The 144,179-nt window shown below is 41.4% G+C and overlaps 2 long non-coding RNA genes across 3 annotated transcripts; one reads left to right on the top strand and one right to left on the bottom strand.

The window, feature by feature from the left end:
* Positions 1-30,452: 30,452 nt before the first annotated feature.
* LOC138737656 (uncharacterized) lies at positions 30,453-143,870 on the top strand. Of its 2 annotated transcripts, XR_011341113.1 has the most exons (5): positions 30,453-30,581; positions 113,741-113,768; positions 122,682-122,764; positions 123,718-123,808; positions 143,454-143,870. It is a non-coding gene; the product is annotated as an uncharacterized lncRNA (long non-coding RNA). The 2 variants fall into 2 exon arrangements; XR_011341112.1 differs by lacking the exons at positions 122,682-122,764; positions 123,718-123,808; positions 143,454-143,870 and having other exon boundaries at positions 113,741-113,860.
* LOC138737655 (uncharacterized) lies at positions 94,402-108,246 on the bottom strand. Its single transcript, XR_011341111.1, has 3 exons — positions 108,161-108,246; positions 104,151-104,245; positions 94,402-95,773 (listed from the first exon to the last, which is right to left on the bottom strand). It is a non-coding gene; the product is annotated as an uncharacterized lncRNA (long non-coding RNA).
* Positions 143,871-144,179: the final 309 nt, after the last annotated feature.

Here is a 144,179-nt window from a genome sequence, read left to right as displayed (position 1 = left end):
TGGTTTTATTGTATTGTATATGTTGAATGTTTAATGGGCTTGGAAGGGGGTGGGAAGGGGGGAGGGAATGTAGGGGGGAAAAAATGCCACTGTGTATATTTAAGAGGGAATGTTTGTATGTATTTTGATTGATATGGTTCACAGTGTGAAAAATTTAAAAAAAATTAAAAAGATGCAAGGAAAGAGCAGGGAGATGTAATGGAAGACAAGGTTTGGCAATTTCTCGGTCTCCAAAAGCAAAACTTTCTATGATTTATTTATCATACAAAGTTTAGATACTTCTCTGAAAAAGAGACACACATTTCTTTGAAATATAACATCAATTTCAGAAATTGAGCTTTTGTGTAATTATTTTCACAATACAGCAATGAAAAGTGGTCATCCTTTGTCATGGAGTGTCTAAGCCTTGGTACAACTTTTGAGTTTCACAAGGACAAAGGAACAGAAGCGGAAGTTCATGAAAGTTATTCACTACATGAAATGTTAAGGAAGAACTATAATGATGGGGAAAGATGATCAGTAGAATACGTCAAAACAAAATCTTGAGTAACCAAGATCTGTATTAATTAGCAACTGAAAATTAAATGATGCAATTTAAATATGATGATTTTTAAATGATATCCTGCCAAATGGTTCAAAGAATTTGCTGCAAAATCTTTGTTTTTAAACTTTAACTGCTACTGTGACTTTAGGATAGTAAAATGTACATTTGAAATACTAGATTAAATGAAAACTTAAATAATGATGAATCTTAGTCTGTTCACCATTCATTATTTCCATTCTTTCCATTTTCTCGACTGGTTTTAATCTTTCATATTTTTCTAACATAACTAGGATGATTCAAGTCAAATTAATTATTTTTTCATGTCACACAATGTAAAGTAAGCCAAGGCAGTAAGTTTTTAAAAAAAATCCATCCACAATTAAATGTAATGTCATGACATAAAATGCTATAATGATATGACAGATACAGATGCAATATCAATGCTGATAAAATGAATCCCACATTTGAACAATACCTTGAACAGCAGGGTCACTTATACTTTGGTAATGATACTAAATAGATACCATTAGATCAATGACCATTTAAACACACTCCCTATCTTTTTTAACCAAAATTAAATTTTAGACACAACACGATAACAGGCCCTTTCAGCACATGAGCCTGTGCTGGCCAGTAACATCTAATTGACCTACAACTCCTTGATATTTTGAAAGATGGGAAGAAATCAAAGCATCCAGAGGAAAACTATGCAGATATGGTGTATAATCAGAGTCGGATTCAAACCCTGGTCACTGGCGTTGTAAGAGCATTGTGGAAACCACTATGCTAACTGTGCTGCCCCAGGACTCATACTGGGCATTAACAATTTTCCCTGCACACCTCAGTAAAGTTTCATCCATCTGTTCATAAGAACCTCAAATTCATTTATTAGTTCATAGTTTGAACAGAGATCCTCAATAGGGAGAACCACATCTGAAGAGAAATTTGGACAAATCTCTGTTTAAAAAATTCCTGCAAAGTCTTTATCTGCTACCTCAGTAGATTTCACTTTCTCTCATTACCATTGGAAATGGAAACCACATCTTACATTGAGAAAATTGCTTTAATAACACAGTTCTTACACTAGTGGTGAACATGTTAATGCAATGGCAAGGTGATGCAACAGTTAGCACACAGCTCCAAGCACCAACTTTGATCTCTAGTTCCAGCGTGTGAAGTTTTATTTTCTCCCAGAAACTCTGAATTTCTTCCAATGCTCCAGCTTTCTCCCCATTCCAAAACATGTTAAATGATTAGTACAAGTTACCCCTTAATATGAATAGGTGGCAAAAAAAAAATCAAGGGAGTCTCCTTGGGCATATGATAGAAAACAAGTGGAGGATTTGCTTTGGTGGAAAATGGCAAAGACTAATGGGCTAAATGGACTCTTTTGATTGGATTATTATTTTCAGTTAGTGAAAAGCAATCTATAAATCAGAGATTACTGTCATTGGAGCTTGAGGTGGAAACCTTGGTGATCTAATTGTAGGATTTAACAGAGTGGAAGAACAGAAAGACCTTGGGATCCAAATCCATAGCTCTCTCAAGGTTGCTGCACAGACTGATAGGGTAGCTAAGAAAGCCCATGGTATCCTGCCTTCACTAATAGTGAAGTTGCATTCAAGAGTTGTGAGGTAACGTTGCAGTGCTATAAAGCACTAATTAGAACACACTTGGAATATCGTGTTCAGTTCTGGTCACCTCATTACAGAAAGGATGCAGAAGTTATGGAGAGGGTGCAGAGAAGATTTAGAAGGATGACGTCTTGATTGGAGAACATTTCTTAGGTAAGGTTAACAGAGGTAAGGATTTCTCTTTGGAGTGAAGAAGAATGAGAGGTGACTTAATAGAGGTTTACAAGATAATGAGAGGCATAATGAAAGGGTGAACAGCAGGCAGCTTTATCCGGGGAGAGAGTATCAAACAGCAGAGGGCATCGGTACAAGGTGAATGGAGGAAAAGTTTAGGGAGACGTCAGGGGTAAGTTTTTTTTGTACATTCAGAGAGTTGTGGACTTGTTGTATTGCCAGGGATGATGGTGGAGGCTGGTACAATAGAGACATTTAAAAGACTCTTAGTCAAGCACATGGATTCAAAAAGAGTTATTGGTGGGGAGAGGGGTATGAAAGGGTAGGGCAGGGTCAGCATATTAGAGGGCGGCAATAGTGAATTAGAGGAAGACAGGGACTGACCTATTGACAGGGGGAAGTGGTGTTGACAGGATCCAACCTGCCAATGGGGGACAGGTGCTGAAAGGGTCTGACCTGTCAACCAGGGTGTGGGGGGTGCTAACAGGAGCCTACTTGTCATCGAGACCATTCATCCAACATAGGAGAAGAGGGCACTCTTTTTATTATGGCCAAGGGCGGGTGGAGAGTCACTAGCGTGCATCGACATAGTCGCTACTGACGCAGGAGGAAGTGGAGCAGATCTGATGGTGAGGGATGGACGCAACCATATGGGGGTACAGCATCTCATTTGGGGCAATGGCCACAGATGCCTCCCCTTGACATCGACCCTGGGGTAGGGAAGATTTAGTTTGTTGGGTAGGTTGCTCCTGATTGGCAGAATATCACGGGCCGAAGGGCCTATACTGTGCTGTAATGTTCTAATCGGTTGTACCATTAAACAATATTCCACCATGCAGTATGTTGGGTGAGCTATTTGCATCATGTGAAATGACTTTAAATATTGTTTTATCAGCCACTTAAGTGTTCTTTCCTTCAGTAAAGTATGGTTGATAAAAGCTATGTCCTGGTTATTCAGGAATATAGAGTGTAGAATACCAACATTCTTTGCATACCCAGGTCTTTGAAAATGCCATTCATTTACAGAATTTTTGTACATCTATGAATCCTGTTGGCTTGCACTATTTTGGAGAGGCGTTATGCTGATAAAACTAACAGAACACACCATTAATACGAAATAGATTGGACAGCAAATTTTAGAGTCACAATTGGGTCAAGCATAGAAGTTGAAAAGATGTAATCTAAATTATATTTTTTCCCCCAAAGGCTGCACTGTAGATTTAGCAATGAAATCAATGTATGCCATGAAAAGTTAGTGCTGGTATGTTCAGATGCAAATTAGTATTTAAAATTAATGCTGATTAATACAATTTAATATCTTAAATGCAAAGTCACAAGTCTTCAGAAATTTTGGAAATTTTGACAAAGTATGACCAAATTTTGCTTTATATGTTTCATTTCTCTGTCTTCTTTTAAAGACCATCTCCATGCCTCCATTTGCCCTAAACTTTGCTTTCTGTCCATCATTTTAGTCTAATTTAAACTCCTTAATTGATGGGTTGAATGGTCACTAGGAGATTACATAAATGAGTGTGTTGGGCAGTAAGCCCAAAATAATGGATTTCCCCACATACTTGAGTGTCTGTTGGCACTGGTAGGTTCCTCACTGGGAAAGCAAGCTTAGTTTTAGTTAAAGGGTTTAAAATGGATTGCCAAGGCCTGGGAAATCCAGACCCAATGTAATTTCAAAAGCTTCCAGTCTCATTAATGTAGTTACAATGCCTGTACATCTATTCAAGAGATTGGCTGTCAGCCCTTCAACCTACCTCTTTCAGTTTGCCAAGTCAGATTACTTACACAAGTCAATTTTGTAATATAATCCACCAATATGCTTGCCAGCCCATGTGCACTTGGACATTAACATTCCTCCCTGCTCGTCTTAGTATGGTTTCATCAGTCTGCTTGGTGAAGAGCCTCAGCATTTCTTAGTCTGCTCATAGACCCCATATATGATTTGTATAGGAAGGCACTGAGACATGGCAGGAGGATTATTAATGCCAGTCTCTGCTTAAATATCTACTAAATCTTCATAGGTTGCTGTCAGGGTAGAGAATAATAATCACTCTTCTTTCATCATAATTGCAAAGTTAGCTTCATTGGAATACCACAATGACCATATCCTACAATGTGAAATATCTCTTGAAATTCACTCATAGAAATGAAAGCAAACATGCAGAAACCGATGAAGCATAGTACTAGATCTGTACTTTTTAAAAAATATTTAGATCTCTGCATACAATGGAACTATAGTAGGAACCCTAGCAAATATGTGGAAGCACTTTAGGCACCGAGAAAAATACATTGTTGCAGGTTAGTTTGTACATTAATTTAACACTTTACCAATAAATAGTGAAAATACCATTTTCATGTATACTTGGTATTATGTCTCTAGAGTCACTTAGGAGGCTTCTTCAATAACTTAGAGATGCAAAATTCAAATAACAAAAGAGACTTTACTTACTGATGCCTTCAGCCATCTCAGGAAAATGCTCACACATGCCCCACAGTGGTGCACAACAGTTACTACAGTGAGAAGGGTGTATTCTTATGCAGATGCAAAATAGTTCATATTCTCCTGACTACATAACACCTGTATTTTTTTAAAAATACCAATTTAGTTAATTAATCCTTTTGAAGGTAGGCATCAATACAAGTCATCAAGCATTTTGAAGGATTTTGAATCTTTATGGAACAATTTTTATGACTTGTTTATGCAAGTTATTTATTTATCTTCAACAAACATTTTCTCATATTTCTGGAAAAACATTTTCAGATAATTTTTAATACATTACACAACTATAGTAAGGCCCAAATAATGCATCAGTTCCACACAGCACATAATAGCCTGAATACACCTGAGATTGTCTGATCTCAGAAGCTAAGTAGGCTCAGGACTGGTCAACACTTGGAGGGGAGACTGCCTAGGAACACAAGGTGCTGCAGGTTTCTGTGAGGGGCGATGGACAAAGTGGCGACTCTGTCTTCCTTACAGTAGACAAAGTTAAAGAATTTCATGCATGTTACATTCTAAATGTATTACATGACAATAATGGAACCTTTACCTATTGTACACTGAATAATTTAAAATGTAATCACCCTTTTATTTATGTATATTTTTAATTAAAAAATTAACTTAGAACACAGAACAATATAGACCCTTCGGCCCACAATGTTGTGCTGACCTTTAGACCCTGCCTCCCACACAACCCTCCATTTGAAAATTCCTCCTTGTCTGGTTGTCTCTTGAAATTACCACTATACCTGCCTCCACCACTGACCCAGGTAGTGCATTCCACACACCAAACACTCTCTGGGTAAAAAACCTTCCTATAATATCTCCCTTGAACTTCCCACCCATTACCTTAAAGCCATGCTTCCTTGTATTGAGCAGTAGAACCCTGAGAAGGAGGCACTGGCTGTCCACTCTACTCCTCTTAATACCTTGTATTCCTCTATTAGGTCTCCTCTCATCCTCCTTCTCTCCAAAGAGTAAAGCCCTAGCTCCCTTAATCTCTGCTCATAATGCATCCTCTCTAAACCAGATATCACCCTGGTAAATCTCCTCTGGACCCTTTCCAACACTTCCACATCATTCCTATAATAAAGCAACCAGAACTGGACACAGTACTCCAAGAGTGGTCTACCCAGAGCTTTGTAGAGCTACATCATTACCTCATGGTTCTTAAACTTAATCCTTCAACTTATGAAAGCCAAGTAACACTGAATAATCTTTCTTAACCACCCTGCATACCTGTGAGGCAGCATTCAGGGATCTGTGGACATGGATTCCTCTGCTCTTCCATGCTTCTGAGAATCCTGCCATTATCTCTGTACTTTGCCTTGGACTTTATCCTTTAAAAGTGTATCACCTCCATCTGTCACTTCTTACCCCAAATCTGGATCCTATCAATGTCTCTCTGTAATCTTCTACAATCCTCCATACTATCCACCACACCACCAACCTTTGTGTCATCTCCAAACGTGCCAACCTACCCTTCTACCCCCTCATCCATGTCGTTAACAAAAATCACGAAAAGCAGAGGTAATAGAACTGATCATCAAGGGACTTCACTGGACACAACCCTCCAATCCGAATGTACTTTGCTTTCTACAGGCAAGATAATTCTGAATCCACATGGCCAAGCTTCCCTGGATCCCATGCCTTCTGATTTTAAATAAGCCTACCATGTGAAACCTTGTCAAATACCTTACTAAAATCCCCTTAGACCACATTCATTACACTGTCCTCATCAATATGCCTGATCACCTCCTTATCCACCCAAAAGCATTTTAACTGCTCCAATATAATTTGGAACAGGGGTGGGCAAACCTTTTTTAAAAACTCACATTCCACCTTAAGTATTCCCTATGCCAATAGTACTCTGTGATTAGTAAAGAATTACTTAAGGTGGTATATGAGTGGGAAGGGAAGTTTGAGAATCATTGCTCTAGACCCAATTGTTACTGAAATATTTTGCTTGAGAAAAATTGTCATTGGCCCATTTCCTTTGGAGGTGCAAAACCATGTACATAACAAGTCAATTAGGCAAGATTAAAACAGTAGTTTGCAAACTTTTTCTTTCCACTCATATACCACCTTAAGCAATCCCTTACTAATCACAGAGCACTTATAGCATAGGGAACACTTAAAGTGGTACGCAAGTTTTAAAAAAGGTTGCCAAACCCTGCTCTAGGACATTTACCTCAGCCATATTGTCTTCATCGTCATCAAGGTTCCTTTCCTCGGTGAATACTGAAGAAAAGTAGTCATTGAGGACTTCACCCACTTCCACAGCCTCTTCCAACCTTCATCGGTCCTACCTTCATTCCTATCATCCTTCTGTTCTTCATAGATGAAGATGATCTTGGGGGGTTTTTTTTAACCTTACTCGTTAAAGCCTTTTCATGTCCCCTTCCTGCATTCCTCAGCCCCCTCTTAAGCTCCTTGCTGCCTAAACCTCATGTATGTCACCTTCTTCCATCTGACTAGATTTTCTACCTCTCGTCAATCGTGGTTCCTTCACCCTACCATTCTTTCTCTGCCTCACTAGGACAAATTTACCCACAACACCCTGCAAGATATCCTTAAACATTGATCATCTCTCCATAATATTTCCCTGCAAAAATGTCATCCCAATTTATACCTGCAAGTTAAAGCCTTATAACCCCCATAGTTTTCCCTTCCCCAATTAAATATTTTCCTCTCCTCTCTGACTCTATCCTTGTCCATGACAATGCTAAAGTCCAAGGATCAGTGGTCATTGTCCCCCAAATGTTCACCCACTGAGAGATCTGTGACCTGACCTGGTTCATTACCTAATACTAGATCTAATATGACATTCCCCCTAGTTGGCCTGTCAACATGCTGTGACAGGAATCCATCCAGGACACAATTAAACTCTCCTCCATCTAAACCTTTGGCACTAAGCAGGAGCCAGTCAATATTAGGGAAGTTGAAGTCACCCGTGATAACAACCCTTATTTTTGCAATTTTCCAAAATATTCCTTCTAATCAGCTCCTCATATCCCTGCTGGTAGCAGGGGCCTATAGAATATTCCCAGTAGAGTAACTGCTCCCTTTCTGTTCCTGACCTCCACTCACATCAACTCAAAAGAGTCTCCTACTACATTACCCATCCTTTCTGCAACTGTAATAGTATCCCTGATCAGTAATGCCACACCTCCTCCTCTTCTTCCTCCCACCCCTCTTTATCCCTTTTCAAACATTGAAATCCAGGAATATTCAGAATCCATTCCTGCCCTGGTGTCAGCCATGTCTCTGTAATGGTTACTACATCATAGTTCCAGCTATGTATCCAAGCTCTCAGTTCATCACTCCTGATGCATTCATGTACATGCATTTTAGCCCTTCTACCTTACTATTTTTATACCCTAGATTCTGTTTCTCCTTCCTCAAAGCCTCTCTAAATGATGGGTTTGCCTTTACTCCATGAACTTCTTTCACTGACCAGGTCCCATCCCCTTGGCAAACTAGTTTAAACCCTCCTAAACCACACTAGCAAATCTGCCCGCAAGGATATTGCTTCCCCCTCAAGTTCAGGTGTAAACCATCAAATCTGTTCCGGTCTCACCTTCCCCAGAAGAGAACTTCATGATCCAAAAATCTAAAACCCTGATTCCTGCACCAACTCCTCAGCCAGGCATTCATCTGCCATCTCTTCCAATTTTTACTGTCATTATCATGTAGTACTGGCAGCAATTCTGAGAATGCTATCCTTTATGTCCTACATTATGTACAAAATTAAAACCAATTTGTATATTCAGCAGGGGAACGAAAAGATTTGAAATTCTGCTCAAACAGCTTTAAGGGAATTAGTGTAGAAAAATATGTAAGCATTTAAAGGCCACATTTTATTTTCTAAATGGCAAGTACTGAAGATTAAAAATTCCAAATGAAATTTGGAAACTAAAGAACAAAAAAAATTTACAAACTGAATCAGAGTTAATTAACTGATTATTATAAAAGATAAAAAAGAGACTAACCCAAGCATGTACAACATATTTGAAAGTATTCCCAGTTTGCCACCCTCATTCAACTTTTCATAAAATTGAGATCATCCAAGCTATGATGCAACTCATTCAAGCCCTATTCAATCATCACTCCTGCACTTGCAGATATACTTTGGCTCCTGGTTAATCAAAGACCTGATTAAAATTCTTTCCCATCCAGTGTTTCAAATTACTCCATGGCCTCATCTCTGCCTAAACCTCTAACATCATGCAGCCTGAATTTCATTATCCCACCTTCACAACTACAGATTCTAAATTTTGGAAGTCTGTCCTTAAACTTCTCTGGCTTTGTTTGAAACCCACTCTGGGTCTTATCCTTTCCAATATCTCCTGATGTAGCTTAAGATGGAATGTAACTTTCTGTCAAATTACTGTGAAATAGCAATCATTTGAAGCTGCTTTCTCCCTACGAACAAATTGGTATTACTCCACAAATCCCTATCCATCAAGACACGGACACAATTGAATCCCCCCACCCCCCCAATCTAGACAACCCCTGATTCAGCAATCTCAGATGAAAAATGCAGAGGAAAAAAAAAATGTTTAATTTGGGGAAATCTCTAGAAAATTTTCCTCTGACAATGAAGGTCCACTTTGCTGGGTGATAACCCACAAATCTATAAAACATGCACTTACCCTTAAATGTAACTTTATGACTGGAAATTCATTCATTTATCATTAATTTTGTGCAGGCCATTTTGAAGGATTGTAAGAATACTTATATCTACTATCTGCTTTACTTGCTCTAGAAGAATGCAAGCCTTTCTGAAAATAAATTCTTCCTTACATTTACATTTGGCCCAAGGCATCATTTAATGAGAATGTAAATAACCCTTCTTCTCTACCCTCGCTGTCCATCTAAAATCTAATTACTTTTCTATTGCTCCTGCCATACCTCTTGAGGAGTTTCAATTTTTCAGCAGCGACTCCCAATTCTTCCTCTGGTCCATAACCATTAATGGATGCATTAACTTATGCCACAGAGTATCTCAGCACTTTATGCACAGTGAATTATTCTATTCAGGCAAATAATCAGGCCCTATGAAACATGCTTATTTCATCAGTTTTTTCTACATCAAACATTATGGTAACCAATAGATTTCCTCCTTATCATAAGATTAAATAACTTTAGAAGTTGTAAAATACATCTTAAATAGTAACTGGAAAAGTTGAAGTAACTCAAAAATAAATCTGGTGTGATCTTGTGGTACCTAACAAACCTTTCCTGAAAGGCACAGGGTTAAAATGAATAGGGACACTCACCATTCCAACATGCTCCATGTTCCAAAATCAGCTGCTTTAACAGATCCCACCTGCTGCCCAATTGTGAACACTGTTCATTAGTTAATGGGGACTCATCCCTGAGAGCAACTAATAGCCTTTCTCAGAGGAAGAATGAGAACTCATTGGAGCATGCTATTACCTAGAGATTAGAAAATAGATGGTCTGAGCTTGAATCTTACCCCAAAACAAGTTTCTATTTAGTTCTCTTTTGCATATTTTAAGTCTAGCTAATAAATTACATCTAACAGCTAAACATTAGGATCAAAGAACTTCCTTTTTCACTGGTCTGACCATCCTTACAATTCTGACCTCTGTTAACCAACTTCCCAAAAGCTAAGCCTTTTTATTTGTACTTCAAATTCCTCAATATACTTTACAATTAATTAATGATGAAAAACTAGTGAAGTTACTAAACAAGGAAAATAGTCTCTCATCAATGTTGTTATCAAGGTGAGCTCTAAAGGAGAGTTATTTTGGAGTAGTATGATATTTTAACTAATAGTTTCCAATGGAATGAGAAAGAATGATGTAAAATATTTTGATTCAAGATTTCTAGTTTGGATGGAAATAAAGGATTGGATTTTTTTCCATTTTATTTAATTTTCAGTTTCTTGTGACATGGTTTTCATCAAAAGTTCAAACCTTTCTCTGAAAGGCATAAATGTATTCTCCATAGGAGGGAATTTGGCCAGATTTATCTGATAAATTACTGATCTTTACTTTGCAAACTCTTTAAATGTATTGATATTCAAGCAGTTGCTTCCTGGTATAGATCCATTTGGATTCAATTCACTTCCTGAAAGAAATTATTGACCATCTACATCAAACAAGACAACAATGCAATATCATCATCTTCAAACACATGCAGTCCTATCACAGTTGACCAGTCAACTTTCTTTTTAAATTTTTTTTAATTGATTTTAATGGTAAAAACCCTTTATACATGAGTTCAAACTGATTACATAATTAAATTCATAGTATCTACATAACATACATAAATTGTAAATATAAACCATAATTATGAGGCAACATATCTTGCTCAAACCTATGATTCTGATGTTAAACAAAAAATAATAAGATAGAATTTAGAATCCCATTTTGGGGCTCTAGATCTTCATCCTATTCTATAATGTAATCATTATTAATTGTCTATTTGCTGTCAATTGTTCCAAAGAAGCAAAATGATCTTGAATGAAAAGATCCTTGAAACTTTTTATACCTAATCTGTACCACTCCTTAAAACCTGTGCCTATCAAGGAATAGATAGTTGCGGCAGGGTCCATTCTGTCATTTAAGAGAAGGTTGGATGTGTTCATGGATGTGAGGGAGTTGGAGGGTTATGGGCGGAGAGCGGGAGGGTGAAACTAGTGGAGTTGTTCAAGTTGTTAGGTATGAATAGTCTGGTTTTATCTAGAAATAAAAAAAGGAAAAAAAATACCTTCCCTCCCCCACTAATCCTACCCCTTCCACTAAACAAGGTTAATCTGCACTTAGTAAGTAGATATGAACCGAATCCTGACTCTCGGACATCAGACAGGGAATCCTCAGAGCATTCACACAACAAAATCTTCAAGTTGTGATAGTAATCCATGAATTGGCCCCACATCTTTTTGAATTCAACCTTGACATCTTTAATGCTAGATCTAATTTTATCCAAACTTAATTAAGACCAGGGATGGTCACCCATTGTTTATTACCATGATTAATGCAATTAAAATGAACATTTTACCTAAATTTTTGTATCTTTCTCAATCTTTACCAATTTTTGTTCCTAAATCCTTTTTCAATTCATTAGATTTGATAATTTCTTTGCATATATGGCGAGGAAAACAATCTCGAATAAATAATGCTCATCGTCAAAAGACTAAAAGGGGATTATCAGTTCCAAATTTCAGATGGTATTATTCTATATACGTGATTTGTTATTATTATTACATTTTGATAATTTAGTCAATAGTCCTTCATGGGTAGAAATGGAATTGAATTTTTATAAAACCTCATCTATGTTAGGAATTTTATGTTCTTCTTTACCCTTTTTGTTTTCTAAATTAACAGATAATCTGATAACGAGACATAGATTGAGAATATGGGCTCAATTTAGGAAAGTTTTTGGATATCATAATTTTTCTCTTGCCAGCCCTATTATACATGATCATCAGTTTATGACCATATAACTGTTCACAGCATGGAATCAGGCCATGTCAGCCCTTCGAGTCTGCACCGGTTCACTTGAACAACTCCACTAGTTCAACCCTCCCGCTCTCCGCCCATAACCCGCCAACTCCCTCACATCCATGAACACATCCAACCTTCTCTTAAATGACAGAATGGACCCTGCCGCAACTATCTCTTCCTTGATAGGCACAGGTTTTAAGGAGTGGTACAGATTAGGTATAAAAAGTTTCAAGGATCTTTTCATTCAAGATCACTTTGCTTCTTTCGAACAATTGACAGCAAATTTTAAACTTCCTAATAGGCATTTTTTTTTAGGTATTTACAAATTAGGCATTTTGTTCAGTTCAAACTTTCTGGTTTTCCTTAAATTCCTGAAATAAATGTTCTTGATTTACTTTATGATTTGAAGTTTTCCCAAGATAGGTTGATATCAATTATTTTCAATAATTTGATAGACCTGAGAATAGCCTCAGTGACTGGGATCAAGAAGGAATGGGATTTGAATATATTATTTTCAGATGAGGACTGAGACACCATGCTTAATTTGATTAATGAATCTTCATTTTGTGCATGACATTGTCTGTTACAATTCAAGGTGGTGTATAGAATACACATGTCTAAAGTTAAATGATCTTGTTTTTATTCTGATATTGATTCACTAAGTGATAATGTAATATGTTTGAAGCTTCACTAATTCATGTGTTCATGGGACATCCCCAAATTAAAATAAATTTGGGAACAAATTTTCCAAACAATATCAGTGATTCTGAAGATCAAATTAGAGCCATGCCCCTTAAGTTTTTTTGTTTGGTTTCTCTCAAGAAGAGGTTACATCCTTGACTTCAACCCACAAAAAAAGAATCCTCGTTTTTGCCTTATTAATGACCAGATGAGCAATTCTGATGAAATGGAAAGATCATTCCTTCACCTGCTCACAATCAAGCATTCTAACCACTAACACTCATTTGAACTCCTTACCCATAGGTAATAACCAATAATCTTTAGTCTGATTTATTTGACTTATCTTATTGAACTGCCCAATGGGATGTAGCAGCAAAGTTGTTCCAAAGTTGATACTAAACTGACATCTATATGGCAAGATGGAAAGGTGTCCTAATGTGTACTGTCCAGAAAAAAAAACACAAAGCCATAGGGAATTCTTACCACATAATTTGTCTATTCTCAATCATCAGCAAAGTGGTGAATAGATCATAAACTGTGTTACAAAGTGAGCACTTACCTATGGCAAAAGCTGAAAATGCTGAAGACATCCAGTAGATTAGACATCTTCAGTGAAGAGAAACAAAATTAACATTTCAGGCAGAAGATTCATCATAATATTCTTGTGCAACAAGACACTGTGGTGAAACTGAAGTTGATGGATATCAAGGGGAAAGCAATTCAGAGGCTGGAATCCTATTTATTCATTCAAATGATGTGTGCTTCACAGGCTGAGCCAGTGTTTAATTGCCACCCCTAATTGCCCTAATTCTCCCTAAGTCTGTGTGGGTTTTCCCTGGGGGCTCCAATTTCCTCCTGTCATTTGAAATATACTGGGGTGTAGGTTAATGGGTGTAAAATTGGTGCCATGGACTCATAGGGCCGAATTGGCCTGTATGTCTAATAAACACCTGTTGAAGCTTATTCCTTGGTAAATAACACCACATCTTTCCTTTAAAATAAATCATCACTCCTTCATTGTAACTGGGTCTAAGTCCTAGAATTCTCTCCAACATCATTCTACACATTTACATTAGAAGGACTGATGTTATCGTGAATCTAGATCACAACCACCTTCTCAAGATCAATTACAGATGGGCAATAAATGAAACCAATAGCTTCATTACAATAATGATTCAAACATTCCATTCATACTCTATTGTACCATTGCCAGACTTCTGAGTCAGTGTCCCAGAAATGCCTGAAATAGTGTGGATCAGGTTGCTGATCAGTTTGCCCAGAAGCCCTTTCAGCAGATTGAGCTTCCTGGCACAGCACTCAGTCCCTGGGTGGGCGCAGCTTGTGGGGGCGGATCTGGTGCTGGAGTGCAAGTTATACCATCAGTCCTCAGACACTGCATCATGGTTGGCCTTCGGCTCCATGCTGAAAACAGTAGGCTATAAATTCTGTGTAAGGCCGTTCGCCAAGTTGTTGTTGGACCCCACCATGCTGTTTGGCAGTGCGCCCAGACTTTTTTGGCAGGTCTATGAATGTATTCGGCATACCATTTTACTTTCCCATCAGACTTCTTCTACTCACACGGCTCATTACTATGTTCATCTAAACCCACTCTGTCAAAAACAGAATGTCACCTCAGCCCCAGCTATTGTTTCCCCTCCATCAGTCTGCAGAACATGTGTCCAGCATCTCATCAGAAGCAGATTTGTGTCTTCAATATAAGGATATCCTTCAACACACAGGGAATTAATATCTGGACAGCGTCCTTTAGGAGGCAAATGCTAAACCCACAATTCAGGCCTGAGGTCAACATATGTGAAAACTGTAAGCAAAAGATGGGAAAGTGCTGCTAGAGTTTCCTGCCCCACTGAACTGGTATCTGCTGAGACCAACTCTGTTTTGCTCCCCTCCCCCAAGTCCAGTAGCTCCCCATCTATATTGCAATACTTCAGATACTTTCCTTCACTTCAACAACTTCCAGTTCCATGAACTCGACCACCTCATCTTCACTAAGCAGCGTCCCACATACAGAAGGCCTCAAAGCCCTCTTTAGTTCCTCAACAACAGATCCAATCAGTCCCTCTCCGCCATCACCCTCCTCTAACTGACAAAAATTGTTCTCACCCTCAATATTTTCTCCCTTGACTCAGCCCACTTTCTCCAAATCAAAGAGGTTGCCATGAGTACACACAAGGGCCCCAGCTACACCTACCTTTTTGTTGGCAATGTGGAACAATCCATGCTACAAGCCTACACAGGCAAAGCTCCTTAGCTCTTCCTCTGCTACATTGAGGAGTACATTGGTGCTACCTCATGCACCCATGATGAGCTCATCAACTACCTATATCCACTTTGCTGTCAGCTTCCACCCTGACCTTAAATTCACTTGGTCCATCTCCAGAAACACTCTCCCTTATTCGATCTTTCAGTCTAGGGAGTTAAACTCTCGACAGATATTTTTTTTAAAACCACCAACTCCCAGAGTTACCTTGATTACACCTGTTTACACCCTGTCCCCTGTGAGGATTCTTTTCCTTTCTTGCAATTCCTCTGACTCCATCTCATCTACTCTCAGGACAAGGTCTTCTATGTGAGATCATCTGACATGTTATCCTTCTACTACCATCAACTCAGCTTTCACCTGCATATCCTCCATTTTATGCACATCTACCCTGGCCCCCTCCACCTCCAGACACAACAAGGACAGGATTCCCTTTGTCCTTACCTACCCCACTAGCCTTTGCATCCAACGGATTGTCGTCTGCAAATTCCACCACCTACAATGTGATCCCACTGCCAGACACTTTTTCGTCTTCTGCAGGGACCATTTCTTCCTTGAATCCCTCATCAGCTCATCCCTTGCCACCTTCCCCTATATTGGCATGAAGTGTCACAATTGTGCCCACACCATTCCAGGCTTCAAACAGTCTTTCCAAGTGAAGCAACACTTCACTTGTGAATCTGCGGGATTCATCTACTGCATCTAGTGCTCCTACTATGGTCTTCTCGACACCAGAGAGACTGGACACTGACTGAGACCTTCATTTCACTATGAACCCTCACTTTGTCTTTTTTTTTTGGAATATTTTATTTAAAATATTAAACCATGAAACATACAATCAGAAAGCAAATAATACATATGGTCAATGAAAAATACATGGTATATATATATAAACACTCTACACCCCTCCCACCTACCCTCCTCCCATACCAACCCTCCCCCAACCCTATACCTCCTATACCCTGCCCCAAAATCCCTCCTAACCAATAACCTAAACCCTAAAGAAAAAGAAAAGAAAGAAAAAAGAAAGAAAGGATATATAAACCACAATAATGTAATTAATTACCATGGAATAGAGTAACACCACCACAGCATGGCCAGAGAATTCAAAATTTTAAAACCATTTAATCCAAATAAGGGCTCCAAATTTTCCAATAAAAAAATAAATATAGCGTAAATTATATGTTATTTGTTCCAGTGGAATACAAGATCTCAATTCCATATGCCATCTACATATACTCAAATCAGTCTCATTTTTCCAAGTAATCGCTAAACATTTTCTGGCTACAGGCAATGCTAGTGTCAAAAATACAATTTGAAATCTGGTTAATCTTAATTCTAAACTCATCCTTTTAATATTACCGAACAAAAATACTGCTGGATCCAATAAAAATTTAACTTTAAAAATACTTTCTAAATATTCTTTAAGTCACATCCAAAAAGGTTTTACCATATCACATGACCAAGTAGAATGTAAAAAAAAGGGCCTATTTCCTTCTGACATCTCAACCATAAATCTGAAGAAATTAAATTATATCTCTTTAATTTTTATGGCATTAAATATAATTGATGTATTAAATTATAATGAACTAATCGATATCTCACGTTAGTCATACTATCTTTACATAAATTTCTCCAATCATCCTGATTAATAACTATTCCCTAAATCTTTTTTCCCATTTTAACCTAGATTTATGTAAATCTAACTTAGGCATTTTATTCTGTAATAACAAATATATTTCAGGTACAAATCTTTTCTTCCCATCTTCTGTAAGTAAAATTTCAAATTGAAATTGTCTTGGTAACCTTAAAGTATGTCCAAAATTATCCAATAATAAAGCTCTAACTTGATAATAACAAAAAAAGTATTTGATGATATTTCATATTTTTCTTTCATTCTTTGAAAAGAAATAAAATAACCTGCTTCACCACAATCTTGTATGGATTTAATTCCCTTTTGATCCCATAATTTCAAAAACGGATTAAGCATAAAAGGAAAATGTTTATTCTGATATAAACGTGTCCTACTTAAGGGTGAAGTATAGGATTTTGCTTAATGTTGCCTCTTTTCAGGTTTCCTTTGCGATCATCTGGACTGTAATGGGCAGTTGTTGAAGTTGTTCTTGGTTGATTGATGCTGCCTCTGCTGTCCATTTAATAATTTCTTCTCGTTCTGTCTCGGGTAGCAGCATGCGTGATAAGGCATCTGCATAGCTGTTGAGTGTTCCTGGTTTATGTTTTATATCAAAGTTATACACCACTATTTGCACGGCCCATCTTTGAATTCTGGCCGCAGCTAATACTGGTATACATTTGTGTGGCCTCAGGATTAAACTAAGAGGCTTGTTGTCTGTGATCAGGGTGAATTTTTATCGTAACTATATTGGTGGAATTTTTTTTACACCAAAAATTATTGCCAATCCTTCTTTTTCTAGTTGGGCATAATTGTGTTCACTTGTGGTTAATGTTCGCGAAGCATACGCCTCTGGTTGCTCACCTTTTACTGTGATTTGGGATAGTACCGCTCCTACTCCCAGTGGTGAAGCATCCACGGCGAGTGTTACTTCTTTACTAGGGTCATAGTGGATCAGCACCTTATTTGCTGACGTTAGTATTTCCTTTAATTGATCTACTGTTTTTAGTTTCTGTGTTCCAATACCATGTTTGATCTTTCTTGAGTAATTGGTTCAGCGGGCTGCATAGTGTAGACATACTAGGGATATGTTTTCAGTAGTGATTAACAAGTCCTAGGAAGGACTGTAATTTCGATTTGTTGGTTGGGTATGGAGCCTATTGGATTCATTCGCATCCCCCTGTTGTCGATTGTAAACCCAAGATATGCTACTGAGGGGCGCATAAAGACACATTTGCCTTTGCATAATCGTATATTAGCCTGTTGTAGTCTGGTTAAAACCTTTTGTAAGTGTTCACTGTCGTTTAGGCCCGTGATGATGATATCATCGAGGTAACACCCAACTGAGAGTCCATGTAGTAATTTGTCCATCGTTGCTTGAAAAATCACAGGTGTTGCTGAAATTCCGTAAGGCAGGTGTGTAGGTGAATAGTCCCAGATGGGGATTGATGGTCACATATTCCCTTGATTTATTTCTCCAATTCTATCTGTTGATCTTGTGACAAATCTAGTTTTGTGAATTTTTGCTCTCCATTTAGTGCTTGGAACATTTTTTCTGCCTTGGGCATGGGGTGTTTGGGTATTTTGAGTGTTGGATTGATGGTGATTTTTGTAATCACCGCAAATGCGAATTTCACCATCTGCTTTTCATACAGGTATGATGGGCGCTGCCCAATTGCTGTATTGTATTGGTTCTAATATGCCTTCATGTTTTAGTCTTTTAATTCAGCCTCAATTTTCCCTTTCATAGCAATTGGGACTGTTCTGGCTTTGAAGAATTTTAGTTCTGCATTATCTTTTAATTGCAGTTTGGCTTGAACACCTTTGATTTTCCCCAATTCTTATTGAAATCAACTGTGTGGTTGTTGAGGATTTGGTCGAGTTCTGGCTGGGAGGTGTCTGTGTGGTTTACATTTAGTATTGAATCGATTTCCAGCCAGTCTAAGAGACTGTGCTGTAGCCAGTTTCTTCCGAAGAGTGCTGGTCCCTGCGTATCTACGATGTAGAGAGAGAGTGTTTTTCGTTGCTGTTGTTTGTATTGTACTTGGACCGTACTTTTTCCAAACTCTTTGACTCTGTCTCCTGTAACAGATCTTAGAGTTATTTCAGTTGTTTTTACCGGGAGGTGTGGTAGCAAGTGTTCCTTTACAGGTAACGGCACTAGGGATACCTCTGCCCATGTTGAACTGCATCTTCAGGGAGTGACCATTTATTTTTAGCTGTATAAAGATTGCTGTGTTTTCTCTGTTTATTTATCTGATGTATAATATCTCAGGAGCTTGAAGGCCAGTCGTTAGGCTGTTATTATCATCATTGCTAGGTTGCCTCTCTCTCTCTCTGCAATTGTTTTGACTTTAGCTGCCTGTTTATTTGCAGCCACCTGTGCTTTAGAAACAGACATTTAACTTTGAAATGTCCTTCTGTTTTGCAGTGGTTGCATTTAGAATTTTTGAAGAAACAATTTTCTGGTCGGTGGTTTATTGGTTTATTTCCCACAACAGAAGCATTGCTGGTGGGAAGACCTCCCGACCACTAGGTCTGGTTGACCCACACCCTGTTTTTATCTGCCATTTCAGAGCTGCAGGCAGTTCTGTATGCAATCTGTAACATAACGTCTTGATCGATTACTAATAATTCTTGTTTTGCTTGGCAATTTGCCAGCCCCATCACTAATCTGTCTCGCAGTGCCTGATTTAGATACTGCTCAAAATGACAGTGCTCCGCCAGTTTGCGCAATGATGCCAGGTATTCACTTAGTGTTTCTCCTGGTCTTTGTCTCCTTTCATAGAATCGTTGCCTTTCTGCCATAACTGGTGGTTTAAGGCTTAAATGGTTTCTTAGAGCTGTGCATAATTCGTTGAATGTCTTTGTCCCTGGATCCTCTGGGGACATCAAGGTCTTAGGGAGGTTGAATGTCTGAGGAAGAGGGGACATTTGCTGTTTACTGGACCTTCCACAATATTGTGGGCTATGCAGTAGTGGTTAAACTGTTGTATGTAGTTATCCCAACTTTCTTCTTCTTCGTTGAAATCCCTGAACTTTTCCTCCGCCACCTTGTCACATTTTCACCCTGATCTTTTGGCTGAAATTTGTTCACATTGTTAGGTAGTTGTTTTCTACTGTTGTTTTCCTTCTTGGTGCATGTAGGGGTTGTTTCATTCTCGTCACCACTGTTGTGTATGCACTCTCATAATTGAGACTCGGAGACATGATGGTTTCTCATCCTTATTAAACTATTAGACCAACATGGCTATTGACACACAGGGTTATATAAATGGAAGGGTGACATCATAACATGGGCGTCATGATGTCCAGCAGAGGGCAGGCTTATACCCAACATGCAGAGAGATCTGTGGATTAGTTCCATATATGCTTGAATAGGCCATGCAAGAAGATAGGGTGGTAATGCTGTATATTATTGTTGCCTTCATTGGGCAGGATATTAGTATTAAAGTAAGGAAGTCAAACTGCAGCTGTAACAGGTTTGCATAGGGCGTACAAAACGAGATGACTCACGGAATTGTTTTCCAGCATTTATTCTCCTTGTGGAAGGCAAAATAATACAACTATTGACTTTGGTGTTTTCATTCTTTTCTGCCCTTTATCTCCCTTAGCAAGGTAGCGTTATTTTCCTCAATTTCCCACAGATACTTTATTTTAACATTTCAATATGTTCTCAACTCAGTGTGCACGGTATGAGCCAAGAGCATTTAAGATTTGCCTGGAAAACATTCCACACTTTTAAAATCTTTTCAAACTATTAAAAAAAAACTGTATATACAAAGTGAGAACAGTGGCATCTGGTGGGCGAATTAAAAACTGCATAGAGAAACTAACAAGGAAAAATCGTGCTTGTGGAAGGCAAAATAATAAAACCATTGCCTTCAAGGCTTTCATCCTTACCTTTTTCTCCTAAACTTGCAAAATAACAGAATTTACGCTGTGAAATCTCAGCAACATTATGTGAGTCACATGATCAACACATGGTAATGGCACCTAAACACAAGTTAGATAAAAATGCCCATAAAACTTAAATTAATTGTTAAAACAATACAAAACAAACTGTAAAACGTAGTAACATTAGCAAAGAAAAATATACATTAAGACTGATAGTTATAAACATGTGGCAGCTCACCACTAGGCAGGCGAACCGGCCCCACTTGTAAGCCACGCGGCGGGGCAGCTGGCCAAAATGGCGCCGTTGTGGGTTTTCCCTTCCTTCCAGCACGGGGCTCAGAAGCCCGCGCTGGGGGACCATGTGACACCCAGGTGACATCAGCGCCCTTCAGCGTGGTCCTCAGCCAGGTCTGGGCTGGGAGTATAAGTGCAGCCCAGCAGCCTGCAATAAACTAGTCTGCTCACTGAGCTCAATCCGTCTGGTTGTGTGTGTTATTGCAGGTGCAGTGGAGCTGCCGCTACAATTGGTGACCCCGACTGGTTCAAACATCTTTGAACCCATCATGAGTGAGCCTGGGATCAGAACTATAGTCGTGAAACTGCCTGAATTCTGAGTTCAGGAGCTGGAAACCTGGTTTAGCCATGCGGAGGCTCAGTTTCACCTCCGGCAGATTTTGTCCGACACGACCAAATTCTACCATGTGGTCTCTGCCCCAGACCAGGTCACCGCCAGATGCGTGCTGCACCTCGTTCAGCACCCACCCACCGAAGACAAATACGAGACCATCAAGCAAGTGCTTACTGGATCTCTCAGACTATCCAGACACAAGCATGCCGCTTGGATGCTACACCTCAATGCCCTGGGGGACAGGTCCCCGATGGAGCTGATGGACGAGATGCTCATGCTCATGGGTGAGCATACCAACTGCCTACTCTTTGAGCGCATTTTCCTCGAACTTATGCCCGGGGACATCCAGCCGCTGCTGGTCCAGGAGAGCTTCACCGACTCGAGGAAGGTCGCCCAGAGGCCCAAGAGCTATGGCTCGCATGATTCCCGGAGGGCTCAGCAGTCCAGCAGGTCATGAAGCACAGGCATGACCACGCCAAACCCGCACCTAGCACTGCGGTAGAGCATCCGGCCCCTGCAGGTGCCCCCAAGAGCATAACCAAGGCCACAGCATCCGCTCCAGGCCTCTGCTTCTACCACCAGCGCTGGGGAGCCAAGGGTTGGAAGTGTCATCAGCCCTGCTCGTTCCAGGGAAATGATCAGGCCAGCCACTGTTAATGCTGCGGTGGCTGGCCAAGGACACAGCCTCCTCTACCTACAGGACTCAGTCAGCAGCCAGCTGTTCCTTGTTGACACTGGAGCCCAGATCAGCATCATCCCGGCCATGGCCGTCGAGTCCAGGAACTGACCTTGAGGACGTCCCCTCCGTGCGGCCAACGCAAAAGCAATCCGGACGTATGGAGACAAGACAGTCCATTCCAGATCAGCCAACATAATTTCACGTGGAGGTTCACCGTCTCGTCCCTCCCAACTGCCATTCTGGGTGCAGACTTCCTCCTCGCACGCGGGCTTCTGGTGGACATTCGAGGTAGGCGTCTGGTGGACACCCATACCTTCCAGGCAGTTCGCCTCGATGTCTCCTGCTCAGAGCAACCGCAGATGGCCACGATCAGCACGCCCAGAGATGATTTCCAGCGAATCCTGGATGAGTTCCTGACACTCCTCAAGCCACAGTTCTCCGCTGCCTCACTGCGCCATGGAGTGTTCCACCATATCCCTACCCAGGGCCCACCTGTTCATGCCAAGGCACGCTGGCTCCAGCCTGACAAGCTGCACGTAGTGAAGGAGGACTTTTCGCACCTGTTGGAACTGGAGCTGGGAATCATTTGGCGGTCCGACAGCCCATGGGCCTCGCTGCTCCACCTGGTCCTGAAAGCCTCTGGTGGCTGGCGTCCCTGCGGAGACTATCGATGGCTCAACGAGGCAACAGTTCCTGACCGTTACCCCAGCCCTCACATCCAAGATTTTACGGCCAACCTGCAGAGTGCGAGGGTTTTCTCCAAGGTTGACCCAGTGCGCGGATATCACCAGATCCCGGTGCACCCTGACAGCCATCATTACCCCCTTTGGCGTGTTTGAATTCCTGCGCATGCCATTTGGGCTCAAGAACGCCGCTCAGACCTTCCAGCGCCTCATAGACTCTGTGGGCAGGGACTTGGATTTCATCTTTATTTATTTGGACGACACCCTCGTCACCAGCAAGGACTAGGCACAACACAAGGCCCACCTATCCCGGGAGCCGCACATATCATGCAGCCGATATTTGCCCTCATCACAGCCAAGCACAAAATGCTCACTTGGAACCCAGAAGCGTGCACCACAATCGAGGCCATCAAGGACACCCTCACAAAGGAAACCATGCCCGCCCAGCCGCACACCAACCTGCATATGGCACTCTCTGTCGATGCCTCTGCCACAGCCGTCGGTGCCGACCTGGAGCAGTAGGTGAATGGACATTGGAAACTACTGACATTCTTCAGCCGCCTGCTCCGCCCGCTGGAACGCTAGTGCCTTCGACCGCGAGTTACTGGGCATGTACCTGGCGGAAGGCATTTCTGCTATTTTTTGGAGGGGAGGACTTTTACCATCTTCACCGACCACAAACCCCTCACCCAGGCGCTCGCAATGACAAAGGATCCCTGGTCGGCCCACCAGCAGTGTCACCTCTCGTTCATGTCGGAATTTACCACCAACATTCGGCACAAGGCGGGAAGGACAATGTGGTTGCCGATGCACTCTCGCGACCGGCCATCTGCGCGCTGACACCCGGCCTCGACTTCGACAAGCTCGCCCGGGACCAGAAGTCTGATGAGGAGACGAGGGCCTTCGAGACCGCTGTCAAAGGCCTGTGGTTCCGAGATTTCCCGAATCCGAGCGGCGAAGGCACCATACTTTGCGATATCTTCATGGGCACCCCACGACCAGAGGTTCCCCCAGAAGTGGCGCAGGCAGGTCTTCCGTCACATCCACGACCTTTCATGTCCGTCCATCAGTTCCACGGTCCGGATGGTGGCTGAACGGTTTGTATGGCATGGGTTGCGGAAGCAGATTGTGGGCTGGGCCAGGACATGCACCCATTGCCAGGCGTCCAAGGTGCACAGACACACCAGGGCGCCCTTATATGAGTTCAAACACATTCAGGAACGGTTCAGCCATATTCAATTTGACATCTTTGGGCTCTTACCCATTTCCCGGGGCAACCGTTACCTGTTTATGATGGTGGACCGCACCACTCACTGGCCTGAGGCGATCCAAATGCCAGACGCCACTGACTCCTGCATGATTGGGTCGCCCGGTTCGGCGTCCCGGGTCACCTCACCAGTGATCGGGGCGCCCAGTTCACATCTGCGCTCTGGGCACAGCTCGCCCACAGGTTGGGGATCCAGCTACCCCGCACCATGGCCTACCACCCGCCGGCCAATGGACTCATCAAACGTCTGCACTGCCACCTTAAGTTGGCACTCATGGCCAGCCTCACTGGTTCCGACTGGACAGACGAACTGCCTTGGATGCTCCTGGGTATCTGCTCCACTCCCAAGGAAGACCTACAGGCGTCATCAGCTGAGCTGGTCTATGGTGTGCCGCTGACACTAACTGGTGAGTTCGTCAACGCACTTCAGAATCCCCAGCTGTCACCGCACGAACTACTGCTTCACCTCAGGGCACGCTTGGATTCGTTCGAACCCCCACAGCCGCCAAGGCATGGCACCCACCCGTCTCACGTTCCCAGTGAACTGCTTTCTGCGGAGTACGTTTTTGTTCGGCGGGGCCCAACCGCAGCACCTCTGCAGCAACCGTATGAGAGGCCATACAGGGTTGTACAGCGTTCCGGATCTACGTTCATGCTGGACATTGGCGGCAGGCAAGAGCTGTTTACCATGGATAGGCTGAAGCCAGCTCAGATCCCACTGAGCCCATGGTTGTAGCCCAGTCCAAGAAGCGAGGCCGCCCGGTGAAAAAGGACATTGGCGCCGGTTCTGGGGGTGGGCTGTGTGGCGGCTCACCACTAGGCAGGCAAACTGACCCCGCTTGTAAGCCATGCGGCGGGGCAGCCAGCCAAAATGGTGCCGTCATGGGTTTTCCCTTCCTTCTAGCACGGGGCTCAGAAGTGCGTGCTGGGGATTACGTGATGCCCAAGTGACGTCAGCCCCCTCCAGTGTGGTTCTCAGCCAGGTTTGGGCTGGGAGTAAAAATGCAGCCCAACAGCCTGCAATAAACTAGTTTGCTCACTGAGCTCAACCCGTCTGGTTGTGTGTGTTCTTTTAGGAACAAAGTAGCTGCCACTACAAACAATTTATTTTCTAAAGAAACATTAAGATAGCCCAACAATAATCTTTTCTCACATTTACTCTTAGCAAGGTTGCAGGTGGTGTAAGAAACAGGAAGAGAGCAGCTTAGGAGGTGCACAAGAAGTGTGCATCACAAGCTCATTCCCACCAGAAACATTATTAAAATGACATTAAATACAAATACTTCATTGGGATAAAATTCACAAATACAGCTACATGAAACTTTGGTTAAGTCACACTTGGGAATATTGTTTCCAATTTTAGTCATCTCTGCAGGAAGGATGTGGAAACTTTGGAAAGGGTACAGAAAAGATCGATCAGGATGTTGCCTGGATTGAGGGTGTGAGTTGTAAACAGCCAGAATATTTTTTGCAGGGTATAATGTCATATATTGGAGGACATGAATTTAGGTGGAGGGGGAGGGGGTAGTTTAAAAATGTGTGGGGTGTTCTTTTTGAACAGAGAGTCATAGGTGCCTAAAATGGGTGCACATGGGTTTGGGGAGATGCAATAGCAATGTTTATGAGGCTTCTTGAAAGACAGATGAATATGCAGGTAATAGATGGATATGTGGGGGTGTGATCAGTGGAAGAAACACAGCCACCACGTTGAGGTTCGTTAATGACAGTTTTTATTCCAATTCAGCACGTCCCTATAAGGGCAGCATGAGCTCAGTCACCTGGTGGATTGTGACATCATAATTGCTGCCCAGGGTCCGCGCTGGAAGGGATGCTGGAGTCAGAGAGAAACCTCTGACGACGCCATTTCCCCATGGCTGCCCCGCCATGTGGCAATACAAGTGGGGCCGGTTCACCATGAGGATGTGCACCACCACACAAACCCCCCGCAGAATCGGCTACGTGTCCTGTCGCTTTGGCGGCTGGCCCTGGCGCTTGGGCACGGCCGTCTGCGCTGGCTGTGATAAGTCCAGATGGGCCGCCTTCAGGCAGTCCACCGTAAAAAGTTCCTCTCTCCCCCCCAATGTCCAAGGTGAAGGTTCCGATGGACTGGTGGAAGAGTTTGTATGGCCCCTTGTACGGTTGCTATAGTTGTGCACTTCGTGGTCCCCTCCGCATGAAAACAAACTGGGCTGAGTTGAGCTCTTTGGGGAGATGAAACGGCTGGGTGCCGTGGCATGCCAGGGGTGGGGGAGCTAGGGAGGCCAGTCACCTACGTAGGTCCGCCAGCAGGTTTTTGTCGGTGGCCAAGGTGTCAGGGTCTGGGCCGACAAACTTACCTGGCAGGGAAAGCGGTGCGCCATAGATCATCTCTGCTGCTGAAGCCTGCAGGTCCTCCTTGGGTGCCGTCCTAATCTCGAAGAGGACCCAGGGTAGTTCGTCCGCCAAGTCTGGTCCAGAGAGCCTGGCCATAAGCAAAATAGAGAGAGTGCAGAGAAGGTTCATGAGAATGTTGACAGGATTTCAAGGTTTGAGTTACAAGGAAAGGTTGTGCAGACTAGGGCTTTTTTCTCTGGAGCGTAGAAGATTGAGGGGGGACTTGATAGAGGTGTTTAAGATTTTAAAAGGGATATCAGAGTAAATGTAGATAGGCTTTTTCAATTAAGAGTGGGGGAGATTCAAACTAGAGGGCATGGTTTAAGACTGAAGGGGGAAAATTATAAGGGGAACATGAGGAGAAATTTCTTTACGCAAAGGGTGGTACGAATGTGGAATAAGCTTCCGGCAGATGTGGTTGAGGCGGGATCATTGGTTACATTTAAGGATAGACTGGATAGTTACATGGAGAGGAGAAGACTGGAGGGGTATGGACCGGGTGCTGGTCAGTAGGACTAGGAGGGTGGGGATTTGTTATGGCATGGACTAGTAGGGCTGAACTGGCCTGTTCTGTGCTGTAAGTGGTTATTTGGTTATATGGTTAAGCGATGCCTTCAGGTGCCTGTGGAACCACTCCACCAACCTGTTGGACTGCGGGTGGTATGCTTTGGTGTGGTGGAGCTTGACCCCCAGGTGCTTCGCCATCTGAATCCACAGGGCAGATGCGAATTGTGCCCCTCTGTCGCTAGTGATGTGCGTCGGGACTCCAAATCGGGCGATCCATTGGCTGCCCGGAGTCCTGGTGCATGTCTCTGTGGAGGCCTCCTTAATCGGGACGGCCTCCAGCCACCTTGTGGCCTGATCCACCACTGTAAGGAGGTAACGAGCCTCATTAGACCCCAGCAGGGGCCCGACGACATCAACGTAGATGTGTTGGAATCTGCAAACCGCCGGGTCGAAGTTCTGGATGGGGGCTCGCGTGTGTCGCTGGACCTTGGAGGTCTGGCACCTGGTACAGTTCCTGGCCAGTTCCGCCACCTCCTTCAGCCCGAGCCACACAAACCGCTCCACAACCATCTGCACAGTTCTCTTTACCACTGGGTGAGCGAGGTCATGGATCAAACTGAAGATCTTCGTCCTCCATTGCAGCGGGACCACCGGGCACGGCATGCCTGTTGCGATGTCGCAGAGCGATGTGTCCAGGCTGCTGGGCACCTGAACATCCTTGAGTTTGAGGCCCGCAAGGCCTACATCTCCGCATCATTCCTCTGTGCCTGAGCCAGTTGCTTGTATTCCAGGCTGGGTGTGCGAGTGTTGATGGCTGGATGGGAGAGCGCATCCACCACAACATTGTCCTTCCCGGCCCAGTGTCGGATGTCGGTTTTGAACTCAGGCACGTACGAGAAGTGGCGCTGCTGTCTGGCGGACTACGGATCCTTGGCCATCGCCAGTGCTTGAGTAAGGGGCTTGTGATCCGTGAAGGCTGTGAACGGCCTGCCCTCGAGGAAGTAGTGGAAATGGCAGATGGTCAAAAACGGCGCCAGGAGCTCCCAGTCAAAAGCACTGTATTTGAGCTCTGGCAGGCGCAGCTGCTTGTTGAAAAAGGCCAGCGGGCGCTATTGTCCATCGAGCCACTGTTCCACAACTCCCCCCCCCCTCCCCACTGCCGTAGCTGAGGCATCCATGGAGAGCGCCGTGTGCGCCCCTGGCTGCGGGGGCACCAGCAGCTTGGCATTGGCTAGAGCCTCCTTTGTCGCAATGAAAGCCCTGTCAACCTCCTCTGACCACGATAAAGTCTTTTCTTTAGTGGCCATGAGCGTGAACAATGGGCACATGGTGCGCATGGCTCTGGGGATTAAATGATGGTAAAAATTCACCATCCCCATGAACTCTTGGAGGCCTTTCAGGGTGGAGGGTTTGGGGAATTGTTGAACAGCCGCTACCTTCTCCGGCGCTGGCATGGCCCCAGCTGCCGAAATGGTGTGCCCCAGGTTCTGTAGGGACTCCTTGTTGAACACCCCACACATTTTGGCCGCGTTGACCGTGAGGCCGAAGTCCACCAGCCGGGCAAAGAGTTTGCGGAGGTGTGCTTTGTGTTCATTGCGGTTGCGACTGGCAATGAGAATATCGTCCAGGTAAATGCACACAAAGTCCAGGTCTTTTCCAACCATGTCCATGAGGCACTGGAATGTTTGGGCCACATTCTTTAGACCAAAGGGCATACGCAGGAACTCAAAGAGGATGAAAGGGGTGATAATGGCCATCTTACCCATGTCGTCTGGATGCACCGGAATCTGATGGTATCCCCGCAAGAGGTCCACTTTGGAGAAGACCCATGTGTCATTGAGGTTGGCGGAGAATTCCCGTATATGGGGCACTGGGTACCTGTCGGGGGTGGTTGCATCGTTCAACCGAAAGTAGTCCCCACACCGTCTCCAGCCTCCAGACGATTTTGGGACCATATGGAGTGGTGATGCCCAGGCGCTGTCCGAGCGCCAGATGATTCCCAGTTCCTGGAGCCTGGTGGGGCTTCTCGGGCGGCAGCCGTCTGGGTCTAGTGTGCAGCGGGGGGCCCTGTGTGGCGATGTGGTGGAAGACCCCATGCTGGGGCAGGGCGTCGTTGAACTGTGGCTCTAAGATGGTGGGGAATTCGTGGAGGATCTCATCGAACTCATCCCTGGTAGCAGCTACAGTGATGATTTTGGGCCTGCGGGCTTCTGCTGTGTCCAGTTGGGTGGAGTAGAATGTTCGGGCGTGACCAACCTTTTGCCCTTCATGTCAACCAGTAGGCCGTGAGCTCTGAGGAAGTCGGCCCCTAACAGCGCGGTGCCCACGGAGGCTAGGACGAACCTCCAGTGGAACTTCTCCTTCCTGATTTGGATCTGTGCCCTGCGGGTGCCATAGGTCCTAATTGTGGAGCCATTGGCCCTCCGCAGGCTTGGACCTCGAGATCGGGTGCAAGTCTCTAATGCTGTGGGGGGAAGGATGCTGAGCTCAGTCCCTGTGACCACTAGGAATCGGCGACCGGTGGATCTGATCTGTCCATCACATGAAGGAGGCTGTTTGTGTGGCCAGCCATCGCAGCCATCAACAGCGGCTGGTCTGGTCATTTCCCTGAAACCCACAGGGCTGGCAGCATTTATGGACTTGCGCTCCCCAGCGCTGGTGGTAGAAACACCAGGTCATCTGGCCCTCCTCTTGCTTAGTCTTGGGAGTGGCTTGCGGTCGGCTGGCTCCTGGTCATGCTACCTGTTTGAGGGCTGCTTCGTTCTCCCTCTTCTTGCGCCAGAGGGCATCCGCAAAGGCTGCTGCTCTCCTCAGGTCTGAGAAGTCTTCATCTGTGAGGAGCAGCTGGATGTCCTCTGGCATCTGTTCCAGGAATATCTGGGAGAAGAGAAAACAAGGCTTGTGGTCTTCCGCCAGGGCCAGCATTTCGTCCATCAGCGCCGATGGACTACGGTCCCCAAGCCCATCTAGGTGAAGGAGCCTGGAAGCCCATTGCTGGGGAGTTAGCCCGAAAGTTCCAACCAGCAGGTCTTTGAGGCCAGTGTACTTGCCCGTAGCCAGAGGGTGGTGGATGATGTCGTCCACCCTCGCTGCCGTATCTTGGTCCAGAGCGCTCACGACATAATAGAACATCATGGCACCTGAGGAGGTGTTGCGGAGTTGAAATTGTGCTTCCGCCTGCCCGAACCACATTCTTGGTCGGTGGGTCCAAAAGGGGGGAAGCTTGATGGAGACAGCATTAACCTCTGCTGAATCCATGGTGTTTTGAGTCCAGAAAAACTTCTGGGCTCATTGGGGTCACCACTGTGGGGGTGTGATCAGTGGAAGAAACATAGCCACCACACTGAGGGTCATTAATGACAGTTTTTATTCAAATTCAGCACGTCCCTATAAGGGCAGCATGAGCTCAGTCACCTGGTGCATTGTGACATCATAATTGCTGCCAAGGGTCCGCGCTGGAAGGGATGCTGAAGTCAGAGAGAAACCTCTGACGACACCATTTCCCCATGGCTGCCTCACCACGTGGCGATACAAGCGGGGCCGGTTCGCCATGAGGATGTGCGCCGCCACAGATATACTGTATATTATTCTAGAAAGACAGATGAATATGCAGGTAATAGATGGATATACTGTATATTATGTGCAAGCAGCAGATTTTTAGTTTAACTTGGTTATCATGTTTGGTGCAGACAAGGGGATCAAGGGCTTTACAGAAAGCCCTGGAACATCTGGACATCAAATATGCATACATCAGGATACTCTTTATCGACTACAATTCAACAGTCAACACTATCATCCCTTCAAAACTGATCAGAAAACTCAACACCCCATGGTAGAAGATGAATCCTGGATTTCCTCGCCTCCAGACCACAATCAGTGGGGATTGGTAAGAACATCTCTACAATCTCCATCAGTTCCAGAGCTGCATTCTTAGCCCCCTGCTCTACTCGCTTTACACTTATGACTGTGGCTCAGTGCAACAACAACACCATCTACAAATTTGCCAGCAATACCATAGTAGTGGGTTGTATAAAAAGGGTCAATGAGTCATCAAAGACAAGGGAGATTGTAAATTTGGCTGAATGATGCACCAACAACAACCTTGCACTTAATGTCACCAAAACCAAGGAGCTGATTGTTGACTTTAGGGAAAACCAGAAATGTATGATCCAGTGATCATTGGGGAATCAGAGGTAGAGAGTGTGAGCAAATTTAAGCTCTTGGGAGTCACTAACTCAGAGAATCTTTCCTGGACCCAGCACATTAATAACATCATGAAGAAAGCAGGTAAGGAGTTTGTCGAGGTTTGGTTTGACATCAGAATCTCTGGCCAATTTCTACAGATGTGTGGTGGAAAGTGTACTGACTAGCTGCATCACCAGTACCCTTGAACTTAAAACCCTGCAAAAGGTAGTGGACACAATCTGGGACATCACAGGTAAAACTCTCCCCACCATCGAGAACATCTACAGGGAACGCTGCCATCAGGGGGCAGCAGCAATCATCAAAGACCTTCACCGCCCAGCACATGCTCTGTTCTTGCTGCTGCCATCAAGAGAGGGGTATAGGTGACCCAAGACTCGCACCACCCAGTACAGGAACAGCTGCTACCCCTCCACCATCAGACTCCTCAACAACAAACTGAGACTCATTTAAGGACTCTTGCACTGTATTGATTTTTTTTCTCTCTGTATTGCACAACCAGTTTGCTTACATGTACTTATTTATGTACATCTGTACAGTGAGTTTTTTTGCACTACCAATGTGGTAATTCTACCTCACCCACAGGAAAAAAAATCTCAGGGTTGTATGTGATGTCATGTGTGTACTCTAACAATAAATCTGAAATATATTCCTGTGCTGTACTGTTCTATGTTCTATCTGTTCAGATCCCTGAGGATAAAGAATTTTTTTACCTCTTTGCATATCCAGGAACCTGCTGTGCCAATTTTCTTCCTTCCCCATGTCAGGTTCACATGGCCCCCAGAACCTTCTACAACTCTACGAATCTCTGGTGAGATCACACTTAGCATATTGTGTTCAATTCCGGTCACCTCATTTGTAGGAAGGATGTGAAAGCTATGGTGAAGGTGCAGAGGAGATTCACCAGGATGTTTTCTGGATTGGAAAACAAGTCCTATGAGGCAAGGTTAGCAGAGCTGAGACTTACTTTGGAGAGCAGAAGGATGAGAGGAGACTTGATAGAGGTTTACAAGTTTACAAGAGGCATAGATAGGGTGGACAGTCAGCACCTGTTTTCCAGGGCAGCATAAAGCAAACACCGGAGGACATATGTAGAAAGTGAAGGGAGGTAAGTTTAGGAGAGACATCGGGGGTAAGTTTTTTTTAAACACAGAGAGTTGAGGGTGTCTGGTATGCCTTGCCGGGGATGGTGGTGAAAGCTGAAACATTGGGGGCATTAAAGGACTCTTAGATAGACACGTGAATGAAATAAAAATAGAGGGTTATGGGGTAGGGAGGGTTTAGTACTTTTGTTTTGGAAAGGATATATTAGTCAGCACTACATCAAGGGCTGAAGGGCCTGTACTGTGGTGTATTGTTCTATGTTCTGTAAGCATAATGCATTTTCTGCTTGAATAAACACAGGCTAGCCTTCAGAAACGCAAATTAAAGATAAGTGGCTTTTACTGTTCCACACACCCAGAAAACACAGGGTGCACTGACTGTACAATTTACCATATGGAGCAGGCAGCAAGTGGGTAATACATGATATTCAGTGGATGGTGGTTACATTTCCTCTGACTATTTTCAGGCCTGATCGATATAACCCCACTAATTGGCTGCAGGCCAAAGTTCCTTGGAAAAAATTTAAAAAAACAGACAGGTTTGTTCAGAGGGAACTTTGTGACACTACTATTTTGAACGGTATCGCGAGACTTTGTACATAAATCCTATTAGTAGTTCTCTTGCCCGATCACTCATATGTTTCATTTTCAAACTCATTAGCTCTCCTGAACTGTTCTCAAACCTATGTTTTGTGTCTTAGTATTTCTATGCCTATGTGAGCATGTGTGCCAATCTCTTAGTTTCTAGTTAGGTACCTTTAATGAGAATAAAAGTGAAAGGCATGGTAAGGAGAGGAGTAATTGTTTTTAAAAAAATGTAGCGCATGGAAAAGAAAACAGTTCAATTGAAGGATAGTAAAACTATAAACCTGAGATAGTTCAAGATGGAAGGAAACAATTATCGAAGCAAAAGATGAAAGAGCTGGAGGTAGTACACAAAACAATTAGAGTTAATTCCAATTAAGGAGGAAACAAAAACATTGAACATAAAAGAAACAAAGATCAAAAACAAATCCAGAGACGATAAAAAGCATGATAAGTTCAGAAAGGAATAACTATAACAGCTTTACAAAGAAACGCAATAAGCTGACTTCAGCTTCACCAAATTGCTGTTAATAAAATGATAAATGAGCTCAGAACAAGCTGGGTGGACTTGCTGGTTTTCCTCTCCAAATTTGACAATAACTTTTGGATCTCCATATTTCAGAACATGCGTACGCATCTGAGACGATACAAATTTGAAGGCTGATTGCTGGCATTCCAGTCAATGTTAACACAATCCACCCTATTTCCATCTGCATGGTTGCATCTCTACTAAAGCTGCATTAAGACTTGACACAAGTGGACATCTTGGATCAGCCTTATCCTTCTAAAAATCAAAATTATAGTGGTTCCAGCCCAGGCAGAGAAAGGCTGGTAACCTTAGTGTTGTTATCTACCTCTGAAGCTACAAGGAGCAGGTGAAAATCATTATCTACCTCTGTCAACATGCAGCTTGACAAGAGATTAACTAATAATGTTAAAAATTATAATGGAGAAACTCAGTAGGTCAGACAGTATACTTTATATAGCAAAGATAAAGATACATAACCAACGTTTCAGCCTGAGGCCTTCATCAAACGCTCAAGCCAAAATGTTGGTTGTATATTTTTCACTTTGGTGTATAAAGTGCACTGTTTGACCTTCTGAGTTTCTCCAGCATTGTTTTTTTTTAACTTCAATCACGGTGTCTGCAGACTTTCATGTCTAATATTTATTATGGGATCAGTGCAGCTTTTAAAGTGAAGTTTAAGATGATGCCTGAGAAAATTTCAAAAAACTGCAGATGTTGGAAAGTTGAAACAAAACTTGAACATTTCAGAAAATCCCAGCAAGTCAGATAATAATCAAGCAAAGAATGGGTGGGAAGAGTCTGCTGTAATTTAGAACACTACACAGTCATTTGCTGTCTTCCTCAAAAGCTGTGCATTTCTTGCACTTTCTTCATCCGCCTCTCTCTTTGTAACTGTACTCACCCCGAATTTGGGGCAGTTGCTGGATATTTGTCCCTGCCACTCTTGTGCCTAGCTTGTCTGGCTCAGGGCTCCACTTTCCATAGCTAGCCCCCTTACTTCCTGGCTTGCATTTTGTTTCCTGCTTTTTGGATCATACTTTCTGCTTTTCTGCCAGCTTGCTTGGTTATTCTTTTCCTTAGCCTTGGGTGCTCGCAGTCCAGCTGCACCATTCATACAACCGGCACTGATCAAGTCGATACTATGTACGATATCAACAGCCATCAAATACATTAATAGCACTGTAAGTTAAGAAGTTTGACTCTTTTGGCTTCTTGGTCACATACCCAGGAGGTAGTAAATAAAATAAAAGAGAGGGAAGAAGGGGCTACAGGTGTGGGGCAGAGGGAAGAAATGGGTTCAGGTATGGGGCAGAGGGAAGAAGGAGCTGCAAGTATGGGGCAGAGGGAAGAAGTGGGTGCAGGTATAGGGCAAAGGGAAGAAGAGGCTGCAGGTATGGGGCAGAGGGAAGAAGTGGGTGCAGGTATAGGGCAAAGGGAAGAAGAGGCTGCAGGTATGGGGCAGAAGGAAGAAGGGGCTGCAGGTATGGGGCAGAGGGAAGAAGGGGCTTCAGGTATAGGGCAGAGAGAAGAAGGAGCTGCAGGTATGGGCAGAGGGAAGAAATGGGTTCAGGTATGGGGCAGAGGGAAGAAGGGGCTGCAGGTATGGGGCAGAGGGAAGAAGGGGCTTCAGGTATGGGGCAGAGGGAAGAAGGGGCTGCAGGCATGGGCAGAGGGAAGAAGGGGGCTCTGGCCAAAGGCAGAAAGGTGCAAGCATGGAGCAGGGGAAGAGGTGGTGCAGGCATGGAGTGGAGGGAATAGATTTAAGCAAGCTAAATTTGGATGATATTACAAGGGTTGGCAAGAGTTAGCAGGTACTCTGCTGTCTCAGTAGGTCTTTTCAAACTGCTGTGTGAAATGGGGTTAACCGGGCAATTTGCCCGGTTAGTGCTCCAGTTGCGTGGCAGTTAGAAAGGGTTCAACTGGGTCAACCTCATCAGAATCCAACCGGGTCCATGACCTACCTCAGAGGTCTCGTCCATGGCCAATTTGAAAACGGAAATAGCCAACCCGCTTATTCCAGAGACGTCAGTGCTTGTGTGCATGTGTCACTGGGTAGCCAGTATCTGAACATCTGGCAGTATTTCCGGTGAGTGCACAATGCATCATTGTGGGGCAGGATCCCCCTTAAATTGTCGGGTTGGTGACTTAATGTGTCAATCCCCCTGCAATTTGAAAGGTGTGTAACCACAGCACTAGACTGCGTGCCCACCAGCCTACTGCAGGGGCCGACCGCTGTACCTGCAGGAAGACCACCTGGGAGGCTGGCAATCACCGACTTGTATATAGACTTGAGCTGGCCCCTCCTGGGCCAGTAACACATGGAGCCATCGAGACTACTACTGGTGTGCAACAGAGTTGAAGTGGATTAAAGCCTATAATACAATCTTTCTGTTTTTGTGTCTGCTTGCTGCACCACAGTGCATCACAATGTAATCCACTTAAAATTTAAAGACCACGAAGAAGTTCTTCACCATCGGGAGTCTGGAAATCGACTGCCAATACCCGGATGCCCCGGTGTGCTTCGAGATATGGAAGTATGCGATTGAGGCGATCATCCAGATGCTGGCTGAGGTGATTAACATGAACCAAAAGAGACTCATGGTAGGTATTTCACACAGAACTGGGCCGACACACTTTCCAGGCCATCAGAGACTGCTCGGACTACAAACCTGTGATAGCTGTCCTGGAAAGCATGTACGAACATGCTCTATGCCCGGTACCTGGACAGCATCAAGGTGCAGCAACCAGGTGAGATGGCAGATACCTATCTGAGGGCTCTGTGTGAGCTAGCTCGTCCATGCCTGACTGAGACCAGGGTGATCAAATGGGAGGTGGAGTGACTCATCTGAGATGCCTGCATGCGAGGGTTGCGATCGAGGGCCACCCGGTAGAGACTGCTGGAAGAAACTACTGCTCCCCTTACCAGAATCATGGAGGTGGTGTAAGTTTTCTATGCCCAACTCACCCAATCTCCAGCCTGGCCAAGGCCAGTGACTGCTGTCACTGAGGGGCCCTATAGGGAGGAGACAATCCCCGCTGCCACCACATCCTGGCGCTGTAAGTACTGCGGGCCTGGCTGTGGGTTGGACAGGCACTCTCGAAAGAGCTGTTCAGTAAGGAACTCACATTGCTTCTGATGTGGTAAGAAAGGCCAATTCGCTAAGGTGTGCCTCTCTAGACCTGCCGGGTGTGCTGTGGCTCTCCACGATCAGCCGGGAGACCCCGGCCGCAGCCACATGCGAAGACTGGGCAGCACTATAACTCTGCCCGCCACTTCTGCCTGCTTCGCCGAGTCACTTCTGGTCTGGCCACCCACCTGCACCATCGTTTTATGCTCACCACAGGAGCCGCCATCTTTCTCCACCCGACTTTCACCCGCACTGAAGACATCACATCCAGCAGCACCGATGACATCACCTCTGGCCTCACTTCCGGTCAGGTCATCCAACTGCACATGCATCCACCGGGCGCTGCCATGATGGACCTGCCGGCCCCTGACTGCCCCAACTCGCTCACCTCACCAACAGGATGACGCGTTCAATGTGTTCACGCACACAATCATGGAGCCGTGACTGGGACCCTGAGATGGTCCAAGCATCCATCATACTAAAGATTTCTCCGTGGACTCAGGTGCTCAAAGATAGACATCGCTGTCAACAGGAAGGTAACAAAATGCCAGCTTGATAGTAGCAGTACTGAGAGCTTTGTGCACCCAAACGTGGCCTGGACACTGAAATTAAAGGTATACCCCACAAACTTCTCTATCGCCTTTGCTGCCCAGGACCACTCTATCACGGCACTCGGGCACTGCTCAGCAGATCTGACAGTGGGTGGGGAAACATATCAATGATTCAGGAACCTGGTCATGCCCAAGCTCTGTGCCCCAGTCATCTTAGGGCTGGACTACCAGTGCCTCCTCCAAAGTCTCACCCTTGCCTTCGGTGGTCCACTCCCCCCGCTCACCGTCCACTTTTACAACAATAATTTTTTTTTAAATAGCGCATGAAATTTCAAGTAAGGCCAGCATACTATAATCCTTCTGAACTACTCTATCAACCTGTGTGGCTACCTTGAGAGATCTATGGATTTGGACACACTGTTAAGAATCCTACCATTAACCATGCACTCAGTCTTCAAGTTTGTCCTTCCAAAATGCATCACTTCTCACTTATTCAGATTGAACTCCATCAGCTACTTTTCCGTCCAACCCTGCATCTTGTCTATATTTTTTAGTAACCTATGACAACCTCCTACACGAGCCACTAAACCTCCAAACTTCATGTCATCTGCAAACCTACTGACCTATTCGTAAGTTTCTTCTTCATCCAGGTCATTTATAAAAATCACAAAGAGCAGGGATCCCAGAATAGATCTCTGTGGAACTCCACGACATTGACCTCCAAGAAGAATATGTTCCATCTACTACTACCCTCTGCTTTCTGCAGGCAATCCAATTCTGAATCCACACGGTCAAGGTTCCATGGATACCACGCCTTTTTAAAAAAAATTTATTTTTCACACTATGAACCATACTAACCAAAATACACACAAACATTTCCCTCTTGAATATACACAGTGTCATTTTCTCCCCTTTTTCCCCCTCCCCTCCTTTCCCTCCCTCCTTCACCACCCCCCCCCCTCCCCACCCACTCAACTTTCAACCTATATAATATATTAACCCCATTAAACAATATCATCACACAATGAAAATAAGCAAGAAATTTGTGTCTTCTACTTTTACATACTGGGTCAGTTCATTTCGTCTTCTCCTTCTGTCATTTTAGACAGTGGAGGTCCGCGGTAGAACCATGTACGGTTCCCAAATTTGTTCAAATACTGTGATGTTATTTCTTAAATTATATGTTATTTTTTCCAATGGAATACATTTATTCATTACTATGTACCATTCCTGTATTTTCAGGCTATCTTCTAATTTCCAGGTTGACATAATACATTTTTTTGCTATAGCTAAGGCTATCATAATAAATCTTTTTTGTGCTCCATCCAAATCGAGTCCAAGTTCTTTACTTCTTATATTACTTAGAAGAAAGATCTCTGGATTTTTTGGTATGTTGCTTTTTGTGATTTTATTTAATACCTGGTTTAGATCTTCCCAAAACTTTTCCACTTTCTCACATGCCCAAATTGCATGTACAGTTGTTCCCGTTTCCTTCTTACAGTGAAAGCATCTGTCTGATACTGTTGGGTCCCATTTATTTAACTTTTGGGGCGTGGTGTATAGCCTGTGTAACCAATTATATTGTACCATGCGTAACCTCGTGTTTATTGTATTTCTCATAGTTCCGGAGCATAGCCTTTCCCATGTTTCATTCTTTATCTTTATGTTTAGATCTTGTTCCCATTTTTGTTTGGGTTTACAGCTTGTTTCCTCGTTCTCTTTCTCTTGCAGTTTGATGTACATGCTTGTTGTAAATCTTTTAATTATCATTGTGTCTGTAATCACATACTCAAAACTGCTTCCTTCTGGTAACCTCAGTCTGCTTCCCAATTTGTCCTTCAAGTAGGTTTTCAGTTGGTGGTATGCAAACATTTTACCGTGAGTTATACCATATTTTTCCTTCATTTGTTCAAAAGATAATAATTTATTTCCCGAAAAACAATTTTCTATTCTTTCGATCCCTTTTCTCTCTCATTCTCTAAAGGAAAGGTTGTCTATTGTGAAAGGGATTAGTTAATTTTGGTAGTTGATCATTTGTTTTATTCCTTCTACGTGAATCTTCTTCCAAATGTTGAGCAGATGGTGCAGTACTGGTGAATTCCTATGTTGCACCAGCTTTTCATCCCACTTATATATGTTCAGGTACCTTCTCCCCTATTTTATCTGACTCTAATCTGGTCCAATCTGGTTTTCCCTTGTTTGATAAAAATCTGATAGGTATCTTAATTGTGCTGCTCTATAATAATTCTTAAGATTTGGTAGCTGTAAGCCCCCTTGTTTGTACCATTCTGTTAATTTATCTAGCACTATCCTCGGTTTCCCCCCCCCCCCCCTTCCATAAGAATTTCCTTATTATTTTCTTTAGTTCCTTGAAGAATTTCTCTGTTAGGTGAATTGGTAACGATTGAAATAGGTATTGTATCCTTGGGAAGATATTCATTTTAATGTAATTTACCCTTCCTATCAGTGTTAGTGGTAAGTCTTTCCAATGTTCTAAGTCGTCTTGTAATTTCTTCATTAATGGTGATAATTTAGTTTGTATAGATGGCCTAGATTATTATCTAGTTGTATACTTAGGTATCGAATTGCTTGTGTTTGCCATCTAAATGGTGAATCTTTCTTAAACTTTGAGAAATCCGCATTATTCATTGGCATTGCTTCACTTTTATTTGCATTGATCTTGTACCCCGATACTTCTCCATATTCCTTCAATTTCTTATGTAATTCTTTTATTGATATTTCTGGTTCTGTTAAGTATACTATGATGTCATCTGCAAATAGACTGATTTTATATTCCTTCTCTTTTATTTTTATCCCTCTTATTTTATTTTCTGTTCTTATCAGTTCTGCCAGTGGTTCTATAGCTAACGCGAACAGTGAGGGAGATAGTGGACATCCCTGTCTAGTTGATCTGCTTTATTTAAATTGGCTTGATATATATGGATACCATGCCTCATGGGAAACCTTGTCAAATGCCTTACTAAAATCCACATATATTGTAGCTATCAGTCTACTTTCATCAATTTCTTTTGTTATTTGCTCAAAAAATTAAATTAGGCATGTGAAGCGTGACCTACCCCTCACATAGCCTTGTTGACTATCCCTGAGAAGACTATATTTCTTTAAAATATTCATAAATCCTATCTGTAAGGATCCTCTCCAATAATCTGACGACCATTGTGTACTGACAATAACCATACCAGCTGTGCGAGAATAAGACAGCTTTAATAAACTAATATGTACACTAAGAGGTCTTGTCTCTCTGCGAGACGAACCTGGAAGGCTCAACTGTAGCTCTGGACTGCTTTATATACAAGGTCACCGGGATGACCCCTGGTGACCTAGTGGTGTAAATACATATCACCACACACTGATCTAAAATTCCTTGGATTCTCCCTATTGTCTTTTTTAAGCAAGGGTCTACATTTGCCATTGTCCAATTCTTCAGTACCAGCCCTGTGGCCAGGGAGGACACAAAGATCATTACCGAAGCTCCAGCAATCTTTTCCCTCACTTCCTTTAGTAACCTGGGGTATATCTGGTCCAGTCCTGGGGACATCAATCTGAATGATTTTTTCTTTACCTTAACAAGCTTCAGCACATAAGCTTGTCTGTACTGAATTCACGTTGGCCAAGGTCCTTCTCTGTGGTGAACACTGAAATATTAATTTAGGGCCTCCCCTACTGTGATGCACTGCTTCAGCAGTAAGCAGACACAAAACTCGAGAAAGACTGTACCAACAGGCTTTATTCAGTTAAAAGTCTTGCTACAGTGGTAGTTGTAATAGTGACTGGCTCGGGATTATATCCCGGGCGGTTGATTGACAGTCGGCTGGATGGAGTTAGGTCTATTCAGGTCAGCTGATTGACATCTGGCCAGGTGTGGTCTGTCCTCCGGTGATCTTCCAGCAGGTACAGAGATCGCCCCCTACATTAGGCTAGTGGTGTATCACCACACCTACCTTTTCTGTTACCAGGCACATGATGTCTCCTTTATCCTTAAACAGCCCTACCTTCACACTCATGATCCTTCTGATCTTAATGTATCTATAGAATGCCTAAGGGATTTCCTTAATCCTATTTGCCAAGGCCTTCTTGTGGCCTCTTCTTGATCTCCTGAGAACTTTCTTTAATTCCTTCCTGACTACCATACAATTTTCATGAGCCCTTCCTGTCTTGCTTCCTAAATCTCTGTGTGCTTCCTTCTTCTTCTTAACTATCTGTCTCACCTCTTTTGTCAACCATGGTTCCCTTATCCTACTATCTTTTCCATCTCAGTGGGACAAACTTATCTCAAACTCCACACTAATGGTCCCTAAACAGCCTCCAGTTTACTTCTGTGCTTTTCATTGAGAATGTCTGTTTCCAATTTACTCTCCCCGGTTCCTGTCTAATCCCATTGTAATTAGCCCCTCCCCAATTAACACTTTTCTGTTTTGTCTACTCCTATCTGTGTCCATAGCTATGCTAAATGTTAGGGAGTTGTGGTCACTTTCACTGGAATGCTCCCCCACCGATAGGTCTGTCACCTGACAAGATTCATTACCCAGTACTTGATCTAGTAAGGAATGCTTTTTGGACACACCTGACAAATTCTGCACCATCTATCTTCTTGCAGTAAGGAGATGCCAGTCAATATTTGGGAAGATGAAGTCTCCCATAACAAAAACCCTGCTATTTCTGCACTATTCCAAAATTAACTCTTCCCCCCACCCTTCTTTTTACCTTTCTTCCTATCCCTTTTAAAATATCCAAATCCCGGTACCTGCATCAGCTAATCCTGTCCTTCCGTCAGCCAAGTCCCAGTCATGGCCACAACATCATAATCCCATGGAAGGAAAATACAGAAGTTTGCATGGTTATAATTGTCTACCAAGTGTCCTATTCAGCAACTAACCAGTTTCTGCTGCCTTACAGATACAGTATACCTATCTAATGCAAAATGGGTTAACCTTTATTCAACCTCTGTGCTTTGGCAAACGAGGAAATGCTTTGCGATTTTTTTTATACTTTAAAACTTCATATTCAATTATGTTCTTTTGGAGAAAATTAAAACTTTCTTGGGGCCAAAGGTTCTTGAAAATTTGCTCTTAACTAAAATGGGAAGGTAGGCTCTTCAAAGTGCTCCATGAACAATGAAAAAGATTTTAATATAATGTTTATTTTGTAATGTTGGTTCTTGTACTTACTTGAATTTTGCCCTTTTTTTCAATTAGTGAACATGTGCTACCTACAGATCAATTACCCAGTCAAATCCCCGGCAAAATAATTCATGAAATTGATTGAAATACTGTACATTAAAAACAACAACATACCTGTAGCAGTTTACATTCAGAGCTATGCAGTATAACTGGACCTGTACAGTTTCCAGCAGCATTCAGGGTCAATTGAACACAGGCTCCACAATTTGCTACACTGATATCCAAGGGAATTTGGCTTCAAATGCACATTCTGCAGTACATTAAGCCCAACATCAACAACACACATTTTGGCTCTCACGGATGACAAAAGGCTACCAGGAAAAGGTATAGGACCCACAGATTTAGTTAAAGACAGAATGGTAGGAGGTAGATGCAGAGGTGGGAATCCCCTCATAATCAAGCATTGCACAAGTACATTCCATGTTCTCACAGTGAACATAACAGTGAACTTGTGGTCATTGGAATTGCAGTGGACACGACGGAATAACCACAAGGCATTTTTAGAGTGCATCAAATGGATTTACTCTTCATCACCGGTGCAACTTTTTAAATGCCTGAAACATGTGCTCAACACGTGCTGATGTCATCACACACTGAGGACACATGGCTGGTTCGATGCCTTCTGGAAGATGTAGTGCCATAATAGTGTTGCTACATGCCCCACCACCGCCACAACCGGCAGAAAGGTTTGTCTGTCTTTTAAATTGCCGGCCTCTGCTACGAACTGTTGGTTGCTGCAGTGGGGAAGACTTGTCCACATGAGCTGGTTTCAGCCTGTCAATAGTGAAAGACTGTGGCTTCCCTCCAATGTCCAAAATGCAGGTCAACATAGTTTGTCTGAGTTTCCTATAACGTCTTTTGTAGAGGTTCTGTAAAGGTTGACCATGTGTTCCCCTTCGGACGAAGACATATTTGCAGTTTTTGAGGTCTTCAGGCACAAAAAAAGTGTTCTCTATGTGACGATGGTGGTATAGGGGTCAATTTTCCTACGGTCTCACTTCGCCTGCTCAATAATTCCTTAAGATCATTGCTGGTGTTGGAATAGTAGGGGACAAACTCCCCTGAAACCACTAATGGTGCACTGAACACGAGCTCAGCAGATAAAGCTTGGAGGTCCTCATTTGGAGTTGTTCTAGCATGATGTTGAACCAAGCCATGAAAGACCCCAACAATGAAGACGCTGTTTACATCCGGTACCGCACGGATGGCAGTCTCTTCAATCTGAGGCGCCTGCAAGCTCACACCAAGACACAAGAGAAACTTGTCCGTGAACTACTCTTTGCAGACGATGCCGCTTTAGTTGCCCATTCAGAGCCAGCTCTTCAGCGCTTGACGTCCTGCTTTGCGGAAACTGCCAAAATGTTTGGCCTGGAAGTCAGCCTGAAGAAAACTGAGGTCCTCCATCAGCCAGCTCCCCACCATGACTACCAGCCCCCCCACATCTCCATCGGGCACAAGAAACTCAAAACGGTCAACCAGTTTACCTATCTCGGCTGCACCATTTCATCAGATGCAAGGATCGACAATGAGATAGACAACAGACTCGCCAAGGCAAATAGCGCCTTTGGAAGACTACACAAAAGAGTCTGGAAAAACAACCAACTGGAAAACCTCACAAAGATAAGCGTATACAGAGCCGTTGTCATACCCACACTCCTGTTTGGCTCCGAATCATGGGTCCTCTACCGGCATCACCTACGGCTCCTAGAACGCTTCCACCAGCGTTGTCTCCGCTCCATCCTCAACATCCATTGGAGCGCTTTCATCCCTAACGTCGAAGTACTCGAGATGGCAGAGGTCGACAGCATCGAGTCCACGCTGCTGAAGATCCAGCTACGCTGGGTGGGTCACGTCTCCAGAATGGAGGACCATCGCCTTCCCAAGATCGTGTTATATGGCGAGCTCTCCACTGGCCACCGTGACAGAGGTGCACCAAAGAAGAGGTACAAAGACTGCCTAAAGAAATCTCTTGGTGCCTGCCACATTGACCACCGCCAGTGGGCTGATATCGCCTCAAACCGTGCATCTTGGCGCCTCACAGTTTGGCGGGCAGCAACCTCCTTTGAAGAAGACCGCAGAGCCCACCTCACTGACAAAAGGCAAAGGAGGAAAAACCCAACACCCAACCCCAACCAACCAATTTTCCCCTGCAGCCGCTGCAACCGTGTCTGCCTGTCCCGCATCGGACTTGTCAGCCACAAACGAGGCTGCAGCTGACGTGGACCTTTACCCCCTCCATAAATCTTCGTCCGTGAAGCCAAGCCAAAGAAAGAAAAGAAAAGAAAAAAGAACGCCCAGTAATACCCAGGGCAGCTCATCAGCCCAGTTCGGGTCCTCTAACCAAGCCATCAATGCTGACTTGAGATGTTGATGAAATCTTTCCACTATTCCATTGGCCTGGGGATGATAGGCATTCGTATGATAAACTGTTGTATCGAGCAAGTGAGGTAAGGCTATATACAGTGAGGAAATAAATTATGGTCCTCTATTCAAAGTAACTTGCACCGGTAAACCAAAGCAAGACACCCAGGAATGGAAGAACACCGTGCACAAGTGTTTGCAGAAGCAGCTACATAGGCACGGCCTCGGGCCACCACATAAACCTGTCTCTTTCTGTAAAAAGAGAACAGTATCCTCTTGAAACAGGAAGCAGTCCAAAGATGTCCACGTGGATATGAGCAAACTGATGAGTAACTGCTGGGAAGGACTACAGTGGTACCTTAGTATGTCGCTGAACTTTTGCTTTCTGACAGGCAATGCAGGATGTTGCCATTTGTGTAACATCTTTTTTAAGACCGTGCCACGAACCTGACTGAAACCATACAAATGGTCGATCTAATCGATGGATATGAGAGACCACGTACAGAGTCGAATACTCGACATTTCCATGATGCTGAAACTACTGGGCATGGATGTCCCATTAATATATCGCAGAGGAGTAGTTTGCCATGAACTCCAAACTGTACATCTTTCAATTGCAGTACAATAAACATTCGTCTTATGATCATGTTCTTGGGTTGCGGTCAAAGCTGTTTTGTCATTACCTTGATCTACAGATGAAATCTCGAGTGGAGCAGAGCGGGAAAGTGCATCAGCTACTACACTGTCTTTTCCGGAAATATGTAGTATTTTTGTGGAGAACTGTGAAATGAATGATATTTGCCACTGTGGTCAAGCTGACCGTGGCTCTGCGACCTTGGAAAATGCAAATGTTAAGGGCTTGTGGTCAGTGTATATAGTAAATCTCTGCCCTCCAAAAAATAACAGAAGTTTCGAATAGAGAAGTAAATGGCCAAAAGCTCCTTATCAAAAGCACTATATTTCTTCTCTGCTTCACAAAGATGGCGGCTGAAGAATGCTAACAATTTCCATTGCCCCTTGACACCTCCTTTAGCCATACTGGATGTGTCTGTAGAAAGGGCGGTGGCTGCATTTAAAACTGGATAGCTAAGCATAGTGGCATGAGTCAGCAAATCTTTTATCTTCAAGAAGGCATTGTTTCCCTCTTCAGTTCTGGCATTTCCAGACAGTAAATCAAAAAGAGGCTTCATGATATGAGCTGCTTCCAGAAGAAACCAATGGTAAAAATTTACTATTCCCAAGAATTTCTGCAGGCTTTTGACCATAACAGGTTTTGAGTACTTGGTAATGCCTCAACTTTGGATGGCAATGGAGTCACACCTTCCTGATAATCCTATTCCCCAAGAAATCAATAATTTCTTGCCAAAAATGCATTAATCTGGATTGGTGGTCAGTCCAAAATTTTGAAGATGAATAAAAAGTTCATGAAGATGTTCCAAACACTCCTTCTTAGTCCCACTGGCCACTAAAATATCATTTCAGTAAATGAAAACATTGGTCATACCACATCCTAAAGCATCCATCATCCGATGAAATGATTGAGCGACATTCTTTAATCTGAATGGCATTCGTAAAAATTCGAACAACTCAAATGGGGTAATTATTGATGTTTTTGGATTGTCTTCTGGCTTTACTGGTACTCGGTGATAGCCACGCACCGTCTATTTTCGAGAAAATCTTCGTTCCGTGCAAATTAGTTGAGAAATCCTGAATATGAGGTATTGGATAATGATCTGGGATGGTGGCATCATTAAGCCGCCTGTAATCTCCACATGGTCAGCAATCGCCATTGTGCTTCGGGACCATATATAATAGAGATGGCCAGGGACTTTCGAACCTACGAATTATGCCTAGTTTTCCACCTTGTCAAACTCTTTCTTAACTAAGCGCAGCTTCTCTGGAGGCAAGCAACAGGCTTTAGCATGGATAGGAGGGCCCTTAGTACAAATGAGGTGAATTACACCATGCTTTGCAGTGGAGGCAGAAAATTATAGAGTAGTAATCTCAGGGAAATCTTCCCAACAGCTTGGAGAATTCATCTACTGGTTTACTTAATGTTTGAAGGTGCAGAGGAGGGGTATAGGCGTCTGCCAGAGGAATAGTCAGAAAAGTCATTCCATCTATTAGCCAACGTCCTTTTAAGTCGACGAGAAATGAATGAGCCCAAAGAAAATCTGCACCAAGCAAAGGTAGGGATACTGCTGCTATAATAAATGGCTCAGTGTAGAGATGCTTCTCGAATTTGACATTCATCTTCCTGGTGCCAAAGGTCAGAATGTTGGAACTGTTAACTGCTCGTAGTTACAGATCTGGGGTAGGATGGCATGTGTTAAAACCAGTGGGTGGAAATACACTAACTTATGAACCCGTGTCCACCAGAAATTTTCACTGGGACAACTGGTCCCATACATACAGTAGGCTTGCAAGTTTCTAACTGCTGCAGTCCTTACTGGTGGTTGGCTTGGGCATTTCCTGCAAACAGGTAGGGTGGAAGGCACTTGTGGGCATTTACTCCCCAATGCCTGTGGTAATAACACCAAGACAAGGTGTCCACAGGCTGCTTGCTTGCCTTAGGCCATTGCCTGGTTGTAGGGAGTGATGTGCTAAGAGCACTAGAGTGTGACACAGGGTCAATATCAGAGGAGTTAGTTGTGCAGATTTGACTTTCCTTGCTGTGCTTTTTAGCCAGCCTTAAAATGTCTGCCTCTGCCTCTACAGCCCTTGGGTCTTCAAACGAACATTTGGATAACAAGAGCCTAATATCTTCTGGCATTCGATCTAAAAAGAGCTGCTCAAATAACATATTGGGCCTTTCTCCAGATGCCAGGAACAGCATTTCATCCATTAGTTCTGAAGGGGCGCAGTGTCCCAACCCATCGAAATGTAGTTGTTTTGCTGCCCTTTCCCTATGGGACATACCATATACATGTACTAAAACTGCTTGTAAAGCCTCATACTTTCTGATATGTGGTGGATTCCATAGGAAATTGTTGATCCTCTTAGTGACGGCCTGGTCCAGGGCACTGACGAGATGGTATTAACGAGTGGTGTCCAATTTGACTTTGCGAAGGTGAAATTGTGCTTCAGACTGTTGGAACCACAGTTCAGGCTCAGCTGTCCAGAAAGGTGGTAGCTTCACAGCAACAGCAGTGTTCACGATTGTCCAAAAATACATTTTTGGGCTCGTTGGGGTCACCATTTGTGGTCACTGGAATCTCAGTGCCTGTGGTGAGCAGCAAATTGGCCATGATCTGCTGCAGCCAGCTGGCAAGTAAGGGTGGAGTCAGGATGACTTTTATCCAGTGAAGGGAGCTGTCCTTCACTAGATCTTCCCACAATATTTCAAATATAACTGTGATACCTTGGAAAACTTGAGCATGAATATATATATTATTCACTGGTTCGAGTCCCACACTGTCTGTAAGGAGTTTGTATGTTCTTCCTGTGTCTGTGAGGATTTTCTTCTGGGGCTCCAGTTTCCTCCCACCATTCAAAATGAACTGGCGGTGTAGGTTAATGGGGTGTAAATTTGGTGGCGCGGACTCATGGTCTGAAATGGCCTGTTACCGTGCTGTATGTTTAAATATTTAAAAAAATAATTTAAGAGGGAACCAGATAGGAAATTAAGTCTCTGGACAATGATTCAAGGATTATACTGCTAGTTATACATACGAGGTCACTGTTTGTACACAAAAGCTTCAATTTAGATTGGTCAGAGAGGAAATGTGCAGTATATCACTATTAAGATTATTAGGTGCTCAACTGACACCTTAAAAATATCAGGCACATTACGGCAAATTGTACAGGTGGGCCTTGGCTAATTTCTCAATGCCACTGTGAAATAATTACAAGTCTATTATGCATAATCTGTGCTTCGAAGAGGGTGCTAATGGATTCAATTTTTTAGGAAAGAATACCAAATTTACACACAAGACCCACCACAATTATTGTGATAAATAATAGTGGTGGGATTTCTGTATAATTTGGTGGGGTAAGTTAACAGACGTTTCCAAAATTGCCTGGGAAAACTGAAGCTTGTAAAAAATTGTATCACTTTATTGACTCAAACCAAAGATTTCAGCCCAAATAATAGAATTTAAAAGGAGGAGGCCCAGGTGATAAAGGAAATGCAGAGGGGGAAGGCCTGGGCAATAAAGGGAGTGTGTAGGGAACGTCTGGGTGATAAAGGGAGTGAAGAGGGGGAAGGCATGGATGATAAAGGGAGTGCAGATACAGGATTGGTTGTCGAATAGTATTGTTCTCATTTAGTTTGTTGGTTAAGATAGTGATTTTAAAAAGGCGATGGGAAATATGATGTATTGTTGCTCCAATGGGTACAGAGGTATTGCAGAAAACCATTTAATAAAACTAAAAATAATTGATACAAATTGACTTTAAAGCTTGATAAAGATGGCAGAATAGAACTATAGGGTCACACAAACAGAAACCAGCCCTTCAACCAGCGCATCACTTGCCATCAAGGACATAGCTTTATGAATCCCACCACCAGCAATGGTCAATGGCCTTGGTGATTCAAGTGCTAATCCAGACACTTGTTAAATGTTGTGAGATTATCTGTCTCCACCTTCTCAGGAGGTGTATTCCAGACAAAGGAGGTATGTTTTTTGAGCACTTTCTATTTGTCTTCTCTCATCAGTCAGGGCTAATTAACATTCGCATTGCAAGGAGGTACACAGAACATGGAACAGTACAGGATCAGGCCCATTGGCTCATGATGTCTATGCTGAACATGATAACAAATGAAACAAAATCACTACTGCTTGAATATGATATGGTGTGGCTATCACAACACTGTGCAACTTCAATGTCAGTCTGGTCTTAATTGGTGAGGGAGCAGAAAGTGTTACAGTCCAAGTTCAAGTTTATTATCATCTGATTGAATGCATACAATCCGATGAAAAGCACCTCTCCAGATCATGTTGCAAACACAAAAACACAGAATACATTGTATGTCATGATCACATAAATAATCAAAATAAATATAAATAAATATTTGCAATGACTTACACGGTTACAAGATACTATTCATCAGTCTCACAACCTGTGGGAAGAAGCTATTTCCCAGCGTGGCAGTCCTGATTTTGATGTTCCTGCACCACCTTCTTGATGGTAGTGGTTTAAAGATACTGTGCGCTAGATGGAAAGGGTCTTCTATAATTCCTTGAGCCCTATTTAGACAATGCTCCCAGTAAATGTCATCTATAGAGGACAAGAAGATCACAGTGATTTTCTTGGCTGTTTTAATGATCCTCTGTATGGACTTACAGTCTGATGCTATCATATCACACAATGATGCAGCCAGTCAGGACACTTTCAATTATGCTCCTGTGAAAGGCTGTCAAGATGGTAGCTGATAGCCTTGTCCTCCTCAAGGAGCCAATGGGGTTTAATTTTAAAATCTAATGATCGTGGGGCCTGGGCGCAAGATGGTAGTGCCTGTGTTAGGCATTGGCCTCGAGGGGTTGCAGACTCTGGGGGAGCAGAGGACTGGCACAGGACACCAGAAAATAGTGAGAAAACCCCCCTATTTGAGAAGGAGAAGCAGAAGAGATGACTCTATGGGATGGTGTCCACAGTGGTAGTCTAGTGAGGGGCTCTGTGGCAGTAGAACACACAGGCAGTGGGATCATGATGAGTCGAGGCAAGGAACCCACACTGGCTGCTGGTCACTATGCTCAAAGGACTCACACCAGTTTGTAGATTGCTGGAGACTGGCTCTAGATTGGCTGAAGGAGTACCAGGTATCGGAATTGGAGAGAGTGATATGGGTGGGAGGGTCTCTCAATGGGCCTCAGGCACTGAAGCCTTATTGATCCTGTCAGAGGCTTGGATCTGGAGCTCGGATTGCCATTGATTTTGAACTGAGTCAGTGTGGCTGCAGAAGTGCTGGAGTTGAATCCATGGATCCTCAGTAATCTGACGGGACTCCCTTTTGCTTCTCTTTCTCTGATTGTAAGGTGCATCAGGCAATTTCTGCCAATGAATTACATCTGTTTTATTACATGATAATAATATCCAGGATCTTGAAAAACTGAGTGCCAATGCACAAAATACAGAAAGGTAACATACGGGAATAACAAACAACTAGGAAGGCAAACCAGGAAGGAGAGGAGAAGAAAGTTCTTTCCTCTGTTAGTGAAGATATAACAAAATTTTGGGCTGTGATCAATAGAATTCTCAACTGGAATGGAGATTCAGACACACAGAGGTTCCATGGAAAAATAGACTTAAGGTAGACAATCAACCATGATATTATTCAATGATTGGAGCTGGCTGGAGGGGGTTGAGAACTGATTCCTGCTTCTATTTTTAATGTCCTTGTATTGCCTTACTGCATTAGCCTGGATTACGTGCTCAGGTTCTTCTGACTCAGATGACTTCCCGCTGAGCCAATTTGACACATGTAGAAATGGATACACGTCTGGGAAAAAGTGGCTGATGTATCAAAGATACCATGAAAAGGACATGACAAAGACATGGACTAAACATCAAGAAAGAATGTGTATGAGACATTAGCAAAAAAAAGGGGAAGCAGCATAAATAGACAAACAGAATAAAGAAAAAAAGAATTAAACAAAACAAGGGTTGGATTTTGATGTGGTTAGTGGGCAAAACTTGTCAGTACATTAAATAAGCAAAATATGGAAACAGCTAAGTCTTTTACCCCAGACAATTACACTGAACCAATTGCAGAAACAAAGGACAATGCAGAACTGCCACTATATATTCTGTGCATATATAGAGCAATCAACTGAAAATAAATTTATGCCCATGTGAGCTACTAACCTATACTACTGTGCAAGACAGGGTCTGAAGCTTATCAACACACTAATGGCTAAATATGTTGTGTAGTATATTCATTCAATGTGAACTCTGCCTCACTGCTTGAATGCTTACCTCTAGTCAAATGGTTGGGACATTTCTTTTATTGTAATAAAGAAATTCAGGTTCTTTTAAAACAACTATATTTATTAGCTAGAGCACACACAGACAAGACCTAATGGAGGCATCCATTTAGAATCTACCCAAGCTGCAACAGGTCATCTCATGACTCCCTCTAGTGGTCAGGATTAGCACTAGCACTCGTACTAGCCTTCTATCAGTATACCCCTTTCCTTGAGATTTTTAATCTAACAATATGACACAATAATACAATATTCATTTCAATTTAAAGTTCAACACAAGTGTAAACACAAACATCAGCAGCACAAACTTTTTAAGAAACTTTTAAAGTATGCAGTTCTTTTTCTTTTAGAGATTTAGTCTGTTAGATGCTTTGATATCATGTGAATTTTCTTAACACAGATACTTGTGTTGGCTCTGCTGCTCCACTACTGTCTAGCTCTGGTGGTGTTTCCTCTGTTCCTGTGCTGGCTGGATCGACCACATGTCTTTTCCTGCAGCGTCTCTTGTATTTTCAGCAGGCTCTTTCAATTTCTCCTCAGTAATTGACCATCCTCTGTTCTGACAGTGTAGGATCTTGGACTTACTTCCTCCAGAACAGTGGCCTTTTTGTCCAAAGGATTGGAATCTGATCATGATCTCTCTTTATATTGGCATTCAAGTCTTTTGGTCCATGCTCTTGCAGAGGTCACTCTTCTTTTTGACATACACCATTGAATTCACCTATTCTGTGGGCTCCTCCACTTTTTTTATGACCCCCCCTAGTGATGTCATCTGGTTGGGTTCCTGCTTGTGGTTTTCTTTAGTGGCTGGAACCCACTTCGGGGCATGCACTACTGGCTGTGCATCCTCCTTTAACTGTACCTTATAGGTGAATGGTAGAACTCCAAACCCCTTCAAGGTGTCTGGAAATTGATCCAATATTTCCTCTATGCTATTAATGTGGTATCCCTCTCAACCAGACTTAAGTTTTCATATGCTTTGTCACTTAGCAGTGATTCATGTCCATCTGGGACTACTGTGAACCTGAGGTGGTGCTCTTTATCTTTACCTTGAGTTTACATGTACATTTCATGTCGATGCTCTGTCCATTGCATGCACTGAGCAGTACAGAATTTGCATGGATGTCACACTAGATCAAATTGACCTTTGCCCCTGTGTCCAGCTTGAAAGGAATATTTTTTCCATTTGTATGTAATGACATAGTCCACTTATCCTGCTCAACTCTGTTCAAGCTTGGCTGTTCTGTTGGTTTAAAATCTTTCTGCACTACCATGCCAACAAAATGTGTGTCACTGAGAGCAATTTCTTCTTTAGTGTGCACAGTGTCTTCTATAGTGAGTTCACTTTTACTTCTGTTTTGTTTCCCTTTGGAAAAACATTGCTTTGCATAATAATTCTGCCATTTGCACTTATTACAGACTTTTCCATAGGATGGACATTGTTTTGGTGCATGTTGAGTGCAACATTGTTTGCAATTGAATGTCTCTCCATCTTTTTATTGTTTTCTATATCTCACTTTTTGTTTGTATATATCAGTACTGTGGCTACGACTATGCCTCCATTTTCACTGGCTTTTGCACTATCACTGAACTTTGTCGCGTGTGGCAGAGCTAATTCACTGGTGTGGCATATCTTCACAGCTCCAGCTAAGGTAAGCTCTGTTTCTCACAGCAACTTCTCTCTCACCATCTTATCAATAATCCCGAACACAATTTGATCATAGATCGTTGAATCATGCAGCAATCCTTAATTCCATGTTCTTGCTTTTAATTTCAAGTCTGTTAAAAAAAAGTATCAAAGCTCCCTCCCTGCATCTGTGTGCGTGAGTGAAACATGTACCTCTTGAACATTTCATTTTTCTTTGGTGAACAATGACCATCAAACATCTTGATAACCTTGTCGAATTTGCCCTGGTCTTCTGCCTTGGCAAAAACAAATGAATTGAAAATGGTTGAAGGTCCTGCCACGGTAGGTAACAATGCAATCTTCCGTGCATTGGGTCTGCTATCGAGCCCAATCACTTGAAGGTACAGCATGAATCCACTCATAGTCGACATTTCTAGTCCTATTTACAACATCAGGAGTCTTTACACTCTCTGCTGATAATGACTGATACACAATCCTGGTACTATGTGATGTTTCTTTTTGTAATAAAGAAACTCTGGTTCTTTTAAAAGAACTATATTTATTAGCTAGAGGACACAGAGACAAGAGCTTGTGAAGGCATCCATTTTGAATCTACCCAAACTGCAACAGCTCATCTCACAACTCCCTCTAGTGGTCAGGATTAGCACACAATCAGTACAAAATCCAAGGAATTAGACAAATAATCTAGATTGACAGCATTGAATTAGAGCTACAGTGTCAAAGGAGCCATTTCAGATGTGTTAATGCAGCTCCTGCTATCATCAAAACCAATTATTCCTCCACTGAGAACATACAAGAGATTGTAGATGCTGAAATCTGGAACAAAAACAATCTGTTGGAGATTCAGCAATATTAAAGGGAGAAAAAAGAATGACAATAGGTCCATAGAACACTACAGCCCAGAAACAGTCCTTCCGCCCTTCTAGTCCATATCAAAATATTATTCCGCTTAGTACTATTGACCTGCACCTAAACTTATTCCATGCGGCTCCCATCCACTTACCTATCTAATTTATTAAATGTCAAAATCAAACTTGCATTCACCACTTCAACTGATACCTCATTCTACACTCACACCACTGCACAAAGTTCTCCCTGATGTTCCCCTTAAACATTTCATTTTTCACCTTTATCCCATGTCCTCTGGTTCTTGTCTCACCAACCTCAGGGGAAAAAGCCTGCTTGCAGTTATCCTATTTATACACCTGATAATTTAGAATAGCTCTCTCAAATCTCCCCTCATTCTCTGATGCTCCAGTGAATAAAGTCCTAACCGATTCAACCATTCTCTATGATTGGTCTCCTCAAATCCCAGCAACACCTTTGTAAATGTTGTATGCACTCTTTCAATCTTATTGATATACTTCCTGTAGGTAGGTGATCAAAAATGGACTCTACACTCTAAATTTGTCCACACCAATGTGTTATACAATTTCAATATAACATCCAAACTCCTGCACTCAGTATGAAACCCACTGTGCTAAAAACTCTCTTTATTATGCTATTTACCTGTGACGCCATTTTCAAGAAAACATGTATCTATGTTCCCAGATCCCCCTGTTCTACTGCACTCCATAGTGCCCTACTGCAGGTCCTATACTGTTCAACATCTCACACGTCTGCATTAAATTCCAGCTGCCATTTTACAACTCATATTTCCAACTAGACCAGACTCCACTGCACTCTTTGAAAGCCTTCCTTACTGTCCACAGAACCCCCAACCTTAAGGCTTCTTCAGGTGCATTCTCCACCAAGACTGGGCCTGCAGAAGCAGATGCAGACCTGTGGAATGGTCGTTCAGGTGACAGTGCTGAAAGCGCAGCGCTGGCCATCTGAAAGGACAGCTTCACAGGAGGTGCCTCAGAGCGCATTCTGGCTCTTGTCCCTTCAGTCTGACAGGATTGGAAAGGCTGGCTGTCAGAGATGGGACAGCCGGCGTGGGCTGTCAGCATTGCTGGTGGGGACTGATATAGGGCTGTGGGGAGAGAGTGGGGCAGTGGGATCAGCAATGCAGACTCCCCAAGCCAGCACACACAAGAGGGATCACAGGGACACTCTAACTCAGATCCAACCTTACCCTAACACCCCAAAATAACCTAAGCAGGAATCCCACACAAACTGTAGAACCCCAAAGCAGACCCAGCCAGAGAGTGGACGATGCAGAAACCCACCAGAGGAGAAGTAACAAGGCCTAGTAGGAGCTAGAAACAGACACAGTGTAATGAAAACATGGGCCAACCCAAAGTGGTAGTTCAGTGATACAGAATCCCAGAGAGGGGAAACTGGTGAACATAAGGGGGCTGATTATCCCACTGCCTGCATATTGAAAGCGCTGACAGCCCGCCCAGGCCATCCCACAGTGTGGTGACTGATGGGGCTGTGGGGAGAGAGCAGGGAAGTGGGATCAATGTGGGGACAGCCCATGCCAGCTGCCCCAGCGCTGACACCCCGCGCTGACTGCCCCTGCCCTGACGTCCCGTGCCGGGGGGCAGGGCAGGTGGGAGGGGGGCTGTCAGGCACTCGCCAGCTGATTGTCATCCCCTTAGCAGCCACTTTCAGGCGGCAGCATTCATGTGCCGGGGAGGAGGGAGACCTCAGTGCTTAGGCGATTATCCCTCCCTGAGGAGGGTTACAAAGTTTGCCTCGCATGCGCCTCCTGAGCTTTCAAGAGGCCTCCTGACAGCCGCATATGGGCATAATATGTGGCTTTACATCAAGGGATTTTGGCCACCTGAAAGTGCCTTTAGTGTCAGCTGCAAACTTGCTGATCCAGTTTACCACATCATCCAGATCATTGATCTAGATGACAAACATATGAACCCAGCACTGATCCCTGAGACACACCATGAATTACAGGCCTCCAATCAGAGAGGCAATCCTCTACTATGACTTGACTGGCTTTTCTTGCCAAGCCAATATCTAATCCAATTTACTTGAAAACCCAGTGACTAAAACTTTTTGACCAACCTCCCATGCAGGATCTAGTCAAAGGCCTCACTAAAGTCCATGTAGCCTACATCGATAGTCGTTCCTTCATCAACTTTCCTGTTAATTTTCTTTCTCCCACTGATGCTGCTTGACTGACTGAGTTCGCTCAGCGGATTATTTTTTGTTCACTTCCATTGACTTCATCTTCATTTCCCACTGCCTCAGGAAAGCAGCGAACGTGTTACAGGACACATCTCACCCTGGTCACTCTCTTCTGCCCTCTCCTGTCACACAGAAGATACACAGGTTTTAAAACCCTCACCTCCAGATTCAAGGATATTTTCTTTCCTGCTATTATCAGACTCAAATGGACCACCCATCAGTATAAGACGATGCCTTGTACAATATACTTTTCTCTTTAACACTGTACCATGCATTTTTGTCTTATTTGACGTGCTGTTCTCTGTGCCTTTGTTTTTACTCCTGCCCTACCTGTGGACTGGGTATGGCTTAACTTGCTGGATAGCATGCAAAACAAAGCTTTTCAATGTAACCATAAACAATTCAATTCAAACTAAGCTGCTGCACACTTTTTAAGGTGTATGTCAAATATCCCATGGCACTACCCAAAGAGCACAAAGGTGATTTTGCTATAATTCTGAATTAACATTTTTATGACAGATCTTGCCGTTTCTTTCACCTGATTTGCCCAGGATTAGTTGCCATTATTGACAACATTGAATAGTGGCGACACTTCAACATTTGTTGTTGAATGCATTATGATTTTGGGGATATTCATTCATAAAATATGTCATGTAAATGAAAATTCTCTGTCTGAGACAGAGAAAGAAAGAGAGAAAAAAATCATGTTGCAACTCAGAGGCAGACAAGACGGGAAATGTATTATTTATCTCACCACAATCATTTGGTTTTATTGTTACACATTTTTTTTCCCTGACACTTATCCCATCATACATTTTTGATAATACCAGTGTTGCTCTAAAGGTTGGCAGTCTCTAGTTTATACCATAGAGAAACTGCCTGTTTCTGAAACAATGACTTTTCTATACTGTATACATAATCAAGTGAAATCCCTCACTTCTATGACGATAAGTGTTTTGTTCCAATTAATTTGTTGGCAAAAATATATCTAATCTAAGGAAATACTGAGATGCTCCTCACTTGTCCAAATGTTTGGTTCAAAAGTTATATCATTATTATGGTTAAATTCAATATTTAACAACTGTACTTATATTCAGAATTTTAATATACAAAGGAAAGATTGTCTTTTTCAACCATCAGTTCATGCAATAGATGTCAGCATGATTTGTTTATGATAATGCAGGATGATCTGTTCTCACACCACACAGCTATAAATTCATTTTTAAACAAATCTGAGGAAGTGCAGAGTTCATACTTAAGGTATTTATAATGATCCAACAAACATGTGGTCAAATTCTAAGAAACTTCTGTATCATAAACTATGTATATCATTTCTTAAATCTGCTGGTAAAGCATGTCCCAGATAAGCTTGCAATCTTATTTGTTAAAATATTCTGAAACAATGGCGATGCTGCCATGAGATGAAACGAGGTCAGGTTTAATCTCTCAGGTGAACATGACAAGGTTTCAAGACTCAATGAGAAAAGAAAAGGATTGTTATCCCTGTTATCCTAGCCATTGATTATTCCTCAATAAACTATAGAACAGATTATCTGGTTTCTCTTACCTTATTCATTAAAGGATGTTTGCTGTGCCCAATTGGATGCCCAATCTCTTGAAATTCAACAGTAAACACACTTTAAAAAGTACCTCCTTGATTTAAAGATCCTTAACCTCTCTTGAAACAAATCTGGAAACTTCGAAACATACACATGTTTCTTTTTTCTTCCTGGATGAAGTGGCAGTCACTTTAACATTTTAATTTCATTTCTCATATAATGGTTATATGGTTATATCTCAGTGCCCCCGTTACTGATGTTCAATCCTTTGTTTAACTTTTGTGGGATTGGGTGCAGGTATTTTAACAAGACAGTAAACTTCTAGATGCCACCTACACTTGATTTTGTTGTAATTTACTTTCATACAAATTACATTTATATTTAAATTTATTTCGCATGTGTACATATGCATCTTAGTGTCAATTCCATAAATTGGAGCTAACATTTCTAAACAATCTAAACATTAGAGTCACAGTAACAATGTGCTATTTAATTGCTATTAGCAGTGTCATGAACTTGGTATTGATCATTTCCTTTGTTTAAACTACAAATATCATGAAACAAAGAATGTAGGATTAATTTATTTTCCTAAATAAATTAATCCTACATTATTTGTTTTACAATATTTGTAGTTTCCCATCAATTTGCTCATTTTGTAAGTACAAACTAATAATGTACAGAGATTACTTCTTTCTGTGGAGAGCAGGATGTGATGCATTTAGAGATGCTATTTTTGCTGATAACCAGTTGAGCAATTTGGTAATGTAATCTCTGAAGGACAACTGGTAGTATTCCCAGTTATTCTACTTTCCAAGGATAAAGTTAGATCTGTTAATAAATAAGGGTATTTCTTTGTCAAGATATAACGATGAACCAAATCAAATTGATTGTTCTCAATTAAAAGGAAACAAAATATGTTTCTGAGTTTATATATAAATTGAGTTATACATCCTTATATAAGTTTTTTGACTTGGTACCTCGGAGATAATTCTACACTTAAAATTATTTTGTTTGAGTCAAGGTATATAATGTAGAGCTTGAATTACTTATTTGTGACTGGATAGTTTATACATTTCACATGCCTCCCGGGATTACGGAATATCCTTTTCAATATATTTACCACTAAATATTAAATATTGGGAACTAATCGTTTGTTGGCAGAACTCAAAAAAACAAGGTTCTCCAATTGAAAATTGAGCAACTCTGGACATTCGTCTTAGAGTTTTATTAAATCCACATAAAATTTGACTCCTGACCTTCATTTTCCCTCGCACTTTCTTGTCAGTATAGAACTTCATCGATAACAGCTGCTGGAGTATGCTCAATCTGGGAGATTTTTAATTTTAAAAGCCTGAAAATCAAGAGTTCCCAATGACTAAGGCACAAGTTTTACGAATCTTCTTTCCTCAAAATTGTGCTATTTAAAGTACCAACGCACAAACTGCATTCCTTATCCTCACTAAAATCTCTGACCTCAGACACAGCTTCTCACACAAAAAACCTGGGCTCCTTTGTCTGCATGGATTTGAACAAATAATATCGAGCATTACAGCACAAAAACAGGCCCTTTGGCCCACCATGTGTGTGCTGACCATGTATCTCTGTATACCCTGCCAGTTCATGTTCTGCCTGATTGCTTCTTAAATGTTGCTATTTTTCCTTCTTTTATTATTTTCCCTGGCCACATGTTCCAGGCACCCACCATTCTCTGTGTAAAAAATATTGCCTTGCAGACCTCCAGGAAACTTCCCCTTTGGATTAATCCTTTGGATTCTGTGTCTCTTTTTTTCAGTGCAAAAACTCCATGACCTGGCTTTCAGGGACTACCAACAAGTGCATACACTCCGCGTCCACGTTTTCCGGAACTGGTTTTATACCCAACCACAAGATGGTTCATACTGATGCTCGTACTGTAGATTACCCACAGACCCAGACCGAAATATATAATATGAAGGTTAAAAATGGCCTGAGTCCAAAGGGTTAAACCTATAATCTATAATCTTTTTTTCTACTCATAGGTCTGTGGTTACTAATGGATTACATAATGTGGTTTAAGGTGGCATGTGAGTGGTGGGGGGGGTGGGGGGGAAGGCTGAGAACCACTGATCTAGAGCATTTGACATTTCCACTGTGAGGGATTTTTTCCACTATAAACCCTATCTATGCATCTTGTTATTTTATACATTTCTATCAAGTTGCCCCTCAGCCTCTGATGCTGCAGAAAATGCAATCTGAATTTGTCCAAGTTTGTACTCCTTCCCTTTGTCCCTCCCCTCCTCTCCTCTCCTCTGCTCCAAAGCTCTCCAAAGCTTCCACATTCTTCCTGTCACGTGGTGACCAGACTGCACACAATACAACCTAACCGCCTTTTATACAGCTAACACAAAACTTGCCAGCTGTTGTATTCAATTCCCCAAGCATGCCATCTGCCTTTTTTATCTCCCTATCCACTTGTCTTGTCTCTTTCAATGAGCCAGGGATCTACATCCCAAGATCCCTCTGTGCATCAATACACCCAAGGGTCCTGCCATTTACTCTATACTTTCTTCTTACATTTGACCTCCCAAACCACCTCACATTTGTCTGGATTATACTCCATGTGAAATTTCTTTGACAAAATTTCTACCTGATCTGCTGAATGCTTTGACGACTTCACTATCCACAACTCCACAATTTTTCAAGTCATCTGGAAACCACTTACATTTTAATCCAAAGCATTTGTATAACATCTACTGCAAACAAGAGGTCTCAGCACAGACCATTGAAGACATCACATGTCACAGATTTTTAATCAGAAAAATCTCTTCAGCTAACCTCTGTCTTCCACAACCAGACCAATTTTGTATCCAACTTACTAGCTCACCATGGATCCCATGTGACCTTCAATAAAGTAGATTTAGGCTACATCCACTACCCTATGTTCATCAATTACTTTTGTCACAAGCTCAAAACACTCATTCAAATTTATGAGACAGGACCTCCCTGTACAAAGCCATGCTGACCATAATCAGTTCATGCTTTTTCCAAATTCAAGTAAATTCCGCCCTTAAGAACCTTCTCAAATCATTTCTCTACCACTGTTGCACTTCAACTGCCTATTATTTTCTGGATTACCTCTGTTACCCTCTTAAATAAAGGAACTCTACTGGTTAATATCCAGTCTTCTGGGATCTCACCTGTAGCTAATAAGGATACAAAGATCTCAGTCAAGAGTCCAGCAATCTCCTTTTTTTTTTGCCTCCCTCATTGGCAGTGATCCCATCAGGTCATGGAGACTTGTCTACCTTAAATGTTTTTCAATAGATCCAAAACCTTGTCTTCTTAATATCAACATGATTGGAAAGTCAACATGCTTTTCATCAATATGACATTATCCATGTCCTTCTCCTTAGTGAATGTGGAGTACTCATTTAGGATCACTTCTGGCTCTATTGCCCTTAAGTACATTTACCCAAGCTATCCTCTTCCTCCAAATACGTACAATAAAATGTCTTAGGATTTTCCTTGCCAAGGCCATTTCATGTCCCTTTTTACCCCTCACAGTTCTTTGTTTAAATTATTTTATATTTGCTTCATATTACTCAAAGGTCAATTCAGCCCCTAAAATCTTACGTATGTTTCCTTCATCTTTTTTTTGGGGGGGGGGGGTGGGGAATGCTGCTGGAGGAACTCAATGGGTCAGGCAACATCCAAGGATGGAGATGGAAAGTCAACATTTCTAATTGAGACCCTGTTTCAGATTGGAGAAAGGACAGGAATGACAAGTGGTAGAAATGAGGAGAGAGGGAGGAGTCAGGTGGATTAAGGAAGGATGAAAAACAGTTAAATTCAAGTGGATGCAGTTGGGAGGCAGAGGCAGGAGTGTGCGATGAAAGCAGACAAAGGGGAAAGGGGTAAATTGAACTAGGAGGGATGAGCGAGAATGAAATTGGCAGCATCTGCTGAAGAAAGGAGATACGGAACATTACAAGGGAAGGAAGGTAGCTAGATGGCAATAGTGGGGGATGGATGTGTGAGTGGTGGACAGGTGGAGAAGCCAAGGAATCAGAAAAGAACGAGATAACAAGGGATGGGAGGGATTTGGAAAGAAGGGTATGAGCGAGAGGACCAAGGTTTAAAGAGAGTGAAAGGGGCCACAAGGTTTTGTGTTACTTGAAAGAGGAGAATGTTCAGTTGATCAACCAGGCAGATTATGGAGGTGCTGCTTTGCATTTGATCTCACCTTGCCAATGGAGGATGCTGAGGACAGACAGGTCAGTGTGGGAAATGGGGAAGAGGAATTACAGTGGCTGGAAACTGAAATTCCAGCTGGTCTGTAGAGACAGAGAGAATGTGCCTAGCTAACGAGTCATCCAGTCTGTGATGTTCTCACCAAAGTAGAGGAAGCCACATTATGAGTAAATAAGGTTGAAAGAGGTTAATCAGAATCTCTGTCTCACTTGGAAGGCTTGTTGAGGTTGTATGGTAATTAACTTTGCCCCACTTTAGCACTTTCACCCAAGGATCAGTCTTATCCTCATCTATTGTTTTAACTTACTGAATTATGATCGCTGTTCCAAAAATGCTTCCCAACTGAAACTTCATTCACGTAGCCAGGCTTGTACTCCAACACAAGGTGTAGTATGACTTTATGTATAGTTGGACTATCCATTTGTTATTTTGTGAAGCCTGTGTAGATGCACTGAACAAAGTCTAGACCATCTAAGTCCCTGAGACCAAGAGAGCCCCTGTTAATATTGAGAAAGGTATGACAACAACCTATTGTTTTTACATCTTTCTGTGATCTGCATGCATATCTATTCTTCTCTCTCACACAGGCTATTGGGAGGCCTGCAGCAAAATCCCATTATAGGGATGACACCTTTTTTTATTCCCGAGCTCTATCCATACGGTTTTGCTGGAAGAGCTCTCCAAGATCTCCACTTTTAGTGTAACTTGTGACATTCTCTCTAATCAGCAATGTAACTCCTTCACTTCTTTTCTATCTCTATATATATCTATTATGGCTGAAACGTTTAAACTTTGGAACAATGAATGCCACGTTTCTGCAATAGTTACAACATCATAGCTCCGCGGATTAATCCAGTCCTTAAATTCGTCTGCCTTACTCATTATACATCTATAATTAAGATAAATAAAATTCAAACTCTCAGTTCATCAAGGTGGCCCTGATTATACCCCATCATCCAGACAAAAAGCTTCTCCCCTGAAGATTCAGATCTTCATCATGGTGCCTCCAACACTCTGAGAGCACTCTCTACCTCACCACTTCCCCTTTGCCCACTTTCAGTATTGCAACCTCCATTCATTGAATCATAGTTTCATAGAGTTATATAGAAGAGAAACAGGAGAGGGTCACCCAAGGAACCCCATTAATATTCTTCTTTCACCAATGCTGATTAGGTGATCCAAAGAGTTTTAATTAAATGATAAAAATTAGTAATTTCAAGCTCTGAATTTCCAATTATGTTTAGAACAGCTGTTTGTCCTAGGGAAAAGGAGGAAAAGAGAATCAGCACAAGGCATTCCTGATCACCAGGGTTGACTGCAACTAAGGTCACTTTCAGGAAGATTTAGACTTGACTAATTATATTCCTCACACAACACAATAGTTTTAAAGAATGGTAACAAAATGTCCATGTAGGTGATGAGCTGGGGGGTTTCTTGTCCCTCATGTAACTACAGCTAAAAAAAATCACTATTTTTAAAGAAGAGGAAAGAAAAATAGGTAGCTTTAAAAATATATATCTTGTTATATTTGCCAAATAGCTCAAATACCATTGTATATGTGATAGACCTGTACAATATGATGGGTTAAATTTCAAACCTATTGTGGTAATTCAATAAAATAGCAACATTACTTCACAAAACTTGCTTATAAAGAAAACCGCAGTCTAATCCCAGAAGTGGCACCACATGATAAAATAATAATTGAAAACAACATCCTAGATTATTGTAATGCAGTTATTTTCTCAAATCAAGCGAGTTCTGTGCTGAGCTACATTTCATCGTGCTGAGTGGATTATTGCTGATGTCACGGAGTTTTAGCCATCTTATCTGATTTATGTGATATATTAGAATAGTTTTTTACTGAAACTAAAAAGGGCAGCCATTAGTGGAAAGGAGATTCTCCTTCTGATAAGACAAGTGGAAGGGTATATTATTGATTAGGTACTCAAAGAGACAGGATCACTTTTTATTAGACAACCAAGGCTGTATTTCAAAACTATCATAAACCCAATCTGAATTGCACAGTATTCAATTCTCTTACAAATTGTGAAGATCATTTTTAGTTTTGATTTTGCAGAAATAATGTATTCTAACCAAATTAAAGCTGCACATATCTTGTGACAATCTAATGCACATGAAGACAGTGACACAGAAGGAAATTCAACTGCTACAATTTACATTGGGTGAGTGTTCAAAGTGGAAGTAAATAATAAAAATTGGTAGCAATGTGCTATTCCTTGTCAGTTCATGGAATCAGTTCATTGTCAATTCTGGTGGCTGCTAAATGTTAAATCTAAACATTTCTTTGTACTTGTTATCGTTTCCTATTTTTAGGAATGTACTCACTGTAGGATATTACACAGGAGGAGGCCATTTTTCCCATTGACCATGTTGGCTTCCAGGGGAGCAATCTCATTGGACTTACTGCCTCTTTCCTTATTTTCCTGCAGCCTATGATTTTTTTTTCTCTCACACATGCCCATAATCCCCTTTTAATTCTATTTTTTTGCCATTAACCTGCGTGAACGGGAATTTGCGGTAGCCAATTAACCTGCCATCACATCTCTGGACTGTGGGAACAACCCAGGGAAAGCCCACTGAGTCACATGGAGAATGTGCAAACTCTGATCAGACAGCACCTGAAGTCAGGAACAAGGCCGGGTAGTTGGAGCTCTGAGGCAACAACACTAACTGCTGCATCACAGTACAACACAGCTGTTTCATTCCGCCCTCTTTTAAGCAGCACAGAAAATTATAGTCAAGAGGTTTATCACAAAGCACAATGTTTACATGCCATCCTATTGAATTTTATTAGAAAATAAATTATTGAATGTGGTTAGGTATTTAATGCCTCCATGCCAATATTTTGCTTCTTCTTTTCCACATGTGCAATAGGCAAACAACTTGAGGCACATGGACATATACGGCAGCAATCACTGGTCTGTAATTGCTATCAACACAACTTTCACAAAGGTTGCTCACGTGTAGGCACTCCTAACACTCCTGTCCATTCAGCTCAGTTGACTTTCACTGAAAATGTAATTGCAGTCGAGGATGTCTGCCTGAGCATCTATCTACCAGCCCATTGAGTCTGACACTGGACACCAATTATAGCATCAGAGTTATACTGTGCACAACAAGACTTTTGTCTCATCTACTCCATGCTGACCAATAGTATATTCTGGCCTAATTCCATTTGCCTGCTCTTGGTCCATATCCTACCAAACTCCTTTTATCAGTAAAGCTGTCCAAATATCTTTTGAATTCTATTATTATGTCCATTTCTACAGTTTCCCCTAGAAATCAATTCCATACACGGACCACTCTAAGGTTCCTCTTAAATCTTTCCCCTTCCATCTTAAACTTGTGTTTAATTACCCATCTAGAATTACCCATCTTGGGTAAAATACAGTGATCATTCACTTTATATATGATTTTGTAAAAGTCTGTCAGCCTCCTTCGTTCATGGGGAAAAAGACCCAATCTTTCCAACCCCTGTCTACAATTCAACCTGTCCCATCTTGGCAATAAAGTAAGAGTCCATCAGATAAAAGTTTAACCCTTATGGCAAGAAAACCTGAGGTCTACCACCTCATGCCTTGAGCAAATTAAGCAATCAACTCATCTCAATCAGTCACACCTCAAATCAACTTCCAATTCCATTGCACCTTTAAAGCTTGGGCCTTGTGTGCATTAGCACTTGGCAGCAGCAGGAACTTATGTAATAACATTTCAGGTCTTTAAAATAGAATGTTAACAGAATTAACAGGAGAAACTCACACCAAAATAAATAAGATTATAATCGTTAAAGTACGACACTCACTGTACTGAAATTACACTGTAAACTTATTTCATACTGTCAAGTTAGAAGTCATTCCATCAACTCTAATCTCACATTACCATTGACCTTTTTTCACTCTCTATCATGAAAAAAACATGAGACAATCTCAGGCATCTCGCTGCTTTAAACAAAGCAGAATTCTCATGCAGTATCTTTATGAAAATACTATTTTTTTGCTACAAGTGAAGAAATTACTTCCAGTCTATGATGGTCAGGGTAATTTCATTTGGACTGTTTTGCTATACTTCATCTCCAATACACTCCACATAGGCTTTTACAAATTTGGGCTTGTACTCACAACTCACCTGTGTCTTGTACAGTTGTAACACAAGGTCCCAACTCGTGCTTTCAATGACCCAACCAATCAAGACAAGTGTGCCAAATGCCTTCCTCACCATCTGATCCATTTATATCACCACTTTCAGGGAACTATATACATACTTCTAGGTATCTCTCATCACCAATACTCTCCAGAGCTCTACCATTTACTGTGCACATCTTGCCCTGGTTTGACTTAATATTATCTCACACTTATCAGAGGTAAATTCCTTCTGCTATTCCTTGGCCCACATAACTCAGACAACCTTATTCACTGTCACCAATAACACCAATGTTGATGATTCCCAAGATGTTGGTGGTGGGGACACGGAAATGATAATGACGTTGTTGTCTAAGGGAGATGGTGGCTCTCAATTGCTAGTTGTAATCATTGCCTGACTCTGAAGTCATAATCACATGCCATTTATCAGTTCAAATGTTGAATGTTGCTCAGGTCTTACTGCATGCACGGTGGAACTGTACAATATCTGATACCTGTGAAATAGTCTAAGAGCTGCCCCACCAGCAGTGAATGTCCCAAGTTCGTTTCCTTAATAGAGAGGTCAGAAATGAAGATGGCTGTGACTAGGAAACCTACCAGAGGAATTCAATAACTAATGTCCTGGAGCTGAGGATTAACCTCCAACAACCACACCCTTCTTTCTCTGTTTGTCACCTGAAGAATTTTCTACTTGATTCACATTGTGCTTGGTTCAAGGTGCCAGCTATAGGAAAGATACCATGAACCTATAAAGGGTGAAAAAATTCATACAAATGTTGATAATGTTACAGGGTTTGGGTAATAAGAATAGGCTGGATAGGCTGAGACATTTCTCGTTGCAGCATCTGAGAGAAATTCACAAGGTTATAAAATCATGAGGTGATTTCATAACCTCGTGAATTGATAAATAGTCATAGTCCTTTTCCCATGGTAAGAGAGTCTAAATGAAGGGGGCATAGATTTACAGCGAAAGGAAAGATTTAAAAGGGACCTAAAGGTCACTTTTTTTCACACAGAGGGAGCTGGATATGTGGAATGACCTGCCAGAAGTGGTAGAGGCAGGTGCAATTGCAACATTCAAAGGACATTTAGACAGGCAAGTGGATACGTAAATTTTAGAGGACATAGACTCCAAACACAAGCAAGTAGACTAAATTAGATAGACTATTTGGTTGGCAAGGGCATGTTGGAGCAAAAGCGTCTGTTTCTGTGCTGTAAAACATTGTGACTGTGTGACACTGCTGCCCTAAACTCAAATGGACGAGCAGTGTGACTGCAAGAGCAGGCGAGAGGTTGGGTTTCCTGATGTCTCTTATTTCTCATTTCCTGAAACCCTTCCAAACAAGTCAACATGGTTGAATGGGTAGAGATGAGTATAACAAGCAACAAATGTACAGATATTTATCTAGTGCTTGCAATCAAAGAAAAATGGCTACATCAATGTTTTTTATTCACATTCATAAGTATTTATAGGTGTAAGATCAGCAAAAAGAAAATAATATAATAGTTTGTATTTCTTTAGTATCTGATGATGCACATGGAGGACTTAAAGCTCTTACACATTCTTGAAATATAAACTATGGAGCCAAAATTCCATGTTTTTGGGATGAGCTTTCAGGGTGATATTGATGGCCAGAGATAGGACGAAGAAGGAGCCAAGTTCACACATTTACCAACTTCTGTGTTCTTTCAGACTCTAAAGACTTTTGTGGAGTCAACAGTAAATTCTGGAATGTTCCCAGGCCAATAGCTGTGATGACTCCCTGGCAGACCTTCAGAACCAGTGCTGTTTTGAGGAAAATACAGCAGTGGTACATTTTTGAGGTCACAAATAAACTAATGTTGGAAAGAATAACTGCAAAGCATTTTTTTTACTTTTCTTCCCACATTGTCTTTAGACCTTTTGTGCCAACCTGAACAGTTGGAGAATTTCTCAGTTCAATCTTTCAGTACCAAAGTGTTACCCAAGATTAATGTCAATCAGAACTGACTCAGAATCCAGATATTATTAACCAAGCCCAGTTAACAAAGGCCACTATCCAAATGTAAAATGAATGTTCATTTTAAGTCATTCTTTTTGTTCTAAAATTGCATTATTTTGACAAACTAGGAATGTTTGTGACAGGTTACAATAGTTTATAAGGGGTTAATGCATGAGGAAATATTGTTGATTTATGCAATTGATTCTGAAGGTTATGTGGTTAGCATTTCACCACTGTGTTACTGACCTTTAATGTGGGTAATACAGAGCTATATACCAGTTCACTTCTCTGTAATCACCTTGAAACACTGCCAGCTTTCCATCCTCAGCCAAAATCCCCCTCTGTTCAATGAGTACTGAGTTACCTGTATTTTATATACTGCTTTGCTAATTATTAAGAAGGCCAGGATGGAACAAAAACACATTTATTCTGGCAGTCATTTTTTTTTGTTGCTTAGCTTGGCATTTGGAACAGGTTCTCGATATTTGACACCTCAGGAAAGCAAGAGTGAAGCAAACAGGAATTGGACTTGGTTCCAAGATCACTGCACAAGGACTGCTGTGAAAACACCTGGGTGTTGGTGGAGCTGAGGAGAAACAGGCACCAACTAACCAAAAATGTGTTCTGTGTTCAGCTTGCAGGTGGTCCTGCAGTGAACAATGCTCTATTTTATAGTGCAAAATTTGAAAGTTCAGCTCCTGAAGTGAAATGAGCAGCTTTCTCAGTGCGATCCCCTGACTTAATAATTGAATCACAATTAGGGAAAAATGCAGACAGTTAATTACAATCAATTATATTTATGTTAATTGATTCAAGTTTTAAGTGTTCAATTTAACCATGGCCTTTAATTGATTCAATTACACTTTTTTCACTTCTGACTTTTTAGAAGTTGCCAAATACCCAAACAGTTTAGGGTCAGGAGGAACCATCTCCAATGCTTAATTACATCAACAATTTACACAATGATGCAACAAAGAGAAACACTACATTAAAGCTGTGGGTCAGTGAAAGTGCTCACATTTCAGAACTGAAAGGTCAGCTGCAGTCTTCAGTATCCAGCCATAACCAAAACAATACTCCCAGATGCACTATCAATGAAATGATAAACCTAGACTCTATCTGCTCTCTCATTTATATTTAAAATACCCGATAGTATGTTTGAAAGACCTGTATTTTTCTCTCCACTAAGATCACTACAAACAGATTGTTTAGTAGGTATTGGATTGCTGTTCATGAGATCCTGCTATGCACTAGTTGGCTGCCATATTTACCAGAAGATGACAGTGCATCTGAAGGTAGAGTTCTGGCAGAATAACTAGGACTAAACTGGATAAAGGGTGTATTGGAGGTAGACATGTGTAGGCTCTTCAATGAAATTAAAGCCAATTTAAGTCCCAACAACCAAAGTCTCCACTGAGATAGAGATGAGATGAACTCAATGCCTGGTGGAAGGAGCCATCAACTACCTCTTTACTCTGAATCTGTCCTATCTAGGCCAACTTTGCTGTCTCTCCTGACCAATTTTCGAAGATACCAATGCCTTGGGAGAAGATAATGTCCCTGCTGAAATTCTAAAACTTAAGAGTTCAAGATCTTCATTTAAAGAGCAAACAATTACATCACTCACATCTGGAAAGAGACAATATACCAGACAGCCACAGAAGTACAGGAATTGAGACCACCTCAAAGCAGTAGACAAGTATGCCTCTGGTAAATACAGAAGGGTCTTGCCATTGTCTGTCTCAAAGCAAGTCATCACTTGGGACTTCCTCCACAGCCTCCTCACAGTGCCACACATCACACTGTAGATGATCTCCATCCAGAGCAAAAGTGATCATGATCTCCACTCCATTGCCAATTCCAATGAAATCTAGGGAGTCACATCAATCTTAAACATGACATTTTTCAAAGGATGTGCACAAGAAGTTACCTAAGTGGATGAAACTTTCAAAAATAGTTAACTGGCTGTCAAGCTCTTTCCCACATCTTAAGGTCATTAGAAGTTTCTTCATAGACTAAACCTTAAACACAAAATTCCAAGGATTCATGATTCATTGAGGAAATGATTTTCTCCTCATCTCAGTTCTTGGTCCGAAATTACACAAGACTCTACCTTCAAGTTGTGGAATTGGCAGCCCGAGATAACCATTGTACTTCTCGTTCAGCACTTATCCTGCCAATTTCGCAGGATCTTGCACACTTCCCTCACCCCCGTTATTGACCTGGTGAATCAATACTACACTGACTTCAAGTCATGTTTTCCCGCTCCTCAGGTATGAGCAACTATATCCTCCCTTTGGTATTATACATGCAAGGAAATTACAGTGTGATTGCAAAGAATTAATTTTAAGTTAGAGGACTTGCTAAAATGTAATTATAGCTTTACATGCCATTGAGAGCTCACTTAGACTTTATATTACCAAGTGTAAAATGTTTATAGTGTTTTAAAGCATGAATGGATTTGGAGTTTCTGTAGTAATCATTAGATACATGAGCATTCCAAGTTATTTAGCTCTAAATGTGACTACAAATACCAAGGCTATTTTTCTTTAGCTTTCTATTTCAATCCTATTTGTTCTCATGTTCCAAAATTGATTTATTTTAATGTTCAAGATTGTACGTTATTAAATTTACAGATAGATTGTTGCTACAAAAGGCTTTGAACAGGCTAGAGGGTCTCTGATCAACATATTATCCCCATCATCAGACTGACAAAGAAAGCTCTACAAGCACCAGCATGACAAAGACATTCTCAAACCTCCCTTGATAAAGAAATGTAAAATTCTCACCAGCTCCTGAAAATCTCCAGAACAACATCCATTAAAGTGAGGGAGAAGCACTCATGTGTGCATAGCCAATTTCTGCTCCGATACAATCTATAAATTTGCTAAGTTGTTGTAGTCTGAATAACAAGAATCGATGGATCAGAATTTGGAATGGAGATTGAGAATCTGGTTGGGTGCTACCAGAACAACAACAATCTTTCTCTCAGTGTTACCAAGAGCAAGGAACTTACTGTGGATTTCAGGAAGGGGAGGACAATGCACCAGTCCACAATGATGGGACAGAGGTGTAGAGGGTTAGTGCCTGTGAAGGGCCCAGACCGAAAACATTGGTTACCCTTTGTTTCTAACACATTTGTTCATCTGCAGACTTTTTTGTTCAACTCCAAGGAGCTTATTGTTGATTTTAGGAAGGAGAGACCGAAAGATCATACACCTGTCAACTGTCAAAGAGGTGGAAAAGGTTCGTATCTTGAAGTTCCTGTGAGTCCACATATCAGAGGGCCTTTCCTGGAGCCTGCACATCAAAGCAAGATTGAAGAAGGCTCACCAATGCCTTTACTTTCTTAGAGTCCTGAGGAAATTTGGCATGTTTTTCAATACTCCATCAAGCTTCTACAGGTGTATTGTGGAAAGTATCCTGACTGATTGCATCAGAACCTGGTTTGGTAATGTGAGTGCCCATGAATGTAGAAGGCTGCGGAAAATAGCAAATAGAGCAAGGGCCATTCACATGCCTCAACCTCCCATTCATTAAAGTCATCTATGCCTCAGGAAGGCAGCTAACATCATAAAGAACCCCCATCACCCTGATCACAACTATTGCTGCTACCATCGGGAAGAAGGTACAGAACCTCCCCTTTCTACCCTAATCATAAACTACTTTTTCTTTGGCTTGGCTTCGTGGACGAAGATTAATGGAGAGGTAATGTTCACGTCAGCTGCAGGCTCATTCGTGGCTGACAAGTCCGATGCGGGACAGGCAGACACGGATGCTGCGGTTGAAAGGGAAAATTGGTTGGTTGGGGTTGGGTGTTGGGTTTTTTCTCCTTTGTCTTTTGTCAGTGAGGTGGGCTCTGCGGTCTTCTTCAAAGGAGGTTGCTGCCCACCGAACTGTGAGGCGCCAAGATGCACGGTTTGAGGCGATATCAGCCCACTGGCGGTGGTCAATGTGGCAGGCACCAAGAGATTTCTTTAGGCAGTCTTTGTACCTCTTCTTTGGTGCACCTCTGTCACGGTGGCCAGTGGAGAGCTCGCCATATAACACGATCTTGGAAAGGTGATGGTCCTTCCATTCTGGAGACATGACCTACCCAGCGCAGTTGGATCTTCAGCAGCGTGGATTCGATGCTGTCGACCTCTGCCATCTTGAGTACTTCGATGTTGGTGATGAAGTTGCTCCAATGAATGTTGAGGATGGAGTGGAGACAACGCTGGTGGAAGCATTCTAGGAGCCGTAGGTGACCCTATGACCCAACAAAAAGACCTGTCAGCAGTTTTTTAAATACCACACTTATTCTTCTTGCACTAACTGTAACTCGAAATATTATCATCTTTAACATTTATTATCTCTTTCCATTCTGGGATAATTTAATGTACGCTATTACAGTGTTTTTTTAAGCAAAGTACCTGTTTGGTTGCAGCAAGAAAAGAATCGTGTTGCATGTATGCATTGTTCTGATGCGTAAGACAATAAGACCATTATCATTATTCATGAGGCGCTAAGCACTCTGAATGAATAGTGGTCCCTAAAGCTCAGGAACAAGCATCAATGCAAGAATCAAAAGCCCAGCTGCCCCGTCAATCTATTGCAACACAAGACATGTTGAAGTGAGGGAGAAGCTCTCATGTCTGCATTGTCAATCGGAGAGACATCAGGGAGTGCTGTGTCATGTGCTTTACAGAAACATGGCTAAGCGCAAGGAAGGGCTACACCCTCCATCGCCGGTGTCTGAAAATACCTGGGGAGGCAGCTTTTGGGTCATCATCAATTCATTGTGGTGCACAGACGTAATGGTCATGTCCCAGTCCTGCTTCCCTGACCTGGAACATCTAGCCATCAAGTGTCACCCATTCTACTTGCCGAGGGAGTTTACTGTCATCATCCTGGTCGCAATGTACATTCCACCCCAGGCTAACATCAGGCTGGTGCTGGAGGGACTGAGCTCTGTGATAAAAAGCCATGAGACAGCACATCCAGATGCCTTTCCAATCAATGTGGGAGATTTCAGTCAGGCCAACCTGAAGAAGTCTCTGACAACCTACCACCAACACGCCACATGCAAGATGACGGAAACCAACACACTCGACCACTGTTACACCACCATGAAAAATGCATACTGAGCCATACCATGACAACACTGGCAAGGCCAATCACCTGGATCTACTACTTCTACTCCTAGCATACAAGCAAAGACTGAAGACCACAGCACCAATGGTGAAGACGGTGAAGGTATGGTCGAGGGAGGCAGAGGAGAGTCTACAGGACTGCTTTGAATCAGTGGACTAGTCCATATTCAATAAGTCGTCCATAGGCTTGAATGAATGTGCAACAGGTATCACCAACCTCAAGACCTATGTGGATGAGTGTATGCCCACGTGAACACATACCAGGTGTTCTCCAACCAGAAGCCCTGGATGAATCAGAGAATCCGCAACCTGCTGAGGTGAGAACAAAGGCATTTAAGGCCGGGGATCGAGATCTTTACAAGAAGATCAGGTATGATTTGTGGAAGGCCATCTCCAAAGCAAGGTGTCAATTCTGAAGGAAGCTGGAGCCAGAGACAGATACATGCCTGCTATTGCAGGGAGTACAGGCCATTACAGCCTAAAAAGCAATGGTGAACACTATAGATGACTGAGCTGCCTCACTACCCGATGAACTGAACACCTTCTATGCCTGCTTTGAGAAGAAGAGCCAAACAATGCCTATTAGAATCCCTGAAAACGCTGAGGACCCTGTGATATCTGTCTCTGAGGGCGACGTCAGAACATCATTCAAGAAGGTGAACCGTCGCAAGGCATCGGGCCCTGATGGTGTACCTAGCAGGGTACTGAAAATCTGTGCCAACCAACTAGCTAGAGTGTTCATGAATGTTTACAACCTCTCATTGCTACAGCTAGAGGTTTCCACCAGCTTCAAAAGGGCATCAATCAACCTGATACCCAAGAAGAGTCGTGTGAGATGTCTCAATGACTACCACCCAGTAGCACTTACTTCTACTGTGATGAAATGCTCCGAAAGGCTGGTCATGACCAGACTAAACACGTACCTAAGTAAAGATCTGGACCCACTGCAATTCGCCTATCGTCATAATCACTCCACAGAAGATGCAATATCGCTGGTTCTCCACTCAGTTCTGGATCATCTCGAAAACAGCAATTCATACATACGGTTGTTTGTCATAGACTACAGTTCGGCCTTTAATACCATTATTCCCTCAGTGCTGGTCAAAAATCTACAAACTCTAGAACTCTGTACCCCTTTGCAATTGGATCCTTGACTTTCTCATTGGAAGACCACCATTAGTACGAATTGGAAACAACCTCCTCACTGATCATCAACACAGTCGCACCCCTAGGATGTGTGCTTTGCCCACTGCTCTACTCGTTATACATCCATGACTGTGTGGCCAGGCACAATCCAATGCCATCTATAAGTTTTCAATGACATCACAGTTGTCAGCAGAATTACAAACTGAAATGAGGAAGTGTACAGGAGGGAGATAGATCAGCTCGTTGAATGGTGTAACGATAACAACCTTGTGCTCAACATCAGCAAAACCAAGGAGATGATTGTGGATTTCAGGAGGGGGTAAGGTGAATTCAACTCACTCCTCATCAAGGGCTCAGTAGTGGAGAGGGTCAAGAACTTCAAATTCCTAGGTGTCAGCATCTCTGAGGATCTGTCCTGGAGCCTCCACGTAGATGTAATCACCAGCACTGAAGGCTCTTGTAAACTTCTACAAGAACATTCTGGCTGGTTGCATCACCGCCTGGTATGGAGGCACCAACTCTCAGGTCAAGGATAAACTCCAGAGGGTTGTTAACTCAGCCAGCAACATCACAGGCACCAGACCATTCCTTCAAGAACATCTACATGAGGTGGTGTCTTAAAAAAGCAGCCTCTATCCTCAAAGATCTCCACCACCCAGGCCATGCCCTCTTCACTCTGCTACCATCGGGAAAAAAGGTACAGGAGTCTGAAGACAAGCACTCAACAGCATAATGACAGCTTCTTTCCCACTGCCATCAGATTCCTGAATAATCAGTGAACCAAAGACACTGTTTTATTTTTCATCCACTGTTATGGTTATTATCATTTTATTTTTTATAGTAATGTTGTAAGATGGTTATAATATGAATATTTGCCCTGTGACATTGCCGTAAAACACAGAATTTCATGACTTGTTCATGACAATAAATCCTGATTCTGATTTTGATTCAATTCACATGGGATTCATCAATCAACCCAGAATTGTATTGGAAATAAGTTACCTTCCACTGAAAGAGACATTCTAAGGAAAAAAACAACCTGAAAAACATTAATCACATTGGGCCCAGGCCCACAATGTTGGTTATCCTTTACTTCCTGTGGATGCTGCATGACCTGCGGAGTTTCTCCAGCAAATTTGTGGATCACATGTCATTGTCTGTTTCTCCCAAATTCTTGAGATCTTTTTCACTGTTGCAGTGAACTTCCATGGAGGAATTCCAGGTTTCTTGAACTTATCTGCTACTCAGCAGTCTTTATAATCCTCACATAGGAACAGAGAGTGTTCTATTGTACCTGATTAAAAGCACTTCGCAGAAACTGCAACTATCATACACATTTTGTGAACTGCTGCCTTGATCAGCAGAAAATGGCAAGGATGGTTCAAAGGAAAATTTTGACTGGCTGAGAACCATGTCAAAACTCATAATAAATTAGGAACTCTTACAACAAATTAGTAAAGGCTACATAAAGTTTAAGTGATGTCGATGATATATGATGTAGATGATATTTAATGTATATACCTCATGTATCCAGAAGCCTGGGCAATAATAGTTCACAAGATCAATCCATAGGGTTGCCAACACTTGAATATTTTCCTAGTTAACATAAATATTTAAATTGTTGACTCTTCAGATATCATACCTCACTTGAGCAGATTAATAATTTATGACTTTATAATGCTACTTAGGCTACTTACCTCTGAATGTTTGGATAATTATTCCTCCTCCATTCAGTTTGGTTAAGGCCTTGCTGTTCTGAAAGTCACAGGTCGTTTGAATATCCATGAAATTAAAATATAGTCGTTCCAAGAAATGATGAAAATTGCAAATTGATACAGAAATCACACACTCTTTTGATTTCAACCTGATCTTCGTGCATTAATTTAGAAGTACAAGTCTCTTCAACTGGGAGGAGTGTTTTGCTAACTTGAAGAATCCAATGAGGAATTTGTGAAAACCCTTTTTCTTCAGACAGTGATGATAATAATAAGGAAACTGCCACCACATGGGGAAATCCATGCTTGATATTAATAAAACCAGGGATGCATTCAAAAGAGGTTAATTGAGAATGAAGAATACAATGGAAGGATATTTTGATAGAATTATCTGATCTAGTGAAAATAGACCGTATGGAATAATTAGCCTTTTCTTTTCGCAATGGTGACATAACGTCAACACATTTACATCATTCAACACTGCATAAAATGAAGATCACAACATTGGTTGATTTTATCCTCTTCCCTAGCCAAGGACATGGAGATGACAATCCTACTTCCTCTAACTTGCTTGGCTAAGAACAATTAATTCAGTGAAGACTAGGTTTTAAACCTGAAATCATCCTGGCTTTTGTGACTCAGTAGTGCATCATTTCCCCAGTGGATTATCAGGAAAATCTTGCCTTTATTTAATCCCTCCCATGTTTATTGTTAGTCTAGCAAGACATTACTCCCAGATGACATCAATTGGTTATCTTACAAACCACATTCTGTAAACAATTTAATATCAAGATGACATTTTAATATTTTATTGAACATATTGAATGAGCTAGTTTGTGATCCATTATTAGGAACATTGTGATAACATATTTTCAAAATCTAATTCAATATAAAGAGCAGTATAATTAAAGATGGGAGCAGAAATATAAATATGGCCTGATCTTTACAATGACTCACTTTGGATTCTATCTCAGATGTCTGATCCAAACAAAACTTTTAAGATTAAGAATAAGCATTCCAGAAATAACTCATGATCATAACACCCCTCACATCTACCATGGTTAAAAATGGATGTGACAATGGAACCTTTCATTCGTGTAAGTATTTATTTATTAAAGGCAACTTCTTTATTCCCTGACAAAAATCCAAGATAGTCAGGGTATTAGCATTTAGATTCTCCAAGGAATATTAAGTATGCTTTGGTTCTGAGTATTGCATTTCTTGAGCAATCCACACCCATCTCCTCTGCTTCTATTGGCCCCCACTACTGAAACATCCACTTCAAGAAGGCACACACCTGTCTTAAATTTGGTTATTGGCATGCACTTGGTTTGGAGTGGGAGGGCCGAACTATTTTGACAGCCAAGTATCCTTTCAATATAGTTGGAGCACTGCCTGCACAGTACTAGGATATACTGGTTTTGGAGGGGGTCCAGAGGAGGTTCACCAAGTTGATTTCAGAAATGAGGGGTTAGCCTGTGAGGGGAGATTGAGAAGCCTAGATTATACTCATTGGAAGATGGGCTCAGAAGAAGCAGGGAGATATTTTCTACTGAAACTAGAGGGAATTGCCTCAAGATTCAGGAGAATAGATTAATACACATGAAGAGGGATTGCTTTTCCCAGAGAGCAGCAAATCTGTGGGATTCTCTGCCTAACAAAGCAGCAGAGGCTTCCTCATTTATTGTATTGAAGACACACACACAGAATGACTTTATAAGAGTAAGGGAATGAAGGTTATGGCAATGAGGCAGGTAAATGAAACTAAGTCCATGCCAGAGCAGGCTTGACATGCCAGATAGCCGACTCCTGCTTTTTATGTACTATCACTTGCAAGCAGTTGACAAAGAAATTCAGCACTGGAAATTCAGTATGGTGCAGCATTTCAAATGGGGTATCTTGATGATTCAGATGTCATGCTAATAAGATGACCACTCCACTGTCAGAATATGCTGGCTGGTGCATGTACATTCCTAAATAGTGCTGGCTGGTGCATGCACGTTCCTAAATAGTGCCGGCTCGTGCATGCACATTCCTAAATAGTGCCGGCGGGTGCATGCACTTTCCTAAATAATGCCGGCTGGTGCATGCACTTTCCTAAATAATGCCGGCTGGTGCATGCACGTTCCTAAATAGTGCCGGCTGGTGCATGTGCAGTGGGGAGGGGGGGGGGGTGGGGGGGGAAGCATCGACACTGAAATTACAGCTACACTTAAATTACACCTACACTGAAATTACTTCTCTCCCCTCGATGGGGGATGTGACTTCTCCATGCCCACTGGGATGGGGATGGGGTGGGGGATGTGACCTCTCCCTTACCAATGGGATGGGGCCAGGGGACGTGACCTTTCCCTCTCCAGTGGTGCGGGGACGGTAGCCTCTCCCTGTCCAGCGAGACAGGGACAGCAGCCTCTCCCTACACAGTGGAATGAGGATGGGGGATGGGACTTCTCCCTGCTCAGCAGGACGGAGGATGGGGCTGGGGGACATGGCTGGGGGATGCGACCTCTCCCTGCCCAGCGAGATGGGGGACAGGGTGGGGGAGACGACCTCTCCCTGTTAAAACAAAACTCATGGCAGCAGCAGCTGGTGGCATGCAGGATCAATGGCCATCCTCATTACTCATCATTCCTCCATGCAGTTGGAACCGCTCTACGTTTCCTTGGCGTTAATGCTGGCAGAGTGGTTCTAACTGCATGGGGGATTATGGGTAACCAGGACACCCATTGCTCCTGCATTGAGCCATCACATGAGTTTCCAGGGATAGCCCGTGTTAATAGCCCTGATTACATGTAGCCAATTATCACCTTTAATCAGGGTTATTAACACAGACTATCAGTATTACCATAGCACTGCTGCTGTACAAATTACAACACTCCCACACTGTGTAATAACCCTGCTTAAAGGTGATAATTGGATTAGATCACTAACCTTTAAATATAAAACATTAGCCAATTATCACCTTTAAGCAGGGTTATTAACAGACTATCAGTGGAATCTCATAGCTGCTGCACAAAAATAAAAATGAAAATGTTTCTCATAATTCATAGCACATAAAAGCAGGGGCCCTTGAAATTACAGGGCCAGTAGCATTGCTACTCTCACTACTACGTTAATCCAGCCCTGGACCACTCTGATGAGGAAAATGAAAACAGATAACCTTTGGCCCTTAAATCTTAAAAGCAATAGATTAATAAATTACAATTCCTGCTTTCAGAATTCCCTTCCACTGTCCATTTCCCACCGTGACCCATTCACAAAAAAGGGGCGGATTGAAAGGTTTCCTTGTTGATTCACCAAAATAGCCCAGAGTTCAATGGGGCTTGGATTTTCATGGAATGCTAAACTGTAATGCAAATGAAAATGGCATGTTGCAAAAGATCAAAGATATGCGTGTGACTGTTGGAGTCAAGTAAGGTGACAATGTGCTAGTCAGCACTGGATGTAAGAAAAACAAATGGAATAATTTTCTAAATGCTGAGAGACTTGTGAAACAAAAATGTTTAAGAAACTACACAAACCACCAAAACCATGTTGCAAAAACTAAAACGTGTAATGGTGCATTTTGCCGTACATTTCATCAATGCACTGAAGTGTAGAGGATTGACTTGATGCTGCAGATCAAATATTCTGGAGTTTCAGGTTCATTTCTTGGTACCCTAGCTGGAGAATCATTCAGTCAGTAAATTGTCCCGTGCCTATTTTTCTCATTAAGACAATATTCTGAGTCACCCTGACATTCTTTAATTGTCAGTGTTCCCATTAATATGCTGTAAGTCCTTGCATTTGTTAACATGCAAACAGTAACAGCACCCTCGCAATCTATGCTCAGTGAGACATTCCATAATACAAGCAACCCATTCTAAGTGACAAGAGGGTACATTTTAAAAGAATGGATGCTCCAAGATAGAAGACGAACTCCCAGCAGGTTAGAGAAACTCAGGCTGCATAATTTATGAAAAGGTGCCATGGAAGCCCCACAAGTGAGATGTTTCTGATGGAATGTTGCTGGAGAAATCTCTGTAACAACATACATATCTGCACTTGAGGGAAGCCAGTCTTGCAGGCAAATGCCAGCACCCACTCTGACAGCTCCTTCAGGGTGAAGCAAAAATAGATGAATTTGCCTCCCTGGTGAATGGAGTTTGTTGTGTGATTAGGCAGATTCATAGAATGGTCCCAAGGCTAGAAAGCCAAAGGTGACCTTGACCCTGTTCTATAGGCAAAGCAGACAAGGCATATGAGTGAAATTAGATTTTCATTAGTAAGTCACAGATTTCAGGAGAACGCAGATTGAGCCATGAACTAGAACAGAAATGGAGGACACATATAGAGTAAAGTCTGATTGTTCCATGAATAAATTAGATCTCTTGTTTTTCAGACCTGTGAAGTTGAAAATCTTACTGAAAGCAGTATTTCATGTTGCACTACTATTTTGATGTCTTTTGGGGAGGATTCATACTAGAAAAAAAGTGCTTGGAATAAAACAGTCCTGCCAGAAAATATTCCAAGTTACCCAGAAATACAATATGTATAAAATTGCTTTTCTCCAAATTAAATCAAATTTTAACAGCACAACACTTTTGTTGGCAGTTGCATATGTGAATTTCTAGAATAAGCCACAAATAGTATCAACCTTGCATTATTACCCTGAAATTAAGAGGAATTAATATTCTCCTCCTGGATAAATGGGAATAAAGACTTTTCCGGTATTAAATGACAATGCTCTAATTTATCCAGGTGGAGATTTGGACGTTATAAGAGAGGTCATCCAGGAATCATCCTCATGAGAATTAGCATCTATATTTGCATTCTGGGGCTTGGAAAGAAGAAATGATTGTATATTTTTCCTATTTTCGATTGCTCTCCACCGAATATATTGAAATACACACACTTAGGTGGTACAGCAAGATTGATCTGGACTATAATGATATCCAATAATGTGCAAACTGTAACGACTAAACTGGGGGACACAATTTGATTAGCAGGACCAGGATTAGAAGTCCACACTGTCTGTAAGGAGTTGGTGCGTTCTCCGCTTGTCTGCGTGGGCTTTCCCTGAGTGCTCTGGTTTCTTCCCACTGTTTGAAATGTACTGGGGGTGTAGATCAGTTGGGTGTAATTGGGCAGCACGGACTCGTGGGCTGAAAAGGCCTATTACTGTGCATTTTTTAAAAATGTCAGTGATGCTGGGTCAAGCCCTTCGGAAAAAGGAGGGTTAGTAGATAAAATATAGAGAAAATTAAGTACAAATGTAACATTAGTTCCAGTCAACTAACCAGCATTATCTTCAAACTGACAAAAACAAACTAATGTATACTTGAACTAAAATTTGAAAAGCCAAAAATCTAATTTAGAAAATTGATAAGAAGAGTACATTCAAATCAGGGTTTCAACAAGTTGAATTTCAATAGATCTTTTTCATTACAAATAAATATGAAATTATTTTTTACCATCTTCAAAATCTCCGGTTAGTTTAGTTTGTGGCATTGACATTAAACTATTATTTTTTTTATTTAATGTAGTTTTAAAATTTTATTAGTTTTCTGTTTCTTTCCTTTATGTTCAGAGATAACAAAGTTTCAGCCTACCATCAATATTTGTAATAAATTTACAATGGAAAAATCAAATTGAATGATGAATCTTTGCAGTTTTGCCAGCCATGTGACGAGTTCAGTGGTTGCAATTAAACAATACTGCCACCCACTGGTTCTCTCCTTGACCACAACAGAAGGAACAAGGCACAAACAACATTGTGATTGAAGATACTGAACCTCTTTTGAACGTCTCTGCATAATGCATAACATGAAGACATTTTATGTTGCTTTGGGATATAAAATTGATAGTGTTGGGAACAAAGCTTGTTGTGTAGTTTATACAAGTTCGAGTCATGAGAATGATTCGAAGAAACTTAACAATTAAGCAGTCAATCCACTATTCAAACTAATCTGGGATGATGTGCCCTTTATGCACTTGGATAATAAGCAGATACATACTCAGCTTTTATTTTCAATTGACCTAGTCTCAACAGGTTTTTTAGGGACAAAGTTCTAGATTTCAACAATCTTTAATCATGTCTGAATCTTCCATACACAAGCCTCACTGTTCAAACTGTTCACAGCTTAACTATTTTAATCTCAGTTCCATACTGGTGATTGTGCACTAGACTTACTCCAAGAACACTATATCACATTGTTTATGTGTACTTTTGTGGAATTTTGATTGTTTATTTTATATTTATCATTCTTTGATTTTATTGTAAAACAGACAGCAAAAAAAAAATAGATTCAGATGTTTCTTTATTGGAATATGAATGAACGTTCATATATTCAGTGCACTGTAAATTTGCCAGTTGTTTAAAACAGCAATGGAATGACTTCCTGTGGAGATCTGAAGAAGTAAGTCTACTTGGACATGGGAAAATAATGTAAACCTGGAAACAAACAACTCTTGATGATTTTTTTTCTCTCCCTGGAAGTCTACACATCCTGTCTCCACCAAGGTTCTTGCACACAGAGAAAATAATGAATGAGGAAAAGTTGGATCAAAGCTCAATTGTACCTACAAGCCTCCTGGGATCTCTGGAGAACTGAGTCAACTTGCCCTCAGAGAGTGGAGGGCAAGTTTCTCATTGCTGCTACTGTCTAAAAATTGAAGGAACACCATGCACTGAAATAAAGTTATCTATTTGTGGAAAAAAAAGGACTAAGACCATAAATTGGCACAAAGTGAGAAAAGGTGAACTATCCCATTATTTCAGGGCCTTCTTTGGATGTCTGCACTTGGATCTTTCCTCATCCTGAACAAAATACAACAGATGTACAATTCTTGGGAATACTTTGCTGCTTTTGCCATAATGCCACCCTATAATCTTTCAGATTTAACCTTGTTTTATTTTTACAAGAGAAATTCGATGTTCAGAGATGAAATGAGTTTTGTTTATAAACAGTTTATGTGTCTTATTTTATTAGCCTCCTTGAAAATAGCTTCAGTACAGCCTTCCACAAAAAGTAAGAAATTGCATATGTGCAGGGAATTACAAACAGAAAATTTGGCCTCCCGTGGTGTTGAACTCCCCCATAGAAATGAAATGTTGTCTCTCAAGTTAATTAACTGAAGACCACGAGCAAGCACTCCTTAATTATCATAAGCTTTTTCCCTTTGAACAGTATAACAGGCTGTGCTTGGCAGCAGTTAAGAGGTGGTAATTTTAACTCTGGTGTTATTGCCAGTACTGAAGCCGAGCTGTGTTTCAGCTGTGGTACATTTGGAGTTGGAATTTAAGCAGAAAGGGTCTGTAAATCTGGTTCCCGCTCCACTGTAAATTACAACCCTGCATTTTTAATTTCCTCTCCGCATACAATGTTGTTCATTTGATTCCAAAACAAACATGTGGCACAGAAACAGCACAACTTATGAGAACAAACTGTCCTCTTCTCACTGCCTTTTACCTGTCAAAAGCCTGATTAAACATTGACATTCATAATGTCATATATCAAGAGTGGTCGTAGTGCTTGTAAGGCTATGGTTGGCAGATCCAAACTTTTTTTTGAGTCACTGCTACAACATTGATTGTTTTAATTTCTATACATATTATTATGTGTAAACCTTTAACTATCTATGAAATCGTTGAAAAAAGTAAACTTTTGCAACCTTTGAGACTGAAGTATTGAGCTCTGCTAGGAATCCAAGTGTTGAAGTTTTACTAACAATTTAAAATGATTTGGAATAAATAGTTTAATAAAAATCTGAGAATATTTGTAAAGGATCATTAATTTAACCAAATATATTCTTATTTGATTACTTGAACAGGTTTAGAACTGCTGTAAAATCTAGTGAAGAATGATGAATGATAGATTATTTTCTATACCTATGGCAATACTTGTTACCAAATTTTCATCTCACATGGATATAGAGGAAAAGAGGGGCTGTGTGAAGGAAATCACAAGCTGTTTAATAAATGACCCTCTTTCGCATAAAGCGGGTGAACTGCAAGCAATGAATCAACTCATGCATGAGGCTCACTGGCCAGATTTTAATTATTTCCTAACTTGACTTATTTCTTAATTTTTAAATAATCAAAGGTTGAGTTGAGAATGGGGATTGGAGTGGGTCTAGTATAAGGCGAGATGGTGATGGAAATGTAATTTCATATAAAGGTGGTGTGAAAATGGGCTGGCATCAGGGAAATGATCTTTCCATTGACCTAACACATGATCATACAAACATCTGACATCATTAATTTTACGTTGCTGTTATAAATCAAGTGGTAAATGAAAGAAAAAATACATTTGAAAGATACAAGGATAATTTTGGCAATTACACATGATGAACAACTCCCATAGAGCATAATTTCAAACTCATTAGGAAAATCCAGCCAACATATTCTGGTCTTTTGTTTCAGTTATATATTGGGGTCAACAAATTCAACCCACAAAATTTTGAGTTCAACCCACATTGGGAGTTCAATTATTAATCTGCATGTCACTGAATTAAATACATTGAGAGTAATGGCCTCAGTGTATACAAGCCACCTTTTCACAGATAGAATATATTCTTTTTTGTTCTCTCCTTGGATCATAACTCTTTTTTCTGATTTAGCCTTCTCAAGGAGCGATGGATGCCTTGGTTTGTCCCTCTAAGAGCAGTAGATTGTTTGATTCAATGCCAAATATCAATTGGAGGGGCTTCTGGCTGAACTAGCTCCATCCCTTTACTTGTCCAGTGAACCTGGAACATGATCATAAATTGAACTCTACAATTTGAAATTTGTCTCACATATCAGAACCAGCGGTCACAGTTTAAGGATAAGGGGGATTTTTTTTAGGACTGAGATGAGGAAAAATTTCTTCTGTGGAATTCTTTGCCACAGGAAGTAGTTGAGGCCAGTTCCTTGTCAATATTTAAGAGTAGATTAGATTTGGCCCTTATGGCTAAGGTGATCAAGAGGTATGGGGAGAAAGCAGGAACTGGGTACTGATCAGGCATGATCATATTGAATGGTGGTATAGGCTTGAAGGGCCAAATGGCCTACACCTGCACCTATTTTTCTATGTTCTATGTTTCTATATTTAAAATTGCCAGCTATAATTTCATGGCTATTGATAAGGCAAATTACAGGAAGATGTGTATTTTTCACACTAGGATCTCAAAGCAACCTCTTTTGTTCCATTCATCTCCATAATGCCACCAAACAGGATTTAATGTTCATTTTGCCATCTCTGAAACTGTCTATCAAATGCAGATGATCTGCGTGGTATTTGAAGTGTCACATATTAATTCTAGTGCATTATAAAAGATTAATTTCAGTGCCGATGTACTCTGATGTTTGTACTAGATGGTTTTTATAAAAGTATCAGTGGTTCAATGGAAGATGTGTTCAATGGGCATTGTGAAACTCAAATGAAGGTGGAATTCGTCATCAGAATTAAGAAAGTAAATGCAAAGATAATCAAAAAGTAGTGAGTAGATATCTCAAGCTTAAATAACAGTTATCTTGACTGGAGTTTCCTCTCCTCATATTCTCCCCAATTAAATCCTTACAAAGGCAAGAATAGAAAGGAAAGCTTTATGAATAACAGGAGGAGGGAGAGATAAAGTTGAACTCGATCTCTGAATTTGTCAGTGTCTGTGAATGGTGGCCTGTTGAAGGGGATGCAATAAATGGGGCATTTCAATTCTAATGGCTTTGGGAATATGCTGAGTTATTCATTATGTCTGTTCCAGCTGCAAGTCATGGATAAATGATAAAATATCTCAAACTCAGTGTTGCTGAATTTGCAATTAATCTCATTTCCAGAGTTTCTGTTTTCTAATCTTGTTATCACTGTCACAAAGCCATTTTTCCAAATTCTAACCCTCATCAAAGAATGCCAATTTCACGTCAGGGTTTTTGCATACATACAAGGAAACTGATGTAATCTGAATGTCATTAACCATTATTTCTACATATTTATTAGGAAAATATGCCATTCGCTGACTGAAGATCCACAGTTCTCTTCCAGCTGAAGAACAGACCCATGTCCTCTAGTCAAAGTTGTTATGAGCTTACATTTGCATTTTTCTAGGCAGCATCAAGCAATCTGTTTCATATTTATTAGGTTGTCACTCAATATTACAAGCATATTATCACTGATACTAATATTTAGCACAGCTACAGAACTCTGTCCTGTCCAGTAAAAAGAGAGAACTAGAAAGAGCTATTATAATTCAAAAGATTTGGGAGGATTCTTACAACTACAAATGACAAATTACAAAAGACTGCAGAAAACCCACATGACAACCTATTGTTTTTAAGAATAGTTAAAGCCTTCCTTCCATTATATATTCAGGTAAATAACAAGACCACTGTCCGAATCTGCATGTCAATACAGATATTTGGGAAGCTGCTGTGTCTCATGAGTCAGTCATGTGTGTAGATTGGCAGAGGTCGACAGCATCGAGTCCACGCTGCTGAAGATCCAGCTGCGCTGGGTGGGTCACGTCTCCAGAATGGAGGACTATCGCCTTCCCAAGATCGTGTTATATGGCGAGCTCTCCACTGGTGCACCAAAGAAAAGGTACAAGGACTGCCTAAAGAAATCTCTTGGTGCCTGCCACATTGACCACCGCCAGTGGGCTGATATCGCCTCAAACCGTGCATCTTGGCGCCTCACAGTTTGGCGGGCAGCAACCTCCTTTGAAGAAGACCGCAGAGCCCACCTCACTGACAAAAGACAAAGGAGGAAAAACCCAACACTCAACCCCAACCAACCAATTTTCCCCTGCAGCCGCTGCAACCGTGTCTGCCTGTCCCGCATCGGACTTGTCAGCCACAAACGAGCCTGCAGCTGACGTGGACTTTTACCCCCTCCATAAATCTTCGTCCGCAAAGCCAAGCCAAAGAAGAAGAAGAGATTGATCACAGCACTTCCCAAGACCCAGTTTCACTGTAGCTCCAGAGATTGACAAAAGAAATAAAAGGAGTCCTGAACTTCTTAGATCGGACCTCATAGGAAATTGAAAGTCATATTTTAGGAGTCAAGATAAGTTTCATTGATCAATGAAACAGAACCTAGCAAGAACCTCAAGAATCACCGTAATGTTCTGTGTTCTACACAAGGACAAAACCTTGCTGATAGTAAAGGTTGACGTTCACAGAGATGAAGGGACAGAAAGGGCATTCTCTGCACAAAATATGGAACAGCTTCAACCAAAGTTAGGAAAGGAACTGACAAATGAGAGCAGAGTGGTTTCAAAATGCATGTTCATTTACCAAATAAAGACATTTTTTGTCATATTTATTGATGATTTGGTTGAGAATATAAGTGGTATGAGTTGTAATTTTGTGGATAGATGAAAATTTTTCATGAACTCCGCAGTGAAGATTGTTGAAAGTTACAACAGATATCAAGTGGGAAAATGGGGAGGGGAATGACTGATGTTATGTCAACTCAAGACATTTCAAAATCAGCTTATGATCTTTGCATTATCCTTGTCAATGGAAAGATCAAACTTTGTTTGAATGACACAAAAAGACTTCCATGTCCCAGAGCTACACCTGGCTTCTTATCTATTGTCTGCAGGAGTTGCTTTTCACAAGCAATGAGAGCCAAAGATAACTGGGAGAGATCAGGAAATGAAAAAAAGAGGCTGGCAATGGTTAAATGGCGATGGTAAATGATCCATGTGCAAATGGTGATAGAGAGCAAGGGTGAATAAATAAGTAGTAAGCGTTTATTGTTCTATTTATAAATTATAGTTCCAGTTCAAGTTCATTTATCATTCAATTGTAGCAGTTCAACCCAACAAAAGTGTTCTTTGGTCCACAGCAGGGTCGGCATCAGAATGAGTGTTGGGGCAGGGGCATTAGTGTGACTGGGATGGGCACAGTGCAACGTTGGTAAACTTGCTCAGTGGTGGGGGGGGAGGGGGTGAAGAGGTGCGGGTGGATGCTGGTGGTAACTACCTGCTGATGAACATTATAGTCCTCCACCCTTCTGACGAGGCAGATGTAAGCGAATCTTTTATTGCTTGACGCACACTAGTGATGCAGATGGGTCTGATGGTGAGCGATGGCCACGAATGTATGGGGGACACAGCACCTCACTTGGGGGGGGGGGGTCAATGGCCTTGGATGCCTGCCCCACTGGCATCAACCCTAAGTCCACAGTTCAAAACAGTGCAAACACACATACAGACATAACACACCACCCAGACGAATAATATATATACACAAAATCTACATACATATATTAAAGTAAATATTATTAATACATAGTAAAGTGACAGGGGGTTGTTTTTGCAGTCTTAAGGCCCGTGGGGAGAAGCTATTCCTCAGCCTGATGATTCTGGCTCTGAAACTCCTGTATCTCTTCCCTGACAGGAGTAACTGGTAGATGCTGTGTATGGGGTGGAAGGGTTCCTAACAGATTTTTCAAGCCCTCTTTAAATAACGGTGGTGGAGGGAGGCCCCAATAATCATCCCTGCTACTTTTATGGTCTTGTGGATTGACTTACAATATGATCTTCTACAGCAACTGCACCACACTGAGATGCAGCCAGCCATGATGCTCTTGATAGAGCTCCTGTAGAAAGTTGACAGGATGGTGAGTTGACAGGATGGTGGCTGGAAGTCTTGCCCGCCTCAGTTTTCTCAGGAGGTACAGTCACTAGGGGTTTTACACTGCAGACATGTAATGGCACAATCAAGGAATTTTGCTGCTACATGGACCGTCTAAAGAGGAATGTGCAGGAATTTTAAGTCATTTCCTGCACCACAATTTATGCTGCAGGGCCCCAACAACTTTTTGGAGGAAGCCTACAGTGTAAATTGTACCGGAAAAATTCATTGTCGGTCATCTACTCTACTGCTCATCCAACTTGCATTCACGTACTTGTAGTCTAAAAAGGCACCCAGTGTGAATGACCTTAAGGGCGGTAATTATGTTAATTTTTTTCCATGATTTTCCCGATGTTGCAATCTAAAAAACATTACTGTTGCGCCTTCCTGACAAGTGAGGAGATGTTATGTGTAATGTACATAATAGAATGTATGATGTACAGATGCACCAAAATTCTTATTTGCTGCAGTTAAACAGCTGGCCAAAATATGCCAAATGTAATAAAAACAACAAATTATCACAATATGCCGTAACAGAAAAAGGTACTAAATATAAAAGGATCAATGGATAAATATTCACAGTTGCAGTTAGTGGAAGAAAAAAAGATGCAATTTCAATTGTGCAAACAGATCTTTTGGTGGTCCCTGACTATTTTATGATTAGGGTTAGAGTAGTATGTGGAAGTTAAAAAGCTGGTTAGCTTTCTGTTCTTGAACCTGGCGCTGAACTTCACCTATTTTTAGACATACAACATGGCAACAGGCCACTTTGGCCCACAAGACCGTGCTACGAAATTATACCCAATTAACCTACAAATGTTTCGAACAGTGGGAGGTAACTGGAGAAGCCAGAGGCAACCCATGCAGACATGGGGAGAACATACAAATTCCTTGCAGGCAGCATGGGATTCGAACCCTGGTCCCAATAAGTGGCGCTGTAATAACGTTGTGCTAGCTGCTACATTAACGTGCTGCTTGATAAGAGCTTTTGTACCTTCTACCTGATGGTAGCAGCAAGAAAAGGATGTGATCAGAGTGACAGAGGTCCTTGATGGTGTGAGATGCCTTTTTGAAGTAGCATCTCATACAAATGTCTTCAATAGATGGGAAGTCAGTGCCATTTTCTGCAGCCTTATGGTTTCCTGTACGTTTGTGCTACTATCCAGACCATGACTCAACCAGCTTGATAGAGTATTCACTGATATGCTAAATCTCATCAGACTCTTTAGAAAGTCGAAGCATGCCTCTTTCACAGTTGTTTCGACATGCTGGCTCTAGGAGAGATACTCCAATACATGAACTCCCAGGAACTTGAAAGTATGAACTCTCTCCACCACTGTCCTATCAATTAAGACAGGTGCATGTTCATTCAACCACCCCTTCTTAAAATCCACAAAGATCTCCTTGGTCTTTGAGATGTTGAAAGCAAGACTATTGTTCTGGTACCTCCCACCAATTTCTTGATCTCCATTTGTATTCTGACTCATCAATTCCTGTTATTCAGACAACAGTGGTGTCATCAGTGAATTTATAGATTGTGCTGGAATCAAACTTGGATATCCAGTCAGGAGAGTGAAGGGAATAGAGTAAAGGGCTAATTGCGCAGACTTGCAACACCTTTGTGTTGGTGGTCATTGAGGAGGTTGATCCTCACTGGTCTGCCGATGAGGAAATTGAGGATCCAATTGTAAATGGATAAACAGAGTCCCAGGTGCTTAAGTTTGATTACAAGTATTGCTGGTATAAAAGTGTTAAATGACAAGCTGTAGTCAATGAACAGCAGCCTGACGTAGGTGCTCGTATGATCTAATGCAGAGTGGAGGGTCAGTGATGTGGCATCTGCCACTGAAGTCAATGCGCATGTGAAAGAGGATAGGTTATTACAGGGGACGAGTGATGGATTGGCACTAATGATATCACTCTGGGAACTGGCATGGACTCGATAAACCAGAGATCTTCTTCTATAAGATCAGAAAAATGGTCTTGGAAGAATTTATTTAAGTTAGCCTTTTGCTAATACAATGTATAGTGGGGAGCAATTTTCCAGCATCACTGACCAGAAGTGTTCAGTTACATGGTAGATTGAGCATACAATATTAATGGTGTATATTTGCTTCTAACTTTCATGAAACTAACCTGGTAAGTTGAAGGTCTCCAGTGCAGGGTTTCAAATAATATGACCACAAAATAGAAATAGAAGAACTATGGTCAGCAAAATAATGTCCAGATCACTGGCAACATGTTTCATGCAACAGATAACTAAATCATGTGGAAAAACCTTACCTCAAAATTAATGATCAGCATTAGCCTAAGCTAACGAAATGGAGCCCTGCACAATGGCCTGGCTCTTTAACTTCCAAGTTCATTTATCATCCGATTGTACAAGAACATGATAAAACACCATTCTCTACTCCTCAGTGCAAAACACACATACAGACCAGTGATACATAAGCAGAACAAATATATAAATATTGGTTAATAAATAGTAGAGTCTCAGAGGATTAGTGTGAGCAGTTCCTTTGGATGTTCAACATTCTCACTGCCCATGGGAAGAAGCTGATTCTCAGCCTGGTGGTGCTGGCTCAGATATTCCTGTATCTGTTCCCCAATGTAAGCAGCTGAAAGAAGCTGTGTATGGGGTGGTAGGGGACCTTAACAATTTTGTGTGCCCTCTTCAGACAACAATCCTGGTGGATCATGTTGATGGGGTGGTGGGGGAGGGAGACCCCAGTGATCTTATGCCTTAGTGATCTCCTGCTCTTATGGTCCTGTAGATTGACCTCCGATTTAATTTTCTACAGCACCCATTCTGCAAACTTGCTGGCCAGAAAATCTATCTGACACGAACAATCAACACTTCTAGCCAATTTATTGTGAAACCAAGTTGGCAACCAAAGAGCAGATTGCTGTGCTTTGATGTTTCAGTAAACACTAATGTTTCCTCTGACCTTTAACATAATTAGCAGCGGCAAGCTGATCTATCATTACTTGTAACTACTTCTTAGAATCATAGAAAGTTATACAGCATGAAAAAGGTCCTCAGGTTCAACTGGATGTTGTGCGTAAAAACAATGAGGCTTATTTTACAAATTAGCACATCAAAAGTCACATGGAATCAGACAACATATTAAGAATTAATGGTGCACTACTTCAGATGGTACAGATTGCAGCCCTGGTGCACAGGAGTGAAAAAGGAAATAAATATTCTGGTGGTGAATGGGAAGCCAACAAGACAACTGCTTGGGGGCTCAAGAAAATATTAAGCTTTATAAGTTTTGTCAGAGTTGCCTTCAATTGGATAAGTAGAAAATATCCCATCACATCCCTGACTTATACATTGTCATGCTTGAAGGGTTTAAGAGAACCCTGAAGGTGCGTTACTTATTGCTGACCTGCTTTTGTAATCACATATTTAAATGGCTGGTTTGGTTAAGATTCTGTTCACTGATTCCACCGTTATTGATGCCAGATTTGATGAAGGCAATGCTATTGGAAAGATAATTGGACCATCTTTTTTTGGTCAGGATCACTGCCCACATAGTTTTTTCACAATGCAAAATGTTCTGCATGTTTTACAGCATGCGTGCCCAAGTTCTGTCACTGTTAGGATTGGAGTATGGAACTCAATACAAGCGGTTATTTTCCAATAAAATCTGACACTCAAGAGAAGAAAAAAGAAGAGATTTTACAAAAGATGGTCAGTTGCATGGTTGAAAGGATAGATTTCAAGCAGCATCTTAAAATAAGAAAGAGATGAGGAGGATTAAGGAACTTTTTCCAAGTTGCAGTTTTTGGCTGGAAGCATCAGTGCCAATTGTGAATGAATTGGAGTAGAGATTCTCAGGGGATGATAGGGCAGGAGGGAATCATGGTCAAGGGTATAAAGCCATAGATGCATTTATTAACAAGGATACTCAAGATAATGCTAAGTTAACTGATTTCAGATGGGGGAGTGATGGGTTCATGACACTTTCTTGTGCAAATGAGCCTCTATTCCTCTCCCAGGATTTCTTGCAGTTGCCTCATACTGAAATTTCCACTATCAGGTGAGATCAGATTGATCTGATCTATTAAATTCTTCATACATCAACGGTCATTGACTTTTATTTAACATCTCTGTATAAAGTACATTTCAAACAGACAGCCTTTATTTCCAAAAAAATGTATGATGCTTCCAAAAATACCTTCAAACTTTTCACTTTTTAACTACTCTTTGATGCTGTTAGATACCATCCCATAGAAAATTGTCATGGATTAATCATAATTTGCAATAATATTCCACATAGTTTAAAAATAATCATCTAGTCATATCTCTTTTTCGAAGAATAAATATCCAATGGCACTGCACATGTGCCTGTAAGGCTTAAATCTACAACACAAAGAATTCTTGTTGGAAAGTAAGAAAATCCCAAGAATATTGTGTAAAGTTTATGGTCCAAATGTCTACAAGGCATATATATTATCATGGATAATGTGATTTGTCTACTTACAGTGTCAAATAAAATATCCTTTTCTTTTTAAATTATATTTTATTGATTTTAATAAAGAGCATAAAAAATGGTGCAACTCAATAAGATGATATGGATAGTTACACAAACTAAATAAGGCATTCAATATGACAAAAGCATACATAAATTGTAAATCATATCCATAATTCATATTCTAAATGATATGCTGTGTATCTTTTTTATGGAAAAAATTCTAATAAACATAAAAGAAAGAGGAAAATAGTAAAGGGGGAAAACGCAAAACCCTTGCCTAATCATATTGCTAGATGCTACATATGATTATTGTTAAATGTAAATCAAAAGAATGTGGAAAAGATACAAGTCAGACAATTTAATTACATTGAGTGAAATCATAAAATAAGATAGAGAGTCATCAAGACCTCCATAACTTCTGAAATCGTGTATCTGAATTATTAATTGAATAATGAATCTTTTCCATATTTAAACAAGACATGATGTCACACAACCACTGATCATGAGTAGGCGGGGCAGCATCCTTCCACTTAAGTAAAATAGCACTCCTCGACAAAAGAGAGAGTGCGACTCTGAACCGGAGACAAAGAAGAATCATTCCCTCCCGAAGAGGGTCACCCATGGATTCAGTATTAAATCTGTATTAAAAATTTTGACAAAGTATGGAAACTTCTCTCCAGTATTTTTCTAAACTAAGACAAATCCAGAACATTTGAATTAATGACACTTCTCTGCTCTTACGCCTGTCACACCAGAGGCTCACATCGGAATAAAAGCAAAACAATTTAGCCTTAGATAATTGTGCTCTGTGTACCACTTTAAATTGCAATAAACAATGTTGAGCAAATAACAAAGAGCTAATTAACCAACTTAAAAATTGTGTCCCAATCCACATCCAATATAGTCAAATTTAAAACCTGTTCCCAAGCATATTTAATTTTAACTAATGAAGTCTAACTTAAACATAAGACTTTGTCATAAATAATAGATGTTAAACCTTTGTGAGAAGGCATTAGGCTAAAAAAAACTCATCTACAAAATTTGATTCAGACTATTTTGGAAAATCAGATAATTTTGATTTAAGAAAATTTCAGGACTTGCAACTATGTAAAAAAATGAGATTTTGGAAAATTAAATTTTGCAGAAAGCTGCTCAAATAATGCAAAATATCCATCAATGAATGGATCCTTAAAACTTTGAAATACCCTCTCTATACCTACTCCGAAAAATAGCATCATGTCAAGAAGGTTGAGAAAGGTGATTGGATACAATAGGGCTTGAGAGAAAAAAATTATGAAATGCTAAATGTTTTCTAAACTGTGTCCAAATTTTCATAAAATATTTAACAAATGGATTATCTATCTATTAATTAAGTTGAAAATGGAAATGAAGAGGCAAGAAGTGCTAAATTAGAAAATTATGGGGGGGGGTGGTGGAATTCAGCTCCATTGATACCTATAATGGGCAGTTAGACATAAGACTTTGTATATTAATGGCCCAATCGTAAAATCTAAAGTTAGGTAGAGCCATTACATCACCTTTCTTAGATCTCTGAGGAAGAACAGATAAAATGTCCTGAAGCAACATTTGGTGTGATACCATTTTGTATTGTGCAACAAATGCTTGGAAAAGTTAATAAAGAAAAAGTTATTTGGGTTGTCACCCCTGCAGTAACAAGGAAACTTAGGTTACTACACAACAACCCAAACGAGTAACTTCAAACATTAAAACAAAGCTTTGGTTTCCTAGTGAAGAAGTTCATCTATTGGCAGCAAAGTCTCAAACTCACACAATTAGATGCATCGACCCAGTGACACATTGAACCCATCCAGGATAATGTAGATATCACTACACTACAGCAAAATCATCTCTATCACTTCAAAGTCATGGCTTTGCAGCCAACATGAAGTTAAATAAACAGGTAAAATGCAGTTAATACAAAAGGTAGATATACAAAACAAGAAAACAACTTTCAATCAGATTTTCTTCCTTTTTTATAAAGGAACATCTCTCAGGGTCAAACTGCTGCATTCTTGATTGCCTTAATTACCATGATGCCCAGCTTTTAGGCATTGCTTTCCACTGATGATTATCTGATCATGACTCAGGATCATCCATTTACACCGAGCTAGGAACCATTATGCAAGTTAAAGTAAATGACAGGAACTTTATAGATATTTGAAAGGGGTACTCTGAGTCATTGTCCTGGGAACTTGAATTTACAGTTTCCTGTTTCAAACATACTCCCCTAATTGGCCTTGCACTGTCAGCCCGCTGTTTGTGCTGACAATTGTTTATTATACAAGCTTGTTCTGGGACTCAAGGAAGTCCAGTAGAGATTGTTTCACAGATAAATTCACAAACACTGTCTGCCAATGAATTGCTTCCTTCCTGCAAAGAGTAATTGATGGTGATGTAATCTCGATGTTATTACCAGTTCTGATGTCCTGAATCCAAGGCCACTTACGTGATAGCTAGAAGTCAAATTGATAGAAAATAGAAAGGTTTTCTTTCTGAAATTGTTAAGTGCAAATATTTTCTTTTCTACTGAAGTCTTCAATAACTTGTCTATTATAATCAAGAATCAATTATACTCCCCAGCAACTTAAACCTGTGTCCTCTTGTGGCAAACATTTCAGCCCTGGAGAAAAAAGACTCTATTTACATGATCAGTGCCTCATCATCTTAAACATCTCTATCAGGTCCAGTGCTGGATTAACTCAACTGGAGACCCTGGGCTAGGAAACCTTCGGAGGCCCAAACTTAATAGCATCTGATCATGAGAAACAAAACCTCATTCTCTTCTTTACCTACTCAATGAAAGCCATTGATTTAACAGGTAACTGACAACAGTGTATTCGTTAACCTGAATCCTTAAAAAGAAACGTCTTTAATCATAAAGCTCAAAATACTGAATTGCTTCATCCCAGTAACATCCTCCAGCCTTTCCATCACTATCACATCTTTCCTATGGTGTGGTAACCAAAACTGCAGGCATTACTCCAACTGAGGTCTGACCAATCAATTGTAAAGTTGGAGCATAACCTCTGTGTTCTTGTATTCATTGTCCAGACCACTGAAGGCCAGTATCCCATTCTTAATCACATTATCTAACTGTTCCAGCACATTCAGGAATCTTTAGATTTGTATACCAAGTTCCATCGATTCCTCAAAACTCGCATGAACACTACTATTCATGGTATATGTCCTGGGCTCATTGGTACTGCCAAAATGTATCACCTTGCATTTATTAAGATTAAATTCTATCTTAAATTTCACACCCCATTTGATAAATGTATCAATATCAGTCTGTAGCTTAAGACTACTCTCCACACTATCCACAATCCAACAATATTCATGACATATGCGATTATGTCCCCTACATACATATTCAAATCATTAACATAGAACATAGAAAATGTACAGCACAACGAGGCTTTCCCATATCCTTCTATTTTTCTAAGTTCTATGGGCCTATCCAAAAGTCTTTTAAAGGACCCTAACATATCTGCCTCCACTAACGTTGCCAGCAACCTATTTCACGCATCCACCACTCAGCATAAAAAACTTACCCCAACATCTCCTCTGTACCTACTCCCCAGCACCTTAAACCCATGTCCTCTTGTGGCAAACATTTCAGCCCTGGAGAAAAAAGACTCTATTTACATGATCAGTGCCTCATCATCTTAAACACCTCTATCAGGTCCAGTGCTGGATTAACACAACTGGAGGCCCTGGGCTTGGAAACCTTCGGAGGCCCAAACTTAATAGCATCTGATCATGAGAAACAAAACCTCATTCTCTTCTTTATCTACTCAATGAAAGTAGGACATTGCTGAAATTTTAGATTATTTATAAATTTATAACTTTTAATATGTTTATAAAAGTTTGTAATTAATGAAGACATTCACACACATTCATAGCTATGTTTCAACATTAAACAGTTTCTTTCAAGCTTTTTTGGATGCAAACATCAATTATGTCATTAAAATCAGTAAGTCACAGTTAATCATTTTCTATGCAGAGAATGCTCAGATCAGACAACCAATCTTGGGACATTGTTGACTGTAATCCTTTTAACTTTAGAAAATGATCTTTCCCCAGTACAGTTAGTGACCAGTAAAAACAGGAACAATCTGAAAATCATTTCCACATTGAGAAAAGCTGCCTGAATTTTTGCTTGGAATATTATTTGATACATATCTTGGTGGCTGAAATTTTCTTTTTCAGGGTGAGCTTGTTTGATGTACAGGAGGAAGTGTAAGAGCTCATTGACTAGACTAAGGTCAACCTCCTTTGGATACCCTTGCATCAACATCTTGATGGCATTGTGAATCCGTTGCTTGCAGGTTCACCAAAATTGAAACATTGCCAGCTACATTCCTATACATTGTTGCTCCTCTGTCTAGATTGGCTTCAGGAGCATCTATGATGGGAATAAATGAATTTACCCTAAACCTGTCTCTTGGAGAAAGTTTGTCTAAGGCTTTGGGTGCTGTCCCATTATTGTTTTGTTATTTTTTGAATTCTCTTACTTATTTTGACAGTTTTGTATTCTACATCCAGTAGTGTAAGCTTGCTGTTCAATTTTATCAAAATTAGCCTGAGCATTTGATACAAACTGCAAAAATTGAGCTGTAAATGTTTGCACGTGTTCAATGAAATTTGCGATCTTTGGAGGGCCTTGCTAACTTTATAAAATTGGTCTAGCAAATGTGTCCAAAGGTGAATCATGAAAATGAATTCAAATTCATCTATTTTCTGCAGAAAACTTTCAGCCTGTTGTCTAGTATCTCCCTTTCCTGTTTCATCACTGCAAATTTGACTGAGGAATTCAACAACATTAGCATAACTTCCGGTAATAGCTGCAGTAGCTTTGTGTGAGCCTCCCATCTCCTGTCTGATAAATATTCAGGAATATTTGACTCTGGAGGCAAGAAATTTTTTAGTACTACCCATCTTTTTATCGAAGCTGAGATAAAAAAACAATAGAGCTCATTTATTATGCCAAAACAATTCACTGCATCCAGGCACGACTCAACTGTGGTTTGTCCAATTAGATTTAGAGAATGTCCAGCATATGGAATAAACTCTGCAAACTTGTTCCTTTCCAGAATTTTTTTTTTGTTGAACGCTGTTATACTTTCCAGCCATATTGGCTGCTTTGTCAAATGATTGACCTCTACGTTTACTGAAATCAATTTCAAGTTCACTGAAGTAGTTCAGTATCAGCTCAGCCATACTCTCACTGCTGTGATCTTTCAGTTCCAAAAATTTCAGAATGCGTTCAACTGGTAATCCATCACTAGGAGAAACATATCTAACAACGACAGTAAGTTGATCACATGGGAAACATTAGGGGTTGAATCGACTGAAAAACTGCCTGTTTGATGTCACTCAGGATTGCTTTTCGAACTTTATTAGCCATCAACTGGATAAGCTCTTCAAATACAGTTTTGGATAAGTATGATGGCTGACTAGACCCTTTCATTTCTGTGAGGGGTGCTTGACAAAAGTGGCGACTCTCTGTCTTCCTTACGATAGACAATGTTAAATAATTTCATGCATGTTCTAAATGTAGTATTACATGACAATAATGGAACCTTTACCTTTACTTCCATACTGATTTATGTGAGCACACAGGAAGCGATCAAATTTGGCAATCCAAGAAATTTACCATTGTTTAATGAACCAAATGTTTCATCATATCCCCAAATGCCAAGCCATGTTCTGCAATAACTCGCCGAAGTACGCACCTCCAGTCTTCTTGTTCTGCTTTGATTTGGCTCTTTGAGTTTTGATTTGACCATGCTTTCTTGTTAAATATGTTAGCATATTCATATGATTTCTAGAGTTTTTGTGGGTTTGAACAAGATAAGCATAATGCCAATCATCAAATCCAGTAGAAGCTAAAGCTGTAGTTGAGATAGCTTGGTTAGAGAGAACTTGCACACAAAACAGTAGACTTTTCCTTTTGTGGAAGAATACACTAGCCATTCTCAAGAGTAGGTTTCTCCATTTATTTTGGTGGAATGGAATAAATTCTTTGAGCAGAACCGGACTTGTTTTTTGTAGGTTTGCTTCGAATTGGTAAAAGGTTCATCCCAGTATTGACATTCCGATTGACATCTCTCAATCCAGAATGGTTTTTCCTTGTTATTCAATGTGGTCCATAAACCTATGTCATTATTGTCTCTGAAATCACTAACAGCATGAAGAGTTGGTATTTTTGTGTCTGTAATGCTAGGGTTTTCGCTGAGCTCATTTACTTTGCTTTCCAAGTCATTAAAACGGTAATGTCCTTGAACTATCTCGTGGCCTGTTCCTTCAGTGCCTTGGGTTAATTCTTTGGCTCTAGGTCCTGTCACTTCATTGTCACTTTTTTCAGAGGTTTCAATACTTGTAGTGGTTACTGACAACAATTCTCCTTGACGTTCTTGGGAGGTTGTGTTCTGTACATAAACTGGTTGTTCTTGTACATTATTTTGGCCTAGGTATGCCCCTTATTTTTATTGTTACAAACAAAATAAAATTAATGGTCTTTTTTTGGCAAGTGGCCAAGCCCCCCCCCCCCCCCCCCCCCAGATTATGAGGCCCTGGCTGGAACCCGCTCAGTAAATTTGGAACTGATCAAGTCACCTCTCATCCTCTGCCGCTCCAAGGGAGTAAAGGCCAATTGCACTCAACCTGTTTTCATAAGGCATGCACCCTGAACCAGATAACATCCTTGTTTCTATGAGCTCCACATCCTTCCGGTAGCGAGGTGACCAGAACTGAGCACAGTACTCCAAGTGGGGTCTGAAGAGAGTCCTATATAGCTGCAACATTACCTCTTGGCTCCTAAATTCAATTCCATAATTAATGAAAGCCAATACACTGCACACCTTCTTAACCACAAAGTCAACCTGTGCAGCTTCTTTGAGCATCTTATGTACTTGGACCCCAAGATCCCTCTGATCCTCCATATTGCCAAGAGTCTTACCGTTAATACTATATTCTGCCATCATAGTTGACCTACCAAAATGAACCACTTCACACTTATCTGGGTTGAACTCCATCTGCCACTTCTCAGCCCAGTTTTACATCCTATCAGTGTCCCGCTACAACCTCTGACAGCTCTCCACTCTATCCACAACATCCCCCAACCTTTGTGTCATCAGCAAACTTACTAACCCATCCTTCAACTTCCTCATCCAGGTCATTTATTAAAAATAATGAAGTTAGGTTTCCATAACAGATCCATATAACCATATAACCATATAACCACTTACAGCTTAGAACAGGCCAGTTCGGCCTTACTAGTCCATGCCGTAACAAATCCTCACCCTCCTAGTCCCTGACCTGTATGAAGAATATGACTCATCTTCAAGGACTTTTTGATTTCTTTGGGCAAGCTAGTTCCGGACCCACAAAGCAATGCCCCCTTGGATCCCATGCCTCCCTACTTTCTCAATAAGCCTTTCATGGGGTACCTTATCAAATCCATTGCTGAAATCCATATACACTAAATCTGCTGCTCTTCCTTCATCACAACCTCAAAAAATTCAATCAGATTCATAAGGCATGATCTGCCCTTGACAAAGCCAAATTGACTATTCCTAATCATATTGCACCTCTCCAAATATTTATAAATCCTACCTCTCAGGATCTTCTCCATCAACTTACCAATCACTGAAGTAGACTCACTGGTCTATAATTTCCTGGGCTATCTCTACTTCCTTTCGTGAATAAAGGAACAACATCTGCAACCCTCCAATCCTCCAGTACCTCTCCTGTCCCCATTGATGATTCAAAGATCATCACCAGAAGTTCACCCATCTCCTCCCTCACCTCTCACAGTAGCCTGGGGCGCACCTCATCCGGTCCTGGTGACTTAGTCAACCTGATGCTTTCCAAAAGCTCCAGCTCATTCTCTCTCTTTTCAGTCTACTCCAAGTCATCACTACAATCACCAAGATCCTTTTCCATAGTGAAGACTGAAGTAAAGTATTCATTAAGCACCTCTGCTATTTCCTTCGGTTCCATACATAGTTTTCCACTGTCATGCTTGATAGGTCCTATTCATTCATGTCTTATCCTCTTGCTCTTCAAGTACCTTTAGAATGCCTTGGGGGTTTTCTTAATCCTGCCTGTCAAGGCCTTCTCATGGTTCTTTCTTGCCCTCCTAATTTCCATCTTAAGCTCCTTCCTGTCAGCCTTAAAATCTTCTAGATCTCTAACATTACCAAACTCTGAATCTTTTGTAAGCGTTTCTTTTTTTTTGCAATATTTCATCACTTTAAATATATTTAACAATCAACATTTATACCCAATACAAAACAAAAAAACCCTCCCTTCACCCCATCCTCTCTATACAAGTCCTATTAAACAGAGAAAAAGAAAAAAAATCATCCCATTATCAATGCATACAGTAAAACATATGGAGACACAATAATATCACAGTGTTAAAATCTATACAGAGATCTACTGGCAAGTGATTGTAACCCTATGTTGGTGCCAGTGAGGTATCTATATGCTCTAAATAAGGCTGCCACACTTTTAGGAGGGTGTTGAATCCTTCCTGAGATATTATGTGTGATAGTACAGATCTATCACCAATGTATATATAATGTATACAGTATCTAGACTGTGCTTACAGCGATTGGCTGAGAGCTAAGCCATGCCTACTGTCTGGGCCTTAAAGGGTTGTGTCCCTAGCCAGGTCAGATCATTCCGGACTGGTCGGCCAACTCTGAAGAGCTCCTGTCTTTTGCTAATAAAAGCTTTGGTTTGGATCAACAAGTCTTTGATTCTTTCAATGAGCTCTACAGTATGTGACCTTTTCAAGTGGGATACAGCTATTCATCTCCGAAGACCACTTATCCATGAGTAGACAGAAGTTAGAATTCCATGTTATTACTATGTATTTCCTGGCCACACATAAGGTAATTTCTGTGAATTTAATTTAAGAATTAGTTAGTAATCTACCAACAGTGGTAAAATTCCCCAGAAGACAAAGCTCTGGGAAGGTGACTCCTGTAATCTTAATTAGGGTATCACAAAGCTCATACCAGAAGGGCCTCACCTTCATGTAAAACCAGGTAGAATGTAAAAAGGAACCAACCTCTACATCATACCTAAAACACATCTCTGATGATTCAGGTTTATATTGGTGTAATTTCTGTGGGATGAGGTACAGTTGGAGAAAATTATAATGAACTAATCCATACCTGGCATTGATAGTAGCAATCAAACTTCCCGGACACAGATCTGACCAGAGTTGTTTGTCAATTGTTGTGTCTAGGTCTGACTCATCTCACCCTAGATTTATGCAAACCTGGCTTTGGGCTGTCACTCATCAATACAAAATACATTCTATATATAAACATATACATTTCCTTCATGGAGTAGTTTCTCTTTTTCAGTGAGTCCCAGCAGAGTCATTTCAGAGCCTAAATTGACCCTAAGGAAGGTAACTGAAGGTAACAAAAAAAAGGTCTTATTGGACAAGTAATTTTTCTTCTTCAGCTGTTCAAATTACATGAAAAGTCCTTTTTCATAACAATCCTCCAAACATTATATCCCATTATGATACCAGGCTTCCAAAATTTTATTGTTCAAAGTTATGAGTATAAGTTCATTTTGTCTTAAAGGTGTCTTTGGTGACTATCCACTTTTCAATCCAGAGCCTCCACAGGTCTCACCCATATTTTAACCAAGTGTTTTAAAATGGGGTTGTCTGTTCTGTTGGATATAATTTTGGAATTCCATTTATTCATGAAATCATTAAACACCTTCTCTTTTAGAGAGTGCAATCAAATTTTTACCCAGGAGGGGGGTATCACCTTTCTCAAAAAATTAAGAAGTGAATCTCATTTGGGCTGCAAAATAATACTTTCTGAAACTAGGCAACTGGACGCCTCCTCACCTGTAATCCCATATTAACTTTTCCATGGATATTCTAGGTATTTACAGTTCCAAATAAATTGCCCAACATGCTTATTAAGAGTTTTAAAAAAGGATTGATGTAGTGGAATAGGCAAGGACTAGAAAAGATAATGCAATCTTGGCAATATATTCATCTTTACAGAGTACTATTTCGATGGGGAGAAAATTAATCCTCGGAGGTGCAAAGAGACCTGGGCGTCCTTGTGCAGATAAATCGAAAAGTTAATGCCCAGGTGGGATTGGTAGTGAAGAAGGTGAATGCTATGCTAGCATTCATTTCAAGAGGAATAATGTATAAGAGTAGAGAGGTGTTAATGAGACTCTATGGGGCACTGGTGAGACTCCATTTAGAGTACTGTGTACAGTTTTGGTCCCCCTAACTTAGAAAAAAATGTGATGTTGTTGGAGAGGGAGTGCAGAGGAGATTTACTAGGATGATTCCTGAATGCAAGGGCTGGCGTATGAGGAGCGTTTGGCAGCTCTTGGGTTGTATTCGTTGGAGTATAGGAGAATGAGGGGGGATCTCGTAGAGACATTTCAAATATTGAAAGGTTTTGACAGAGTGAATGTGGATAAGATGTTTCCCTTAATGGGTGAATCGAAGACAAGGGGGGTCATAGTCTTAAAATTAGAAGTTATCCAATCAAAACAGAGATGAGGAAGAACTTCTATAGTCAGAGGGTTATGGATCTGTGGAACTCACTGCCACACAAAGCAGTGGAGGCCAGATCACTGGGAGTATTTAAACAGGAAATGGATAAGTATCTCATTAGTAAGGGTATCCTGAGACAGCTTTCATTGGTCCCAGCAGAGCTTGAAAAACTCATGCAGTTTGGCATGCAGAGTTTTGCCGCCAGCCTTCCAGACCTCTGGGGGGATTCCATCCATACCTGCTGGTTTGCCACTTTTCAGTTGTTCAATTACCTTATATGTCTCTTCCCGGGTGAGGACCTCATCCAGCTCTAGCCTTAACGGCTGTTGAGGGAGTTCAGGACCTTCGTGATGCCATCATCATCACCCTGTACAAAAACAAAGACGAGAAATCAGACTGCTCAAACTACAGGGGAATCACGCTGCTCTCCATTGCAGGCAAAATCTTCGCTAGGATTCTCCTAAATAGAATAATACCTAGTGTTGCCGAGAATGTTCTCCCAGAATCACAGTGCGGCTTTCGCGCAAACAGAGGAACTACTGACATGGTCTTTGCCCTCAGACAGCTCCAAGAAAAGTGCAGAGAACAAAACAAAGGACTCTACATGACCTTTGTTGACCTCACCAAAGCCTTCGACACCGTGAGCAGGAAACGGCTTTGGCAAATACTAGAGCGCCTCGGATGCCCCCCAAAGTTCCTCAACATGGTTATCCAACTACACGAAAACCAACAAGGTCGGGTCAAATACAGCAATGAGCTCTCTGAACCCTTCTCCATTAACAATGGCGTGAAGCAAGGCTGCGTTCTCGCACCAACCCTCTTTTCAATCTTTTTCAGCATAATGCTGAAACAAGCCATGAAAGACCTCAACAATGAAGACGCTGTTTACATCCGGTACCGCACGGATGGCAGTCTCTTCAATCTGAGGTGCCTGCAAGCTCACACCAAGACACAAGAGCAACTTATCCGTGAACTACTCTTTGCAGACGATGCCGCTTTAGTTGCCCATTCAGAGCCAGCACTTCAGCGCTTGACGTCCTGTTTTGCGGAAACTGCCAAAATGTTTGGCCTGGAAGTCAGCCTGAAGAAAACTGAGGTCCTCCATCAGCCAGCTCCCCACCATGACTACCAGCCCCCCCACATCTCGATCGGGCACACAAAACTCAAAACGGTCAACCAGTTTACCTATCTCGGCTGCACCATTTCATCGGATGCAAGGATCAACAACGAGATAGACAACAGACTCGCCAAGGCAAATAACGCCTTTGGAAGACTACACAAAAGAGTCTGGAAAACAACCAACTGAAAAACCTCACAAAGGTTAGCGTATACAGAGCCGTTGTCATACCCACACTCCTGTTAGGCTCTGAATCATGGGTCCTTTACCGGCATCACCTACGGCTCCTAGAACGCCTCCACCAGCGTTGTCTCCACTTCATCCTCAACATTCATTGGAGCGACTTCATCTCCAACATCGAAGAATTCGAGATGGCAGAGGCCGACAGCATCGAATCCACGCTGCTGAAGATCAAACTGCACTGGGTAGGTCACATCTCCAGAATGGAGGACCATCGCCTTCCCAAGATCGTGTTATATGGCGAGCTCTCCACTGGTCACCGAGACAAAGGTGCACCAAAGAAGAGGTACAAGGACTGCCTAAAGAAAGCTCTTGGTGCCTGCCACATTGACCACCACCAGTGGGCTGATATCGCCTCAAACCGTGCATCTTGGTGCCTCACAATTCGGCGGGCAGCAACCTCCTTTGAAGAAGACTGCAGAGCCCACATCACTGTCAAAAGACAAAGGAGGAAAACCCAACACCTAACCACAACCAACCAATTTTCCCTTGCAACCGCTGCAACCGTGTCTGCCTGTCCCGCATCGGACTTGTCAGCCACAAACGAGCCTGCAGCTGACGTGGACTTTACCCCTCCATAAATCTTCGTCCATGAAGCCAAGCCAAAGAAAAGTAAAGATATCAAGGTATATGGGGAAAAGGCTGGAAATTGGAACTAGATGTGAGCATAGTTCAGCTTAGTGTAGAGTCATGGAACAGATACAATGGGCCTAGTGGTCTCCTTCTGCTCCTTTATCTTGTGATTTAGTGACCCTGCCAATTAGAGTGATGGGCAAATTCATCCACCTACTCAAATCTTCTTCAATTTTACTACATAGCAGGAGGTAATTGAGTTTGTATAAATTCTGAAGATCGTCATCCACCATTATTCCAAGGTATTAGATGCCACCCGAAGGCCATTTGAATGGACTTGTTCATTTTCTTTTCTTTTCTTCTTGACTAGATTTTGTATAGCCTTTGTACATCACGGTTCCTGTACCCTATCATAACTTCCCTGTCTCATTGGAAAGTACCTAAGAAGAACTTCACACAAATATATTTGCCATCTTTCTTCTGTAATTTCCCTGAGAACATCTGTTCCCAATTTAAGCTTCCCATTTCCTTCCTGATAGCCTCATAATTCGCCTTACTCCAATTAAACATTTTTTTTTAACTTGCTTGTTCCTATCTCTCACCAATGCTATTGTAAAGGAGATAGAATTATGATAGCCATCTCCAAAATGCTCTCTCATTAAGAGATCTGACACCTGACCAGGTCCATTTTCCAAAATCAAATCAAATACAGACTCTCCTCTTGTTGATTTATCTACATATTATGTCAAGAAGCCTTCCTGAACTCACCTAACAAACTCCACCCCATCTAAAGCCATTGGAAATGCCAATTGATATATGGGAAATTAAAATCTCCCATTATGACAACTCTTTTATTACTACACCTTTTAATATAAATTACAAACATATTATTGTCCATAAAAATAATGGACTCTCTGGTCAACCAAGAAAATTTCACACAATTGTGAAAACACATATGCACAAGATATATAGTAGCTATCCCGTTTGAAATAATGCAAGCACTTGAGAGAGACATGAAACCAGAAAATAAGTCAAGGCTAATTCTGGAAATAGCTCTTTAATTCATAGGCAATCCAACTAGTTGAGAAGATCACTCTGGCAAAATACATTTTTCCAAGTTGGTATTCACTTTGGCCAGAGACTGATCCAGCTCTCACTTGAAGGATCCCAGTGAATGGTTGGTGACACCAGTTAGAGACAGCAGTCTATTCAAGAGTCCACTATTCCCTAAAAAGATCCTTATCCAAAACATTAATCCAGGTGACCCAAGTCCAATCTAATGGTGAAAACTATAAATACTATTTTCCCTCATCATATTCTTGACCTCAAACTGATCACGTTTGCTTACATACCTCCAAACTTTAGTTCTTATCTTGATAACTAATATACTCCAAACTGGGGATTAATTTGATGGTCTACTTCTGTCACTCACTTTCAAATCTTCACTGCCAGTCCATCAAAAAAGAGCAAGATTAGCCATAGTGCTTCAAGTAAATTCAATGATTCAGTGGGTAATTTTGAAGAAGTGTTACTTATTTTATAGCCAATTGTACTAACATGCATTTCATCAATCTATTTGCTCTAGCTATTAACAATTAACTTTTTGGAACATGAATAAAACAATACATTTATCATGAATCTTTCTTGACCTCAGGATATCCCAAGCACATTATAGTTGATGAAGCACTTCTGAATTGATGCAATGTGGGAAGCAACAGTGGCCAATTTTTTTTTGTGTTGCATTCTAATTTAAGTTTAGAGGTTGAACCCATTAGTCTCCATTTCCATCGCTGCTGCATCAGAAATATAGGATTGATCTTGATTTTGGATGCTGTCTGTGTGGAGTATGCAAATTCTACCTGTAACTGCATGGGTTTCCATCAAATATTCCAGTTTACGCCCAAAAATGTGTTTGTAGGTTAGCTGGCTACTGAACAATGCCTCCTATGGTGGCAAAGGAACCAAAGGGGTATTGGTGGTCATGTGAAAGAGAATCAATTGGAAGGACATGGAGAACGCAATTGCTCTGCCAGATGAATGCTATCAGCCAAATCATCCTGAGCGGCATAGGTATGACAATGTGCTCAAAGAGTGCAAACATGCAAATTGACCTGGGTTAGATTGCAGTAGTGATTATTTCTGGGAGAAATCACGACCATCAGGAAACTGGCTCAATTGTGCACAATTCATCTTAACACAACTGACAATTTCCCACAGTGAGTTGTGTACCCAATTTAGGTCACAAGTTACACACCACATTTCAACACTCACAAAAGAATCAAGGCACACATTGCATCGAGATCTGCCTGCCCTGTTGCACTGACATCTCGCAAACAGCATATGCCTGCTTACATCATTCACCCTACCATCTCTGCCTCTCTGATCAACCTGCACCATAAGACGTGAGGGCACCTCATGGCATGGGACCTGACCAAATCAGATAATCTCTGGATGCAAACCCATGCACAACAGAAGTTTGGCATGTCCCGTCTTAGTGTTTTCAACCGTTTCCGTGGCAGCCTTTTATGTGGTTGTTCTGATTGCCATGGAGAAGAGTCACCTTAAAATTTCACACACTCCCAGTGAGAATGCAACCAGAACAAGGCAGTTGGGAACTATTCATGTAGCTTCAGATTCCTGTTTTTATGTATAATGATATTTCTGATGTATTTTAGGCAATTGCATTTTTTTTATTTTGTGGGCATGTGATTAGGTCACAACATTTGATATAGCATTTCCACAGTGACTCAAAAACAGGATGAAATCCAACTGCTAGCCATGAATTTTTCTCCCTGAAATGTATATGTATGTTGGACAACAAACTTGCCAAAGTGCTTATCACGGTACATTTGCACAAAGTATACAACTTGCCAGTCATTTTAGAATCTTGCAAATTTGTAGTCATAGAATCTATAAGTGGTCCATTCTTTGAAAATTGAACAACCAATGCTTAGATTATATATTAAATGAGAAAATATGAAATAATGCAGTCTAGCTTATGATCAGTTAAAAAAAATATTTATACTGTAGGTCATCTCAACATACTGAAATTATTAATTTTTAAGAAATGGTTTATAATTTCAAAATTTCTTCCAGTTAACAGATGTTATTATAGTTAAAAGACTATTTTACAAAATATGTTTCTCCTGTGGCATATTTCACTGAACCACAGGATGATTACAACATGGAAGGAGACCATTCAGGAAAACCAATTCAACTAAATTCATTTCTCCCTATAACCGGCAAGCTCTTCCCTTCAGAGAGCCCTGCAAATAAATGACACTGTTCAAGATTCATAGAGATTAATCGGGGGTCTCAAATTGGTGTAACCAGGCATCGTGATTAGGGTTCTTAAGCAATGCTTTTTTAAAATTCTGTCCATGGTAACAGCAGGAGGTGCATACTAGTGAAAGAAAACATTCTCCAGAGAAAAACATAAATGCAACTCTGTTCGCCCTTCTTTAGTACAGTGAATATGGATTTAGAATCCCTCAAAATGGTGAGGGGAGGTGGGGGGGGGGGGGGGAAGAAAGGGTGGAATGGAGAAAGAATGCTGGAAGATAATCTGTGACAAAATATATTGAAATGAAAATAAAAGATTTTATACAAAAATATCAAGAGTTAAAGGATTTTAAAATGGCTCTATTTTTGTAAGTCTTTTGATCTGAAATGTAAATGGAAAAGAAACTTAATTATCATAAAAAGTAAATATCTGGTACTCAAAAGATTAAAATCATTTACCTTCACACATCCTGTAGATTTCTACCTAAATAAAAAGCCAGCTGCATTTCTCATTTCATGTTTAAGAGCATAGTTTGAAAAGCAGAAGGACAACTACTCTTGCATTTGTTACTTCTTGGGTCATGTGCCCTTGAAGATGCCGGTGGGATAAAATGGGACAAAGTCACACATGGGTGGTGGGAATATCAAAAGCTCATCGAATGTAGTTAGACATGAAGACTGGGAACTTGGCATTTGTCAACAGACATTTGTATTTCTTAAATTTGGTTATGATGAAAGATTCTATCTCAGATGGGAAAATAAACATCCCATTCAGCGTCCATATATAACTTTTGGCTTTTAAAGAAGTTTTCATTCACAGAGACAACATTGTGTTCTCTACAAAGCAGAGATGTTAATGAACATCTGCTGAGGCTAAACAAATGGTAGCTGCCCATACTTTTCCAAGACTAGTTCATTTGAATAATTACCATGGGTTCCCAGAAAATCTTTTAACTTCTGCTGCCAGCTAACTTAATTGGAAGCTCAAAAATTCTGGCCAACTAGTCGAATTTCAAATAACACTGGACAACAAAGATTTAGCTTCCTGAATACTTTTGGATGTATTTTATGAATTTTGGACCGTTGATCACAAAAATCACCTTAAAATGATCCTATCATGTCCTTTTTTAAAAGATATAATTTATTTTTTTGATTTCTGTCATATTTTAAGTCTACTAGTATATTGTCCACAAAGAAGGCTGTTTTGTTCAGTCCAAGCATGCCTGGACATGCATTCAGTGCAGATGCTATGTATATGTTGTCTTAGGCCTGAGCCTGCTTGGAAGACATTTAAAGGTGTTATTGAGAATTTTCTTGGCAACTACAGAGAACCAAACTACATCCAGGTGATTAATGACATGTTTCAAGGATACAAAACCATGAAGTGCAGCATGTCATTGAAAATTCATTTTCTGCATTTGCACTTGGACGTCTTCCCTGCTGATCTTGGTGCAGTCAGTGATGAACACGATGAAAGGTTTCACCAGGACATTAGGTATATCAGGACAATTGGAATCCATCAGTGCTGGCTGATTATTGTTGGACATTGACACAAGAGGAATCAGTTGCTGAGTACAAACAAATATCAGCGGAGAAACAGTTTTAGGTCAGTTGAACTAACGCAATGTGTCAGGATCATTATACAATTTAACATGCAAAATTCAATGTTAATTTCATGTTTCTCCAACTTCCTACATGATACAGTAAATCTGAAATTATCTTTGTGTTCAACTTGTCTGTCATAATCCCTAATTTTTTTCTCAGGAAGCAAACCTCTTGAGAAAATGTGTTGTCCAGTGAAATGTGCTGATATTAAGGTAAATTCCCCACATAGGGGTAAATGTCTACATTATTAAGTGTAAATCAGTTCTAGCTGCTTTGGAACATTTAAATTCCAAAGTACATTCACTGTAAATCCAACTCTTCAAAGAATCTACCACTACCACAGACCTAAACTTGAATACTTACAAAGAAACGTGGAATTGCAGATGCTGAAGTCTAGAGCAAGAAATAAACTACTGGAATAACTCAGTGGGTTGAATCGCATCTGTGGAGACAAAGGGATTGTTGATCTTTCAGTTCAAGACCTTGCATTAGGACTGAGGAAATAGAGGGAAGATAGTACAGAAATGAGAGTGAGGCTCAAGGTTAAGGGAAAGGTGGAACCAAATGATGAGGAATGATGGGCAGATGGATCCAGGTAGCAAAGGGGATGAGAAAGGTGAACCAAGTGAGGAGATATGTAGATGATAGATAGAATCAGTTAGGGGAGGGTGCTGAAAGGGGCAGGAATGGAAAATCTGAACAAAAGTAGAGACTCTGGGACTACTGGTTGGAATGGGAAAAGAACACAGGAAGTGGATTACCTGAAATTTGAAAATTCATTGTACAAGCCATTGGGTTTCATGCTACCCCTGTGGAATTGGGTATAGGTATACACCATTTTACGAATACGCATTTTAAGAAAATTTACTTTTCGGAAGAAACCTGTGTTCGCTATCCAAAATAAATTTGAATGGGTTTACAGTTATGAAAATAGGCTTCAATTTTTGCTTTATGCCATTTTGGCTTACAAAAGGTTTCATAGTTGCTTAAAGCACAAAATGAGGTATACCTGTGTACCTGCTTTAGCTCCTCGCTCATTCATAAAACTCCATAAAATATTATTTACTTAGAAATTAGTTAAAAAAGGAACACAAGTTACAATCTTGTTTCAGCAAAAATGAGCTGCTGGGGAAAGTCAGCAGGTCAGGCAACATCCATAGGTAGAAATGACCAATGTCTTGGGTCAGAACCCTTTGACTTGATAAAGTGTCCCGATCCAAAATGTTGACCGATGATTTCTTCCTATGGATACTGCCTGACCCACTGAGTTCTTCCAGCACTCATTGCTTGTTCTAGGTTCCAGCTCCTTTGGTTTTAATGTTCCTCCATTTTTCACAATCTCATGTCATCTCCCTCACTTTCTACCACTGACAACTTACTAATAGGTGCAAAATTGGTAGCTGTCACTTGCAATTTTCCCTTATTACAAAAAAAAACATGTTGGGGTGCTCACTAATTGGAGAGGCCTGGACAGATGGCTGGGGGATGGCGAGGAGCAGTGGGTTGGTACAGGTCAGAGAGGGCTGAAAGGTCAGTTGAAGTCAGTGGGAAAGAAAGTTGTGATTGGTTGCTGAGGCAACAGGGCCAGAAGGGAGACTGAGATTGGGGCTCAGAGACAGATGGTGTCAAATTCAGTGGCTAGGGCAGTGAGTTGGATAATGTCTATGGCAAAGCTTAGGTGCTGTGGTTGGCTCATCTATCTGGCTGGGCTGTAAGCTAAGTTTGGAACATTTGGAAATGTATTGGTGAAAAATAAGCAACTATATTGGGAAAATCTATCCAAGGCATTTTCCTAGTGCTAGACTCCATCGCCTGGGTCATGATCAGCCACAATCCCTTTAGGGTATGACAAAGCATTAAATCCTCACAATGCTCTGAATGCCAGTTTCTCTGGGGTCATTAATAGCTTGCACTATGTGTCCCACATGTGTATAATACAAAATAACACCAAAAATAAAATCTTATTTATAATTTTCCTGTGCACATGCAAAATAATTGTAATGTTTTCCCTCAACAATAATCCCACTTCTGCTGAACCCCTCATTGAGGTGATGCTGTCTGCCATTCTGATCAGCTTGCATCTCACACTAGACAGACATGATCAGGTCACGAGTTTGTGTGGCAGGGCTGACTGCACTGACTGGAGATTTCAACTTCCCCCCCACCACCCTTCTCAGGTTACCCCTCATACTGAGGCTTCCATTTCTGAGGCTGGTCTGTGGCTGCCAAGGTGAGAACTTCTTCATTTCTGCCCTCCTTCCCAGGAGTCAGCACAACATCAAGGACGGAGATTCAAGCTCTACCTTCAGGTCCTGCCCAACTTTGCCATTGTTTAGGAAGATTTAGGTGGGCTTTGCAAGTTTAGCCCACTAATAGAAGGTTAACTCTAATTGTTAGTACATTAGAGGTACAGGAGAAGCAGAGGGAAAAATATCACACTTCATTGAATTTTCACTTGGCTTTATGATTTTCTTTTGCAACTGACTTTTCAGTGAAATAGAATAATGCATCAGACAATAATGTGACACAGTTGGAATTTTATGGAACAAAGATATTTTTCTATCCTAATATAAGTTTGGAACTGCTGAAGAGAAGGAAAGAATTTAATTTGGTAAAACATGCTTGATGGCAAAAAGGCTACAGATTCACTTTGCGGCATCCTGCAAGGACAGAACAAGTTTTTTACAGATCATGTTCCTGCGAAAGAATTTGTTGAAACACTGCCAACTTATCAGCAAGAGGGAGTTTAAAAATGCTTTGATTAATAAAAAGTGTTTTTTTAATTTTTACTTCCTGCATATGCGAGATTGATACATGGTAAACATTCAGAGGGGTTGGACTCACTACTATCGACTCATGTGTGTAACTGTGGCAGATGCCGCATCCCATGAAATCAAGGGGGGGGGGGGGTAATATTGTTTATTATTTAAACAATATTAATGGGGTGCTTTTTGTTATTTTCTCTTTCTTCTTATTTTTGAATATTATAATTGTTATAAAGTTAAACTGATTATGTACAATTCTCCTTTCTTTTTTCCTACCTAGATCTCCGAAGAAGATGTCCCTTAACACGGTAGACAATAAATATTTGATGTGCTGAATACGGGGAGAGAGGTGAAGGGGAATTGTCGCTGAATTAAGATTAAATTACCTATTAATAAATAACATATTGAGCTTTTTAAGTTTAATGTTAACGGGCTAAACAGACCAGTGTTACGAACCCAGAGGATCCCAAAACCCAGCAGCAATAGAAATTCACCAAAACAAATGGTACTTAAACAAAAGTCATTTTTAATTTTCATTAAACATAAAATCAGGATCAAACTTTAATTTATTACTATTAACTTAACCTAATTTACCCCCTTCTAACTTTAAGTGCACGTGTATGTATGTGTATAAGTTCAGAAAAATTTTTTGATTCACTGTCCAATCTCAATTCTTAATCCTCCAAGTTCACCGGTATCAGGCAATTCTTATACTGTACACAGAATTTAACATTTATGAAGTTTCACCAAGCTCTAGTGCTTAAATGGTTACCGCTCAGGAAGGTTCTTGTTGGTCTCAGAGAGAGATTCGTTGCTTGTTGGACACATACAAACTGATTTCCTCCCATCAGTCACTTCAGTGTCTTGCTGAAGAAACTTGTCCCATCAGGCTTTCCTCTTCTTCTGCAGGTCACCACAGAGATCCTCTTATTTCAGGAGAAACACTCTAGCCGGCCATTTCCTCTTGTATGGATCACAAGGGTTTTCAACAGGCTGAACTCAGAACTTGTCTTCAAAATGTGGTTTCAACAAGCTGCCAGCTTGCCATGACTGCAGAAATCAGTTCTCTCTCTCTCTTTCTCTCCACTTGCAAAACCACATGACCTTAGAACAGCAAGCTGCATTCAGACAGATTGTGGCACCAGACCCAATCTTCTAAATCCGTTCATCTGTTGCTTTCAAAACAATAATCCATTATTCCACAGCATGTCCAATTAACACCTACTTGTGAAGACATTTTAGGCATTCTTTAAAGTTTTTGCAAAGGCGCTTAGAGGGATATGTCACAGTTCTTCATTTAATTCAAAAGCAAGGGGAGTGGCAATCCTAATAAATAAAACTCTTACAGTTATGATTTAAAAAATGTAGTGATCAACCCTGTAGATGTTATAGTGCAATGTGAATTTTTTTTTGAGAATTCTGGACCCTTTTGAATGTGTGCTGAATGTGGATGATGAAAAATTTATTCAAGAAATATTTCTTAATCTGGCAGGAGCACATCAGATTTGTCTAGATCCAGTTTTAGATAGATCAACTAGAGCAATAACAAGAGCAAAGTCAGCAAAAGCCACCTTGACATTAATGAAGGACTTGAATTTAATATACATACGGAGAAGAATACACACAAGAGAGAGAGATTATTCTTTTTATTCAGACATGATTCTTATTCAAGGATAGATTTATTTTTAATATTGGCACATTTCCAGGTAGAATTAATCAAGATGATTATAAAGAAAGAATTTTATCTGATCACTCACCTTTATTAATTACACTTACAATGTTAGATAAAGAAAAATTAATTTCTAGATGGAGATTTAACTCGCTGTTATTAAAATCTGCAGATAATATAACTAGATTACTTAGTATAATACATCTAGTACAAAAGAGGGGAGACCTAAGCATGGCAGTGGGTTTGGATGCAGAAAAAGTGTTTAATAAATAAGAATGGGACTTTTTGTTTAAGGTATTTGAAAGATTTAGGACGGGACAGGTATTTGCAAATTGGGTTAGAACCTTATATAATAAATCTAAGACTAAATTTGTTACAAATGAAAAAGGTTTCAGGACCATTTCCATTAACTAGATCTAGTAATAAGGATGTCCATTATCACCTGCTCTATTTATTTTAGCGATTGAACCACTTGCAGAATTGATTCAATCTGATCCTGATAGTAAAGGATTTAAAGTTAATCAAGAGGAATATAAAATTAATTATTTTCTGACAATGTTTTGATCTACTTGACAGAACCATTAGGTTCGCTACACAAATTATATTTAAGGTTAAAGGATATGGGAAAGTATCAGGTGTTATAAAGTAAATTGGGATAAAAGTGAAATTATGCCCCTTACTATAAGAGACTAAACTCAATGTCAACAAGATCTTAATTTAAATGGTCAATAAATGGAATAAAATATTTTGGAATACAGGTTGATAATAACTTAGATAGGGTATATAAATTGAATTATGCACCTTAAGAAAATTGGAGAGGATTTGAACAAGTGGAAGATATTGCCAATGACATTATTGGGTAGGGTTAATTATGTCAAAATGAGTATATTTCCAAGAGTACAATACTTGTTTCAAGCATTACCAATAATGATGCCACAAAAGTTTTTTTCAAGAATTAAATAAATATTGGAGGAGTCACGTGATGGAGTAGTGGCCGGACGGTGAACTCCAGCCCTCTCCAGAAAAGTCGGGAAAAACAAGAGAAAATACAAAGGCACAGAAATACAAGTTAAAGAAAAGTGAGTATAAAGGTGGAAAGAAGATGGAGACAAAAGGAGAAAAATCAAAATCAACGGAAAGAAGAGAGGAAGAGAAGACAACGGAGGAAAAAGGTGAAGGCCTTACCTGTCCGAAGAGGCCCGCTGTGGAGAGAGGGCCCCACTACCTCAGGTCGGTAGAAAAAGAACTACAACAATGGCTCACAGAGCCGAGTAAAAGTGCGCAACCGACGGGAGGGGGGACCAGCTGGGGAGTCGATCTCCACAGCCGGCAACGACAGCTGCAGAACACCTGCAGCAAGAAGAGACCACAGAAGACAATGGAAACAAGAAAGAAGAGGAGGAAAGGGCAGCAAAGAAACAACAGATGGTCAACCCAGAGGAAGAAGAAGAGGAAGAGTACAGTGAAATAGATAAAGGGAAAGGCAAGGTAAAGGATATACTTGCTCTTGTTAGAGGATACATGGAGTCATTTAAAGAATGGCAAACACAGGAATTCAATGATTTAAGAAGAAGAATAAACAACACAGAAGAGAAAATAAATAAAATGGATATGACCTTAACAGAAATGGGGAAAAAAATGGACAAGATGGAAGAGCGGGCAGTAGCAGCAGAAATGGAGGTAGAAGACTTAAAAAAGAAATTGGAGGAATCTAATAAAAAAACTAAAGAGACACAAGAATTACTAGCCCAAAAAATAGATATAATGGAAAATTATAACAGAAGAAATAACATAAAGATAGTGGGCCTTAAGGAAGATGAAGAAGGCAAGAATATGAGGGAGTTTATAAAAGAATGGATCCCTAAGGCCCTAGGATGTCCAGAACTACAGCAAGAAATGGAAATAGAAAGGGCACATAGAGCATTGGCCCCTAAACCACAACCACAACAAAAACCAAGATCTATTGTAGTAAAATTCCTAAGATATACTACAAGAGAAAAGGTACTGGAGAAGACAATGGAAAAAGTAAGAGAGGGCAACAAACCACTGGAGTATAAAGGGCAAAAAATCTTCATTTATCCAGATATAAGCTTTGAACTCCTAAAGAAGAGAAAAGAGTTCAATACAGCAAAAGTGATTTTATGGAAGAAAGGATATAAATTTACACTGAAGCATCCTGCGGTATTGAAAACAGACTATTCTCGGATCCAGAAGAAGCACGAAAATTTGCAGAACAATTACAAAAATAGACTGAGGGATGAAGACGGGTAATGAGAGCAAAAATTATCACGATTGATATGTATGTGGGTAAAGACAAAAATAGACTGAGGGATGAAGAAGGGTAAGGAGGGTAAAAATGACCACGATTGATATGTATGCGGGTAAAGAGGTATAAGAGTGAATAGAGACAATGGGCATATGTGAAAGTATCTGTAATTAGAGGAAAACATAGAGAGTATAGACAAGAATTAATAAGAGAAGGTAATGGAATAGAGAGAATAAGGAGGGAATTAAAAGAGTGACCTTTGTGACATATAAAAAGCAAAATCTTTTCTGGGGGGGGCTGGGTGGGGGAAAAGAGCGGTCACTGCAAAATCAGTTGACGCTTGCGAGTGGATTCGCAAATCCAAATGGAGAGGGGAGATGTGGTTGTCCGACAAGGGATAAAGGGCAACTCAGGAGGGGAAGGGGAGACTGGGGATAAAGAAGATAGAAATAGGAGAATAAGGAAAATGTTGGATGTTGTAGGAATGTTGTCTGGTAAAGAGTTGAAAATAAGAAAACAGAAATGGAAAAGGAGGAAAGGTAATGATGGAAAAACGGAAAGAGAAGATAAACAAAATATAAAATGGCTACGCTGAACTATATGACTCTAAATATTAATGGAATACATAACCAAATTAAAAGGAAGAAACTACTAAATTTACTGAAAAAGGAAAAAATAGATATAGCATTTGTCCAAGAAACACACTTAACTGAATTGGAGCACAAGAAATTAAAGAGAGATTGGGTAGGACATGTAACAGCAGCATCGTATAATTCAAAAGCAAGAGGAGTGGCTATATTAATTAGCAAAAATGTGCCATTTAAAATAGAAGAGGAAATAATAGATCCAGCAGGGAGATATGTTATGATAAAATGTCAGATATATTCAGAACTTTGGAATCTACTTAATATATATTCACCTAACGAAGAAGATCAAAAGTTTATGCAAGATATCTTTTTGAAGGTAGCTAATACGCAAGGGAACATACTAATAGGAGGGGATTTCAATCTGAATTTGGATCCAAATATGGATAAAACGGGGAAAAAAATTAACAGGAAGAACAAAGTAACCAAATTTATAATTAAATCAATGCAAGAAATGAAACTTGTGGACATATGGAGGAAACAAAACCCAAAAGAAAAGGAATACTCATACTACTCGACTAGACATAAAACATACTCAAGGATAGACCTATTCCTGTTATCAGCCCACATTCAAGGGAGAGTTAGGAAAACGGAATATAAAGCTAGACTATTATCGGACCACTCACCCCTGTTATTGGCAATAGAGCTAGAGGACATCCCTCCAAGAATGTATAGATGGAGATTAAACCCCATGCTACTTAAAAGACAGGATTTTAGAGAATTTATTGAAAAACAATTAAAAATGTACTTTGAAGTAAATACGGAATCAGTGGAAGATAAGTTTATACTATGGGACGCAATGAAAGCATTCATTAGAGGGCAAATAATAAGTTATGCAACCAAGATGAAGAAGGACTATAACCAGGAAACAGAGCAGTTGGAAAGGGAAATAATAAACATAGAAAAAAAATTAGCAATAAAGGAAGATACAACCAAAAGAAGAGAATTGGCGGATAAAAAAATAAAATATGAAACATTACAAACATATAAGGTGGAGAAGAATATAATGAAGACAAAACAGAAATATTATGAACTAGGTGAAAAAACACACAAAATCTTAGCATGGCAGCTTAAGACAGAGCAAACTAAGAAAATGGTATTGGCAACAAGGAAAAAAGACAAACAAATTACATATAATCCAAAAGAAATTAAGGAAAACTTCAGAGAATTCTATGAACAATTATACCGAACCGAAAACGAAGGGAAAGAAGGGAAAATAGATGAATTTTTGACTAAAATTGAACTACCAAAACTACAAATAGAGGAACAAAATAAATTAACAGAACCATTTGGAACAGTAGAAATACAAGAGATAATAAAAAATTTACCAAATAATAAGACACCAGGAGAGGATGGACTCCCAATAGAATTCTACAAAACATTTAAAGACCTAATAATACCGCCCCTCCTGGATGTAATCAACCAGATTGATGAGACACAAAACTTACCAGATTCATGTAAAACAGCAATAATTACAGTGATACTAAAACAAGGGAAAGATCCACTCTCACCAGCGTCATATAGACCAATATCTCTGCTAAACACAGATTATAAGATAATAGCTAAACTATTAGCGAACAGATTAGCAGAACAGGTACCGAAAATGGTAAATTTAGACCAAACTGGATTTATCAAAAAAAGACGCACAACAGACAATATTTGTAAATTTATTAACTTAATTCATGCAGTAGAAGGAAATAAAGCACCGGCAGTAGCAGTTGCTTTAGACGCAGAGAAGGCCTTCGACAGAGTAGAATGGAATTACTTGTTCAAAGTATTGCAAAAATTCAGTTTACCGGAGAAGTATATTAATTGGATTAAAGCATTATATAAGGGACCGTTAGCGAAAGTGACAGTAAATGGACATGTATCAAAGCAATTTAACTTAAGCAGGTCAACGCGGCAGGGATGCCCACTATCACCATTATTGTTTGCGCTAGCTATAGAACCACTAGCAGAATCGATAAGAAGAGATAATAATATAAAAGGAATAAAAATAAAAGACAGGGAATATAAAATCAGTCTGTTTGCGGATGATGTGATAGTGTACTTAACAGAACCAGAACTATCAATAAAAGAACTATATAAGAAATTGAAGGAATATGGAGAAGTGTCGGGATACAAGATAAACGTAAATAAAAGTGAAGCAATGCCTATGAATAACGCGGATTTCTCAAAATTTAAGGAGGAATCCCCATTCAGATGGCAAACGCAGGCAATAAGATACCTAGGTGTGCAAATAAACAAAAATCTAGGCCAATTATATAAACTCAATTACAATCCACTAATGAAAAAATTACAGGACGATTTAGAGCATTGGAAAGAGCTACCACTAACACTGATAGGAAGGATAAACTGTATTAAAATGAACATTTTTCCAAGGATACTATACTTATTTCAGGCATTGCCAATACAACTGACAGAAAAATTCTTCAAAGAGTTAAAGAAAATAATAAGGAGATTTTTATGGAGAGGGGGGAAACTGAGGATAGCACTAGATAAATTAACAGAATGGTATAAACAAGGAGGCTTACAATTGCCAAACTTCAAAAATTATTATAGAGCCGCACAATTAAGGTACCTATCAGATTTTTATCAAACAAGGGAAAAACCAGACTGGACGAGACTAGAATTAGATAAAATAGGGGAAAAGATACCTGAACACATATTATATAAATGGGACGAAAAATTGGTACAACATAGAACTTCTCCAGTATTACACCATCTCCTCAATATATGGAAGAAGATTCATGTAGAAAGAAATAAAATAAATTACCAAATACCAAAACTAATATTGACGCAAAATAAGCTACTCCCTTTTACAATAGACAACCTTGCCTTTAGAAAATGGGAAAAAAAAGGGATTAAAAGAATAGAAAATTGTTTTTCAGGAAGTAGATTCTTATCCTTTGAACAAATGAGAGATAAGTACAATATAACTGGAGATACAGCGCTGGCATATTACCAACTGAGATCCTACTTGAAAGATAAATTAGGAAGCAACTTGAGTTTACCAGAGGGAAGTAACCTTGAATATGTGATTACAGATACAATGTTAATCAAAAGATTTATAAAAAATATGTATATTAAACTGCAAGAAAAGGAGAATGAGGAAACAAATGGTAAAACTAAACAAAAATGGGAACAAGATTTAAATATAAAGATAAAAAAGGAAACATGGGAGAAGTTATGCTCTGGAACGATGAGAAATACAATAAATACGAGGCTGCGTATGATACAATATAGTTGGTTACACAGACTATACATTACACCGCAAAAGTTAAATAAATGGGACCCAACAGTATCTGATAGATGTTTTCGATGTAAAAAAGAAAGGGGAACAACAATTCATGCAATCTGGACATGTGAGAGAGTAGAAAAATTTTGGGATGATCTCAATCAGATATTAAATAAAATAACAGAAAACAATATACCAAAGAATCCAGAGATCTTTCTCCTAAGTAACATAAAAAATAAAGAATTTGGAATTGACTTGGAAGATGCACAAAAAAGATTTGTCAAGATAGCCCTAGCCGTAGCAAAAAAATGTATTATGTCAACCTGGAAAATGGAAGATAATTTGAAAATACAACAATGGTATATAGAAATGAATAAATGTATTCCATTAGAAAAAATAACATATAGTTTAAGAAATAATATTGAAATATTCGAACAAGTATGGGAGCCTTACATTAAATACAATAGCGAAAACCTACCGGGAACAAACATTACCTAAGTTGATGGAAGGAGAAGAAAAGAAAAGAATGGACTCAGTAGAATTTCTGGTGTATTTTTGTTGAATGACAACATTGTCTAACTGAATTAATGCAACCTAGATTGTATACCTAAAATGGATGAGAGGGTGGGGGGGTGGGGGGTGGCTTGGGAGGAGGGAGGGGGGAGGGAGAAAAAGTCACTGTAAATGTGTGGAAAAGAAAAAGTGTATATCATGGCTATTGTGATTTATGGTGTGAAAAATAAAAAATTAAAAAAAAAAAAAAAAGAATTAAATAAATATTTAAGACATTTTCTTTGGAAGGGTAAGATGTTGAGAATTTCTTTAGACAAATTGACATGGAATTTTAAGTTAGGAGGTTTACAGCTACTAAATTTTAAAAATTACTATAAGGCAACTCAAATTAGGTTTTTGGCTTAATTTTTTGATGAGAGAGAAGAGCCAGCAAAAATTAAAATAGAAATCGATAAAATAGAAGAGAAAATATCGGAAGAATTTATATATAAATGGGAATTGAAATTAATATCTGGGGAGAGAGAAGCATATTTGTTGAAACATTTGATTATTTGGAATAAGGTAAATATTGAAATTGGAACAAGGAGCGTTGTCCTGTCTAAAATGCCTTTGATACAGCATTGACATTCCATTTTCAATGGATAAGCAATTTTTAAATATTTGGTCTCGGAAAGGAATTAGAAATATAGAAGATTGTTATGAAGGAAGAAATTTAATGTCATTTAAACAATAAATATGGGATACAAAACAATACACTTTGTTATTATCAATTAAGGGCCCAATAATAAATTGAGTCCAATAATGTTATTACTGAAATGTGGTGATGTGGAACTGTTGATACATAATAGATATTTAAAGAAATTTATCTCAGCAATGTACATTTTATTGCAGAAGGGGACTTCCAAACAGGAGATACATAGGTCCAGACAGTCGTGGGAGATGGATCTAAATATTAACATTGATGAACAAAATAGGTCAGATTTATGCTGAGACAGTATGACATATACTATAAATGTTAGATATAGATTTGCTCAATATAAGTTTTTACATCAATTATATCTCATGCTACAGAAGTTAAATTAATTGAAAATAGATTTATCAGATCAATGTTTTAGATGTGGTCAGGTGATAGGTACTTCTTTTTACATTCTACATGGTCCTGTAAGATCTTTTTGGCTAAACTTGGCAATGTTTTAGCACAAGTTATAGGAGTTAAATTCCCACAAAACCCAATGTTATTTTTATTAGGTAATATTGAAGGGAGAAGACCAAAACTGAAATTATCTCTATATCAAAAGGAGTTTGTAAAGATTGCCTTGGCAGTAGCAAGAAAATGTACAGCAGTTACATGGAGATCAGACACCTACCTAGGTATGGAGTGATAGAATGCAGAAATGCATAGCTGCATTCCTCTTGAGAAGATCACATAATCAGAGAAATAATTATGATGTATTTTTGAAAATTTGGTGACCATATTTACAAATTTAGGGAATTAATTTATAGATGTTTTCCCTCAGCTTTGAACCTCGTTAACCTCCTTGGAAATATTAAAAGATACAAATGTGGTGAGGGGTGCCCTCCACCAACCAAGTTTCTACTCTTGTTTTTTTTATCTTTACCTTTCTTTTTCTATGCTTTTTCTTATTTCTATTCTTTTTTTTTCTTGGGCTTTTCTTCAGGGGAGGGGTTTGGGGGATTGGGGTTTATATCAGTACGTGTAATGGATTTGATACTAATGTATTTTGCTTCCGACTATGATTACATGTATGGAAGATTTTTTAAATAGAATGTTCAACAAAAAAAAATGGAATCACACTATACTTGCAGTTCATTTCTTCAGGTCATCCCAGAAACCCGCACTGCTGCTTTTTCATTTGATAAACCTTTTTTTTAATCTCTCCATCCCTTTCTCTATTCTGGACCCAAGGAAACTCCAGGCCTTTACAAAAACAAAGATGCATCTAAACAGATTCTCTTCCTTGAGAACATGACATTTGTCATTCTGGATCTGTGAAAAGGTAGGCAACATACCTAATTGTTTCTACAAGTATGTTAAGAGTAAAAGGTCCCCTAGAAGATCAGAGTGGTCATCTCTGTGTGGAGCCTAACAAGATGGAAAGGATCGTTAACAGTTTTTTTGCATGAGTATTTACTCAGGAAACTGGCAAAGTGTATAAGGAAGGAAGAGAAACAAGCAGTGGTGGCATGGAACACATAGAGATTAAAGAGGGGGAGGTGCTTATGCCTTACAGCGAATAAAGCTAGATAAATCCCTTGGAACTGACATAATATTCCCTCGGTCATTGAGGGAGACTAGTGTAGAGATTGCAGGTGCCCTTGCAAAAATATTTAAAATGTCCTGAGCCACAGGTGGGGTGCCAGCGGATTGGAGGGTAGCTCATGTGGTTCTGTTGTTTAAAAAAATGGCTTAAAAGTAAACCAGAAAATTACAGGCTGGTGAGCCTGATGTCAGTAGTAGGTAAATTATTGGAGGGTGTTCTGAGAGATCAGATATACAAGTATTTGGATAGCTAAGGGCTGATTAAGGATAGTCAACATGGCTTTCTGTGTGGTAGGTCATATTTAACATACCTTATGGAGTTTTTTGAGGAGGTTACCAATAAAGTAGGTTATGGATGTTGTCTAAATGGACATTAGTAAGGCCTTTGACAAGGTCCCACATGGAAGGTTAGTTCAGAAGGTTCAGGCACTAGGTCTCCATGGAGAAGTTGTAAACTGGATTCGAAATTGGCTGAATGGGAGAAGACAGAGAGTGGTAGTAGATGATTGCTTCTCAGATTGGAGGCCTGTGGCTAGTGGTGTGCCTCAGGGATCAGTACTGGGACCATTGTTGTTTGTCATCTATATCAATGACCTGGATGATAATGTGGTAAACTGGATTAGCAAGTTTGCTGATGACACTCAAGATTGGAGGGATTGTGGACAGAGAGGAAGGCTTTCAAAGCTTGCAGAGGGATCTGGACCAACTGAAAAAATGGGCCAGAAAATGACAGATGGAATTTAATGCAGACCAATGTGAGGTGTTGCATTTTGGAAGGACAAACCAAGGTAGGACATAAAGAGTAAACGGTAGGGCAATGAGGAGTGTGGAGGACAAAGGGATCTGGGAATACAGATACATAATTCCCTGAAAGTGGTATCACTGTAATTACACCACTAAGTCACCAGGGGTCATCCCAGTGACCTTGTAAATAAAGCAGTCCAGAGCTACAGTCTAGCCTTCCAGGTTCGTCTTGCAGAGAGACAAGACCTCTTAGTGTACATATTAGTTTATTAAAGCTGTCTTATACTCGCACTGCTGGTGTGGTTATTGTCGGTACAATGTACCCAAATATGCTGAAGATGGGTTGGAGGCATTTTATAACAGTGGCTGCTGATACATCAGAACACAGGATTGTGAAGAAAAACGGGAATATTCATCTATTATGTTTAGGAAATAGACATTTCTATTATTGGACGGGAGCGGTCCAATAATAATAATAATTGAGGTTGAGGCGCTCAAAATGTTTGGTAGCTTTTATCAGGGTGGCTTTGTCTGGCCAGTAAAATTGTGGTTTGCATTCTGCACAGATGGGGCAGCTCTTGTTCACTGACCTCACTTTCTCTACTGAAAATGGGAGGTTTTGGGTTTTAATGAAGTGAAACAGTCTAGCGATCCCCGGGTGGCCCAGCACATTGTGCAAGCTCTGCAACAGGGATGTGTGGTTAAGGATGGCACAAATGCCTCTGGACAGCGCGTCCGGGGGGTCATTGAGTCTCCCGGGGCAGTATAGAATGTCATAGTTAAATGTAGACAATTCTGTCCGCCAGCGCAGGATTTTGTCGTTCTTAATTCTTCCCCTGTTCTGGTTATCGAACATAAAAGCCACAGACCGTTGGTCCATGATGAGGGTGAAGTGTTTGCATGCCAGATAATGTCGCCAGTGCCTTATTGCTTCCACAATGGCTAGGGCCTCCTTCTCTACTGCTGAGTGTCTTACCTCTGACCCCTCTAGGGTTCACGAGAAAAAGGCCACCGGTCATCCGTCTTGGTTTAGGGTGGCTGCCAGAGCCACATAGGATGCATCCATTTCTACTTGAAATGGCATCGACTCATCTATGGACTGCATGGTAGCTTTAGTGATATGGTCCCTAATGTAGGAGTTTAGAAACAGTTATTATTTTAATGGTAGGAGTTCTGAAACAGTTATAGAAGGTAGAAAGAAAAAAAAGCAAGGAAAAAGCTAAAATGTTCTTTGTGTAAAATGGCGCATGAAAAAGCAGAACAAAGTAAACAAGATAACAGAGGAATTTAAGCAGACATAGAAATATGCATGTACACACAAAGAGCTTGTTTAATAGGGGGTGGGGAAAGGAGGTGTGAGCACGGGATAAGAGAAAGTTGAAGTCAGTCAAGAGTCAGACGGATAGGGAAAAGTGCCAAACCAATCCAAGAAGGACAAACATAAGACAAATGTAAGGGGAGGTGAAGTAAAAATTGTATAAAAACAAAGAGGCTTCCCGCCCTCGGGGTACTTTCCCCAGGTAAGGGGAGAGTACCCAACCTTGCAATGTTGTAAATATAAATAAATGTTCTTTGTTCTCAACTTTTGTCTCGAGCATATTTTGTGAACGCGAAGGCACTTCTCACAACTTGGGAGCTCGTCCGGGATCACACTCCTTCCACTGACTGGCGCATGTCTGAAGAGGGGTCAGTGCACCCCGGCTGATTTAGCCGGACTCCTGGTCATCGAGTGTCCGGCCAGTGGACGTAGCGAGTGATATCCGAGAAGAGGCGTTGAGAACAAACAACGGGATAGCCGTATAAGTGACGTGCTGGGAAGGCTGAACAGCCGAGTAAGATCTATTTTTCCACCATGGGTGGGGGAGGGAGCAAAAAGAAAGGTCTGAGAATAGGACTGGTTGACAGAATTCCCCCGGGAAGCCCATTGGGGAGGCAATATTTTTTCCACCATGGGTGGGGGAGGGAGCAAAAAGAAAGGTCTGAGAATAGGACCGGTTGACAGAATTCCCCCAGGAAGCCCATTGGGGAGGCAATATTTTTTCCACCATGGGTGGGGGAGGGAGCAAAACGAAAGGTCTGAGAATAGGACCGGTTGACAGAATTCCCCCGGGAAGCCCATTGGGGAGGCAATTGATGAATTGGGGTGCGGGAAAGACCCGCGGGAAAGATAAAAAGAAAATAATCCAGTACTGTTGCCACGAGTGGCCTGAGAATCCAATTAAGGGGTCTTCAGTATTTTGGCCAAAATACGGTTCGGATGAGGATTGGGTATGTCAGGCTTTATGAAAATAGACCCGATGACTCCAAAAGTAGGGATTACGCTGCCTGTTGGTTATTTGTAGAATCGAATCAAATGGTGATGACTAAAAGGGATCCGGCAAAACCTAAGGAACTGGAGCCTTCAGCTCCTCTTCCTGAAAAATGGGACCCCTTTCAGGCATTACCTCCTCCATATCCCGAGCTGGCTCCTCCGCTGCCCCCTCTTCCTCCCCGCCCACTTTATCCTCCCCTCCCAATGTCATCAACCCCCACACCTTGTTAACGAAAATGAACAGAAGAATGTAGTTAGGACCAAATCACAGGCTAAGCGTCCTTCACCACCCCTTACTCCCCAGGTTGGTGACCCAGATTGTACGGGATTGTCGGAGGAACAGTGTGAAACCCTCCGTGAGGAGGAAGCCGGGGAGTTTGATTTGAGTCCTAGACGACAGAAGGGAGACCCCGGCCTACCAGGGGGTTGGGGATCGGACTCGCACCAGGCGCGAATGTGTCCCCTTCGTGAAGTGCCCCTGAGAGGTCCAGGAGGTGCGATGGGATTTGTTAACGTCCCTCTACAAGTACGGAAGTGAGGAATTTTAAACGAGAAATGAAGTCCTTGATAGAGGATCCCCAGGCCTGTGCAGAACAATTGGATCAGTTTTTGGGGCTAAATATTTACACCTGGGATGAATTGATGTCCATATTTAAGGCTTCTGTTTACTCTGGACGAGAGAGGAATGATTAGACAGGTAGGAATTAGAGTATGGGATCGGGAACACCAAGGAGGTCCAGGAGCTGTGGCGGGAGAAGATAAGTTTCCCTTGTTGAATCCAAATTGGGATAAAGGAACTGCTGAAGGCCGAACTCGAATGGAAGAATATAGGGTTAATTTAATAAAGGGAATGAGAGAGTCGGTACCCAAGGGGCAAAATTTTTAAAAGGCATTTGAAGTCCCTCAGGGCCCAGAGGAGATTCCTTCAGCTTTCTTGACTAGATTGCGGGCGGCAATACAGCAATATGGGGGGTTAGATATAGAGTCACTGGCGGGGGAACAGTTAGTTTTGACAGGATTTGTTACAAATTCAACCCCAGACATAAGAAAGAAACTCCAAAAGACTGAAAATTGGCATGAACAGGGATTATCACAACTTCTACAAATAGCCCAGAGTGCTTACGTTCAGAGAAGTGAGGATAAGCAGAAAGGAAAGGTGAAGATATTAATGCCGGCAGTAAAGGAAGTCGTAGATGGACAGCAGGGAAGTCAAAGACACCGGACCAACAGTCCGGGCGGATGGATGGGAATGAGAGAAAGAGGAGGGCCAGAATTTGAAGGATGGGACGAACCCCAGGGTCCCCGACCACGAACGGGGGCCCCAAGAGGTGGTTCCAATAGAGGATGGCAGACAGGGCCCATGGTTTTTTACTATTGTAAAAGAGAGGGACACTTTAAGAGGGAATGTCCCCAGAGGATTAGGGACACGCGGTCCTATGTTTTGATGGAAGAGGAAGATTAAGGAAGTCAGGGTTCTCCCGTAAAGAGTGCCATGGGGCTGCATGGAGAACCATTGGTAAACTTAAGCATAGGACCCCACGAAGAGGACATGATCTTTATGGTAGACTCAGGAGCAGCTCGTTCTAGTATTCGAACCAAACCCAAAGGAACGGTGCCTAATGGAAAAGTAGTCATTTCGGGAGTCGGGGGATCTAATTTTGAGGTTTCAGAAGTAAGGGGCCTCAGGATACAAATGGGGAGAAAAGTAATAAGGGGAGACATTCTACTGGTTCCCCAGGCAGGAGTCTGCCTGCTGGGACGGGATTTGCAGGATTTATTGGGTATCAGGACCCGGCCTCAAGGAAAGGGAATTGGGGTCCAGTTCTACACATTGACACAAGAAGACCGCAAGTTGGTTGACCCCAGGGTATGGGCAAGGAAAGGAAATAGAGGGGGGCTTGATGTACCTCCTCTTCTGGTCACATTGAAAGATCCCAATCAGATAGTTAGACAAAAGCAGTATCCAATCCCAATGGATGGGAGAAAGGGATTGCAACCCGTAATTGATTAACTATTACTGGACAGATTACTTGAACCCAATACCCAATACTGCAAGTACAAAAACCAGACGGCACTTATCGGCTGGTACAAGACCTACGAGAGTTAAATAAGGTAATTTTGGCCCGATACCCCGTTGTGCCTAATCCATATACTATTATGGGAAAAATAGATCCGAATAGTAAATGGTTTAGTGTGATAAACCTGAAAGACGCCTTTTGGGCTTGCCCTCTGGATGAGGGTAATAGGGATATGTTTGCCTTTGAATGGGAGAACCCGTATACTGGACGAAAGAACCAGTATCGCTGAACAGTTCTTCCGCAAGGCTTTATAGAGTCCGCTAATCTGTTTGGCCAGGTATTAGAACAAGTGTTGGAAGAAGCTCCAAAAAGATCGGATTGTCAGCTTATACAATATGTAGATGACTTATTGATTATGGGGGAAGGACAAGAGTCTGTTAAACAATATACAGTGGATATGTTAAACTTTCTGGGAGAAAAGGGGTTGAGAGTAAGTGAGGCGAAATTGCAATTTGTGCAGCCAGAGGTAAAATACCTGGGCCATCTAATTAGTCAGGGGTGTCGGCGAATAAGCCTGGAGAGAATACGTGGCATTTTGCAGGTCCAACCTCCCAAGGATGCCCGAGAGCTCAGGAAGTTCCTTGGTCTGGTGGGATATTGCCGAATTTGGATAGAAAATTATTCTAGTTTGGGGTAAGGGATGAGTGTTAAGGCTGTGTGTTGTCGGGAGTGCCGGATGTGGGAGGTCCTGGAGTCTTCCAGTCTCCCGGATATCCATATCTGTACTAGGTGTGTCGAGCTGCAGATTCTCAGGGACCGTGTTAGGGAACTAGAGCTGCAGCTCGATGACCTCAGGCTGGTTAGGGAAACAGAGGAAGTCATAGACAGGAGTTACAGTCAGGTGGTCACGCCAGGGCCACAGGAGGATGAAAGGTGGGTAACTGTCAGGAGAGGGACAAAAAACCATAAGATACCAGAGAGGAGCCCTGTGAATGTAATCCTCAGCAATAAGTACGCCTCTTTGAGTACTGTTGAGGGGGACATCAAGGTTGGGGGAGCGACAGTGGCTGTGCCTCTGGCACGAGGTCGGCCCCTGTAGCTCAGAAAGGGAGGGAAAGGAAGAGGAGGGAAATTGTGGTAGGAGACTCCATAGTTAAGAGGACGGATAGGGGATTCTGCGGACGCAGCAAGGAGAACGGATGGTGGTTTGCCTCCCTGGTGCCAGGGTTCGGGATGTTGCTGCTCGTGTCCCAGATATCCTAAAGTGGGAGGGACAGGAGCCAGAGGTCGTGGTACATGTAGGTACCAATGACATAGGGAGAAATAGAGAAGAGGTCCTAAAAAGTGAGTACAGGCAGTTAGGTAGGGAGTTAAAAAGAAGGACCGCAAAGGGGGTAATCTCTGGATTACTCCCTGTGCCACGTGACAGTGTGAATAGAAATAGAATGAGGTGGAGGATTAACACGTGGCTGAAGGGGTGGAGAAAGGGGCAGGGTTTTAAGTTTCTGGATAACTGGGACCTTTTTTGGGGGAGATGTGACCTGTACAGTAAGGACGGGTTACACTTAAATCCCAGGGGGACCAGAATCCTGGCAGAGGTATTTGCTAGGGCTACTCAGGATCCTTTAAACTAGAATAGTTGGGGGGAGGGAACAAAATAGTACAGAGCAGTAAGGAGAAGGTTAGAATGCAAACAAAGAAAGTTTGAGGTAAGTATTTGAATATGGATGGGCAGGTGATAGAGAAGGGAAATGCTCTGGAAGAAGATGAAGGGCAATTGGCAGGAAAAGTAAATAATGTTGTTATTAAAGATGAGGGAAAACAGGGATTAAAAATTGTGAAATCTCTGAAATTCATATATTTTAATGCCAGGAGTATTGTAAAAAAGGTGGATGAGCTGAAGGTGTGGATTGATACTTGGAAGTATGATGTGGTAGCGATTAGTGAGACATGGTTGCAGGAGGGATGTGATTGGCAACTGAATATCCCTGGGTTTCGTTGTTTTAGGTGTGATAGAGTCAGAGGGGCAAGAGGAGGTGGGGTTGCATTGCTTGTCAGGGAAAATATTACAGCGGTGCCTAGGAAGGATAGATTAGAGGGCACATCCATGGAGGCTATTTGGGTGGAAATGAGGAGTAGGAAAGGAGAGGTTACACTTGTAGGGGTGCATTATAGACCACCCGGAGGGGACCGAGACCTAGAGGAGCAAATCTGTAGGGAGATAGTAGATATTTGTGATAAGCACAGGGTTGTAATTATGGGAGATTTTAATTTTCCACATATAGATTGGGGAAACACATTCTGTGAAAGGACTGGATGGGTTAGAGTTTGTGAAATGTGTGCAAGATAGTTTTTTACAATAATATGTAGAGGTGCCAACCAGAGAAGGAGCAGTGTTAGATCTACTGTTGGCAAATGGGATGGGTCAAGTGACGGAGGTTAGTGTTGGCGAGCACTTCGGGTCCAGTGATCATAATGCCATCAGCTTCAATGTCATTATGGAAAGAGAGAAGTCAGCGCCAAGGGTTGAGGTTTTTGATTGGGGAAAAGCTAGATTTGAGGAGATGCGAAAGGACTTGCAGGGTGTGCATTGGGACAATTTGTTTTATGGGCAGGATGTAGTAGAGAGATGGAAGTCTTTTAAAGATCAGATTTTGAGAGTGCAAAAGCTTTATGTTCCTGTTAGGTTAAAAGGAGGGGCAAAGGGTTTGAGAGAGCCGTGGTTTTCAAGGAATATTGGAAACTTGGTTTGAAGAAAAAGGGAGGCGTACATTAGATATAAGAAGCATGGAGTTAAGGAGATGTTTGAAAGATACATTGAATGTAAGAGGAATCTTAAGAGAGGAATTAGGAAAGCTAAAAGAAGGTACGAGGAAACTATGGCAAGCAGGGTGAAAACTAATCCAAAAGAGTTCTACAAATATGTTAATGGTAAGAGGAAAGCTAGAGACAAAATTGGTCCCTTAGAAAATCAGAGCGGAAAACTGTGTGTGGAGCCTAGAGAAATGGGGGAGATATTGAACAGTTTCTTTTCTTCGGTATTCACTAAGGAGAAGGATATTGGGAGATGTGAGATAAAAAAAGCAAATTGGGTAAATATGGGGAATATAGAGATTACAAAAGGTGTAGTTTTAAGGCTTTTGAAGAATATAAAGGTGGATAAGTCTCCGGGACCAGACGGGATCTTCCCCAGGACATTGAGAAAAGTGAAGGAGGAAATAGCAGAGGCTCTGGCGGTAATTTTCCAATTGTCATTAGATATGGGGATTGTGCCGGAGGATTGGCGCATTGCACATGTGGTTCCATTATTTAAAAAGGGTTCAAGGAGGAAGCCTGGCAACTATCGGCCTGTAAGTTTGACGTCTGTGGTAGGTAAATTAATGGAGAAAATTCTTAGAGATAGTACTTATAAACATCTGGATAGACACGGTCTGATCAGGAGCACTCAACATGGATTTGTGGGAGTAAGGTCATGTTTGACCAATCTGATTGAATTTTTTAGGAATGTGGATGAGGGTAGCACAGTGGATGTTGTCTATATGGACTTCAGTAAGGCCTTCGATAAGGTACCACATGGAAGGTTAGTTAGGAAGGTGCAGTCTTTAGGTATAAATTTTAAGATAGTCAAATGGATTGAACATTGGCTGAAAGGGAGAGGCCAGAGAGTGGTAGTGGATAATTGTCTGTCAGGTTGGAGGCTGGTGACCAGTGGTGTGCCTCAAGGATCTGTATTGGGCCCATTGTTGTTCGTTATATACATTAATGATCTAGATGATGGGGTGGTGAATTGGATTAGTAAATATGCAGACGATACTAAGATAGGTGGAATAGTGGATAATGAAGAAGGTTTTCAAGGATTGCAGAGGGATTTGGGCTGCTTAGAAAAGTGGGCTGAAAAATAGCAGATGGAATTTAATGCTGATAAGTGTGAGGTGCTTCATTTTGGTAAGAAGAATCAGAATAGGACATACGTGGTAAATGGGAGAGCATTGAGGAATACAGAAGAGCAGAAAGATTTAGGAGTAACGGTACATCGTTCCCTGAAGGTAGAAACTCATGTGAATAGGGTGGTGAAGAAGGCTTTTAGTATGCTGGCCTTTATCAATCATTGCATGGAATATAGGAGTTTGGAGGTGATGTTGAGATTGTATAAGACGTTGGTGCGGCCTAATTTGGAGTTCTGTGTGCAGTTCTGGTCGCCTAATTATAGGAAGGATATAAACAGAGTGGAGAGAGTGCAGAGAAGGTTTACCAGAATGTTACCTGGGTTTAAGCATCTAGAGTATAGGGAGAGATTGGACAGATTAGGTCTTTATTCTTTGAAGCGTAGAAGGTTGAGAGGGGATTTGATAGAAGTATTTAAGATTATGAAAGGGATAGACAGAGTGGATGTGGATACACTATTTCCGTTAAGAGGAGGAAAGATTAAAACAAGAGGACATGAGTTAAGAATTCAGGGGCAGAGGTTTAGAGGTAACATGAGAGGGAATTTCTTTACTCAGAGAGTGGTAGCCGTGTGGAATGAGCTTCCAGGAGAAATAGTGGCGGCGGAGTCAATTGTATTATTTAAGAAAAGGTTGGACAGGTATATGGATGAGAAGAAGATGGAGGGTTATGGGCATTGTGCAGGGAGGTGGGACTAGAAAGGGGTGTTTGGTTCGGTGCGGACTAGAAGGGCCTAATGGCCTGTTTCCGTGCTGTAATTGTTATGTTATTATGTTATGTTAAAATTTTTGTATGATAAGTTAGCTGGCCTAGATAATTCTCTTGGTGCCTGGACAGAGGAAGAAATAGAGGGATTTAAGAGGATAAAGAGTTGTCTCACCAAGGCTCCAGTGTTGGCATTACCTGATTTGAATAAACCATTTCACTTATTTACTAATGCAAAGGATGGGGCAGCTACGGGTGTATTGACCCAGGAGCGAATGGGGCTCCGGCAACCAGTGGCATTTTTGTCCAAAGTATTGGACCCAGTTTGCCGCGGATGGCCGGAGTGTGTCCAGGCTATTGCTGCCACCGCTGTCCTGGTAGAAGAGGGTCGAAAGATTACCTTTGGCGCACCCATTACTGTCCATACCCCGCACACAGTTAGAACTATTCTGTTACAGCGTGCGGGTAGATGGTTGACTGATTTGATAATTCTAAAATATGAGGCAATTTTGATGGACCGAGATGACTTGACGCTGGTTATTAATCGGGACCAGAATCCAGCAGCATTCTTGGTATCTCCACCAATTGAGCAACTTCTGACCAGTTAGAACATGAATGTTTGGAAGTAATAGATTTGCAGACTAAGATCCGGAGCGATCTAGGGGATGAGCCTCTATGTGAGGTAGAGAGATGGTTTATAGATGGTTCTTCTTGTTGTATAGACGGAACCCGTTACAGTGGATATGGCATAGTGGATGGAAAAGATGGTTCTGTTATCGAAGCTGGTCGCCTCCCCGGTCTCTGGTCGGCTCAGACATGCAAATTATATGCGCTGTGTCGAGCCCTCCAGGGGCTACAGGGAAAGTAGGAACAATTTACACAGATTCTAAATATGCTTTTGGAGTTGTACACACCTTTGGAAAAATTTGGGAGGAACCGGGGTTGATTACAGGAAAGGGCCAAAAACTAGTCCATGAAAATTTAATAATTAAATGCTTGGATGCTTTAATGCTGCCTAAGGAGGTGGCCGTGGTCCATGTCCGGGGACATCAGATAGGGGAAAGCCCCGAAGCCCGAGCTAATAGACAGGCAGATGAGGTCGCAAAGGAAGCATCCATAGGAGAGACTATACAAATGTACGTGTTGTTACCTGTACCCCAGGAGTTACAGAAAAATCCTATTTTTACTGAGGCAGAGCAGAGGCAGATGGAGACACAGGGGATGTATAAAACCTGAGATGGACAACAGGCGGGTTACAAGTATTAAATCTGGTAGTAGCAAGACAGGTTATAACCGGACTCCATCTGCAATCGCATTGGGGAACACAGGCATTGGTTGATGCCTTTAGTAGCCGGTACTATTGCTTTGATATTTATACCCTCGCTAAGGAAAGTGTTCAGGGGTGCCCCCTATGTCAACGGGTAAATAAAGCCTGCATGCGTAAGTCCATGAGTGGAGGTCGTGGCCTGACTGTGCATGCAGGTTGATTTCACTGAATTACCCAGGTCCGGTAATTATAAGTACCTGTTAGTAATGATGGACCACTTTACCCGTTGGGTTGAGGCTTTTCCTACTTCAAATGACCGAGCCAGAACAGATTAATTCTAGAGCAGATAATTCTGCGATACAGAATTATCGAGACCATTGACTCGGATAGAGGACTGCACTTTATGTCCTGTGTGCTGCAGGAGGTCTGTAGATTTTTGGGCGTAGATTGGCAATTACATACCCCATGGCACCCTCAGAGTTCAGGACGGTAGAACGTATGAATCAGACGCTTAAACTTCAGCTCACCCGCCTGTGTGCTGAGACAGGTCTCTCCTGGCTTAAATGTTTACCCCTGGCTTTGATTCGTATTCGTACCGCTCTTATCGTCGTGATATTGCCATCTCCCCGTATGGAAATGATGTTCGGATCTGGGCTCCCATGCAGACCTCCCAATACCAGAGGCAAATGATCAATTTATATCTAAGTATCTGCAGGAACTTTCTGCCACATTGGCTGATCTGAGAAGAAGGGGGATTCTGGCACAGACGCCGCCTTTGGAATTCCCCATACATACCATTCAACCAGGTGACTGGGTATTGATAAAGAGTTGGAAAGATGTTAAGTTGACGCCAACCTGGGATGGTCCTTTTTGTGTCCTTCTAGTTTGAGATACTGCTGTACGAACGCGTGAAAAAGGGTGGACATGTCCAGAGGGTGAAACGTTATTACCAGCCCCTCGAGAATATCTCCACTGACCTAGAAGGCTCATATTGGCAGTCAGAGCGACATCCTAGCGACCTCAAGCTCACCCTGCGACGAAAAATTTGATTTGTGTATAATAATAATGTCCTTGTTTGTATTTTTCTTTATTTTCCCCATTGCTTTTGCCTCCACTCCGTCTTGTTCCCAATGTGTTAAGTCCTTTTGGAAGAGGGGCAGCACTTCGGGTAATGATGTTGAGCTTAGGGAGATTAAGTATTTTGAGAAGTGGACGGGGACGAAGGAGGGTTGTATAGTCCCAAGAAAGAACGACAATTGTTCTTTTGCCTCCGAGACATATACCATTTTTCTAAGTCTAGGAGAGGGTTCTCCCCTAGGTAGGTCAAGAAATAGATTCTTCCTGTCCTGCCCCCCCCCCCCCGGGACCTTTCTGTGCCTCCAAATTAGGCAAACCGGGAGACCCTCTAGTGAAGGAAATGATTTCACTGCGGGCAGGTTCTAAGTATAGTGGTACCAACATGATCACCGTTTCGCCACACGAGTCTCAAAAGAACATACGAGAGGGCAAGAATACAAGCCAATAGGCATAGACTTGGAGATAACCTATGGGTCGATTTACATCAACTTACCGTCCAGGAGCTTGGTGTTCGTAACTGTTGGATTTGTAGCAGCCCAACCCGGGATGGAACTTGGCCATGGAGAGGTGAGCCACTAGATAATCGTACACTAATCGATCAGATGTTCCCTGTGTACCCTTGGTTCCCATTAATAACACATCTGACCTTGCTGACGATGAGTTTTGGAATTGTACCGGTTTCAACCCTTATCAGGCCATTCCTGCACAGACATCCTTCTGGGAAGATTCTAGTTCTTCCGGCTATGTACACAACGGCTTATATTGGATTTGTGGGAATATGGCTTATACATATCTTGAACCCGACTGGAGTGGGACTTGTATTGGTATGATTCAACCACATTTCCATCTTCTTCCTCCAGATTCCGATGAACATATTTCCACTCGATTACATTTCCCCATACAACGCCGTTCAGCTGAGATTGGCAAATGGGGGGATGACTGGCCCCCTGAACGCATAATTTCATACTATGGACCGGCTACGTGGGCACAGGATGGTTCATGGGGGTACCGAACTCTAATTTACATGCTTAATTGTCTAATCCGTTTGCAGGCTGTCAGAACCGGCTAGCCCTGGACTATTTATTGGCTGCAGAAGGTGGTGTGTGTGGCAAGCTGAATCTCTCCAATTGCTGCCTTAAAATTGATAATAATGGACAAGCTGTTAAAGATATTCAGGTATTCGGAAACTCTCCCATGTGCCTGTGCAAACATGGCACCCCGCCGTTTGCTCATGGTTGTCTAAATGATTTAGTGGCTCCTGGTCATGGATACATTCAGCACTTATCTTCATTGCCATTATTTCTTCTTCTTTGGCTTGGCTTCGCAGACGAAGATTTATGAAGGGGTAAATGTCCACGTCAGCTGCAGGCTCGTTTGTGGCTGACAAGTCCGATGCGGGACAGGCAGACACGGTTGCAGCGGTTGCAAGGGAAAATTGGTTGGTTGGGGTTGGGTGTTGGGTTTTTCCTACTTTGTCTTTTGTCAGTGAGGTGGGCTCTGCGGTCTTCTTCAAAGGAAGTTGCTGCCCGCCGAACTGTGAGGCACCAAGATGCACGGTTTGAGGCGATATCAGGCCACTGGCGGTGGTCAATGTGGCAGGCACCAAGAGATTTCTTTAGGCAGTCCTTGTACCTCTTCTTTGGTGCACCTCTGTCACGGTGGCCAGTGGAGAGCTCGCCATATAACACGATCTTGGGAAGGCGATGGTCCTCCATTCTGGAGACGTGACCTACCCAGTGTAGTTGGGTCTTCAGCAGCGTGGATTCGATGCTGTCAGCCTCTGCCATCTCGAGTACTTCGATGTTAGGGATGAAGTCACTCCAATGAATGTTGAGGATGGAGCGGAGACAACGATGGTGGAAGCGTTCTAGGAGCCGTAGGTGATGCCGGTAGAGGACCCATGATTCGGAGCCGAGCAGGAGTGTGGGTATGACAACAGCTCTGTATAAGCTAACCTTTGTGAGGTTTTTCAGTTGGTTGTTTTTCCAGACTCTTTTGTGTAGTCTTCCAAAGGCGCTATTTGCCTTGGCGAGTCTGATCTCTATCTCGTTGTCGATCCTTGCATCCGATGAAATGGTGCAGCCGAGATAGGTAAACTGGTTCACCGTTTTGAGTTTTGTGTGCCCGATGGAGATGTGGGGGGGCTGGTGGTCATGGTGGGGAGCTGGCTGATGGAGGACCTCAGTTTTCTTCAGGGTGACTTCCAGGCCAAACATTTTGGCAGTTTCCGCAAAACAGGACGTCAAGCGCTGAAGAGCTGGCTCTGAATGGGCAACTAAAGCGACATCGTCTGCAAAGAGTAGTTCACGGACAAGTTTCTCTTGTGTCTTGGTGTGAGCTTGCAGGCGCCTCAGATTGAAGAGACTGCCATCCGTGCGATACTGGATGTAAACAGCATCTTCATTGTTGATCTTTCATGGCTTGGTTCAACATTATGCTGAAGAAGATTGAAAAGAGGGTTGGTACGAGAACGCAGCCTTGTTTCACGCCATTGTTAATGGAGAAGGGTTCAGAGAGCTCATTGCTGTATCTGACCTGACCTTGTTGGTTTTCGTGCAGTTGGATAACCATGTTGAGGAACTTTGGGGGGCATCCGAGGCAAATGCTAAAAAAATACTTTGGCAAATTGCCTTTATACTTCTTGCCTTAATACTGATCCCTTGCATCCTTCCTTGCCTCCAGTGTTTGGTTAGACGAGCTGTTCAACAAATCACTCCCATTACGGTTCTGCAACAACAGGATTATGGTGAAGTGGCAGAGAACCTTCTGAAACTATGGGAAAAAGATACCTCAATTATTTAGACAGGTTTGAAAGCGTAGCTCTTTTTAAGGGGTGGATTGTAGGAGTTTAGAAACAGTTATTATTTTAATGGTAGGAGTTCTGAAGCAGTTATAGAAGGTAGAAAGAAAAAAAGCAAGGAAAAAGCTAAAATGTTCTTTGTGTAAAATGGCGCATGAAAAAGCAGAACAAAGTAAACAAGATAACAGAGGAATTTAAGCAGACATAGAAATATGCACGTACACACAAAGAGCTTGTTTAATAGGGGGTGGGGAAAGGAGGTGTGAGCACGGGATAAGAGAAAGTTGGAGTCAGTCAAGAGTCAGACGAATAGGGAAAAGTGCCAAACCAATCCAAGAAGGACAAACGTAAGACAAATGTAAGGGGAGGTGAAGTAAAAATTGTATAAAAACAAAGAGGCTCCTGCCCTTGGGGTACTTTCCCGAGATAAGGGGAGAGTACCCAACCTTGCAATGTTGTAAATATAAATAAATGTTCTTTGTTCTCAACTTTTGTCTCGAGCGTATTTTGTGAACGCGAAGACACTTCTCACACTAATGTCCCTGAATGCTCTGGTGGCTGCTGGGCACAATGGGAAAACTGAGGCTTTTATAAGTGGGCGGGCCCTGTTGGCATAGTTGGGGATCCATTGGACTTAGTAAGCGAACAGTCCCAAACGCCTTTTTTGTGCTTTCAGTGTGTGTGGCACTGGGAGGTCTAGGAGAGGGTGCATACAGGCTGGGTCTGGGGTGATTTCCCCATTCTGCACTATGTAGCCCAGGATTGGCAACTTCCTGGCGCTGAAGACGCATTTGTCCCTGTTGTATGTTAGGTTCCTTTCCTTGGCTGCCTGGAAGAAGCTTTTTAAATTTGTCATGATCCTCCTGAGTGTGGCCACAGATTGTCACATTGTCTAAGTAGGGGAACACTGCTTTCAGTTGGAACTCATCTACTATTCGGCCCATTTCTCTCTGAAACAGGGACACTCCATTGGTGACACCGAAGGGGAGTCGCAGAAATTGATACAGCCTGCCATCTGTCTCAAAAGCTGTGTAAATGCGATCGCTTTTTCTAATGGGCAGTTGGTGGTATACTGCCTTCAGGTCTATGGTGGAGAACACCTTATACTGTGCAATGTTGTTGACCATGTCTGCTATGCGTGCCATCTAGTTGTGTAAATTGTTGATTATCTGGCTGTAATCCACTACCATGCGCAGTATTTCTCCTGACTTTACTACAACCACTTGGGCTCTCCAGGGGCTGGTGTTCTGCTCTATGATGTCCTCCTATAGTAGCCTGCAGACCTCTGTTCTAATGAAGGCTCTGTCCATCGGGCTGTACCTCCTGCTCTTTGTGGCTATTGGTGTGCATTCTGGGGTCAGGTGTGTGAACAGCAGAAGGGGTTCTATGTTCAGGACAGGCTGCAGTGTTGTTTCTTCGTAAGGCATAGTGGGGGGTGAGGCCCGTTGTGCACTATTGTAATGCTTTCTAACTGGCACTGAAAATCTAACCCCAATAGCACTGGGGCACAGAGGTGAGGGAGTACTAGCAATTTGAACCCTTCGTATTTTGTGCCCTGGATTTCTAGAGTAACCCTGCAAAACTGTTTTACCTTAGCTGCAAGGCTACTGGCTGCTAACAGGATCTGGTGCTCAATCAGGTGTGTGAGGAGGGCAAGGCGGTTGACTAACCCCTGGTCAATAAAACTTTTAGTGCTTCCACTATCTATTAAGCAATTTACCCTCACATCATTAATTTTGATGCACACAGTGGCATCAGATAAATTGTGTGGACTCGCCTGATTCATGCGTAGGGAAGCAAGTCTGGTGTGTCCTTCCATCCGATAATACTTGGCGTCATATTCATCTCCTGAAGACTGTCCTCTGCTTTGTAGCATTTGTCCAAGATGGCCGGCTGCACATGACATTCTTCTTCTTCTGTTTGTCTGTGGAGAAAGAAGAGCTTTCCCGCCTCTCATTAGCATGAGAATGGACTTTGGCTGTGGCCTTGGGGCTTCTGCAGACTTTTGCATAATACCCACGTTTTCCACGGTTGGAACAGACATTTTCTCTGGCAGGGCAGAAGGCTCTGGGGTGCTTTCTTTGTTCACAGGAAAAGGACTTGGGGCCCTCAAGGTGTGCTGCTGCTGTGAATTCCTGTGAGGCACTTTTCTTTTCGTGGGGCTAGAGAGTCCAGCAGTGTGACGTTTGTCCCAGCCCCAGGGTCCTGTGAGTACTCCTCCAATTCTTTCCTGATGCTTTCTAAAGCTTCTGCAATAGTCTCTGCCTCCTCTAGCCCCACCATTCCTTACTCCAGAAATCGATGTCTCGTGTCAGTGGACCGTATGCCCGCAACAATTCTGTCTCTAATAAGATCCTCCGCAAACTCCTGAGCTGATACTGCTTTAAAGTTGCAGTCTCTCGCCAGATCTTTCAGAGAGAGTATAAAGTCTCTGGCAGACTCCCCTACTTTTAGTGACCTGGTCATGAGCCTGTACCAGGAGTGGAGTTCACTATGTCCCTTACTGTAATGCCTCTGTAAAGTGCTCATTGCCTCTTGGTAGGACCTGGCATCCTGTATAAGGGAGTGAGGGTGGTCTCCCAACTGTGCTAATAGCAGCATTAATAATTCTTTATCCAATTCCTCAGCACCCTCCACATAATTCAGAAAGCATCTCTACCAGTGGCCGAAGTGCGTGCCGGCTCCAGGATTTCTGGGGTCGAGCTCCAGCTTGTCTTGTCGCAGCACATGGCTAAACCGCATTCTCTGGTCCCTTAGGTGAAGCAAGGGCGGACCCTGGGGTACTCGGAGTTGCTGGTAGAGCCTTAGTGGGGCTTGTGTCTGCTGGAGGAGTAACCTGGGTGCTTGGGGCTGTTGGCTGAGTCTCTGACTTTGGGACATTTGCAGCGAGCTTAGAGGGGATCCCAGCCATATCGTTAGGTCTCCGTGGTACTGGGGAAACTGCTGCTGGGGGAGTGACGGTAGTGGTGTCTGCTTTCCCTGGCTCTGGAGTGGTCGGGAATTCTGCACATACATGGCGATCGGGAACACGACTCGTGGAGATCCTTCCACCCATGCTTGTAGTGGCCCCTTTCTGATTGGACCGGGGTTTATGGTCAGTGGTGCCTGTACTGGCAAACCCACAGGCAGGCAGGGCTCTTGGCTGTTTCTTACCTGTTTCTTACCAGGTGGTCGGGAATGTGCATTGGAGCAGAAGCAGCTTCCATCCTAGTAGCTATTATATTAGTTTATTAAATTGTACTGACAATAACCACGCCAGCAGTGCGAGTATAAGACAGGTTTAATAAACTAATATCAACACTAAGAGGTCTTGACTCTGCAAGATGAACCTGGAAGGCTAGACTGTAGCTCTGGACTGCTTTATATACAAGGTCACCGGGATGACCCCTGGTGACTTAGTGGTGTAATTACATATCACCACAATCACAGGTAGAGAGAGTTGTGAAGAAAACTTTTGGCATCTCGGCCTTCATAAATCAAAGAATTGAGTACAAGAGTTGGGATATTATGGTGATGTTGTATAAGGCATTGGTGAGACCAAATTTGGAGTATTGTGTGCATTTCTGGTCACCAAATTATAGGAAGGATATCAGTAAAATTGAAAAAGTGCAAAGAAGATTTAATAGGATGTTGCTGGGTCTTCAGAAGTTGAGTTACAGGGAAAGATTAAACAGGTTAGGACTTTATTCCTTGGAGCATAGAAAAGTGAGGGCAGATTTGATCGAGGATTACAAAATTATGAGGAGTATAGACAGAGTAAATGTGAGTAGCTCTTTCCATTGAGATCAGGAGAGATAAATACAAGAGGGCATGGCTTTAGGGTTAAAGGGGAAAGGTTTAGAGGGAGCATTAGGGGGAACTTCTTCACTCAGAATGGTGGGAGTAGGTACGAGCTGTCAACTGATGTGGTAAATGTGGGCTCACTCTTAATTTTTAAGAATAAATTGGATAGATACATGGATGGGAGAGGTCTGGATGGTTACGGAATGGGTGCAGGTCAGTGGGGCTAGCAGAATGATGTTTTGACACAGACTAGAAGGGCCAAATGGTCTCTTTTCTGTGCTGTAGTGTTCTATGGTTCTAACAGAGCACATTTGTGGAGGCCAAACCACATCCTTTCAATTTTACCCAAGGCTCACATAATGTTTAGGTGGCAGACCTGTATGATAGTCACAAGATAAAATTTGTCAGTCTTTACTCTCATAACACAGGTCACTGTGGCTGACTGCAGCAGTGAGACATTGAATATGAGACAACTTCTGGCTGATTTAATGTTACATTGTGGGGCACCCAGACTGCAAGGGGAGTTCTCCACACCAATTCTACACCATCCCCTTGATGAAATTTCTTTTAAGAAAATGTGGTATCAACTGACAGTATATTTCATCATCTGTGGTTTATGAAAGTAAAGACTTGGGTTACAGAGCTCTAATAACCTCAGCTCTCTGTAAGCTAACATCTATCCCAGTCCTTTAATCTTCAACTTTCTAAGTGGGGCACTTTCATATTTTTCAGGTGTTTGAAAAGTGATGAAGAAATGCTCATGTAAACTGAAGCAAACTCTCTTGTGGTCTGCAGGCTTCAGTGAGGGAGACCATTACTCCATAGCTTTTTCTAACATCCATCATCTGTTCTGCAGCAAAGCCTTTTTTAAAGAAACATTCAGCTATACCAGTAAAAAAATCAGTATCAAAGGATTATGGCTTTGACTAACAGAATTGTATATAATTTTTTTAAGCTAGGGAAGCAACAGTTTTCACTGTAATTTGTTGTGACTAAATCAATATTCATTATATACATTTCTACAGAACCTGACAAGCTCCTTCAACAATGGTTAAAGCAATTATATTACTGTGGTTTTATATCACTTACTCCCTAATTAGTATCTTTCTGGAATACATAGTAATTTTCATGAAGTAACATGCAGCTTAGTGCTAATATTTAATGTAGTCATTTGTCATAAATCATTGATTTGCAATTTATAAGCAAATTCATAAACAGTACCTGTATATGTTATTCCACAATTTTACAATATATTGTTTTGCAGGAATTATTATACATTATAAACATTAAGCTTTAATGGCCAACCACCCTCAATAACAATATGTTCAAAAGGTAATTATAGTTATATGGAATGCATTGGCTGCACTTAGAAGTTCAATTAGCCAACAACAAATTGGAAGTTCTTCCCCCTGAGTTCCAATAGATTAGAAAATAGATTATATATGAAGTGCAATCATA

The sequence above is a fragment of the Narcine bancroftii genome, chromosome 6, assembly GCF_036971445.1.
Source record: "Narcine bancroftii isolate sNarBan1 chromosome 6, sNarBan1.hap1, whole genome shotgun sequence".
Taxonomy (NCBI): Eukaryota; Metazoa; Chordata; class Chondrichthyes; order Torpediniformes; family Narcinidae; genus Narcine; species Narcine bancroftii.
The sequence above is the reverse complement of the archived record's forward strand: the minus strand, read 5'-3'. Positions and strand labels throughout refer to the sequence as shown.